Raw genomic sequence first — 144179 nt, forward strand, 5'->3', positions numbered from 1 at the left:
ATTATTTCTGATTGTCTTTTTAAACATTTCCAGAAATCAAGAAGCAATATTTTTTTCCTGCATTGTCATATGAAATGGTGGCATACCTCCTCAAAGGCATTTTAATAGTTGGAGCCATAATTTCAGATACTAATGTTAGAATGATCTTATTTCTAAGCACTGAATATATATTTCTAAGTAATCTTTAAGCACGAGCATTACCTGTGCTAAGGAGTAACATTACCTCTTCACTCCTGTGGAATCTTCCTTGCCTGTAACCTATAGAAAGGATGATGTGTATTAAAGGTTAATATCATGCAAAAACATTCCTAAGAAAATAGCTGGATTCTGATATACTGGTTTCGAAGATGTTCCTGTTAAGGTTCATTACATTTATGCACTGTGACTGTGCTTGCTTGTGCTTATCCAGTACCACTTGAGTATTGTGGTTGGTACAATGGCAATTCTACACATATCATTTTTAAAATAAGATAGTAATAAGACTCAGGTTCATGTTAAATCAAAGTTGGTCATACCACATTATTCTATAAATATTTCTGAGCAATAAGTAACGAAAAGACCAAACATACATTGCAAGCTGTCTCCCTACATCCATAAACATTTTGTAAACATGGATTTTCTTACAGAAGGCGAAAGGAGCGATTACCAAGGCATGGTTGAAGAAGTAGATACATGCATCAGGAAGGACAGATGGGGCCAGATCTTGCCTCAAGGCTGAGAGAGCAGCTCAGAGAAAGGGGAGCATAAGGACAGCTCCCTAGGAGAAGATCATCACAGTACTTTGTGGGACTTTGTGGGACTGACCAGGTTTCTTCTCCCTCCAGAACGGATGGCATGCACCCAAATCCTGAATAAGAGCCCTGGAAATGAAAGAAGGTGCAGAACTTGGAGAAGTCTAACATTGAATCTGATAAAACAAGGCTACCAAGGCTTTTCTTCATCACTTTAAACCTTGTGAAGTGTGTTGCAAAGGGATTTTTTTACTTACTTGCATTCCTTATTAGGCTCCTTCTATAGGAACCTACATGGTTAAAATTTCTTCAACACTTACTTTTCTCAATAAAGAGCCAGCCTAAGGAGCAGGAGCATATCCAAGACCCTCAGCTATGGCTAAATCAGAGTCTAAGTACAGGTTCAGGCACAGTCCACATTTTTCTGCAGTGTTTGGTTGTTACTGGTCTCCCTGTTACCAATTTGGTTGTAACTGCCACATTTGGAGGTTTGAGTGCCTGGATTCTAAAATACCCTGTGGATTCCTATGCAAATGTCAAAAGCATACAGTGGAAATTTCCTTTCTTGGGATATTGTATCATTCACTGTGAACAGTGAAAATCAAAGCAACTCTCACTTCTTGCATCAAATGAGTCTTTCCCTGTGTATCCTGATGCCTTAAGCCCCTAATGGCTTTTTATTTTTCTAATACTTGTAAGTTTTATAAGTAGTGGAAGCAGACTCTAAAAGCAGCATCCCTCACTCCCTCCCTTTTCCCTTTCTCTGTAGCACCCTTGTTTACACATTCCTTAACCCTCTTACCCCATTCTATGCTACCTATATCAATCCTACTCCTGAATCCAAAAGAAATGTTTAGTCTTTTGTCAAGGCAAGGCCTAGATTGTTGACAGAACAGCATATCAGGGCCTAAACCACAGAACACGGTCAAAAACTGGGTGACTATGTACCCTTTGTGCTCTGATGATGGTGAAGATGGGATGAATAGGGGGTCCCAAAAAGCCCCCGACCCATTTCTCAGGGGGTGGACCCGGGGCAGACCAGAGTAAAGGCCACAGAGTGGACACATCTGGGATTGGATGGACGCTATTACAAAATGTAACATCTCAGGCACAGCCTGCAAGCGTCTTGTAACATCTTAGCCTTGGCAAATAAATCCTTTCTTATCTCACCCCTAATTAACTGCTCTGGAGATTTTTTCAGCACCTAAATTCCACGGCAACAATCCAAATGAAAATCTCATCCTACTGGTGTTTGCATGTCTCAGAAAGCAACAAAAATCTCAGAGTAAATTATTGTCTGGAAGTGATAAAACAACAGAGCAATACATCTGGTGTAACATCTAGTCTCTGCTTTCCAGTGGACAAAGGAGATTAACTGTAAGAGAAAAGGGAATCATATTTTGAAAAGCTGCAGAGTGAAGTCTTTGCCTTTACTTCCAAGACAAGCCCCAACCTGTGTTATATTTTCATTGAGGTTTTCCACACAGAAAACACATGAAGGAGACTCTACCAAACTCTCTTCCTCCTGCACTGGACTCCTCACACCAGAGGTGTCCAGCAGCTGTCTGTGGACAGCATTTCTCTTTCAGAAAACCCATCCCCCTCTCAGCCCTGCTCTGCCCTGTGCCACCACACTTCTGCATCCTGACTATCACAGAAGCTACTCTCCCAGGCTGTGACAGGGAGAGGGGTTGGTGCACAACTGCCTGAAAGACGCTTTTCAGAACTAGTGGTCTGAGAGCTGGTGCCTCCATGCCCTGCCCTAAAGGGAGGAGAATAACTACCGGACCTTGCCCAGGAAGTCTGCGGGATTCCATCTACTTGGTGTTTGCCCTGCAGAAGAAAGTTTTCTCAATAAAAAAGAAGGTGCAATAGGGTGTATTATCATTCTTTTATAATGCTACTAAAGATCATTATGTTATGCTTTCAAGATCCCAACACAATGGCAGGAGGCTGTGCTCTGAATTAAATAAAGCATTCACCTCTTAATCAAAACAGGAATATATGCCCTGACTTTCACTAGAAAGTCTAACAATATGAACAAAAGAACACCAAAGCAGAGTTTGAATTATTCTTCTAACAAGGTAAAACAGTTGCATCTAGTTACATAAGAGACAATTAAATACAGCTCTCTTATATCAGATAGGTAACTGTCTGGTCAAAAAATGATAGCTTTGAAGTTGCTACCTATTTTCAGTAACATCCCACAAATCCATGTCCCAGTATTTTATTACTTAAGTAGAGGAAAGGCTTAGGCACTATAATGTAATTCTCTTGTTATTTTATTACTTTCCCATGTGAAATTGGGGGACATAATAGGAGTACCAACAAATATGTAGAGTAGGGTTATTCATCCCTACATGATTTTACTCCTTAAAACTGGATAAGTACTTTCCAAAAATTGTTTCCTAAGCATAAAATGCCTCGAGCAGCTTTAATTTCAGGAAAGAGCAATAAATCACTTTAATACAAGAAGCAATATTTGATTACTCTGCATTACCCAGTAGCCCCTTTACAATTATAATCCTTTACACTCTTATCAATGAATATATCACTCCTAACTCTAACCCCTCAATCACCTTCTCCCTAATCCACGCTCCTATTGTTTGGCAACAACGCTCCTTCTATTATTTAATATTAAATTATAGAGCACATATGTGATGTGATAAATTGCATTTATCATGCATCTTTTAATGCAGCTGCATTAATCATGTCTCTACTTCACTCTGCCTGCTAATCCATCTATGTCCAGGACTACTCAGTCCCATCCAAACCTTTAGGGAGAATTGAACAAGCACCATTAAAAATGGTACTCTTTTCCAAACAAGGAGTTTCATCACAGGAATCACACTGTCCCAAAGCTCAGCACAAATAACTTGAAGTCTGTAAAGGGTTTAAGAGTATGTTTTCTTATGAACCATGAGACTCCTTAAAGTTAAAACAGAGAGACTTACATTTTTCACTGCTACAAGACTCTCCATTTCTAGCCTAAGGTTATTATCCATGATCTCAGACCCTAAAACTGACACATTTGATGCTTGTAAAATAGATACTTCTAAAGGTCTTTAATATGTCTCAGCTGTTGCTTTCATTCCCTCCTAACCCTCCAAAGATAGACTTCTAATACACAATTAAAAAATACTGACCTTACAAGGCACAGGAATGTAGAAGAGGGAACTGAAAAGAATTTTAGAACTCTCCAGAACATTTTAAATTACAATATCTATGAATTATTTGTCCCACATGCTGTCTGTCCACTGGTACAGGGCAGAAGAAGCATTTTATTAGCATCCACTGGAGATAAACTGCCACATCTCTGTTGATCTCCCTGTGCTGACTTTATTCCACACCATTAGATGTTTTTTTTGCCTTAAATTCAATTCTTAAACATTTATTCAGAACTTAAACTCATTTTTAAAAAAATTTATAGTCTTTTCTAAAAAAAACTTACTGAGGTTGAAAGTGTTTCATGAATTTATACCAGAGTCACCAAGCTGCTATAGGATAAGTTGTGTGGGAAAGGAAGGAGAAAGAACTGGGCAAGAACCAGAAAAAATGTTGAAAACTTTGTTCCAAAATAATTTTTTGAAAAATCTTTTAGTTTGCTAAATTAAAAAAAAAATTGTGTTAGAAAAGACCATTCATATATATTTTTAAATCATAAAAGTGTTCAATTAAAATATGATACGTTTATGACACAAATATCATTGATAAATACCAAATCATTTTCCACATTTTTGGGATAACTCAGACTCTTAGAATGTGATTAGTCACAGCAGCTGGGAGTGCTTATGCCATTAGAACTAAGTATATGGGCAAATGTTTTGTTGGATTGGGATTTATACATTTTGTGGATCTGCAAAGATAAAGTAGTGCTTTAGGCATTCATATAGCCAAGCTGAAAGGCTGTTCGTGAAGTGCTATCTGTAACAGAATCAAGCCCTAGCAGAATACCATGCTCTTTTTGCCCCAGACCCATTGCTGCTGGGGCAGACACCATAATAGCCCCTCTGACCATTCCTTACTGATTTGTTTCCACTTGCTTTTCTCCTCCTCCTCTTCCATCATTTCTCTTTCATCTTTAAGTCTCTTCCTCCCCTCTTTTGCTCTCTCCCTCTAGCTTTTTTCCTGTGGTTCTCCAGTGAAGTTCACCACTGAATGGTGGAATTGAAGAGCAAACACTGGTCAGCTACTAAAGCACGTTTCTCTCATCCTCTTACTCTCTTTCTCTCACCATTATAAATTAAAGACAAGATGCTATTAACCCTTTAGAGTGTAGATTCAAGGGGAAGAGGGGATTAAGGAGGCTGTAGCCATGTCACTGGTACTCCCTCACATCTATACCCAGAGGAGCAATTGCACCTGCCTCAAACCCTCCTCTTTGTGCTCCTGCTACTTTCCCTTGATGTCATGGGACATCCTAGTGTTTGAAAGAACTTCCTCCTCCAAGGTATTGGGATTTTGTTCACTGCAGTCAAGTCAGTTTTCAAAACTTTTTGTCCAAAAAAATGAACAAGGAATCAAAGTGATATCTTACTTGCATAAAATGGGGGTAAGAGCTTAGAAAGATTACTGCTGTTTCTCTCCTGTGACTTCACTGGCCCCACTCCACCATGTACCAATTTTTCCTTTCACTAAGACAAAAAAATACTTAAAATTCTACACATATCCTTTCTAATTCCTGATCACTTCCATATCTCACCATATTTTCTCTTCCTCTTCTATCAAACAGTGACTCTGCCTTGTGGGTTGGAGAAATGCTCACTCCACGGCATGTCAGTCAGCCACAGAAAGCAAGTTTTCAGGTCAAAGAAACATTTGCCTTAGGGGATTCACATGTCTCAGGAAGACACTTGAACTACTTCATCTCCTGACTGCTGAAGTACCTTTTTATTGCAAACTTCTCACGCATGTTCATTTCCAACTTCTTATGTACGTCCCTTTCCACCCCTTATACGTCAATTGTGGGTGGTAATGCAGCTTATTTAAATCACGTTTTTATCATGTCTCAGAACTGAAAGTCTGACTACCCAGATACAGTTCCATCAGGATCAAAGTTACTACCCACTTCTGTTTCTAGAAATTCATCTGATCTATACTTACAGATACTCAACAACTGGTCCTGATGGTCTCATGCCTCTTAGGTCAGAATGCATGTTGCCATCAGGACCAGCTAACGTTTTGTTTCAGCAAAATTAAAACATTGAAAGCAGTGGAAAAGGAATTCAATGGCAGAGTTCAGGCCACGGAGCTATGGGAGACCATGGGAAAAGGATTCACTTGAACCCCAGCTCTGAAATACATTCAAAACCCATCTGCAACTAAATATAGAGCCATTCAAATAATACTGCTGGCTGTTAACTCTCCACCAGCTCAAAGTACTGATTTTTTTTCATTGAGGACTCCCAATGAAAGGAGATAGGAAACTTAAGAGAAAAGAAGAAAAAACTTAGAAAATATCGATAATTCAGACACCCTCTTTTCTAAAGCACAACAGAATTAGCTGTTGTCCTGATACATTATGGCCACTCACAGCCTTAATTATGAGAAATCATTTCAAAAAGAAGTAACAGATTTAACTTAAAAAAAAGCTTCAAAGCTTTACCAACAGCAGGAGACCTTCTCTTTAATTGGGAGCATGTATCTGAGCAAAACTAAAACTATTCAGTAAAAACAGATTTTGAAACTGCCTAAATATAAAAATTATTGAATTAGAATTATTAATATTCACATTTTCCATTGTTTTGATGCTAAAAAACCTCGTCAAAGCTTTATACTCTTTTCATTATTGCCATACATTTGGACTGAGTCAGTGCCTAGGCTGCCACAAAACCAGATCCTTCCCATTTCAACAGTAAAAACATCTCTGTCCAAAAAATCTTGCAGAGTAAGCCAGCAGACAACAACTAGATAAAGCCAGAGAAATGGGAGAGCATATGGAAACAGTCAGCATGACAAGTGGCAGTCTCAGTTTTGGCTCAACTCTCACCATTTGCAAATCCTTTTCATCCACCAGCCTATCTATGTAGCAATAACCGGAGGTATTATTAACAGGTTAGAATCCTCTACCTGCTTGAATTTATCATCCAGGAATGAGAAAGAAACAATGCCAGTAAGAACCTCATTTCATTGCCTTTATAAAAAAAAAAAAATTGTTGCAAATTCCCAGGAAATAAACCGAAAGCAGAAATTTTAAAAAAAGGACATAATTTTTTGGTGGAATAAAAGGTTGATTCTCACAAATACAAGGTGTGAACTTTATTGAAAGAACACTCCAGTTAAATATATTTTAAACAGTCTCTAATGCAAAGTGTAAACTAATACACAAATGAAAGCAGTTTCATTGTACTTAAATAAATGTCTCTTGCTTCATCCTTTGAGTCAACTGGATTTCAAGTTACCTTAGGGAGCTTGGATTTAGGAACCACCAGTGTTTTAGACATATAGGTTTACCTAGTTACATTAGAACAAATCAAATGCACATGGATGAAAATGCACATAGATAAATTCTCATGAGGATCTAAGAACAATACAGGATTTTTCAAGCAATACAACCTCAACCTCTGTTGATATGAAACATTCGTTTTCTACTTGAAATGTATCACAGGCAAATAAATCATTAGAAATATGAAGACTTATTCTATGTAACAATCACAATGAAACCCATTTAATGAGATTTCACAGCACGAGAAAAGTTGCCCCATTCCAGTTCAGTCAAAACATGCCAGCCAATCTTGAAAAGCTATTAAAGAAGATGAAGATGGTATCTTTTTATCCCACTACATCTCTGAAAGCTGACATGCTTTTCTCTTCAATTTTAGGGAGCAGTAAGAAAAATTAGAGGTACCTAACTCTGCATAAAATTGATTTGAAAATTATATCTTCATTAAAAAAATTAAAATCTTAGAAATTTCTGAGAAGTTGCAAAATAGAAAACAGGGAAATACTCTTATTATTATGTTATTGTTAGTAGCACTGTAAATCATACTTTTATTAATATATTAACAATGTGACTTTCGGTTTCCAAAGTGAGAGTATTTTAAATTTCCCTTCAGGTTATTATTGAGGAAAAAGAATTAAATGTAAATAAATCAGTAATGTAAAAGGATTTTGTCTTGCACTTAAGTAAGGACACTATGAAAATATCTGTCTTTTTCCTAATTAAGGGTTTGTCTCTCCTATAAGAGTAGTCCCAATTAAGTTTTACCTAACCTCAGCACAAGTAGCACCACTCACTACAGTTGGGACTGAAGCGAGTGGCATTATACATGTATTTAAAATTAAAAATATCATTAGCTTTTTCAATCAGGCTGTTTGTGTTATGACTATCTATGCCAGCAGCCTTATTTTGGGTAGTTACTAACTATCTGCTTTCTTAAAGTAGTGGTGGAGTACAATGCACATTCCCCAGCTCAGCTATGTGCCATTGCTTTCATTCTCTCCAGAATGAAAAAACGTGAGACCCTTTGACATGAGAAATGAAAGACACCACTTCAATAGCCAGTTTAATATTTGGATCTCTGAAGCAAGGAAAGTGTGGGGAGGTAGCAGTCAGCTCTCTACAGGCACGATTTCCCAAACCTTGCCTTTCACCTGTCATTTCTACTTGCACATGTGCCTTTATCAGGACAGTGGGTGAGTCAGTCAAATTCAAAAGGACCAAACCAAGGAAAAACTATTGCTTTGCTCCTGCTCACTGTGCAGCCACATAGGACTGGTGCCTCATGGTAGGGGAAGTGATGGCAACAGCCTCTCAAGGGACATATCCAAGGACCCTCACAGTCCTGTCACAGGCCTCTGTGGTACAGTTTACTTTCATCCTTTAGTTTTAAATGCTGTTTTGACCTTTGGAGGACAGTGGATGAATGTCTGTGACTGTTATAGGGATTTGGAAATCTAAATCATCCACACTTGAAAAACATCCTTTGTTTCAAGAACAGAGGTGCTTCTGAGATGCCCATATGAGAGCAGTTTATTGCACAACACAGATAAATGACATTTTCAAACTGGTTCCGGGTGAGGAACATATTCATTGTGTTCAGCTCTGCACTGTGAGGAGTGCCTCCTGCCTTAACCCTGCTCATCTTTACCATCACATAAAAATACAACGTATCAGCTGTGCAGCTGTAACCAGGCATCCTAAGTGACAGCCCAGCAGGAAGAACAGCCTTTATTTGTCACCTAAAGTTAATGGAGTAAATTCAGAGACCCCCTCCTTCCTGCCTTTCTCCTACAAAGAGGACTCAAGGCCCTGATTAATATGCAGCCCTATTAACTCTAGTGGCTCTAAGGAGGTGGTGACTGAACGGGAAAATTAATGACCTCCTGTCCAGGACTTGCCCCTTGTTTCAGAGTTAAAATAAAAATTGCAGTCTGAAAAGAAGCAGAATTTTTAAATATTTAATTGTAAACTGGTGAAGTAAACACATGCCAGATATGGCAGCTTTGATAAAATTCAGTTTTCACTCTTCTTGTTTAATTCAGCTTTATCTAGTGGTGTCTCAGCCAAGTTGTTGCTTCTTTCACCCTCATCACTCAAACCCCAAGCATAGAAAATATACTTTTTTTCCCCATGCTCTAGAGGACTGGGTTTTGTTTGGTAATGTCACATCAACCAGGAAATAAAAGAGATCCTAGCTGAATAAAATGTATAGCGAAATAATATCTATTTAAAAAGCACTCCAAAACAAAAACCTCTAAGATAAGGTTAAAGATAAACAAAAGAACGACCCCCAAATACCCATCTCACCTTCTAAACTACATGCTGCAGGTCATGAAATCACAACAACCACATCCAATTCACTTGTTAGGAAAGAAGGACCTGTAAGAGATAAGCTTGATGCTTGGCTTTTCCCAGAACCCTCCCATTGTCCTGCAGCAGTGAAAACAAAGAGCAATGGNGGGGGGGGGGGGGAAGGGGAATAAAAAGAGAGAACAATGCCTTTTCAATCTACCATTTTAACTATTTTAACTAATATTATGGCCAGGATGGCAAGTACATGCTACTGCGACTCCTTCACAGAATTCTTAAAACAGCATATACTTAGCATCTTTCATTTGATGTGTGATGTTTTTCTCTAGCTCTCAGGTAAAATGTAGAGGCCAAATAAGCCACCCATCTGCAGCAGTTGTGAATTCAGGATTTTCTTTAAAGATTCACACCAAACACAAACTTACCTAATTTTATTTTAGTCTGTCCCTATCTGAAGAGTGCTCTAAAACCAAAGACTTGAAGAAATTTGCATGGAATATTTAATTACCAAATGGCCATCCTTCTTTAAATTGCAGTATCAAACCCTCATCTGCACTCAACATTGTGATTGTGTGACTGTCTGAAACAGTGATTACCCATTCCCAAACAGTGGGTTGTCAGAAGTAGCTTCACAGAAATACAAGAAAGACTTACAGCCCCTTACTCATTTCTCTTTAGGCATCACAATGGAAAACAAAGTCAGAATTTCCTCCATTTAAAGTTAAATCTCTCTTCTTTTCACACACCCAACTTAGTTCTTGTTATCTTGTTTGTTCCCCTATTACACACTTCACCAATTCTTCTTCAGTAAACTGTGGTTTTCACTTTTGTTCTATATTCCACAGGTTATATTCACTTACCATCTTTTACTTTTCAAGTCTCACATCCTGCATTTGCCTGGAGTAGTGCATAGAGGCTATTCATTCACTCATTTTGGTAGACAAAACACACTGTGTTTCTACTTCCATAACAGTACACTTCAAATAGCTCTTTTGGGTTTAATAAATACCTGAAGCAGAACATCCCTAGTTTCATAAGGATTCCTCTGCACTATAATTGATTACCTTGGAATAATTAGCACCTATGAAAGGTAGAATAGACATTTCTTCTATAAACTTCTCTGGGAATAAATCACCATCACTTACAATATAGCCAAAAAAACAAGCTACCTGGCAATTAATTGACTGGCAACAGAAAACTAATATACACCTGCACTAAAAACAGTGGCATAAGCTCTTCCATCCTCACCTCAACTCCACCTTGTGCCAGGATTCAACTGTATGGGATATTGCCAAATAATTTCCACTTCCACATTACAGTTGTGTTTGGAAAATGCTTTACATTTGCTGTTAACCCTCTTTTCAATGTCATTTAGCAAATACTCAAAGCAGCATTATTGGGATGGATAATTATGAATTATCTTTTGTTTAGGCCAGTCTACTTTTGCTTTTCTTGAAATATCAATTTATTTTGCTTGATTGTAAAATAATGAAATGAACAGAGAAGTAAGCACATGTAATAATTCAGAGATACCCAATGGTGCTAAGCTCTAAAAATATCAAGTACAAAACAATAAAATGGTTGTTTTGAGTTATATAGGTATTTTGGGACTAAGTTCAGATAAGACTTCCATGGTCAGTCTCCATTTAACTGTTTGCTTAGGATCTTGGACAACAATAAAGCAATTTAAATAGGATGATGTGTGTAGCTGTACTGATATTGATTGCCTTGGTGCATTTTAAGGAACTGCAACATGAGTCGCTAAATTCTCATATTTTTCTTCCAACATTTTTATTAATGCAGGGAAATATAAAAGTTCAACTAACACGCGAAGACAGATATCCTGTTCTTCTTATATGCTCATGTAGTATCCCATTATAATAACAAACAATTAATTTTCTCTCTCTCTTGCTTCAGCTAACAAGGTGTGCTGGTGAGTTGAGTTCTCTACACCAGTTTTACAGTGGTCTAACTCCTTGAACTGTGGTGCAAGGAGAATCTGCTTTAGCAAGTTTTAATGTTGCATGTAAAAGGAAAGATTTGAGAGAGAGAGGAAGGGACATAGCTGCTTTCATTTCTAATCCATGTTTTATTATCTAGTCTAAACATGTTAATCAAACAAATCCAAACTGCCCTCTGTTTGCCAAGAGAAGGGCTTGTGAACACCATGGACTCTCTAGAGCAGAAACGCCTTTTCTGGGGCTGCAGGGGGCTGCAAAGATCTGAATGATCAGCTCTTTCTGGCTCAGGCTCCTGATTCTTAACTGGATAATTTACAGAGAACACAGAAATTATTCAAATATCCTGACAACCAAGGGAGAGTCAAAATTAGGTCTGCTTTTTAAGTTCATTTCTTCTTCTCAGGGTTAGAAATTCCCTTAGCCTTTCTTCTGTTAAGGAAAATTTTATTCAGGTTCAGAAAAAGAGCTCTCAGTGAAGACCTATTCACTGTTCTTTTACTGTGATGCAGTTAAGCAACCATCTGCCCATCCTCTATTACTCATTTAATTTATACAGCACAGTACATTTACTTATATCTTTTCTGTCTGAACAGTTTTCATTTTAATGTCATTATAACCTGATTTTTGCCAGTCATGAGTTCAGTCTCAGCTGGAAAGCATGCACTTTCCTCCTCTGTTGCCTGCTATTTTCCTCATTTCAGTCTTCTGTCAATGCTATTTTACTAACACACAAAACAGGATATATGATTAGAATTAAATAGCAACATTTTAACATTTGTTTCACTATTACATAAATGTTAGGTACATCCTAGAATTCAGCTGGCAACATACATCACCTGCAGAGCCACACATTTGCTAAATATTTAATGGAGAAAGTATTACATGCCTTTTAAAGGATATTTTTTTACCTGTGTGATTTACACTCTATATAATTATTGTTTTTTGGTTTGTATTTTTTTAAATACAGTCGTTTTTTCTTTCCTTTTAAAACAAATATCTCCATGTCACTCTACTTAGCAGCTGTATTCAGTCATAAAAGGGCCACTTGGTATCAGAAAACTCATACATATTTGCCTAATAATGCCTTTTAAGTAATCTGCCCCTTTGTTAATGGCTTTTTTTTTTTAACCAGCCATACACTAGGAATCAAAATTAGCATCTAAATGAGGATGTTTTAAACGCATGCCTAGGGGTTGCAGTTTTCACCTTATTTTTTTTTAATAGTTTGCCATGTTAAATTATGTAAAATAGAAATGGTTTTTTAGTTTTTAATGAGCTAATGTAGACCTATCAACCCTCTCTCCCTCCTCCCCCCACTTCTCTGCTTAAAGAGTCCACAAACTGCTTTGCAGGTATGAAAAATGGCCATGAAAGAGAAAACCCAGTGTCAGCAGGCACAACATATCCCTTCCTCCCCAGCAGCAACGGCACCACTGCATGAAGGAACATTTGTTTGAAGTCCTTACTGAAACGGCCCCATTCCCTATTAAGCGCTTACAATACATAAAAAGAAGCAACTATTTTTATATTTAATTTCAGGAGAAGAGATTTTATTACAGCTCCTTTTAAATTGGTTTTTCATTTAATTATAGGGAAAGATTAAAGAGAACTAACAATGTGTGCTGTGGCATGGCCAAATGATGATTGGAAAGGGGAAGGAGAGATGCTCACCATCTGCAAGAAGTGAGAGGAATTACAGGGTGATAATCTGAAGTTTCAAGATAGCCCAGCCCATGGGAAGAGGAGAGAGGGTTAGTCTCTAGTGTAGAGGGGATGCATATCCCTTACCTGGGGAGGCCTACAGGTATCACCACCCTCCTCTGAGGGCGGGTTGATTCCGCAGGGCAAAGGTGTTCAAGTGCAGCATCTGACAAGCATCTGACAAGACTGAAAAAGATCCGGACCTGTTAACTTCACAAGCCAGAAACATGAGAGCTGGAATCCAACACAAAACAAACCCCTAAAATTAACAGAAACTAGTGATATGTGGGGTTCCTACTTAAGCTTCTGTGTAATACTGCTGCAGTAGTTAAAACTACTCGTGTTCCTTTTGCCTCCTTCAGTTTACTGAAAAACCTTCAGTGGTGTCACATGCACAATCAAAACAAATTCCTCAAAACTGAGTCAACAACAAACCATCTCTGTTGCTGTTTTAATCCTCATGAAGATGATTTCACAGAGGAATCATATCCCCTGACAACACATCTCCTAATGTAGCCCAGGACACCATTAGCCATGTTTGCTGCACATTTTTCTGCATGGTTACATGACTGGCTCACGTTCAACTTGGTATCCATCAGGACCTCCATGGTCTTTTCTGCAAAACTCTTTTCCAAATCAGTGGGCTCTAGCATGTGCTGGTATCTGGAATTGTTCCTCCCCAGGTGCAGGACTTTGAAGTTTTCTTTTGAATTGCATGATGTTTATGTCCTTCCACTTCTCCAGCCTGTTGAGGTCCCTCTGGATGGCAACATGACCGTCTTGTATGTCAGCTACTTTTTCAACTTTTGTGCCACCAGTGAGCTTGCTAAAAGTGGACCCACTCAGTCCCATCACCCAGATCATTAATGAAGGTATTGAACAGGATTTGACCCAGTATTGACATCTAGGGTACACCATTGGTTACTGGCCTCCAATAAACTTCATCCTACTGATTAAGTCCTCTGGACCCAGATGTTCAGCAAGTTTTCAGTCCACATCATTACTCACCCATCCTATAATTCATCAGTTTATCTCTGATTATAGAATAATAGAGCGGTTCAGGTTGGAATGATCATCTAGTTCCCACCTCTCTGCTGTGGACAGGGATACCTTTCACTAGACCAGGTTGCTCAAAGTGCCCAACTTGGCCTTGAACACTTCCAGGTATGGGGCATCCAAAACTACTCTGGTCAACCTGTTCCAGTGTTTCAGCACCCTAATTTCTTCCTCATATCCAAGCTAAACCCACTCTCCTTCAGTTTAAGGTCATTTCTCATTATTCTCTAACTACATGGCCTTGTAAAAAGTCCCTCTCCAGCTCTCCTGTAGTCTTCTTCAAGGTCCTGAAAGGCTGCAACATCCCCCTGGAGCCTTTCCTTCTCCAGGTTTAACAATCCCAATTCTCTCAGCCTTTCCTCACAGGAGAGGTGCTCAGTCTAATCATGATGATCTTATGGGAGACAGTGTCAAAAGCCTTACTGAAGCTAGACAATATTCTTTCTCCTCGCCTCAACTACCAAACCAGTTTTTCCATTGTGAAAAGTTATCAGGTGCGTCAAGTGTGACATTCCCTTGGCCAGTTGATGCTGACTACTAATTCCTAATGCCTGCCCTGTCCTTTATGTGCCTGGAGATGGTTTCCAGAATTTGTTCTGTCATCTCCCCGGGGATTGGAATAGGTCTGTAATTCCCTGGGTCCTCCCTCTTGCCCTTCTTGAAGATAGGAGTGACATTTGCCTACCTCAAGTCCTCAGGCACTTTTCCATGAAGTTTGAAGATAAACAAGACTGGCCTAGCAATGACATTAGCCAGCTCCCTCAATATTCATGGGTATATCCCACTGGGGCCCATGGATTTATATTTGCTTGTTTTGCTGAAGTATTTGGTGACCTGATTCTCTTCCACCAAGGGCACAGTGACTGTTATGACATAAATAACATCAACACTTTATTACAGGAAAAAAATAGATGAGAGGGTGTATCTGCTTCCTCTGTTCCCTTGGACTTCCATGATTTTTTCTCATAAACACTGATTTCCAAACTACTATTCATAACCTCCTGTAAGACTTCTGGTTGTATGATTCACTGCAGCAAGCAGCTGATTTCCTTTTCTCTACTTCTTTCTGTAGTCCCTCTGGATGGTCACATGGACCTCAGTGTTATTTTCTTCAACTGTTTTTCTTCTTTATTCTGTGTTTGGCACTTCTGATCTGTTCCTGAATGTTTTCAGACCAAGGGAAAATGTTTCAGCTCTCTCACCAACAAAGAGCCTGCCATCACTGAAAAAGGACAAGAGTTGGAACCCATCAAAGAGCTCCAGTCAAGTTTTCAACCAAAATAAAAGCACACCTCAAGACTCACTGGCCTCCCAATAGAAAGTAGATATCTCAAGGCAGCATCTGGTGATGAAGATATGTAAATATTTCCATTTATAAATCAGACAGGAACTAGGAGAGCAGAAAATGCATAAGGGATCGAGACATCTTTAAGTCCTTGGCTCACTAGTGCAAAGGGACAACTAGCTTATAGTCACTTAATTTGGAGATATTTTCTCTTGCATAAACTAAGGTCAAAAGACCTAATTTATAAATAAAACATTCAACAAAATATAGATTAAGCAACCCTTCTGAGATGTGATTCAATCAATCATATTTCAGGAGACACCATATGAATACATCTTTTCTTCTCTGTCCCTGATTTCTCTTCACTTGTATAAATGTATTTGTTCTACAAAGGGTCTAATGATGTACGATATAAATATTTGTAATATTTCTTTATGTACTGTCAACACAAGTAGAAGAGTCTGTGTCCTTCCCTTAGAAAAGCAAGTGGAGGAGCAATCTGTGCTGTACAGACTAAGGCCTGTTCATGTCCAAGAGCACAGGAGTGGCCAAACAGAGTTCTGTGTTTTTTCTTTATACAGGGTTCAATGTTGCTGGGGTATTTGGGGAAGGAGGAGGGAGAAAAGCTTTAACTTTTTAATTTTACTTTTATGATTAATGCCAAGAATACCTAATCTTTAAGGTGGACCATTCTTCTCAACATAGAAGAAAACAAAAAAAATAGAATTAGGTCATTAGTAAAACCACCTGTTTAAATGAATATTTTGATATGTGGAGAGATTTTAATACACAGAATAGGCCTTCAGTTGTCACTTCCACAACCTCTTGAGAGAGGAGTACAGACAAGGATAACAGGATCTCATTGCCATTTTAAATTCATTTTTACTTAGATTCAATGAACTTCCAGATGTTATTCAGTGTATCTGAGTCATGGAGGAGTTGGATATTGGATGTAATATGCACCTGAAACAAAACTGATCAATAGACTATCAGGCAGGCAGTAAGCACTAGTAACACTAGCTCTGCTAGGCGTAGCTACACCATGGCAACTAAGAGCAAAGGGTGTAAGAGTTACTCTGCTAGTTCAGATAAAAGATTCATCAGTGTTCTGTAACAAGCACATGGGAAAAGCATGAAGAACATAACATGTAGTGATATGTTCCCATCCTCACGTTAGCAATCTGCAAATTAGGCATTTCAGAGGCAGGAAAACTTTGTGTTCATCTCTCAGTATCTGAACAATTTCCAAGTAGATAAAAATGATAAAAAATACGATTGGAGATAATTGTGGTGTTTCTCCCCATGCTATTGGACATAGGAACCACTGATGCTGTTCGCCACCACATGAAATGTGAGATGTCCTATCCAGGCTTTTCCTAGCAATAGAAACGTGCCGGCATAGCCTTTGGAGACTTGGCTATTTTGCAGGAGCTCCTGCCTACAGTCACTCTACCCTGACATGCAAATGATTGCAAGAGTGCGTCAATGCAGTGAGCTATCATATAAGAGCAGCAACAGAATATTTCACTTCACAATAGTTGTGGTTGCCAATATTACCGTGGAGAAAACGTCCTAACAATTTCTTCATCAGACACATATCTTGGAAATAAACTATGCATTTCAGAAAGGCATCCATCAAATCTGAACATTTCACATTATTAGGGAATGTGCTAGCCCCCATGGTAAATTTTTCTGTTAGTTGACTGTTTTCAATGTCTAGTAATTGATACTTTTTTTTGCAGTGTTCACTAATTCTACATGTTTCCATTTATTTTTATTGACCTTTCCTTTTTTATCTATTATGGGTAGAATAAATCAAGTAGGGTATCACAGGACTAACCAAGACAAACTGAAGTTTAACTCAGGAATAATCCCATTTAATTAGAGACATAATCACCTTAAATATATGCCCTTCATTATTGTAGTATCAAACAAGGCAGAATATTCCATCAGAATTTACAACTTCTGTTGATAATCCTTTAAACTGATAAAAATTTTAAATGATTGCTAATAGCTAAGTACAAATTTTTAAACTTTTCATTTAGATTCTTACCATATGTCTATTTTTAATTTCCTTTGGGTTTTCTCTTGGTTTTTTTCTCTTTTTATCTGTCACATTTTAGAAATTGTGCTTACTTACTCCTTATGCTAGGCTTTGACTTCATCTTATGTATTTCTAATAACTATTTTATGGTTAGTTTTTAATCATTCCATTTTCTTTTCTCAAATCTCTGTCCTCTACATTTCTCTAGATGTAAATCCGCTTTTCTTCTCTGTTCATTCCCTCAATTATATTTCTTTTTGTTATTTTCCTTCCCATTTTTTTTCATTTCATATCTGATATTTCATTGCATATGCATGTGACAAAGTAAATGTAGATTCATGGAAACTATTTCACTTATATCCATCCTCTTACAGAAGCCTCATGCTATCTACATTAAATGAAAAGTGTAAAGAAGCAAACCATAATAACCTCTGTATTTTCAAAGATATTCTCTTCACTAGTAATTCAGCTTTAGGGATGTGTAAAACATTTACTGGATGTGCTGTGTGGCACAGTAACAAAGCCTTTGTTATTTGCTCAGCAGAGTTAATTATACTTTTCAAGGGCTGTTTTCTGACTGCTGCTGTTCCTCTATATTTGGGGGGGGTTACACCTTTCTAAGGTTGCTCTCTTTTTGCTTAAATATAAGTATTTCATAGTGTTCATATCCTTAATATTGGAAACTGGAAACAAAACACCAGTACAGCAACACTTTGTAAAAAACATGGTCTACAGAAAAGTTTCCTTTGATCCAATTAAGGCTCTACAGAGTGAAAGAGACTGCATTTCTGCAAAGACACCTTTACGTGTCTCTTATATAGTTTAGATCTACTTATAGTCATGACTTGGTGTCAAGAAACTGTAAGTTTGTATCTGCTGTTATACTTAAATGTCTTCTTAACTGTGCTATTGACCCTAGAGCTGCCATATTTCTACCTAGCATTTACAAAAATTATGCATCTTCTATCTAGACCAAAATGCACACAATAGAAGGGAGTACATCTAGGAAAACCCAAACAGATGGTAGCGCTGGCTATAGCTGGCCATGTTGTATCACCTCAGTCCACTCCAACTGAGAAGTAAAATGTAAGTTTAAGCCAGTTCCATCAAGGTTTAGGTATGAGGGAAAGAGATGGACCTTCAGGATACCAGAAGACTTGTTTATTGTCAGGCCAGACTTTAGCAATCCATTAAGTATATTCTAAGCTTCAGGCATAAGAACATGAGAGGTCCCATCGATCGCATAGGTCTATGTGTCCAGCTTAAAGTTAAGCATATACTGAAATATTTTGTTCAACAAGGATAGAATTATTGTTCTGTTTAAGGCTGCAGTGTGTGCAAACTTCTTAGTGAAGCTTAAGTCTCTGGATTAGTACCTGTTTTATTTAAGTGTTTAAAAATCTTTATGTAGTCACATAGATGTCAATCATTCCATTCATATGCTTACTGCTAAGCATGTATGGTTTCCTCAACTGGCACTAACACATAACCCAATCCAAGCTGCATTATAAGTAAGCACTGTGATCTCAATTTACCTTCTCAGTGCCAAGCATTAGCAGAAGTACTTTAGAGTTCATGGCTGTACATAAATAAAAACAAATCAAAAGCAAAACATATCAAGGAGTCTTCCAACCAGGTCAGGATCTCTTTTGTCAGTGGTTCTGTGTCTGTCTATTCAAGGTAGTGATTTGTATAGCACAACTAACACTCTGAAAACATCTGACCCACAACACACCTGTGAGGTAAATATCACATCCAGCTTATGAGTATGCTGTCTGAGGCCAGAAATCAATATCTGATAGTCCATAAAGGTGAACATGAAGTCAGTAGCTGTTCATAGTTCTTCTGACTTAAACCATCAAACTGAATAGTCTTTTCGATTTCCAATATTCCACCATAGGAAAGCCATCACTTCAAACACACAATTTTTTTGCTGATTCAAAGGTTATAAGCATTAATAATCCATCTGAATTCTACATGCTCTTATTCAATTCCTGACCTAGTTAATAGTCTCAGGTACTGCATTGACACTACTTAGTACTGAGTATGATGGCATGGTGAGTAGTCCAGGAAGTACATGCCTGAAGATATTACTTGGAAATTAAGGGATAAAAAACAACTAAGGTAGGCACAATATCAGTAAGATATCTATACTCTGGACTTCATCTGTACATGTTTATATTATTTCAAAAACATATCTTAAATTCTGCAATTTTCCTGTTGCCCAATATAAAGCTTTCTCAGTCAATCACCTAATGTGTTAACAATTTTTTAACAGGAGGGACATGGCATCCTTATTGTACAGGTAAAACTTGAAGCATAATGAAAATATTTGACAAACCTCAGGTTACATTGCAATCCTGCTTCTTAACAAAGCACAGGCCATTAGTTTGTCAGTCTTCTGCTTTAGCCACCAGATTTCTGCCTTTCAAATACTTTCTTTCAACATTCATTAGAGGCAGAACATGCAACTTTCTTTATTCTTTTGCTTTCTTTTTGCACTAACACCTCATCTCCAGCCTTTCCTGCTTACTCCCACCATGTCTTATTGTTTGGGGAATAATTTATATTGATTAATACAAGTTTTCTGCATGCAATGAACAGTACAAGGAAATCAACCTTACATTGAAATTTTACAATGTAGTGTTAATAACCCTACTGGCTGGAAGTTAGCCAGCTAGCTAATCATTACTGCATAAGCATAGGCACCTCACAGCGTGTCATATCTCTGAGGTGCTAAACAATAGATTTGTTAATCTAGTATGAAACTAGTATGAAAGCACTACCGGTTCACTTTGCTTTACTACTACTTCAAAATCTTCCCTAAGCTTTTCTACAAATCTCTTACATTGCAGATACATTTAGTGGGTTTTGGTTTACAAAACAAGTCTGAAAAAATTTATGTAGGAATGAATACTGTTTTGCAGTACAATATATATTATTCCATTCATTCTTTTCACTTGTCTTCTTCTGTGATTCTTCCAAGTGGAAAAGCAGAGAGTTACAAAATTTATGTTGTGGGGTTTTTTTAATTCCTACTTGATTCCAAAATGTCTCTCTTACTTATTTAGTAATTGTTATTTAATAATTTTTTTTGTAAACTGAAGTTTCCAGTTTGCCATCAAGCACATTAGATGACAATTACTTGTACTTAACTATAAAAATACCTGTATAGCAATAAACTAGTTTCTCTTATCTCCATAATCAATGGCATGATAAAACCACCTATTATTCGTTGTTGTTTTCAGTCATGCTGAGCTAAGAACAGTCCACTTGTACCTAGAAGAAAAAATCAGAGTGATCTGAAAGACATATAATTTAAAACATATGATGATTTTACTCTTTTTGATAGTCAATTTGGATGAAAGAATATTTTATGGAATTTGCAAACCAGTCATCAATAACATTTTGCTACCTTTGTAAGAAAAGAGGAGTAATTAATACTTTCTTTTTGCAGAGTGCAATGTTCACTATACCTCTGCTTTTTATTACTAATGGCAGATGGGGAAAAAAACCAGAAAGGTCACTGAGATCTCATCTTCTAGTAAAGCTGCCTTTACTGCTCTGCTCAATCTATTTCAATTTATTCTAGAAGTGTTTCTCATTATGGTCAGTTGAAGTCAAAGTTTAGCATTGGGTAAGATAGGACACACATCTATGGCTACTTGCTAAATTCAGGATAGAGTACCTTTATAGCCTGGTGGGAGACCTCATACCTGAGGTGCTTGGACTTCAAAATAAGGGAAACAGACCAGGAGCTGAGAGACCTGACATCCATGGAAGCAGAAATAGCAATTTTTTGGGCAGTAAGGCCTTTTCAGTGGTGCCACCACCTTGGCCACTGCAGAGCCCTGCCAAGCCATCTGGGCTGACTCCTGCACAGTGTGGCAGTTTCTGCTCCACTGGGTGCAATCCTGACATGTTTCCCCTATACTTGGCCTCCCATGCAATGTGGAAGCCATGGCAGTGGGTTTCTTTCTTTGCTTTTCCTGACTTGGAATTCTGTTTCTACATAACAAATCTACATTTTTTTTTTATTTGAATTCCCTGGAAATTATTTGCTTCAGAAACTAAAAATTTTTATTTTTCTTTTATGGCAAATGTCCTATCTACTCTTATTTTCCAGGCTCTTTCCAGCTTTCCAGGTCCTCTGTTCTTATTTAATGGACTGTCTTCTTCAGCTATTGAACTCACAGATTTCCTAATTTTATGTCAATGTGCTGTTTCTTGCTTGTGTTCCTAAATTCAGCCACACATTTTGCCTTGTTATTTCTTTCTCTTTACAATTCCAAATTTAGGTTCTGCTATAAAGGGTGTGTATGTGCTGTTTCCCACTCATCTGTTGCACAAAGGCAGTAAAGTAAATGAGAATAAACATTAATGTCAGCCCATCTTGTGCATCAACAACTCTAGAACCTATCGTGTGAAACTATTTCAGAGACAATTCAGGTTTAGCTCACTTCTGAAAAATTACATATTTCGAAGCTGTAGCATCCAATGAGAGATTCATGAGGAACCCAGACTACCTGGCTCCTGTGCGTTTTGGACGGAGCCTGAACTAAGTCACATGGAAGGTAAACAATTTATGAAAGAGCATGTAGTGTTAATATTAGCATGAAGATCTCAACCAGAAATCTGATCACGCCACAAGGCTCTGACCAGTCCTTTGGATTGCCCTGTTTCCAAACATCGTCTTCAGAACTAGAGCTCCTCCAGCTTTCCTAGGAAATTTCTCTGTTGACTGCTAAAGCAATACTGCACTGTCTCTATCACACTCCCTTAACTTGGTAAACCATAAATCCATGGTAAGGTTTTAGAGGAACTGTTTTTGCACTCTTATTTTGTATTTAATATCTTTGTTATGGTTACCTTTGTTAACCAGGAATTATCTCCATGATCTGGGAGTAGTCTGTCCAGCAGAATGATTTAGGAAACAAATGACAATGTGTAAGAGTACAAGAATTTAGTCATTTTATCAAGGTCCTCAGTCTGACAGGTGCTTTCTGAAGTAGGTAAAGTGAAAAAACTTAGTCCAGAGTTTTGTAATAATACATAACTGCATAGCAAGCTGTAAGACCAATATCTCAGAGGCAGATGAGCTTTGTATTACCTCATGCAATACAACTTTGTATTGCCTCTCTTTCATCTTTTCATATGGAAGGTGAGATGTGTATTTTGCCAAGGATGAGGTATCCCTTGATTTGATCATAGATGAACTGCTACCAAAATAACAGATCCTTGATGCAGATAGAATCATTTAATACTGGAAACGTTAACTCTGTGTTAGGCTAAACAATGGGGGGTTTGGATCTGTAATTTCTCCTTTTTCTTATAGAGCTGTAGAAAGTGCAATGTTCTGACACACTGATTCAGCTATCTTTGCTTGTCTAACACAAATACTATTAACAGTGAAATGTAGAGTCAGATTATTTTCCATGTTCTGATCAGGTTTCATCTTGAACCTGGGAAACTTTCTGTGACGAAAAGCAGAATCAGAACTCTCATACTGCTCTGAGAAGTTTTGGGTTTGATCAATAGCCTTTTCCAATGGAATAACTGTTGGTGTTGTTTTTTTTTTAATAGCACCCGAGAACTTTGCTCTGTCTATGAAAAAATGTCTTGGAATCTTCTAGAGGCAAAGGGATAGACAAGAAGGCAGGGTCATGGGAGCAGTTACCTTGCAATCCTACACTTCTATCAGAGATGCACTCAGTCAATGAACTGCAGAGGCAAAATTGGGCTAGGCTTTTTAAGAGTCTCAGCAAAAGAAAGAAGCCAGGTTGACTTTCAGATGCTTGGGGGAGTCTGCAAGGCTTGCAAGTAGAAAAGTCATCTTTAAACTTGAGCAGGATGACAAGACTAAATCAATAAAAACTGAGCCCTTCTGAGCTGTTTTTAGAATCTCTTTTCAAAATAGAGCAGCCATTCTTCAGAGCAATTTAAAACAAAATGGCAGTGTTCCACAGACTGTCCCATCACCATGAATCTTACTGAGATCCCCTCAATGGGTTATTTTAAAAGGAATTATAAAATACAATGAGCCACAAAAAGGCCTACTTCAAACATATTCCGATCATGATGAGGTGCCAATTTGTTACTGTAATTTAATTCCTCCAAGTAATTGGTTCTGCAAAGACAGGAGGGACAGGGTGTCAATCCTGGGGGCAGGAAGAGGTCTTTCTGGCAAAATACCAACCATTCAGCTTTCTGGCAAGAATCCCCGTGTTTCTGTAGAAGATACGCAGGACATGTAAAATTAACAACTTGAAATTTAAAAGGAAAAAATGGAAGAATAGAAAATAATCACCAATGAAATAGTTTTACAGCTACAGTCTACAATTTCTTTATTTTGCCCTCAGCATCTTTCAGACAAGTATTTAGAAGCTCCTGCAGGGCCGGTGATCTTCATTGCATTTGTTAACCTGCCCGTGTCTGTACCTGCTTACTGAAAGCACACCAAAGCACACCTCCCACTTTCCAATCACTGTTGCAACAAGCTATTGGGATTGTGTATGGGCCTTAATTTTAAATAAATAATAATTAAAAAAATAAACCACAAAACAAACAAAAACCCCACATACAAATAACCCACTACTTTTATTAGCAGGCTCAGACAAATCTTAGAGGAGTTACACACATTGCTGAGAAGATGCTATCTCTGATATAGAATTTGGTTTGCTATAACATTACATTTAGAGAGTACCTGCTGCCTAGGAGAGCCTGGCAGAGTATAATTTCAACGAAGTCACCAAATTTAATCCAGGATTTGAAATAGAGAATGTAGCAAAGCTTTGCTATTCCTGGCCTTGACATTGAAGCCAATGTTTTCATGTTGAGTGCTTTTCAACCCATAAAGTGGTTCTGTGAATGATTTTATAGAACAGCTTTCTATACAACTCGAAAATATACAGGCTCTGCAGTTTCTAGATTCTGTTAATAAAGAGGCATAACTTCAAATGTTTTCTGTTAAGACTATTTCCAAAATGACAGCAGCGGTATCAAATGAGAAAGCTTTCAGGCCAACCTAGCATCTTCGGTAGTTGATTTGCTATTGTGATAGAGACTAGCATTTTTCAGGGGAAATGTGGAAAATGAAACTGAGAAATAAGATTGTACAATGAAATTTGCTTTCTCTTGCCTCAGAATAGTAAAATCTTCTCAATAACAGCAGTAATGTGGAAGAATACCTGAGGTGTGAACCATGGGGGAGTCTGGCAGAGTGGCCAGCTAGGATTTGTTGATGTTGTCACTGTTCTAAGTGCTGCTACTGTTAATAGCAGAGAATAGTATTCTTTTCTTAGATCTCATGATTATTTCACCCAATCTTTGTACCTGTATACTATTAATTTCTCTGTATTTGTTCCTACATCTATATTGTTTGTGTCTTTACTCTGAGTTTTTATAGAGTGGATAGTACAATGAAGTTGAGATTTCTTGTCTCAAATTAATACTGATAATATTTTAATTCAGTTGTAATCTGCTTTTCCACCCATCCAGCCAGGTGAAGTGTAAGTATAGAACTAAGGGGTTTATTTTCCATCTCTATACATATATGGCAAAAGGGATATTTTATTTTCTGCTATTAATGGTGCTGGCTATAGTAAAATGTGTCAAGGTATGTACCTGTATGGACATCAAATGGCAAATGTGCCAGTTTGTATGCCTAATGTTGGACTCCTAAAAAAAGAAATCCATACTTTCTACAGAGCCAAAACCACATTCAATTGTCAATGAAACGAGCTGCAAGACATGCACAAATATAAATAAATAAATAAATAAAAGACAAATAATTTATTCAGGTGCCTCATTACAGAGTAGGTGCCTACTTTTGAACTTTCATGTATGATTATCTGGCCATTAAAGCATGATAGGCCGAGTTTTTTAGGAGCCTTTGATGAAGCACTTGGAGAAATCTATGCAGACTATTTCCATCAGATCCAGTGACTCCTTTGAGAAACTGGAACAGATTTGAAAAAGAGAACTCTGTTCTTTAAAAGTCGATGCTGTTTCTTATCTGGTATTTCTCCCGTAAACAAAGATTTTGGTTTACCTTTCCTCCCTCCCCCCTTCCCAGTGAACAAAGAAGCACAGAATTCATTTTGCTTCTCTACATGTCTTTGTTTCCTTTGAGCTTTCCTTTACTATATCCATCATCTATTGGCCCTACAGACTATCTCACAAGTCCTGCCTCTGATGTGTTTGAAGAGAATTCATTTTCAGTTCTTATGCCTTTAACAACCTGCTCTTCAAAATCCTTTTTGGCTTGCCTTATTGTGTTTAACACCTACTTGCCAAAGCTTTTCTCCTTTTTCTTCTTTTTTTTTTTTTCTGTTTTCCTAACTTGAAGAGAACTTCGATTTGGAAGTCAAAATTCTTACACTTAATAATGTCCTTCATCTCATTGTTAATTTTCTACTGCCTAAAACATACCAGTTTGGGAGGAAAGGAATTGTTTTCCCAGAGATTCTTGTGATAGTTAGCATTCATTTGCTGAATCCATGGCAGTATCTTTAACCTGCTGCTTTTCTGTTCACAAGCATTTTGACATTATTTTACCATTTGAATCCCTCTTCAATTTCTTTTTAGTAAGTTTTACATTTCTACATAATCCCTCCTTTTGAAAATAATCTGTACCAAAGTTTATGTCTCTACTTTCAGAGCCTCGTTGGTCCCTTTCACGCTTGAGAGTAAATCCAGAACAGGAACTTGATAGTGTCTTGGGTTTCTTGACAAGGTTTTGGTAGCAAAGGGCCACAGGGATTGCTTCTCTGAGAAGCTGCTAGAAGCTTCCCCCTATTCAGTGGAATCAATGCCAGCCAGCTCCAAGATGGACTTGCTGTTGGCCAAAGCCAAGCCCACCAGCGATGGTGGTAGATGAGGGAGAAAAACTACAACTGCAGCAAGAGAGAGAAAAGAGAATATGTAAGAGAAACAACTCTGCAGACACTCAGGTCAGTAAAGTAGGAGGGAAAGGAGATGCTCCACGCACCAGGGCAGAGATTTCCCTGCAGGCTGTGATGAAGACCATGGAGAGGCAGGCTGTGCCTCTGCAGCTTATGAAAGTCCACAGTGAAGCAGACATCCACCTGCAGCCCTTGGAGGACTCTACAAAGGAGCAGATGGGTGCCTGAAGCAGACTACGACCCCATGCTGGAGCAGGCTGCTGGCAAGACCTGTGGCCCTGTGGGGAGAGGAACCCCCGATGGAGCAGGTTTGCTAGTAGGACTTGTGAGTCCATGGGGGATCCATGCTGGAGCAGTCTGTTCCTGAAGGACTGCACCCCGTGGAAAGAAACCCACCCTGGAGCAGTTTTTGAAGAGCTGCAGCCCACGGGAAGGACCGACCTTGGAGAAGTTTATAGAGGACTACCTGCAGTGGGAGGGAGCAGGGGAGGAGCAGGGGAGGAATGTGAGGAGTCCTCCCTCTGAGGAAGAAGGAGGGGCACATCCAACTTGTGAAGACCTGACCATGGCCCCTATTTCCTGCCTCCCAGGGCCAGTGGAGGTGAGGAGACAGAGAAAATGGTGAGTGAAGTTAAGCCTAGGAAGAAGGGAGGGGTGGGGTGAAGGTGTTTGAAGATTTAGATTTGGGGTTTTTTTGTAATCCTACTCTGCTTTTATTGGTAATAAATTAGTTTTTCTCGAGTCATGTCTGTTTTGCCTGTGACGGTAATTGGTGAGTGATCTCTCCCTGTTATTATCTTGACCCACAAGTTTCTATTATATTTTCTTTCCCTGTACAGCTGAGGAGGGGAGTGATAGAGTGGCTTTGGTGGGCACCTGACATCCAGCCAGGGTCAACACACCACAGATATAGTCTTAATGGTATACTTTTCCTCTGTAGGCATAGCATAGATATCCTGCATTAGATGAGAGTAGTTGCTTGACTCACCTGATCTGACTCTAAGCCATCCCTTATGCACAGGACCAATGCTCCACCAGTACAGTTGTTTTTTCTACATTTCTGTACCCTTGTAGTGTACAGTTTTTCCTCTTATATTACTTCTACCAAGATTTTTATATGCATATTATGTCAAATTCTCAAGGTATGTTACCCAAAGTAAAGCGAAGCACTGAGACCCAACATATACAAGTAGCATTTTTCCGCAAGGTCTCATATGAATGTCAAATTTCTTCATGATTTTATTTTACACAGCATGTTGTTTTGTCTGACACTCCTTTTGGCTCAGAGGATGACATTAGAGAAGGTCTCCTTTGTCTTTGGAACAAAAATACTGGGGGGAAAGTTAAGAAATTATTTGTTTTCAAGCCCTTGACTTGAGTAGCTACTGGGATAGCCATCAGTCTTCTAAAGAAATGGAAGAACATTTCTGTTAAAGTTTGGGGCTACTGAGAATGTCAAAGAAAAGAATAAAAGTTTTATGGCTTGGTGTTGCATATAAGGTATTTTTCATTATTGTTACTAATGGATTAAATATACAAGTAACTAACCAGAACTTTGGGTTCTAAATTAAAGTCAGACATACAAAAAAGAAAACAGTTTCTAAATGTATGTCACAGGCAATGTCAGAGCATATTCCCAGAGTGATGTTTCTATTGAAGTGTGCGCATTTTGGTCAGGGATCTCAGCCTATCTTGACTCTAACTGTAGCTGTAGGCTTCTACACACCAAAGAAATGGATTTATGGATAGATAATGCATGCAAAGGAATTTTTTTTTCTGGAAACAAAATAGCAAAACTCTATATATAGTCTAAGTAAACAAACAAAACCAGGATACTAAAGACTACAAAAAAGAAATAGGACACTGCATCTATATTTAAGTGGCTCTAGTCATACAATGCTAGTGAAATTCTGATGTCTGTTTACAATGGGACCCAGGTGAAGTCCAGATTTAATTAACTGCACCCAAGTAAATCCAAATAAAACACAGGTATCAAGGAGGAAGAGGTTCTTTGAGAAAAGTAAGAAGAAGAACCACAAAAGAGTGAGAAAGAACACGAGTTTTGGCAAAAAAAAAGTAGATGGATATGGGGACACATGGAGGACAGGGTCAGAAAAAAAGTGAGAGGAATGCTACTAAGGAAGACTCCAGAGGCCTGCAAAGGTATGTGATGTAAGTAGATCCCTTTTCCCATAACTTTTTGTTTCCATTTTAATTTTAGACTGAAAAAAAACACAAATCAAAACAAAAAAATTATTAAAAAAATAGAAATTAGAAAAGGCTAAAAGTCAGATCTAGTTTACCAAACAATGCTTCACTTGTAGCATTTAAGACATCCCTTTCCTTTTTGCAACAGCAGCACCACCTAATCTGTTTTCCTCACCATTTGAAGTTAATAATCGAAATATGTCACATCCATGGAGAAAAACTTTTGTCTCCTACCTGATTTTTTAAGAAGATCTTTTTATTAACAATGTGATTTAAGGTTTTCTATATTTTCTAATGGACCACTGCTATGCATTTATCCATCCCAAAGATACACCATCTACTTTGCTTTCTATCTCAGCCTTCTAATTGCTCATGATCTTCGCTGATATGATGTGATGTATTTTACGGTTTGCCAAGGACTGAAAGTAAAGAGGAAAAATACCAAGAGATCCTTGGAAGTTGAGGAAAGGAGGAAAATTTCAATGAGGCCACAACAGAAAGCAGAGAAACATTTGCAGGTTAGCAGAAGACAATGAATCTTTAGAACAACAGTTCTCTATGTCCAAAGTAAATATCAAATACTCCTGACTTTTGGTAAATGAATCAATGCTGATATTCTGCCCTGACAGACCTGAAAGACAGAGTAAGTAATTAACCTTCAGCTTGTCAGAACTGATAGTTAGTCATCATCATCAGAGTCACTAAAGGTATAAGCCCTGAAGGAAAATATCATTCTGCTCCTGTCACTCTCATCTGTGGACCAAGTCACACAGAGAAAGTTTTTCTAAACTCATTTCAGATGAAGAATGGTGCCTTTACAGTTGGTTTAATGAAATAATGAGCAAGTTGAAAGGTCTTGGTGTAATATTTGAGTTTCAGATTTAATTTTAGTTGGATCATTCTTCCTTCTTGCAATTGGCTGAGAGCTTTCCAAGTTTTCCTGACTGTCATTTGAAATGAAAAGCCCTGTCAGGTTGTAAAGAATCCAGAAAAGGACATTCGGGTCCTGATACTGAGTACTTGATCTATGACTTTTGAAGCAGCACATTGTTCTGTTTAAGACATTTTTCTCCAAGTTGGGAATTTAAAATAGTTTATTTCAGGAATACAAGCTTCCTGTTCACCAGATTCCACCTGATCCAGTGTCACTGTTTAGGTTCACAGGCTTCTGTCTGTTCGATCGATGGGACGACTATCCTTAGTTTCTTAAATCTCTATCACTGCTATGTATTTGCTCGAGTCCTTTTTAATCTTGCAGAAGAACCCCTCAGGAAGGATAGGATTCATACCAGTGGTTTACATGACTAATTGATTCTTGTAGACGAAACCAGTGCTAGAACAAGTAAGTAATGCAGACACCTCCCTCCTTAAGGTGGAAGCCAAAGAGGCTCTGTATCACTCTCTAGCTCTTTGAGCTGCTATCAATCAGTTCCATGAAACGTTGCCAGAAAGTGTTTGCTTATGTTGGGAAACATTATACATTTGGGTTTCATTAAAATATATAGGCCCAGATTTAATCTGTACTCTCTCGTCAGCTATGGCAATCTCACTCGAGTTTTGTGGCACTGAAAGAAGTAGGGGCTCAGTAATAAATTCAATACATTGCAGGTTTTTTAAGAGATTTTAGATAACAAGCAACAGTTTCTTTATTATTTCTCCTTCAGAGAATAACAGACCACATATAGTCTAATGCTGAATATGACTGGAGGGGGGGCAGAGGAGAACGGACACTTTTTTTATCTTGCCCCCTATAATAGATTTTTCCTTTTGCTCAGTTCTCTCTGTGAATAACAAGAGTGGCAGCCATTTTCTCCCAGCTCAACATCAAAACCCCTTTCATCTGCTGTCTAAATGCAAACAAAGCAAACCTTCCACCAGGCCTTTCTTTCCAGATAAATTAAAACTCTCATATCCTGGGGCCTAAATCAAGCCTAAAGGCCTTCCCTAGATAAATCCTTTCTCAACCTGAAATCTTCTTGCTACACGTGCTCCTTGTAAGATAATTTTGCAGTAGCTAATCAATAATGCAACAGTAAATTGCATTTAAATAAACATTAGCAGCCCTCTTAATGAATAAAACCTCATTTGCAATTTGTCAAAGTCACAAATGCTGGACTCTTTTGATATTCATTAGAATATTGGAAATTGGAGCTTTGACAGGTTTTATGTATATTGCAATTATGGTTTTTGTGAATAAAAGAAGTGCTTTATTTTCACAAGAATTCTTGAATAAAAACAGTGATACATGCTATGGATGTGATAGATCTCAATTGCTGCCCTATTAAAAATGCAGAAAAAGAAAAAAGCCCATGTTACAGTCACAAATTTTAAAAGGTTGAAATGTATTATACATATATTTTGCAAAACTCATTATGAAATTCCTTCTTTTATATGGAGAATTTTAATTAATTTGCTGTGATCCTACGCTTTGAAAAAATAGAATTCTTGGTAATTAATTTTTATGCGGCAATATGATATTACAGTTGTACGTGTCGCTAATTTTGTAGTGAAATTGCAAAATAAAAGTATGTTTACATATCATATATTGTAAATTCACTTAATAAGGTTTTTTGATTTTAACCCCATTTTTCAATGGAAGCACTTCACATAAATGTCCCCATGTGAAACATCTGCACCATGCACATTACTACATGAATTCACCGCTTTATGAGCAAAGTCTTACATCGAGGATGGAGGAAAAATTCTAATTCTGAGAACCATTAGATTGTGGAATAGTATCCCAAGGGAAGGAGGAGAAGCCATAACCACAAGCTATTTAAAAACAGATTGGAAAACCTGAGCAGTTCACAGTAAAGAAGAGAACGTCACTGGAAAAGAAACACAACACAAATTATGTGCAAGTTGTTTTCTATCTCTTCATTCTGCAATTGCACGTAAGGATGAGGCCAAGCCAAACACAGAGCACTGCACTGGCTTGCTATAGGAGTTTCTATGGAAAAGTCCAGCTTTCCTGTAAAACAAAATCTCCAGAATGTATTTATCCCTAAGAATATTTTGAAGGGCAGAGGAGGCCAAATTATAGCTGTGGCTCATTAAGTTGTTTGATTGACTCACAAGCGGCTGGTAAAGACACGGATTAAAACAAACATTGCATGGACATCAGCACAGCCCAAGCCTCGCCTCACATCCCACCACTATCATGCATCCATTTACAGCAGCCTCTTACTCTTTCGCCTGTGTTCCCAGGAAGAGGTTGCATAAGACCGGTTTGTAGTTTCCACCTTTAATCTCCAAGTAAAGGCTCCTTTCTTGCCACTAGCAATTAAGTGCTACACAGGCAAAACAGTCTTCTAGATAGCAAAATAAAGAGCTCCTTTCTCCCTCTCACCCTCCTGAGCCATGTTTAGAGCCATCCTTACACCTTGGCCTCCAGGAGCAAGAGGCTGGAGCGGCTCTGCTCACCTTTCCTCTCCAAACACACCAGGACAAGTGGGAAGTTGCTTTGCAAAGGCAGCACTTCAGAGTCAGGGATCAGTCCTGCTAGTGACAGAGAAGACTTAAGAGCACAAGAATGAAGGTGGACAAAGACCTAAATGTGTTCTGCACCTCCACTATGCCTCCAATAAGGTGTTTCTAAGCTGAGCTACTTTGGGACACACTGCCAGAAGCAGCTCCCATGTCCAATGCATGCTCAGTAGCACCAATTTTCTCTACAGACAGTACAGGCTTATGGCTTTAAAGCAGTCCATATGCCACTAATGGTACCCAGACATCATACTTTGTATATCTGTGCTCTTGAACTCATTACCTCAGTGAGGGAGGCTTGGGACATAGAACTAGGAGTGACCACAACACAACACAACACTACAGGAGTCAGGGCTCTACTCCTGTGGATGAAAACGACCTGGAAGGCTGAAGGCTGCTCCAGTCCCCGCTGTCCTCCAGCTGACAGTTGATAGAGCAGGTTTGCAAACATTTGCATGCTCTCGTGAGGACAAAAAGCGTCCTCCCACCTAAGCACATTCTCATGTTCCCCAGGTCTGTTGCCTGATGCACCATACAGAACAGATCCCCTGAACACAAAGCTCCGGCATCCTTCAGGTGCTTCTTCATTGCTGTTCTGATCTGATGAGAGAGAGTCCTATGGCATTGTCTTGGCATCACAAACTGCTTGTTAAGTATTTTGTTAGGAAATGACAGACGTTAAATGAATTTTTTTTCCAGATTATGTACTATCACGTTAGGTAGAGGGAATGTCAGTTATTTTTACATGGATCCTCAACCATATGTGAAGCAGTTTTAAGCTGGGAGGGGGGGGGGCTGGGGAAGGGAATGCAAGATACCATAGGAAGCCACTATTATTTATCTCCCTTTAAATAACCGCATGTAAAAAACAGCAGACAAAAGTTTAGTACATCTGGCATTCATGACAGCCTCCTCCATGCATTTTTGCCTCTGAAGGAGAGTAGGAGTAAGGAAGAGAACGGTTCACATTCAAGTTGTAGGAAATTATTCTATCTGCTCTCTATGGAGAGAGAGATTAAGTTTCTGAACTTACTGATCTAGAAGCCACTTTGGGTTCTCTCATCATGTGTAATAGGATTGTTTATTTAGGATACAGGATTCTGAGTAGCAGACTTTGGTGGGTCTGAGCTTCATTACTCTCTGTGATTTTAGTAAAATCATTGTTGATAGTTTTGACATTTTATGAATTATAGATTTTATGCATTTTAACATATTCACAGAAAACAGGAAAATAATATTCCTGTTTTCCTTTTCTGGCCACATCTTCAGTCTATTACTTGCCCCCTACTAAGAGAAGGTAAAAAAAATTTAAATTGTAATGGATCTCTTGATAAGAGCATTAGATAAATTGTACTACAGCTGACCCAAAACTCAATGGAGATATTCTTGATGCAGTTGTTAACTGTTTATTTATGTTTATATACACCCAAACTTGTAAACATTGGTTCTTGATTCAGAATGAAAAATACTATTTTCTTATTAGTGACACTAGGCTCAAATTATAATCATTACAAGTAGAACTATCTTTAAAAATACAGTTCACTACCTATGAGCAGATATAGATTTTGCATTTCCATTACAATACTTTAATCTATGACCTTTGTCCTTTTATTACAATACTATTGAAATTAGGTTGTTGGAACTAAGATGTGGATTAATTTATTCATTGCTTTTTCTTTTCCTTTTTTTTTAACCTAACGGCAGTAGAAAGGTCCAAAAATGATTTTAAATCCGATACTTTTTTATCTGTGATAATGCTTTCCCCATGAATACAGGGCTCTGTTGAGTCTAGCAAAGGCTATTATTTGTCTTCAGGTTAATATACAGACACAGGAAAAATCAGAAGCTGGATATCATAAACATGATTAGCCAGTGATCAATTATATGCCTTAACATAGGCTTAACATGTTCCTAAAAACAGATTTAAAACAAATATAGTGAACATTATATATATATATATATATATATATATATACAAGCAATGCTATGTTGTTTGTACTAATATTTCCATTCCTACAAGGCCTCCAGTGGTTTTTTGGTACAAGAAGAAACATAAATGAATGACATTTTCACTTTCTATTTCATATCAGTACGCTAAACTAAATTAGCTATTCCCAATTCTGGTTTCACACAAAAGTAAATCTAGAATAATTCCAGCACAACCAATGAGGCCACCTACATCACTGGTGTAAATCTGTGGAATCATGCCTCTGCTACTTATATTTGTAACGTGTGGACAGAGACAAAACAGAGCAGCTCCCTGTCTCCTCGCATATACATAACAGCCACAGTCCCTCCCCAAAGGTTGCATTTCCTAACATACAGTATTTCTCTACCTTTAGCGTTTTGCATATAAAATACTAGTGTTGTAACAGATAATGCCGGTGCCATGGAACAGATGTAGTCATCTTAATCAGCTGTTTTCTAGTTAAAAATCTGAATGGATAAATTTCCAACATTCCAAGATTGTGCTTCATGTATGTAACTCACACAACTAACAACATTCCTTCGTTAGAGGCACTTGAGAGAATTTTAGTTTGTCCATTTTAGCTTTATTTAACAACAGTCATACACCATTCACATTAGCTCAGATTACGCATTTAATTTCCTTAAGTGCTACTCTTAAAACATCACCATGCTTAATGTTGACGTCTAAATGGTACCATTTACGCTTTGCTGTGAACACCTCATTAAAGTAAATGGAGCAGGTAAGGAGGTAGAGCATCTGCCTTTGTTGAGGAAATGGGGAATTGCGTGCCTTTGTTTGACTGGGAACAGTTGAGCACGATTTTCAGCCCGTGTAAACTGATGTAGCTCCATAGATTTCATCAGAGCTTCTCTGATTTATATTAGTTACAGATAAGGCAGGGTTCCTGTGAGCCTCGGATAACATAGTATTCCCTACATCCATAAGGTCACTTAAGAGACGCCTCCAGAGCACTGACTGTTTATAAATTGGATACGGGTGTATTTTTAAAAGGGGCTACTCATATGTCCCCTTTACAATGGAAAAACAATCACCCTTTTTTTCCTTTCCTCACTTAAATATCAAATTTGTGATTATTTATTGCAGTGAGAAAACAGTATGTAATTTAAAAAAAAAGAGCAGAAGAGAGATATTTTCCTTGACTTGCCAAAATTTCTCCCTTTGAGCAAGTCTAAGTACAGAATATTTTGGAGCTCCAAAAACGTAAAAAGAGCAGGACAATTACTCAAGTTATTCCGCATTTCTAATCTATTATTTTCTTCCATGAACATAGGTAGATATAACACAACTACAGATTTTTACATGTATTTTTTAGCATTGTGGAAGAGATAAAAAACCAAACAAGACGAGAATTTGCTGAAGTAAATAGACCAAGATACTGCTAAACCAGCCTAAACTCAGCTTCCTTTGCTGTAGCATCTGCAGTAGAATCAGTGGGCTACAAAGGAGATTTCGTCCCTTTCTGTAGCAAACTGTGGCGGTGACAGATTAGACAGGCTATTTTATCTTAAACAAGATTTAGCCATAGAGCTGTTGTCAGTAGGTTGCATCGCTTCCTAAATTCTGCATTAGTGTCCCACTACCCTATAAATTGCCTTATGTCTCCTCAGCTCCCACACCACCATGTGACCTCATTGCCAACAGAGAATAATGTGGTACACCATTAATGTTTGAAAAATCCTTTGAAACCTTGGGATAAAAGCTGTCATATAAGTGCAAAGTATTATTATTATTATTTCCTTGATGTCAATGTGAGCTGTAATAGTCTTTTTTTCCAATTTGTTACTTAAAAGAGAAAGAAAAATTAGCCATTGCTCTGTTTTCAAAGCCAGCAGGGGCCATTGAGGAATTTACAGCATTCTATTTCAGATATTTCTTAACCCCTTTTGTCCCAAAATACAGAACCAGGGTTAAACACGGTCAATGCCATTTCTACTTGTCAGGAGTCTTGGAAACAAGGAACTAATGCACACTGCAGCAACTATTGCTTTTGCTGACAGCATATGTTCGTTGTGAGATGAACAGTTTAAGCCAACTGACTACACAGGAACATTAATAGCAAAGGATGGGCTATATAAACTTCAGAAAGCTTACATTAAGGCAATGTGAAATAGTACATTTTGTGAGGCTTTCAAGTTCATTTTTTCCAAGCAATTTGTGCACAAAAAGTCTTAGAAACTTTTCTGACGCAAATAAATATACAAATGCCTCCTCCTACTCTGACTTGTTCCTCTAATCTATTACCTAAATGGATTATCCTCATCTTTCTTTCCCTCCCAAAGTCAACAGCAGAGTAGGCTTAAATAAGTGAAAGTAGAACCTATTATCACTGTTTTGCAACTTTATTGATAGCGCCGGTGGCAAAGCTATCTCCTGCCACTTGCTAGCACAGACAAATGTGGAGAGTCCCATCTCCTTGCCTGGCAGCAGGGGAACCCAGTGGTCAGTGAAGCTGAGTTTCCACAGCAACACCCTGTTATGTTTCCCAGGCAACCAGGATCCTCAAAATTGGGTGGCAATTGGCGAGCAGAGTAGTTTGGGGACAGTAAAACCTATTTTCCCACTTTGTCAAAGTAGGAGCTGTGCTGGTAGCGGGCACAGGTGGGATATCAGGGAAGGGGGGGGCTGCAGCCTGGCTACAGGATTCAGCTGTTTCTCCTGACTCACAGCTACGTACAGCTTCTTCAACCTCCCCACTTTGTTCAGCAGATTCCCCAAAAAAGTAACATTGCACATTTTTATTTGCAGTTATTTTTTCTTTTGCTAATTTCATAGTTACCACTCCTACATTTCTGTCTATTTTTAATACTGCCTCATATGTATTTTATGCCAGCTTTTGGGAACCCTATGCTTTGTTAAATGCTGCCTTAATAGCAAAGGACCAAACCTTGTTATCTGCATTCAGTTTTTGATTCGAACAGCACACCACTTCAGGCAAGGGATGGCTTGCCCAAGTGACAAAACCCACAAAATTTAGATACTGATTAACTTTATCACAAAAATCTGTGATTTAAGAGGAAGAGCACAATAAGCTCATCCCTGGTATTTAGACAGATGTGGACCCAAAATTTTATTATGAATTCTTTAATACAGTGCCCTGTTTTTATTGGTGTTGACCCTGATTGTTTCATCAATACCTGTCTTGCTGTCATCTGAGGACATTAGGAAAAGGGAACAAAGGTGGGCAAACAACATTTTCCAGGCAGAAATTCACTTCTGTGCCTGTCTTGACCATCATCTTCAGATCTGGGAAAATAATTATCTGAATATTGTCATTTTCTAGGCTTTCTTGAACTGACTTGCGAGGCTTTGAAGAAGTTTTACTGCTTCAAAGAGCATATTGACAGCTGCTCTTGTCTTTGCAGATGACAAGAATTTAAACAAGCCAAGAATGACCTGTCTGAGGATGAAAGTTGATGTTTCCAGCAGTTTTCAAAAATGTTTTTTCAAGGTATGGAGGAACAACTCCGGATAAGTCATACAGCCAAATATGTGAGATGAACCAGCATCTTTAGATGTTAATCAGTGCCATCAGGCCAGATTCAAAATACTGTAGAAGGTTGTGTTATTCTTCATATCATCCAAAAAAAAAAAATCCCCAAATGAATATTAGGCAAATGGGTTAACCTTAGCTTCTTCAGATATGAAAAACCACCCAGGTTTTCCTAGTTTACTGTGCCCCAGTGTCCCACTGTACCTTCCCATGCAAGCATAATCAGTGGCCCCTCTTTCCTCAGAGGCTGTGAGACAAGGTGCAGTCACACAAGGTCCAGTTTTCTTCGTTGGTTAAAGCTAGAGGAAGAAAAGAATTGAGGTCATATCAATGAAGATTTGCTGCCTCTTTCTATTCTACAGACACAAAAACCAGAAAAATACAGATTTTGGTGTTAGATTCACATGTCCTAGGTGTTTTGTGCTGCCAGAAATTAGTGAGCTTCATGACATGACTGCTAACTACCATGTAGACCTGGGAGAACGTTATCCTAGGTCACAAATAGTTTTAATCTTTTCCTTCCATAAATGTCATTAAAAAGGTCAAAATTAGGCTTCTCCTGTGATTGGAAACTATGAGACCTATCTCTTCTACCCCCTTTTTAATCATATGGCATAACAGTTAAAGAAAAAGACAAACATTACCTATTTGATCCCTGTTTTAAAATGCTATCCTATGGTGCCTACTTAGAATTGAGCAATTGCTGTTAATCTGTATTCAGTCTCTTCTCCCAGCCCTGCTGCAGAAAGAATTTATTCTGTACAAAAGAAAAATATCTAATGCTTACCTTACTAGATTCAAAATTGTAGGTGGAAAAAAAAATCCTCTTCTATCAGAACATTGTCCTACTCTGCCCAAAATTTAATTATCTTAAGCAAACTTACATACAATGAAGAAAAAAATTCAGTTAAACTCTATGAAATGTGTATCTGGAAATTAACTATCAAGACAGGTCATGTATATATTAAATAACTTCTCAGCTCATGTGGTCTTTTAACTAATCACAGATTTATAAAAATATCACTGATTACTTAAAAAAAAAAAAGAAAGTAATTACTACAGCCACTATACAGACTCTTACTCTGTCCTACCCATCTATTGTACTTCAAGAGACCCTGCCACTTAACCTCTTGAGTAACTGCGAAAAGCTCTTACAGGCACAGCATACTCCTTCCTTCTTCCATGATTCATATGAATTGGCCCAAGTGTTGATGGAGGCTCTAGGATATCACACGTGGGAAATCTAAAAGGTTAAACATTTGAGATTGTAAGGTGCAAGGGTCTTCATGGCGGGTCTGGGGGTTTTGAGAGCAGGAAGTCATGGTCACTTCACAAACAAGGGACAGAGACAAGACAGAGGTGTTTAGCGCTGTCTTTGCCTCTGCCTTGAATACAGACAACAGATCAAGGGCGTCTCAGTGCCCTGAGCTGGAGGACTGTGACTATGAGAATGATCAACTCCTTGTTGACCCTGAAATTGTGTGGGATCTGCTGCTCCAGCTGGATCCCTACAAATTTATGGTGCTTCATGGGATTCCTCCCAGAATCCTCAAAGAGCTGGCTGATATCATCACAAAACCTCTTCAATGATTGTTGAGTGGTCTTGGGAATCCACAAAGGTCCCAGATGACAGGAAGCTTGTGAATGCTTCCCAGTTTTCAAGAAGGGCAAGAAGGAGGACCTCAGAAACTACAGGCCTGTCAATCTCACTTCAGAGCCTGGTAAAGTTACAGAGAAGCTTATCCTGGGAATTATTGAAAAACACCTAAAACACAACACTATCATCAGTCATAGCCAGCACAGCTTCATAAGAGGAAAGTCACGCTTATCAAATCTAATTTCCTTTTATGACAAGGTAACCCACCTAGATGATCAAGGGAAGCCAATTAATGTAATCTTTTTGGAGTTCAGTGAAGTTTTGATATTGTCTCTCACGGGACCCTTCTGGACAAAATTTCCAGCACGCAGCTGGATAAACACATCATGTAGTGGGTGAGCAATTGGCTCACAGGTCAAGCACAGGGGGTAATAGTGAATGGGGTAACATTAGTCTGGCGACCTGTCACTAGTGGCTCCATCTTAGGCCCTTGTGCTCTTCAATATATTTGTAAAGGACTTGGACACAGGACTGGAAGGGACACTAAAGAAGTTTGCAGATCACACAAAATTGGGAGGAGCTGTTGACTCCCTCAAAGACAGGGAGGCCCTGCAGAGAGACAAATCAGAGGACTGAGCAATCACCAACCATATAAAGTTCAACAAGGGAAAGTGCCAGATTCCGCACCTGGAATGGGCAACCCACAATATACTGAGGAATGAGGTGCTGGAAAGTAGTGCCATGGAAAGGGACCTGGGGGTCCTGATCGATGGCAAGTTGAATGTGAGTCAGCAGTGCCATGAAAGCCAGGAGGACCAGCCGTGTCCCGGGGGGGAGGTGCATCAGGCAAAGCATCACCAGCTGGTCAAGGGAGGTGATTGTCCTGCTCTGCTCTGACCTGGTGCAACCTCACCTTGAATACTGTTCGCAGTTTTGGGAGCCACAATATAAGAAAGATATTAAGCTGTTAGAGAGTATCCAAAGGAGAGCAATGAAGATGGTTTAGGGCCTTGAGGGGAAGCCACATGAGGAGTGTCTGAGGTCGCTTGGTCTGTTCAGTCTGGAGAAGAGAAGACTGAGGGGAGACCTCATTGTAGTTACAACTTCCTCATGAGGGGAAGAGGAGGGACAGGCACTGCTCTCTTCTCTGTGCTGACCAGTGATGGAACCTGAAGGAATGGTCTGAAGTTGTGTCAGAGGAGGTTTAGGTTAGATGTTGGAAAAGGTTCTTCATCCAGAGGGTGGTTGGGCACCGGAACAGGCTCCCCAGGGAAGTGGTCACAGCATCAAGCGAGACAGAGCTCAAGAAGCATTTGGATGATACTCTCGGGCACATGGTGTGACTCTTGGGGCGGGACCTGTGTAGGGCTGAGGGTTGGACTCGATCCTTGTAGGTCCCTTCCAATTCAGCATATTCTGTTATTCTGTGATTCTGTGAAGTGGCTCTGTATATTTGGGGTCAAAAGGAATAAACAACTAAAGCATCAGAAGGGTCAGAAGTGCCAGAGAAATGAAAAATTATCATCTATCTTAACATGCTATGATACTGCACTAGCTTCTGCAGCACTGTAAGTCTAGGAAAATCAAGGCTACCACCTTTTTCCACTTGTAAAAAGAACACAATGAAAAAACAGCCAACCAACCAACCAACCAAAAAAAACCTGACTGTGATGAGGACAGGGGTTTTTTCTGAAACCACTGGCTGACACTATGTCTTTTCAATGGTTCAGTGCATCTGGGCCAGAGGAAATATTTATCAGAATAATGTTGGTCTGTTCGCATACAAAACGCATGTTGTGTTTGTAGTAGCACTCTCCTGGACTTCTGCAAACCCTATCTGAAACTTCCCCGTTAACATGGGCAGAGACTACCACGGCTCACTGAAATAGGCTGAGCTCAAGCTGCTTTTACTCATTACACCATTCAGCATGTATTCCTGCTACAAGTAGCAACCTCAGAATAGACAGTACTGTAAAGTGGAGGAGTGCTGCTGTTCCTACACCATTTTAGCACCAAATGGTCAGCTAGTTCTAATAAATTCCCAAAGAGGAACTCATACACAAACGGAATGCACAAGAATGCCTTAAGCATTGAGCATGTAGCTGAGGAGACAAATGTATTACAGTACAGGAAGATATTATATCATGATCCTTTTTGAACTCCATGCACTAGCTTTAGATAGGTCCTTTGCACTGGTCAATGCTGATATTATATGGTCAAGTAGTCTAAGATGGCTGAAAATCTCCCATGAACTTGTACTGCCTCTCCCAGGAGACAGGGTTTACAGAGAGGAAAGTTTCACTTCTTTTGAAGAGAATAATTTATTACTTTGCAGACACTGTTTACAAAGTCTGGCCATTCTTTGGATAATGGCAGAACTGCGAGTTGAGCTGATATCCTAGGAACATTTAATCATAAATCTCTACCAAATCATACAGCCTACTTTAAAAGTTGGGGGTTTTTGGAGAATAAAACGCTTAAAAAGCAGTGCCCACCAGCCCAGCACAGGTAATGCTCTGGGATGCTCCTAGATAGTAATGCTCTTACTGCTTTATGTGTGATGTTAGTTGGCAAGGCAAACAAAGTGGACAAAAAGGAATCAAAGTCTATGAGAAGGGTTAAAGAGTTCTTTATCTTATTTACTGGTGCTGGTCCATCAAACACTTGAGAAACAAGTTCTGCACTGCTGCAATGACTCTTGAACCTTCCTGTATATCCTTTCCTCTCTTTCCTCAAAATGCTTTGTCCAGCTCTAAACCAAACAGGCAGTCCTCTTCACTCCTATCTTAGCAGGGTCAAAGTCATTAAACATGACTTGAAGGCAGAAGGAAAGTCAGCCAAAGGAGTTAAAAGCAGCATATACTACAGCAATGAGGATTTTCCTCTCTACTATCAGGACTGTCTGAAGCAGTTTCAAAAACATGTATGTGAATCAGACTTTTACCATTAGGATTGCCATTTTTATCGTGACATAGACAAACATCCGTGTTAATTTCAGAGGAACAGCACAGGTACTTTGCAACATAACCTTGTTCAAGTTTAAAGGAGAGAGATTCATGTAACAGCACTAAGAGAATGGAGAAAAAAATATATAATCTTGGATCTAATCTAGCTATGTTTAATATTTGCCTTTAATCTGCTTGACAAAAGTGATAATGCCTGATACTCTATTTGTTTTCTATTGCTGGGCTAGAGGTTGCACAGGTAGTATTTAATATATTGATTTCATATTGGTTTCCTTAAAGCTTATCTTTCTTGCCTTCCCTAGCTTTCAAGCTTTGTTGCAGGTCACATGCCAGGCAGCTGTTCCCAGAGCAACTCTCTGCTTCTGAGATAGCTTGGCTTCTTCCCTGTTGTCTTCTCCTAGTCTGTCAGCAGTCAGTCCAACTTCATCATACTCTTTTCTTTACTGTTCTCAGTATCAGCCCAAGTTGCTGCATTCAAAGGAAAAAGAGCTACGTTCTGCTACAGTGTTCAGTTCAAAGTTACAGTAGTGGCCCTGAGTCTCTTACATTTCCAGTTCTTTTGTTCTTTTCCAGCATTGTGCTTAAGGCCTGATTATGAGTGCTCGTAGATCTAGTGATTTTCATCTTAGCACACTGTCAGGTTAAATCACTGGCAATGTCCTCTCACTGGGAGTTTGCAGTTCAAGGACTGCCTTTGGATCAGGCGTTGCATGATTCAAATAAAAAATTCATATGCAAGTGTTTGGTACTGTAGTGACAAGGTGCTATTGCTGCCTGCATTTAGTGACCTTTTTTATGAGTGTGAAGGACTTGCTACCAGAGATAGAACTGCACTGTGAAATACTGCAAACATGGCATCCACTCAGAGCTGCAGTTCTGTGGACTTATGTAGCAGAGCAACCCTGTGGTACCAACTTTCTTTGTTCCTGGTCAATCCTGCACATCAACCAGTCCTTCACTGGAATCTCAGTTTGTGTCTGACCAATCTTCCCCACAGACCAGCCCCAAAACCAGGGAATAATTTGGACTGAAAAGGAGCTCTGAAGGACACCCAACTGAATCCTGTGGTTGAAGCAAGTTCAATCAGATCAGTTTGCTCATGGCCTTTTCTAGCTGAGCTGTTAATGTTTATAGTGATAGCAATTCCACCTTCCTGGACACCCTGCCAACATTTATAGCCACAATTGTGGTGAAAAAGATGCAAAATCCACCCTCATATACAAGAGGAATTCTCCATGTTCCAGCCTGTCTGCTGCCTCCTGTACTATTACTGTGCATCTTCTGGGAGAAGCTGGCTACATCTTCCTTACATTCTCCCATGAGGCAGTTCTAGACAGCAGTAATATCTGTCCAAAGTCTTTTCATCTTGAGACTGAACAAACACAGTTCTCTCAGTATCTTCTCATACATGATGTGCTCCAGCCCATTGACTGTCTTGGTGGCCTTCATTGGATCCAGTTCCATATGGCATCACTATTTACTTCTGAGTGTTGAGAAAAAAATCTACAAAAAGCTTATAAGATCATTTCCCTGCCTTCTCTTTCACAATTTCTGAAGGGGTTGGAAGAGTCTGTACCTGATCTGCCACAGCAATCCGCTGTAGATTTTTTGCTCCAGTTAATCGGCATTTTGTTTACTGAGAGGGTGGGAAGCAACATGTGAAAATAGAGACAAAACCATCTTTTACGACAAATGTGAAATACTGCCTAAGCATTGAAGACAAAACACAGTTCAGACTAAATGTTATGTCATATAGTACAGAAAGGTAGGAAAAGGTAGACTAATTATTTACTTTGGTACTTTTTACACCATTTCACATACTAACAGTGGTGCTGTAATTACTGCCTGGGAACTTTAAATTGATCCTATAATGGAATCTGATTGGTGGCAGCACCTTGAAAATCATTAAAGAAATCTGAAATTTGTTAAAGAATTAAAAACAATCTTATTACTGAGAACAGAATACATTTTAACTCTAACTAGTATGTAATTCTTCCGAAAAGCATATTAATTAGTGCCTAATGGGATTTTTATTTTTTTTTTTTGTGCCAGATACTTGAGTAATAAGACCTTGACTGAGCAGTTGAATAATCAAAAATCATTACTACCAGTGTATACCAGATCCATGCTGATCACCTACCTGCCAAAAAATAAAAAATCATTGACTTTGTTTAGCTATTTTTCTAGTACTGTTTGATGGGTGCTTATGGGTAAGCAACAGCCCTCTGCAGTTCCTGGGGATTAAACACAGGTATTTTAATGTGACCTTTTTTGGTGTTGAAAAAAATGTTTTCACTAGCATCACTCCAGTGGATTAAATGGAATAACTACAGCAAGAAATCTTCCCCTTTGTTTTGAAAGGGGAAATTCTTTGGGGATTTGCTTCTTCCCTCTTTTCCCTTTGATTAGTAAATCGGCAAAAGGCTGTGTTTCAAATGGATACATGGTAGGCACATGTTCTGGAAGTACTACTTTATAATGCATTTTCCTGAGGGCAAACAGCATTTGTGGAAAATGCAGAGAACCAAGTTAGGTAAGCAAGGATACAGAGCCCTGTGTAAACAGGAACAAAGACAACACAGAAAGATATGTACCATTTTCATAAGTTCTAACTGAAATTGTATAAACATAGGCATAATCATATTTTCCATTCCCCTTGGCATCACTTTGTGGTTTATTTGTTTTCTGATGTGCCCTACATCATTGCCTTTCACATTTTAGAGATGTGAGTTGTCAGTAGTTTCCTTAGCTGCAGTTGCACTCCTAAGAAATATGGGGAAATCCTTCATTACATAGAATGTCATTATGTAATAGATAACAAGGGTGGGGGATGTCTCTGCATCAACTGGTGGCATAATCCCCAAGGGAAAACAGACTTTAGTTGAACAATCAGAAAACTGGCTTGCTTTATGGTGTTTACACTGCTGCTTGCTAATGGATCACCATAAAGGAAGCAAAAGGACTCTTACACTATTGAGTATGCTATCATGGGAGTCTTCTGAGTGCGCCTTTTTTATTTGCTCCAGTCAGGTTAATGAGCTCACCAGCCCACTTGATGTCGAGGACTTTGTAACAAAGCAATCTCTCATTAAATGCTGCCTGGCATCACTCTCTTGAAGCAAAGGGACATTCAGATTATTGAATGCCTTTGTATTCCTCATTCCTACCAGGCTATGGCGTCCAGCAGTGGCATCAGTCCCGCACACTTACTGGCAGCCATCCAGTAACGCGCCTGCCCTCTTCAAACTGCATGGGCATTTGCCAATCTAAGCAGCACTAGCAGGCAAACAAGCATGGCACACGACTGCTTTGGCTGGTAGCCAGATGTGCAGCTGTACCATCTCACTTCCCCACTACTGTATGGAGAAACGCATTCTTTCACCATTCTTTCCTATTCAGTTGATTTACACAGGGAAGTTTTGTTGCAGTACAAAGGAATGTGCATTTATCTGCATTCTCTTTTTGCTTTAACACCTTTTTTTTAGTCTCAGTAGTGCAGGTCATGAATTCATCTGTGGCTTTATTTAAATACCTCCTGGCTGACAGTTTCTTCAATGAAATGACCCCAGAGTGTTATCAGCTAGCTAGCAGGTGTGTCTCTTTATTCAGAGTCTTGCAGGCAACAGTGCATCCTGGGTAAAGAGCAATCTATGCATGATCCAGCTCTTCCCTACATTACTCAGGAGATTTAATGGTTCGCTGTCATGAAAGCGCTTACAAAGATTATTTTTTTTTAAGTTGGCTTTCGGCTGGGCTTTGTGCCCTGAGATACTTTGACACAAACATATAACTGTTAAAGAAGGATTTTTTGTGAAAGACTTCAACTCATTCAGAAAACAACAACAACAAAAAAAACCAGCCTTGGACAGACTATTGGTTTTTTTATTTGTAAGATGCTAAACAGATATATAATAATAATGTGGCTAATCTGTCTATAGTTCCACTAGTAAATAGTCCTGTAATAAAGCATTGTGTTTGCTGATGTCCCTGTGTGTACACTCTGTTTCTATTCAGCCAGCCTCTAATGTTGAAGAAATCTTCAAGGTCTGGTCAATTGTGTGGCAAGAGAAAACCACAGGAAAAAAAAAAATCCTTAAAGAATAAAGTCGAGGACAAGACTACAGACAACAGAAGGAATCCCCTTCTCCTTCCAGATAGTGTCATACAGTGTTTTAGGACACAGTTTCTTGAACATTTTCTTTACATGGCTACTGCTTTACCTACGCTGACAGGGAGGGAGAGGGAAAAGACAGGGCCCAGAAGTGTTTTCAAGGCTCTTGCACACGAGTTCAGGTTGTCCGGTGAATTGTTCCCTGGGGCACTCCTCCGCTCTTCCACAGACAAATATCATATTCGGTGATACCAGCAAACACTTAGCCAATGTTCACCAACACTATAAGTTATTTTTTACTCCTACCAACAGTGAACTGAGAGGAGGTTCTATACAGATGATGTTCGTGTGCTCAGAAATAAAAGTGGTAGACTCACCCAACCTTTCTTGGGAAAGGATTCAGAAAACGTAAAGTTTCTTGTTTGTCTGTCCATAAAAAGACATAAAAGGACAATAAAGATGATGGAAATTAATTTTATCCTGACCTGAAGTCAAGTGGAGTTTTGATGGAGCACACTGACATTGGTTTTGCTCCTGCTTCCATTGAAATTAGAAAGCAAGCCTTATTGACTTAGTGAGCAGGACTGTGATTCACAAATTTGGCTAATCCACTCATATTTTCATTATGAGATTTTGAAAAGGTCACAGAATGCAGAGTCAAGACCGTTGTCCCCAGAAGGGGGTTGGCTTGAGACCGGGCACAGATAATAAAATCAGTTGTCCAGCTTTTCAGTATTCAATACATACCAGCTCTATTGACTAATAAGACAAAATGATACTGGGCTTAGAAATGTAGGAAGGTCTTTCTTTTCAGGCCTCTCTATTCTGCCTTTATCAAACAGGAGATTTTTTAACTAAGAAGACCGCTAACTTGATTCAACACCAAAAATCGCAGTTATGTGTGCTTTATTTCAAAGTGGAAGAAGTACATTTATAGAAAAGTGCTATTTAAAATGTCTTGCAGGATTTAATCATAAGGAGGAAAGGTGGATCTTATTGAAAAATAAATATATTGCTGAAAAAATCAGCAAGACTTCAACATCCATTTATATGCAAAAATAAATTGATTTTAAAACAGAGTTCAGATCTTTAAATACAATCCCAGTAAATAATTTTAACTGTTGCTGGTTTTGGGGTTGGGGTTTTTTTCCTAAGAGAGTACTTCTCTAGTAGTTCTTCTAGAAGCTAGATAAATTTTTAACAAGTATCTGGGCAAAATTAAAGTCCATCTTTCAACCACTAGTTTTCTCTGCAACAAATGATGTGCAACAAGTTCTAGCCTATTTTATTTGCATTCCACTCAATGAATGGGTTGAATACTACTTTGTCCACTCTACAGAGAAGAGATATTGGACTTCTCTCATTCTACCGTTTTCCTTCTTCCTCTGGACTCCCAAGTCAGAGCATCAGTATTGACCATTTGAAATGACTAAACGTTACAGAATCACAGAATCACATAATTGTTATGGTTAGAAAGGATCTCTGGAGATCATCTAGTCCAACCCCCTTGCCAAGGCAGGGTCACGTAGTGCAACGTATGACATCCAGGTGGAGTTTGAATGTCTCCAGAGAGCAAGACTCCATGACCTCCATGGGCAGCCTGTTCCAGTGCTCTGCTACTCGCAATGTAAAGTTTTTCCTCATGTTGAGGTGAAACTTCTTGTTATTTAGTTTATGGCCATTAACCCTAGCAGAAACATTTCAATAAACAGATGTGGCTTGGGTTTGGATCATGTGCACCCAAATACTCAAAAGATATTTAAGAATACAACCCTCACTGATCTCCATCCCTAGACCAGAGTCTGAATTTTACATTCAGGATCATTTATAGATCAGTTTCCATAGAGAACAAATGCATTTTAAAGTCCCATACATCAGTAATTGTACATATATTTTGCAATTCATTTGCACTTTCAGTGCTAAGGGACAGATGCATATTTTGAGGCTGGCATGAGTTACTGTAGTCCTCTGCTCTAATACCTCATGCTACACATGCCATAGTGTTTGACTTTGCAATACTCACCACGGCGCAATCAGCACAGCAGTAGGGAGAGAAAACCTGCTGGTCCCCTCTTCCCCACCTTCAAAGAACTGTCTGGTTTCTATTTCTAGTGCCATTAACTTTTCTGAAAAACAAGTACTTTCATCTTTTCTGTTGCCAAGCAGTTTCAACTCCCTGTTCAAATCAACAAGGATGGGGACGGTTGTGGTTTGATCCTGTGTGATGCTGAATGGAGGCTTGTGCTCAGGAATGCTGAAGAGCTGAACAAGGCTTGTGAGCTTCCCTGGCATCCACTTGTTTCCTACTGGGAATGCAACCCAGGGATGGCAAAGGCATGGTACACAACACCATGATGGCTACCTACAGATGGAGTCTACAGAAGACATGCTTTTCTTCACCTGCACCTGCTGTTATTCATGTTTACAAGTTTATTTTCCTTTCCTTTTCCAAAAGAACTGCCATAAGATCCAAAACTTCATAAAACTTGCAGAATGCCCATTTTTATTGAGACAGTTTCCATACTTCGTTTTGTATTTTGCAGCTTTTTAATGCTCCTGTTCCCAGAAATAAATACTATCAAGAAAGAGGTTATTTACAGACCAGGAAGATGATGTTTTTCTTTCATCAGCTATCTCAGAGGGTTAATTAAGAAATAGAGTAGCAAAACCGGAATCAAGGAAAAATAGGAAGTGCGCTTATTAACAGTGCTTTTGTTTGCATTTCTGATTGCTTCCTTCTAATTCTTTGTGTCGACTATTACAGCCAACAGGAGCCCTGGTATAACTCTGACTCCAGTTCATGGTTTGTTTAATTCAGGGGAGGCACCTGGGAACCTGACAAGTGGGGATTTCTGCAAGTAAGAGTGATACAGAGCTCAGCAAACATGCCGCATCAGCATAATGCCGGGTCTGCACATCTTGTATGGCAGCGCCGACCCTTTCTCTTCCCTCCATCCCTCACTCCTATCTGATTACATTTTAACAGCTAGAGGGGTGATGAATGATGAATTAAGTCTCCATTCCAGCACAATCCTGAATGCAGACATGTATACCATTCAAAATTTTTGGTTATTCTATGTCAAGCTCCAGAAATCAGGACGAAGAATTTGCAGTGCAATACTAGTAGGGGGAAAAAAAAATCAGCCTGTCTCGTCTGCTGACGATGATAAGATTGGCTGCCTAAATTCTCCAAAAGCAGCCTTCAATTTTTTATCTAGCTATTTATAGAAAACTGCAGAAACAGCTGAGCTGAGTGAAGTGATGTCACTTTTGCTGGGAGGACGGCTTGCTCGGTGGCGTGCCAGGGCGACAGTGCACTGGAGGCTGGGGCCGCAGCCCCACTGTGCGAGGAGCTGGAAACATGGGCATTTTTCAGCTCGGCTGATCAATACGGCATTGATGGCTCTCAGCTGACCTTCCACCCCTCCAGAATAGCAATGGGCAGGCGCTGTATCTTGCAGGCTGAGAGGGCTGCCGCGTGTTAGCTACCAATTTTACAATCGATCAAAAGTCATCTTTGTCAATAAAGGTGGAGATTTCAAGCAACGGCAGGCAATTTTGGAAAGGTCAGGGCTGGGTTTTTATTTGTCTGACCTCTGCTTTCAAGCACAAGCGCANAACAGTAGTAAGAAAATTTAAGATTTTTTTTTCTCTCTCTTCCATGTATTTTTAGTAAGCCTTTGGGCATTTTCCCTGTCCCTAAAAGAATACGGTTGCGTGGCAACGTCCCCGGTTGCCATGGAGACTCGGTGTGTAAGCAGCTGCCGCAATCAGCATTAACTCTGGGCTCGCAGGTTTGTCATTCCAATGCATAGGGAGGGGGAGACAAATAGGACAGCAGCGCAGTGCCGTAAAAGGGAAGTCACCTAGATAATGTCACTCACAAACATATGTTCCCCAATTATTCTTTCCACTGTTTTATTGCCGCAATTATAGCTAAACTAAGATTACAAAATTATATGGTTTTAATTTGCCTCCGTCGACTATGTTTCACTTCCATTAAAATGAAGACTAAACCCATTTAAGGAGCAAACTGTTGGCTTTGCAAGGGATGGCAGATTTTGGTTTATCAGTGGGTATTTCGAGGACTAGGTAAAAATAATACCTCTAAGAATCTTGATATCTAGGCAAAATGAGGCAGGGCCCTGGGTAATAGAGTGCCTTTTTCTTTTGTGTTGCCTTGAACCCCACAGCACAGCCACCACCAGTGATGCTAGCTGGGACCATCCTCCTCCTCTTCCCTCCCTGATGCCCCTCCCCTCCAAAAAATATTTGGAAGTTTTACATTCAACCACCTGAAAGTCTGGCTCTGGGCTCAGCCTACTGGCTGCTATAGCATCCTCGACACATCTTGTGAGATCTCTCTGTTTGAAGACCCCTGCAATAAACAGACACAATGGGGTTGACTTCAAAATGAAGTAACGCAGCATTAACCCTGAATTTCCTTGCATCGGCAGTCTTCAGACTATCGTTTCATGTTGCTCAAACATATTTTATTATCTTTGTCTTGGAAGAAGTTTCATTTTGCTTGGTGGCTGGCTGGCTGGCTGCTCCTGATCTTATTAAAAAAAAAAAATAAAATACATTAAGAAGTGTATGGCAGGTGATGAAATGCTATTCCACAGCTATTCTGCAAAAACCTACAGTATGGTAGTAAGGGACTTCTCTTTGGATTTTTTAAAGTATAGGTGGAAGCATTTAATCAGTGTTAAATACACACATTTGCACAGCTGTGCTGATTCAGTTGTGTAAGCTAGAATCTACTCACAATTTAAAATATTAGGCCACAGAGTGATGCTGGCTCCCTCAGAAACAATTCCACGTTATGTGAAAAAGCAGTTTAAACGAGGAGATAAACATAAACTCGACATTCAGATCCATATGATTTATTTACCAACCTTTTCAAACAACCAGTTTTTGACCCTATTAAATCCTTCCATTATATAAGGGCATTTATTACTGTGGATTTGCATAATTAAAATATACATGCCAAGTCACCAATTTTATAACCTATACTTACTCAGATTCTTGTTAAGACTTGCGTGAGAAACCCAGCTCTTTTGGATATCATTTTAATTAAAAGATAAACATAGCAGGGTATCTTTTTCTAAGGGAATCTACTAGCAATATCAAATTGCAGCTAAAAAGATATTTTCATTTTTCACTCTGGCAGAAATGGCAGAACACATATCTGTTGTGATTTGCAGGGTAAAACCCATGTTCCTTAGAAGACATCTTGCATGCCACCATTTAGACTGAAACTTCTTTCTGTGATCAAGTTACAGTATATAAACCTCTGAAAATAGGGATTTATAATGAAAATATGACTAGACCCTTCACTACAAAAATGTTAGTGGGTGATGTTATAATATACAAATCCAAATAGAATACAGTGACCTATTTTCAAAACCAGGCCAGGGAAAATGACATGGGGAAATTGAATTCCTTGCCCTTACTTTAATAGTGTCCTGTCATGCAATCTTCAAATCAGGACAGGTGATCATTGCAAAACAACCCCTAACCCAAGGGACAGCAGGTACATTCTCAGCACTAATACCTTGGGCCCATCACACTGCTTACAATAATTGGCTGATTGCAGAGGGCAGGTATAGACCATTCAAATCAAAAATATCCTTGAACAAGGGGGGATTTTGCCCTTTTTAATGTTAGAGGCCAAAATAAACCTTAAAACTAAATTCTGTCCTATTTTGTTGTATCATTAAAAATAGCTGGCAATTGGAACAACAAACTGTGCTGCTAAAAATATGATGGTAGTTATGCAGGGATATTTAAAATAGATTAGCATATGGATTAACTTAAATTCAAAACTGGCTTTAACCCTTCGATGACTACAGTCTGGTCTCCAAATAGGGCAATTCTGCAGCTTTAAAGACAAACTTAGCTCCTGAGTGTCCAAACAATATTTGTCTGGTAAAAGCAAGCGTGGCCACTACTGTTTCCATTTATAGCAGGGACTCAGTGGTATCTAAAGAAATTTAGGCAGATGGAGTGGTTTATGACTTCTCTTACCATATTGTCATTTTGGGTTTTTTTAATAATGTCTATTTCAGAAGCTCTTAATTTATTGCTAAAAGCGTATTCAGGAGCTATAGAATAAGGCCCTAGAAATTAGTTTAAGGGAAATATATAAGGCTGCAACTTTGTGTGGCTGTGCTAAATCTAACAGAAGCGAGCAAAATATTTGCAAGGCAGCGTAGAAAGACTCAAAATTGAAGGAATTGCATTATGTAACAGAAAATAAGTTTTCTTAAAGTAAATACATTTTTCGAGCAACAAACAACAACTATTTCCCTGCTGAAAATAGCTTATTTTTATCAAAATAATCCAGTTCACTAAAATAAATTACCTTTGCAGCAGGCACTCAGAATTCATATTTTATTGCATGTCATTTGCAAAATCCAGCATTTTGTTGAATTTGTTGAGAAATCAGTATTTAAGTAAGGTCAGAAATCATGTGAAATGGATTGTCCCAAATTTAAAATGTCAGGTTTGCAAAATTCTTCTTCCAATCTCATTTTTTGCCAATTATAAGATAGCTATTTGTTATTTAAATAACTGTAATGTTTAAAATAAAGCAGTTTTCAAAGTTTTCTGTTCCAGACCAAACACAATCATTTTCACTAAATCGTTCAAGACACTTTCCCCACAGTGGCCTTATTTTTAGTCACCACAGACTGAAACCAAAGTTTAGGTGTTTGCATTTGTTTGTTTGTTTTTAAATATGGATTCCCCTAAATTATTGGTGCTTTTTTTTTTAATGCTGGAGATTTATATAGTGTTTTATGGGAGAAGTCTGTTGTTTGCTAAAGTGCAGAATATTAGGTGTTTGACTGCTTTAACCAAAATATTTGTATTAAAATTGCTGCAGTGGTAATAAGGATTTTTGGGCTTGTTTTTAAGCAAGATAACAATCAATTACTCTCATCTTTTCAAATAAAATCTTTTGAAATAGAAATTTACTGAATTGCTAAAAATATTTGGTGAAAATTAGCCTGAGAACCACAAGCAACATTGCTTGGAAAATCTGCTGTGCGCAATGGCAAATAGCTCAGAGCGAAGTGCCTCTTCCTATTTCAGGAAGGAAATATTCCCTGAAATACCTGAAGTTCCCCCTCAGTCTGGGCACAGAGAAGTCCTGTGAAAGTTCTAAATGGGAAGCTGGATTCCCTTCCAAGGGGGAGAAATAGGACTGTGACAGAGCCAAAGGAAGAAAGATTGACACTCCCCAGTGTGCGCCTTCTTTCTACTGAGGTTTTCCCTGCAAAACCAGAAAGAGTCAGGCAAAATGCTCCTACAAAAAGCAAGCTTTTGGCAAGCAAAGGACTGCATACAACTCTCTGCTCCCAGCTCGTGCTGACATGTCATCCTGCAGACAGCCAAAGACGGAGAAAAGTTACTGCCAGGCCTACTGGGTAACTGCCTTTGCAAACAGAGGGATGAAAAACTTTGTTTCTACAGGAACATAGTTAACAACACTCATCTTTTTGTTCCTGCACAGAAACATGCCAGGCAAAATTCCTCCTCGAAAAAGTATTTTCCTAAGGTGAGATGCACATCAGAAGCACCAGTAAGAGTAGTGCTTCGAAACCTAATATGGATGGTAGAACCTAGGTACTACTGACCTTTACAAAGACACAAGAAGAAAAGGTAAGTATGGCATCCAGCATCACTAAACCTTTCTTTTAGGATGTTCTGTGAACTGAGGTTACCTCTCAAACTACTTAAAATAGGGGAGGGAATTGCCTGAAGTGTTAGCATGTAGATGCTGCATCAAGATCCTAACACTGAGGAGTGGCAGGAGGCAGAGCAGAGAGTAGAATTTCTGGCAAGGAAATTTAATGGTTATAATTTGTTCCTTACCTTCAATTTAAATGTATTTTATACTCTAGCATGTATCCTTTAAAAAAAGGTTTCTGATCTCTAATGAAGCTTTCGGTTCATTTGGAAAGGAGAAAGATCATAGATGTTATGGATTTCATTCAAAGTCAGTTAATAAAATCTCCTTTATCCAGTATCCTTTTGGCATAATCAGACAACCTTGTATTGCTATTATCAGATGAACCTGCTCCAGTACAAGGATTTTATTACCTGTACATAAGGTTTCAGGGAAAATATTTTGGGAGAGACAATGATTGTTGAAATAAATGTGAAACATAAAACATCTGAATGTTGCCTCATGTAAAAGTCACTGGTATAAGAGATTATAATTAAAAAAATATATCTTCCACTTACATAGCAAAAGAGCTGTAACATCCTGACATTCTGAGGCTAGTGCTCATCTTTTCTGCTTCTAAAAATGAAATGAAAACTGTAAGAGTTTGTTCTCCAGTTATAAACGTGTGAGGCTCTTTGCCTTGTGCACACACATATCTATATATGCATAGGCAGACACGCACGCGTGCATGCACGCGCGCACACACTGGAAAGACGCTTTTGTCTCGGGGGCCATTTCTGCTCTTCAGAGATCATAAGGCTCTTAGTTAATATGAGGAACATACAGAACAGTTATAATATTTAAAACTACCATTTTCCTTTTATATATGTATGATGGCAACTGATGGCCATTAGGGAAAAAACCCACAAAATATGTTTTTTATAATTCAACTAATAACTTGAGTAAAACATATCATATTTTTCGGTTAATTCTCTCTTTTTCTCCTCAGAAATAAAGAGTGTGCTGTTGGCACTGAAATTTCCACCAAATCCTATGCTGTATTTAACATGGCTCTTAGCAGGTTAAATCATAAATATACACACAAAATTACTAAAAATTAGCATTTAGTATATACTGTTTTTTCTTCCTAGGCAGTCTGCCTCTTTTTCATTTGTTTGGATTTTTTTTTTCTAGTTTTTTTTTGCGTTTATGATAATATTGTCTTTTATGCTTTTATTGTGTTTTTAGAATCTATTCTCCATTATCAAAGACGCTACTGAGGGAAGACACTTTACAGAGATTATTAGATTTCAGGAATAGTCCAACATTGTTCAGAGCTAATAAAACAACAGGACAACTGCAACAGTAACAATACTTGGGCTTCGTGTGAAAATGGTTTTTAAGTTTGTGCCCTAAGCAACACCAGTCATTCATTCATTTAGTAATAAAGATTACACTTCAACATTGCTGTGTACTAGAGACAAAAATTATTAAGAAAAGTTATAAAACTCTTGCAAGAGCAGAAACAAATCACAGTTCCAGTTCAAGCTTATTTTTCAGCACTATACAGTTTAAATGCTTACATGTGTTATCACAGCACCTTTGTAAATTGCTGCACAAACATCTCACACAGATATTAATCTGCTGGAGACAAATATTATATGTATTTCTATAAATGGGCAAGAGAGAGATATAGATGCTGATGCTGAGAAAAGTCAACATCAGACAATTTTTATAGGTACTGAACCTCCCTCAAAAACCTACTGGAAACAATTATTCTATACCCATTTTACTGGTAGGCTGAGATGGGGCAAGGTTTGCCTTGACCAAGGGCCAATTAGTGAGCAAGTTCTGGAAGTCGATCCACAACTGGGAGTATGAGACACTGAACCTCTGCACAAGGAAGAACAGACAGAGACATCACCGAGGATTTCAGGAGACAATCATTACCTCCATGTGTATTAATCAACAGCTCACTCCAGGTAAGGCTGGAAAACTGGTACCTTCCAGCAGTGAGCGCACAGCTACGTCAAGCTTCTCAGGCCCTTCTGACAATTTGTTCTTGGGCTGTGGTAATTATTACACCTTGGAATTTCATAAATGAAATTTTGGGGAGCCCCTAATGGCTGCAGGAGCCTTCCATGCTCATGTGCAGTATCCTTAGTAAGCAACCTAGGGAATTGAGACAGATGAATAGTGGGGTGACACTGACCCAAATGTATCCCTATTTTTGTATATTTTTACAGGAGAAGCTTAATCAGATTGAAAGCTGCTTTTGTAGGCTTTCACAGTAAATGGCTTTTAACAAAAAGGGGAGGGGGATATTCACAGAGCAATGGCAAGAACAGAAACTGGAGGTTTGAAAGACCCACCAGGAGAGGGAATTCAGCCCACTTATATTAAATCAGCTGGTTTTTTTTTCTCTCCTCCCCCTTCCCCTCCCCCAAGGATCTGGTACCCAAAAAGAAAATGATGTGAATCCATTTTCAGTGCTGATTTCTTTTAATCCTGCAGATCAAAACCATTCCAGAGTTTCTGAATGCTTTTTCATTCTAAAGGTAAAACATTTCACAGGAAGATGTGAGAAGTAAGTCTTTCCAATCAGGGATTTTAAACTCAGTTGCTTGCAAAATATAATGAACTTCAAAAAAAATCATAAAGGGCCTAAATCCTGTAGACAATGGGGGTTTTGCCATTAATACCTAGAGCAGCGGGATTGTGCACAGAGTAATCAATTGCCCAACAAGGCCCTGGGAACACAATCAAGAAAGGAGGCTACAGGAACATACAATATTTCACATCTAATAAATGGTCTTTTGAGATTACAGACATATAGAGTAGCAATAGAGAGAAAGACTATAATGCTAAAGTAGGGATTATATATATCTGTCTCTCTGTCTGTCTCTATCTGTCTATCTGTCTGTGGGTTAGAATTTTAACAATCATTTTTATATAAAATATCAATAAGATGAATGCTTCGGCACTGGTTTGCTTCAATTTAAATCCTCATTCTTTAAAAGCATAGTGAAGACTATTCTATCTTCAAGAGAGAGGAAGGTAGGGGAGAAAGAGGCAGGGTGTCTGATAGACTAATCAGACTGGCTCCTAACAATACCTGTCTTGGGAAAGCTAAGGGACTATAATAAAACACTTTAAATACGCCTTCGCTGTCAGATGCTGTATTCTTTCAGTATTTATTTTACTAACAGTGTTATTTACAGTAAATTTAGTAAAATAAAATTAGACCAGCTTCATTACTACATGTTAATCAAGTTTTAGCCTTAAAATAGTGCTGAAATAGCTGTTCCTTAATAAACAGAAAAACTTCCAAATGGTAAAATATCTACAGCACTCTTCCAAATTCAGTATGCAAGTGTAACCTTTTTATAATTACAACAGCCAAAGGATTGTATTCTCAGGCAAATCATACTGAAAGTGATGACTGAAAGAAGAAGAGCAGATTTCAGTTGGGTTCTCTCTTCCACCTCAACCAATTTTTTTGGTCAGATTCTTCCTTCTCTTTCCCCTTCTTTTCCCCCAGAAATCCCTAAATTTTCTGATTCTTAACTGAAAACCAAATATGGATTGTTCCCTCAACCTGGCCTCAGGGTGGATCTGCACAAAATGGTAGGTACAATATGTTCATGTAACAATTAGGGAGACTGTTTCTACTTCGTGTAACGCTCTCAGCACAATGTCTTAGGCTCTTAATCACAACCTGTATCCCCTTGCCATTTTTAACCCAGTGTCCAGCTCATCTTTCAGTTCAGTTCAAGAAATAAAATTAGTCTCACTGTTCTCAATCACAACAAATTATAATTATTAATGTTTAGCTTTGATTTTATTCTCATAAAGTATCTTATCAGTGAGCTGCAGCTGCTTTCCTGAATTCAGAGAAAATGCCAGTTATTAATTATAGTATCATATATCACCCATATATATGATCATATGTATATATATCAGTCTGTCTAGATTACAGTAATGTGCTGATTCTCTGAGCCTATGGGGAAGGAGAATGTGCATGGCAAGGGGGAAAAGTAAGCATCTGATGTGATTACAGTTCCGATTAGCATATAAACTATGTTAAGTTCCTTCTACTACCTTTATAAAATTAATATCTTATGTTTTGGTTGCCTTTTCTACTATCACCTTTTCCTGACAAATAACTTGAATGAGGACTGATTTTCAAATAACTTTTTTCAAACAGAAAAGTTGCAGTTATGCTTTCCAGTATCCCACACGTACACATTAGGTAGCTTTCTCCCCTGGAGTGCCAGAAAAAAAACATGCATTCCTTCTTGCTACAAATCTGTAAATCTGAAAAGAAGAGGGCACATGAATAGGAAAGCTCTTTATAGAATAAAAAGCATGGGGTGTTATTAAGTAGAACTGTAAGCCCTATTCTATTCATAGTAATTAAAGGATCAGATCAGGTTAATGTGAGGACCTAGGTCAATAAAGTACTGTAGGTTCACCCTTTTTAATCCTTCTCAATCCTATAGGCTGAGTTTCTGACTGCTGTCTTTGACTCACAAAACTGTAATAGGTGACAGAGATGTGCAGAGAATTGTTGAGAAAAGTTGATGTTTATATCAATCCCACCATACATTTTTTGAGCCTAAGTGTCAGGAGGTGCTTGGGGTGAGGTAGCTGGCAAACTGTAGTGCTATTACCTTTTTCATCGTACCAGCTGGTAAAATAATTATAAGAAAAAGATTGGATAATATTTTGGGTTTGAAGACTAAATTCATAGTGGTCTAGATAGTTTAAAAATGTTTTTCTATTAATTTTTCCATTGTTCTCTATGTGCAGATCCACACTTTAAAATCCCCTTCCCTTCTGTCACCCCCATCAGTGGGTGCCTGTGGCAGAACACGTCTGTGACTGAGCCCTGGGTCCATGAAGAGCTAGCACTTCAGAGCAGAGGTGTGCAACCTAGGGCAAGCAGTGTTCCTGCCCCTGCATTACCTAGCGCAGTGGAGGAACTCACAGGGTTCCATTGGGCGAGGGAAGAAAATTTTGATGAGGAGCATCCATCTGAGCTGCAATGAACTTGAATTAGAGAACTAAGGATATCCCTGCCCTCCCTAGGTGTAGCTCTTGAAGCAATCATCTTGCCTATGGCAGCCAGCCAGCATAAATATCCGTTTTGAGGTAATCTGGAGGATCCCCAGTCCCTGCAGGTGTCAATCACGCAGGCCAGTTGCCCCAAAAGCATTGGTTGGACATTGCAGCATACTAGAGATTAGGCTGATGGCTCTATCTGTAGGTTCGGTCTCACAAAATGAGCATGCCCCATACTCCTCTCCGAAAAACTCCAGCACCCCTCAGGCCCGCAGTTAAATCCCTGCTGGCTTCTCTCAGGGTAGGGCTTTGCCATCTCTTCCTGTTTTTCTGACCAATATTTTGATCCAGATTTCTCCTGTAGTGCTATCCATCAGGCATAGATTTTATGACACTTTTTCCCTCTCCTCTGACCCTACAAAACTCTCATTATCTAAGGTATGAAATCAGTGAGAAATTGTGCTTTATGAACCACTTAGCTTAAAAAAAGCAGTGGATCCTGATGTTACACTTAAGAGTTATGGCTGAAACTGAGTGAAAAGAAAGATTCCACTCACAAACACGGATGTTCTTTTGCCACAGGACTACTCGCCTTATATTTATCTCTTGTGTATGTTTGGATATTACTTTTTCTGAGACTTTTACTGAAATCTCTCCAAAGCTCACAGAACTGAACAAGAAAACCCATGTTCATTAGGGTTTTTAAATCTTCCCCCACAATATACCTGTTCTGATTTATAAGATGCATATGTGCACATCCACACATGGTATCCTACTCCCTATGTATTGTTTATTATATGTGTATATATATTTTATACATATATATATATAATGGCTCAAAGCGAATAGAAACATTTTTTCTGTTAATTTCCAAAAATTTCTGGGAACTGTTATTATCTCCATTAGCATTTATCAGAATATCTCCAGGAAAGTTAGAACTTTTGGAATTTAAATGACTTGTTGTATGGTCCCCAAAATAATAGGTAAATTGAAGCCACAGAATTTTAAGGATTACATTTTAATGCAAGATATTGTGTTCTTGTTCACATGTGATAAATCAGTGCAAGAGAAAGCTAAACCTCTGGAGGAGAAAAATATGCCATAGTGCATGTTTGCCCTCTGCATTTTCTCCTTTCCATATCTCTGTGAGCAGTTTATTAAATCTTTTTAAAGACAAAACAAAACCCAAAACCAAACAACACTATGGTAGGGAAAAGATCGATAGCTTTAAAGACTGAGGCAGAAAAGATAGAAGGGAGAGTCCATTATGAAAGCAGAGGCCATCCCAAGAAACTGAGAAAAATAAAAATAAATAAATAAATAAAAAGAAAAACACCAAAAATGTTAGTATTTGAACGATGTGAACTCTGGTAAACGCCAGCATGCAATATGGCAAAAACGAATCAATCAGTTCAGCTTAGTTCAGCCTCTGCAACTGGCCATCTGGCGCGAAATCAACCAAATGTAGCCCTGCATATTCATCTTCATTTTCACAAATACTCAGGAGAATGTCATTCTAGGGCAAAATAAAATTAAATCACCATAATTTTTAAGACATCTTTTCCTCTCGTGCTCTCAGGAGATTAGTGTGTTTATGTGAGACTACTCATTGCTGTAGGGTTAGCAGGTAATTTCTAAGGGGGTACTCTCTCTCATATTTAAAATCACATTTCACTTACTCAGGACACTTAGGCATAGATTTTGTGGTAAATGTTTTGAAGCAAAGATCACATGGGAAGTTACTGCAGCTACATGGACAGATTTTTCCCCCAGGGTCAACAGAGAGGCATTCTGCATTTAGCTTCCACAGCCATCCCAACAATACACCTGTGTGACCTACTGATGTTGTGGGACCACACTAGATAGACCTAAGGGCAAGTCTGGGCACTTAATCCTTAAAGCAGATAATGTAAAGCAATGGATGCCTGAAGAGTGAGGCCAGAACCAAATATCAGCTGTGATTAAGACTGTTACTGATTTGGTACACATTTTGCCTATACAAATCACAGTGATGAGCACAGGGTAGAATAGTAACCAATATGAAAAAAAACAGGAGAAAGAAAATGAGAATGGGGGATGGATGGAACCTCTATGTGACACCACCATGTTGAGTTAGAAACTACAAACTACAAACAAAGTTAGAAACTACACTACACAGCACAGTCCTTTATTCAAGGTAACAAAAAAAAAAATGCTGGTCAGGATAGATTATTTGGGACTTTATCTTTTAAGTGCTTGAATTAAACCCTAATCATAGTCCATCTAGAAGCCTTACTCTTAGGTTTATCTATTTGTTTGATTGAGTTAGGTGCTCCCAGAGCTGAGTTAGTTGTTTTGGGTTGGGTTGGGGATGGGAGGGAGGAGTTTGATTTGGGTTTAAGGTTGGTTGTTGAATATGTGCTTTCTTGCAGCATTCAAAGTATATTACATTTTAAGAAATTGAACAAATTTATTTAAAGTTTGGCTAACAAATGACTTCTTGAGCCTATCTTCTGATGTTGATATTTTCTTCACTAAGTACTACCTTATCAACAAAAAAGAAGAAAAAAGCCTTAAGGTGCTTCTCTTGATGCCATCTCTTTACTCTTGTCCTAGAGCTGTCCTACTTCATTTGATAAGGGATAAAGAAATGCCTGGCCTCATTTGAATAAAGCAAATGTTATGCAAGCAATGTTAAGCAAATGTTAAACAAGATGCATCAAAAGGCAATAAATACCTTACAACTTCAGGCTGCTCGGAAACACTAGCTCAACATGGAACCACGTTTCCACTCAGACAGGGAACATGAAATAGCTAAGGCCAGTTAATCTACTTCTATCTATCTGTCTTAAGGATTTAAACTAAAGCCTGTCGCTATAGTATCTGACAGAAATCCTTCCTCATCTATTTACTTATGCTATATACAAAACTGTTAATTCTAAAAAGGCCTCCTGTAAAACCTAAATACAGTATATACAATTAAATATAGTATTACTGATTTGATTTTTCTTCTGAATATTTAAAAAAATTCCTTTTATTTTGTTCTGTTGTTTTCAATTTGGTTTTGTTTCTTAACTAGAAAAGGCCAGAATTACAGTTATTTTTGTTTTTGAAACCTTGATTATATTAATTAGTAAAAATAGGTTTCAGGCACCATACAACAATAATTTTCTTTCATTTTCACATCTGTCTGAAGTTTTATAATCACAAAACAATAATATGTTGAACAGAGTGTAGTTCCACAAAAAACTCAAAACCAAACCCAAACACAAAAAAACCTCACATGCACACACACCTAAAACACAAATTCTTGGCAAACATTAGACTTGAGAATCTCTTCCAGTTCTCATTTCTATTCGGAAATATCACTGTGCTCATGAAAATTGCTACAGTTCTACTTATGATTGTTTATTTTAGTATGTCACCAAAAAGTAAGTATTTACAAGAAATAAAGTAAGCTGTTACAAAATGTTTTATACTTGTTCTTCAATTTTTGCACATTATCATTTTACTGTTTACATATTGGTATATTAGCAAAATGACAACTCTGTTTTTAGATTAAAACCGGACATTTATAAAGCGTGCCACGTAGGATTCAGAATGCCTAATTCTGAAACTGCCTTTGCCAACTATGTGACACAAAATTTATGTTTTATCTTCAGTTATGGAGAGGTTTGAAATAAATATTTTGTGCTGTTCAGAGAGAAAGCTGATGCATCACTTCATAACCTCTCAGATAGCCTTTACACAAACAGTGCAAACTTATCTAAGGCCATAGTAATGGCTTCAGCAGCTATAAACTACAAGACCAGTCTCATCTTAAGCATCTCAAATCTGACCTTCTGTGACAGAGACAGCTTTCTGTTCAGGATAACTTCCCTTACAAGCTTTTACTTGCTTCAGTACTTCCTGAGAATAAGAAAACTAGTTTATGATTGCTGTACTAAAGCTTTGTATTTTGTGTTAAATACATGCATTTTTTGCTAACATGTGGAAAGTTTTTGCTTCCTTACTTTTTTTTTCTAGAATGACAAGAGATCCTAAGATCTAGAAGAGTGTGGTCCTCCTCTCATTTCGGCATAGTCAAAGCATCTATTTGCATTTTCCCACTTGTTTCTATTGCCCACAAATCAGTACAATCGTGTAATGTACAGCATACAATATTCCACAAGCTAGAATGCTAATACTCTAAGAATACTAGAAATTCATACTTAGAGTCATATAAACTAGTCATATATTATAAGGAATTATTAAAAAAAAAGCTGTAGAATAATTTTTACTGTAATTGTGCCAGTGTTTTGATATTTAGTAGGCTTTTCTTCTTTACTAAACTTGTGTTTGAACTTTCTCAACTTGAGAGAAATAGTAAAATTGATATTGACTCAAAACAACAGGCTAGTTTTATTTCTTCATAAATAAAACAATTGTTGCTTTATAATTTGTCATCCATATAATATTGGTTAGTATTTCTAATTAATTGCCTCATAGTTTTCCAGAAACTCTTTGAACAGGCTCAACTAAAAGAGCTCATTAAGAGGAAGAGCTTGCAAACATAACAGAGAAAATTGTAATCCACATTTTATTGATATTTGGCCTTCAAGTACAATTCTTGCCTGTAACATTCAGTCTTTTAAAATCCGAACATCAAACATGATTAATTGAACACAAAGCTGGATCATGTAGTTTTTAGCTTGTGTTAGACCATCCTCAGCTTTACTGAGAGTGCAAAGACCCTTGCCATACACTGTTATGGAGCAAAGTGATGACAAGATGGAGTGGTACCCAGTGGGACTGGGACCAGTGCCTTAACGTATTTTTGAAATTGCAATACCAAGTAAACCTACTGATTTTTTTAACATTTATGTCAAAACCAACATCACTGACACCGACAGGACACATGTTACTACAAAGGTGATTTCCTAAAAGACTTTTCCTAAAAGAGCCTTTGAATAGGGGTCTGCTTCCAGTGGTTACAGTAAGTAAAATAACCAACACCTAACCAAGTATTAGGACTCTTATAAAGCATTCACACCAACGACATATTCAGTACAGCAAGTTTAATCTTAGGTCTTTGCTATATCAGCCTATTAATACTATCATAGACTAGCAAGATACATTAGATGAGAAATTTAAACATTTGTGATAAATTACATAATTTCTGTTTTTTCTGAAATTAAAATTGTTACCTATTTCCTATGAGCCATGTCATTTAGAAATTGGATGCTAGTCAAAATAAATATAAAATCCTTACTGATTACACCAAAAGATGACAAATATTTTGTGGTTCCACACAGTAAATATGGTGGTTCCACACAGTTCCTTTATTCACTGAGCAGACGGTGCAAGAAGAAAAAAGACATTTAAAGGAATCAAATAGTTTGAAGTCAAACAAATCAGACAAACAACTTTGAGCATAGCACTACAGAAACATTTGAGACGTTTCCCCTGAAATTTGAAAATTAGACAGAACAATATCACTTCATGCTGCCCACTACAAAAGTGTCAAGAATTCATTCCCATTTCACTTACACCAGTGTTGTTGTGAAGCAACTCTGCTCAGAAGAACAGAAACACTTCAGATTTACATTATTGTGTTAATGAAGTAAGACTTTGGCCCTAAGATTTAGGTCTTTCATTAGTAATTTATACCCTCATTAGGGATTTATAGAAATGGAAATCTAGGATCAAATGCTAATTGAGAATTGTCAGTTGTAAATAAGTGCTAACAAGATAAATTTGCTCCTGGTCACATTGAACAGAGACCTGCATTTTACAAAATGAAACTCTTCCTTTAATATAAAAGCCCCAAAACTCTTGGGTTAGTAGTGTGCAAGGAACTCTGCTGCTCTGACACACAGCCCCTCATAGGCAGAGCCATGGCTACTCTTTCCTCTGCCAGCTCTCACAACCGATGCTGCATCCTCTAACCTCCTCCTTCACCCCACCCTTCACCCTCTACCTCTGCAGGGTGTGGACGTGGCCAGGACTGTGTACGTGAGATCTGAGGACTCTCTTTAGTTCCAGTGAAGACCCTTTGTGCTCTTGCACTTGTGCAAACAGAGAGAGTCCTGGAAGAGCCCCGTGTGAGCAGTGTGTGATCAAATGGATGCTGCACATGGTCATGTGCGATGTTATGCATGGTCATGTGGGAGAGGAACTCACAACCTGGCCAACCAGCTGGTCAAATCAACATGAACCGACAGAGAGGTCTTCTCCCTAAGCTGTATCAGTCCCTCACAGACCAAACCCCACTGGAAAGAAACCCAAAGGGCACCAGAGAGGAACCAGAGCAAAATTTGCACAGGTTTTTCACATGTATGACCAAGAGACCAGACACAGGTCACCTCAAAACATGCAACCACTAGTCAGTCTAGATATAGATTGGACCACAATACTGAGGTAAGATTTCAGTCTCTCTATATTCAGTGGAGATGGGTAACTGGAATTCTGATCCCTCAATTTAGTTGAATTTGGGCAGTATGACTTAGGTCACATCTCCAGCTGAATACTATTTTAATTTTAATCCAAGACAATATATAAATTACAAGAAAGACATACCAATTTCTGGATGAGGCATCTGACTCATGTAAACCTACAACAGTCAAACTGAAACTTGATCTCAGCATCAGAAAGAAAAATTCAGTTTTAATCCACCTTCCCATGCTCTTTTGGAGAAAAATAAGTCCTTCCTCACTCTGGATATTTTTTGCACCGAAACAGAATCTCTCATGCAGCCAGAACAAAGTGAATTCCACACAAGAGTCTAGTCATCACCAGGAACCATAACCACCACTCAAATTTACAATGGTTGCATATTATTTTCTGTGAAAAGGAATTCAACTTAATCTAGTGAATTGCTGTAGGCAGTTATTAAGAAACAAAACAAAACAAAGCATTTTATGTATTTAAGGGAAAAAATTATAATAAATTGCCAGTTTTGCTTGTTTGTTTGTTTTTAAAAAAGACATCATTCAGTTGTTTCAAAACTCACTAACGAAACAGCAACAAGAGGCAGAACATTCCCTGAAAATAAACCCAGGAATATCCTCTCAAAACAGGGACTCTAACATAGCTGTTAGCTTTTCAGAAAAAAATAAATAAGATTTCTCGTTTGGATTGGTTTGGTTTGGTTCGGTTTAGTACCAAGAGCTCCTAGTGATGGGCTGTCCACTCAGCATTATGTACCTGAGCCAAAGACAATTTCTGACTTGTATTTTACTGGGAGATTGCTTGCCATATGATACACTGAAACACTGCACAGTATAAAGTTTCATAAGATAAACCTGTTGTTTTTTCCCAGGGTGATAGTCTCACCACCATCTTTTCTGCCTTTGCAATATCCTAATGCATCTTTTTTTGAATATCCATAGTTTCCCTCAGAATAGTTTTCTATTATACTAATGTGCTTCAGAATCATGGCTTCAAGTACAAAGGAAAAGGAGGAGAAAAGAAGCAGAAAACTGCACTATGCCCCTTCATTAAACATGCTCCTCCAAGTGAAATGTGTCTCTGGCTTGGCTCAGAGGCACATCGAGACTTTTATCAATCTCCCCTGACCAGACAGTAAAATATTAATCTTGGGATTCCTTATTTCAGCCAAAGCCTAAAAGAAAGGAGTGAGAAACAGAAAAAGAGAGGGAGACACAAACATTTCTTAGCTTAAATCTGATAACTATATGTATAACCCTTCTAGGTCAACTGGGTACACTGTTTCCCAGCTTCTCCTTGCTTCCTGAACTAGGGAGATCTTAAGTTAGTAGCCTCCAGACCTTACAGTGTCCCAAAGAGGAAAATATCTTGGAGACAGAGGTACTGAATTTAAATTTCACGTTCCCACCACACTTCTCATGTGACCTTAAGCTGGTGCTAAAGGAAAAAAAAACTCAGGAGCAGTTAGTTAGTGGTGAGATAAGGAAAGGGTTTAATTGTGCCAAGGCAATAGATGTTACAAGACATGCGTGCCAGCTGTGCTTGAAATGTTACATTTTTTAATACCATCCATCCAATCCCAAGTATGTCCACCCTGTAGCCTTTGTTCTGGTCCACCTCCTAGCCCATCCCCTGAGAATTGGGTCTGGGGGCTTTTGGGACCACATCTTCATCATATTCACTATCTTCGGAGCACTTGGGATGGGAATCTCAAAGGAAGGTACCTAAGGCACCTAAACTTTGCTAATTCCAAGTGGAATCAGATACATACTCTAATGAAGGCAGTTTCATGAGTTTCATAGTATTAACAGAATATTTCCCATTTTACTCTCTAAGAACAGGTGCCTGAAACATAGAGACAAAACTTTGGTTGAGATTTTTTTTTTTTTGCTTCACTGGGGATATGTTTAAAAAAAATTGATTAAGCACTTGTGTCTACAGAAATCAAAGCAATAAGAATGAGAAAAGTGTTCCTGTCCAGGCCTCTGCAAAACTAATGAACCCCTGCCTACTCCTTGTATCCACCTTAGTACCGAAGTGTGCACAACATCTTACTTTGTTTATTCGTTTTTAATGCTACTTTCCTAATCTTTAAAATATTTTTTTTATTTTTACATCTCTAAATGTCTATCCTATTTCATCCACTTTCCTAGTCTTTTTAATCTTCTTTTCTTTACACTGCAGGTCTCTCAGTCTTTCCCCTTATCCCACAGCAGGGCACACCCTCCCTTTTCTCATGGCTAGACTCTATGGTCCCCTTTCCAGCTCTTCTGCCTCTCAGCCCCACAGTTCGTATAGCTACAATTCCCTCCTTTCTCATGTTACCTCTGACAACTGAAAAATAATTTTCCTGGAAAGCAGAAGGACAATATTTTTAAATCAGTGATTTTAAAACTGATATGTCTCATTTCTTTGTGCAGTATCACATATGCTTGTGTTTAGATATTACCCAACTTTTAAAAATCATTACTATGAGGAAAAGAAAGTCACTGCTACTGTGGGCAGTCCTGGGTCCCACAATTTAGGAAAGATGTGAAGGTCTTTGAATGTGTCCAGAGAACGACAACAAAGCTGGTGAGAAGCTGGAAGGAATGTTCTATGATGAGCAGTTAAGGACTTTGGGCTTGTCTAGTTTGGAGAGGGGGGTGCTGACCTCTCCTCCCCAGTATCAAGGGACAGGACACATGGAAATGGTTTTCAAAGCTGCACCAGGGAAGGTGTAGAATTGACATTAGGAAGCATTTCTTTACTAAGAGAATGATCAAATACTGAATCAGACTCCCCAGAGAGGTGATTGTTACCCCAAGCCTGTTGGTGTTCAAGAAGCTTTTGAACAATGGCCTTAACAACAAGCTTTAACTTTTGGTCAGCCCTGAATTAGTCAGGTATTAGACTAGGTGATTGATGCAGGTCCCTTTCTACAGGTGAACCCCCCACAGGTATTTAGAGTGAGATTTCTGCACTGTGTCTTGTGAGGTTCCAACACATGATCATACTAATATCTTTTGTATGAAAGAGTACAATTTTTAAAGCAAGTTGACACCATGAAGCACCCAAGCATAAACTCAGGAATATAGGTGGGTCTTAGATTTCCCAACCTGCATAGTAGAGGGGACCTGCAGTGAGTGCTGCTTGATCCTGGTCATCTCCTCTCCTGTAGAAGCTGTTTGCAGGCACACTGAACTCGGGTCATATTTTCTGGCCGTGATGGGGAGAAGCAGGGGATGCTGCTCCCAAAGAGATTTTTGTTCCTGTATTTCTTGGCAGATTTTAGGCTAGTACAACTGCTCTGGGCCTGTGTTCAAAACTTATTCTCCTGCTGTAGCCATTTCCACAAATGCCCTTCATTCAGTATCTCATGTCTCTCCACCTTCAAACGTGGCTCACCTTACATGTATTTCCCAGAATCTGACAGAAGATGTCAAATTCCTTTATTCAACCTTACGCCTTGTGTTTGACCATCACTACAAAACCCCAGGCGGCCAAACCCTCCAACCACCACTATTTCCATAGCAATTTGGTCAGTCAGTAATAACTTCATGCAGCAACAACCAGCTACATGAGAGGCCATTGCAATAACCACCTGGCACCACTGTCCTGCACATGATGCTCAGTGGAGATGAACCAGCTGACCAAAATGAATGCAGTTCTTTTGCTCATAAACTGGGATTAATCTCAGTTGGTCAATAACACTTTATTTATCAATTCAATGTTTGTCACTTTAGACCTCAACTTTTAACCACAGTTGACACCAGGCAATCCTTGAGGTGGGAGAGTTGTCCCCTGCTTGGTATCATTTTGTAACCTACCACTGGACACAATGGAGCCTGGACCCTTTTGACGTATTAACTATCTTTAATCATAGCAAATTCCCATAGCTGGTTTGTCAATGTCCTCTTTATGATTTAGTTTGGCCATGAAGATAAAAATATTATGACTGCAGAATGCAGCAATTAGCACTCACATAGACCATGCAAAAAATAGTACTTGGTATATAGATCTTAATACTGTAACACAATTTATAATGAAAGCTTTCCTTAAAATAAATAAGGTGTTTAAAAATACTGTAGGGACTATTCACCATTAGCTTCCATTTGAAGTCAGTATGATTCCTTGTATGAAATAAAGTAAGTGCATTTACCCCAGGCATCATACAGGGATACATAACTGCAGGACATTGCAAAATCAGCTGTGTTAGCATCAAGGTGGAACCTTCATTTCCTCTTCTGATTCTATCTCTTTTACTTTCTACCTTTGAGAAACCATTTCCCATTTAAATTAATAAAATTATTAATACAATTTATGCTACCATGAAGTATAGTTGGAATAAGTACCTCAGAGAAAAGATAATTAGAGAAGAAATCTACCTCATGGGATTTGTGGTCTAGAATGGTCTCCTCTCATAAAAATATTAACATCTTATACACATTCCCAACCTGCTTCTGAGAGGTGCTGAGTGGACCAGTCAATGCAATAGCAAAGGGGTTTTAATTAAGGAAGAATCAGATTTAGAAATCTCCCACCTTAGGTAGGCCAGACCTATCCCTTTCATTGATATTGTCATCTTCAGGAAATGCAGAGTTTACATAAGTAAACATTCTCACTTTTTTTCCCTGTATTTGAACATTTATCCATATCACAGAACCACAGAATGACCTGGGTTGGAAGGGACTTTAAAGATTATCTAGTTCCAACCCCTCTGCTATGTGAAGGAACACCTTTCACTAGACCAGGTTGCTCAGAGCTCCACTCAGCCTGGCCTTGAATACTTGCAGGGATGGGACATCCACATCATCTCTGGGCAACCTGTTCCAGTGCCTCACCACCCTCACAGTAAATCATTTCTTCCTAATACCTAAACTAAATCCATTCTCTTCTAGTCTGAAACCATTCCCCCTTGTCCTGTTACTACATGCTCTCGTAAATAGTCTCTCTTCATTTTTCTTATAAGCTCCCTTCAGGTACTGGAAGGACGCAATTTGGTCACCTCAAAGCCTTCTCTTTTCCAGAGGCTGAACAATCTAATCATCTTAGTGGCCCTTCTCTGGGCTTGCTACAACAGGTCAATGTCCTTCCTGTGCTGGGGGCTCCAGACCTGGACGCAGTACTCTAGATGGGGTCTCACAAGAGCAGAGTAGAGGGACAGAGATGCACTTCTTTTAATGCAGCCCAGGATATGGTTGGCTTTCTGGGCTGCAAGTGCACATTGCCAGCTCATGTCCAGCTTCTCATTCACTCCAAGTCCTTCTCAGCAGGGCTGCTCTCGATCTGTTCAATCTCCAGCCTGTAAAGATTCTGGGGGTTACCCAAACCCAGGTGCAGCACCTTGCACTTGATCTTGTTGAACTGCATAAGATTCCTACAGACCCACTTCTCAGGCTTGTCCAGGTCCCTCTGGCATCCCATCCTTCAGATGTGTCAACTGCACCACTCAGTTTGGTGTCAAGTGTAGACTTGGTGAGGATGCACTCAATTCCTTTGTTCTATGTCATTAATATAATGGTCTATCTGCAGATCATTAATTATGATTACTCCTAACAGTATGACTGTATTTTTGATCACAGTCCATTTACACAGCATATAAGTTATCTTTGACTAACTAGGTAAATATTATCACTTGAAGTAAGGTTTTCAAGCTTGTATGTAATGTTATTTATTGAACTTGTTAAAGAATATATCATCCTAAAAGAGAAGTAAAGCTTTATTCTGGCAAATCTGCTGCTTAACCCAGATCTAACACCTCTACCGTGTGTAGCATTTACACAATGGTTGCAATCCCTTCCCTTTGTGCATCGTAGGAGCAAACATCAGGCTGGCTGTGCAAGTTTCGAGCTGGCTTCCCGCCAAGTCTCCGAAACTCAACAACAGAGCCTGTTTCCCAAAGAGGGAAGAAAAAAAACCAAAAACCAAACAGCCAAAGTTATAGCAAAAAATATATCTTTCACATATAAAACAGATATATACAGTGAGAATACTATATACCTATAACCCCAGAAACCCCAAATAGCTTCCTAAAAGGGAAGAGGGGAAGGGAAGAGGGAAAAAAAGAACAAAAAAAGGATGAAAAGGGACAGAAGCAAAACAGCTATGCACAACCTAAAAATCCAGTAAACCAGCAAAATAAAGAACTGGCAAAATCTCACCACTTCCCTTGAGAGAAGCAGGATGGCTGAACGCGGCCCAGCACTCTCCCCTCATGTGTGCCAGACAACAGCAGTCGCTGTAGGCCTCAGCTCCAGATAAGCAGGACCGAGACAGGGACCCACCATTCTCAAACCTCTCCGGAAGGGAAGAGAAGAGAGTGAGCTCTCTTATCTACACCTTATTTATGTGTTGTGTTACGGAAAGGAATAGCACGGAATACTTCCTTGGTCACCTTCCTAGTTCCTTCCTGGTTACAAGCTGGTCTCCAGGAAGGCCTAGGGTGAAAACTAACACACTGGCCAATGTTAATTCCAGCTAAATGCACTGTACTAGGGCAAATGGAGTGCAGACAATAATGTTGAGGTGAGAGCCAGCTCTCCAGGTTTCAACAGTCAGCACACAATTACTATGCAAGTCATTTTAGTAAGAGCACCTAAATCTTCAGCCCAGCGTGGGAGGAGGTTGCCCTGCCCAGCACTGCTGACAGAATGTTTGCACAGACTTTGCACAGGTTGCACCAGCAACATAGCAACAGGCTGTTATAGCTGCTCTTGAGCTTCCCTTTATCAAGCCCCTGTCAGCCCTCCTGACGGTGTCTATCAGGTCTCAGGATTGAGGGAAAGCTACAGTTTGTACCACAGTTGAGGTCAAAGATTAAACCCTTTGGATAACCACACTCCTCTGTGATAGCTCACACAGACGGTCCTGTTCCTGCCCAATGACCTGACTTTAGCTGGATGCTAAAGTTTGTGGAAATCATGGCTCGTAGTATGGTTTGTTTCTTCAAACTGTAGAGAGGGTAGACCATGCAACACATTTTTCTGCCAGGATTTCCCCTTATCAGACTACATATGTGGCTCAAGGGGAGAAAAAAAAAAAGGAGAATCTCAGAATGAAACTTCTGAACCAAATTCTTCTGTTGCCAGCCAGGTCTTCTAACCTCTCTCCCTCACTCTTCATTAGACTAAAGCAGAGAGAACACTCCTTTATCTGTGTCAAACCAGCATCTGACTATTAGATAATTAACCTTTGTATTCATAATATTCTAGAAAATTGTAGAAGAGAATGTGTGGGAGGACAGAGGATAATTTGAAAGAAAAAATTTATATAGGTAAAATAAATGTGACACAAAGTGATATACCATGCAGTAAGGCAAAAACAGAGAAAAAAAATTGAATTTGATACAAGATATAGTCAAGGATGGTTTTTAACCCAGAGAGAGACACTGAAGAATGGAGACCCTGCTTTTCAGTAGGAAGAATGTTAGGAACTTGTAGTAAGAATACAAGCAAAAATCCACATCTTTTTTAAACTTGTAGAGAATTTCATAGTGGTGGCTTTTAAATATAACAGTGGTGATTTGGACCTTTGACAATAAACTAGTTTTGAATCTGGCTAATCTGAAAGAAAAACTTAAAACTCATCCCAACCATTCTCGGAAATTGTTAAAAAATGCCATTCCACCTGCTCACTTTGATCCTCTTGTCCAAAGTCAGGTTTATCAATCCAAAGGATAGCAAAAGAAGAACAGAGACATGAACTCTGAAGCTAGTATTTTTAGAGGTGAGTAAGTCTCTGGGACTGACAAAATATAGCTAAGCATCCTTGCAAAGACAAGGGAACAGTTATCATTATACTTGCAAACTATTTTAAATCACAGCAGAGCATTAATTTTCTAACTTTACACCTTCTGCTGTTGTTGGCTTGGCTGCTTCTCTGAATTGCTCTCCAGGAATTAAGACTGCTGTCCTGAACATTGTTCCCAGGCCTGCTTACAGAAACCTTATCTGCTGCTATGTATATATGTAAAGTAGTTTACTAGGAGTTCAAAATGCTTTTGGGTAGGTATTATTTGGCACAAAGAGCTGACTGGCTGCCTTTAAAAAGGAAGAGAGGGGAGGAAAGGTCCATAAAATCTGGAGGATGTTGGTTAGACTGGGTATAACTAAGAAGCAGTTCATTTCAAATTTCAGTTAGGTAGACTTCATCAAATTAGATGTTTTTTAACAGCACTGTTTATCTTCCTTCATACATAACATGTTATCTGGTGGTTCCCAAATAAGTGTCTCAAGGCACCCAGTAGAGCCATTAATGGACATGCAATAGATCACTCTCAATGGAAACACAAAAAAATAATTCTTAGTTCATATTATAAATACTGACCCTTGATAAACATAAAATCAATACAATGTTTGTTGTACAAAGCACTAATTACTAAAAGATGATTTATTTTTTCCTATTTCATCATTCCACAGAACTGTGTTCCAGAAAAAAAAAGCCAAACACACAAACAAACAAAAAACCCCCAAAACAGAAAAATAACACACCACACTAAATCTTGATTCAAATAATCTGAGTCACTAAAATTAGCTTTTGTGTCCCACAAAAAGTTCCTGGTTTGACAGAAAAAGCAGCTACTTTTCAGAAATATTAAATTATTTAAAAAAAAGAATCTCAATAAAAATTACAGATTAAGAGAGTAGAACTAGAATGATGTTTTACACTGGAAACCTCAGATCATTAACTCCTACTAAATTCCACTGCCAAAAGGGCAAGTGAGTAATAAAAAATTAAAATGTTGTCATTTAACCTTTCATCTAGTATGGATACTTACATGCTTTGTTTTAAATGGGGGAAAATATACAACAGAACAGAATTCAGCATCTTCCATTTCCATTTCATCATATGTACTTGATGATACCATACTTTGCCAGCAGACATAGAATACTCAGTTGTCAAGAAAATAAAATAGATGTGACCATTTTAATGTACTGAAACATAATATAAATTAATTAAGTGAATTATGTGTATGCTACATCTTCAAACTGTAATCTCACCTAAAAATTGCCATCATACACATAAAAGCAAGAAATCAAGAAAGAATGGCATAATGAAAAGGTTTTATTGGGTTTGGGTTAAACTGTAGCACTGTCACGAGAAACAGACAACTTATGCAGACTGCTGCAAATGAGCTCTAATTAAGACAGCACACTGTAGAAATGCAAGCAAGACATAAAATATATAAACCTAATAGGAAAAAAAGCCATCACAGGATATTTCATTTTATATCCTTCCACTTATAAAGATAGTTGTGCAAATAACAAGCAGAATTGAAATAGAGAAGCAATGAGCTTAAAATATTAGCAAAACTTTTAAGAAGGCCTCTGTTAATTGACAAATCTGTTATAACTGCAAAGCTTTTATAGAAGGAGAAAGCTCTGTCTGTCTAACTTTCCTGGAAGCAAAAAAAATTCCAGTGCATGCAGACTCCTTTTTCCACTTCTGAAAAACTCTGGCTTAGAACCTAGCAACAATCTAGATTTTCATATTTTCTATTCTGAACCTCCATGCACAGTAGTTTGTGCTAAAGCTAGAAAGCCTACAAGCACCACAGCATATTCCTGCCCTTTGTCCAACAGACTTTTCTCTCTTGGTCATTTGCATGGACGCACTTATATCACAACTTTGTAACAGAAATCTCATCTGTGCAAATTCTCATATGCCTTTAGGGTATTTCAGTGAACCATGATAAATAGATAAAAGCAGAAATGGACGATGCTTCTCAGAGATTTTGGAAGTCTGCATCTTCAAAAGTGTTTGGTCACTGTAAATGCTTGAAAAAAACTGGCTAGTAGGGGATTTAATCAGTGACTTCAAGTTTTTCAATGTGTATCAGACCACTAACAAACTCCAGTCTTTCTTGTAGGTCATCTGACACCCATATCATACTCTGCTTCATAACACTATATAATTTTTTTCTGTGGAGCAGGTGAGGAACACCTCCAACCTCAAAAGCATTGTTGGGGAACTACAGAGGAGGCAGCAGAGCATCACTAATATTACCAAATATACCTATTTTCATATATGTAAGGACAACCACAACCATGATCACCTATAATTAGAAACAGTTTCCAAACCTTTTTATATTGGAATAAGAGATACTGGCAGTAAATTCACAAAGTGCTGCATTTACCTTTTCAGGTGGGCAGTATCAACTGGCAGCTATCAAAACCTACCATCTTGATTTTCTCAACACATTAAAAAAAAACAAACCAAGAAACTATTTCAGAGGGACTATTTTCAGTTCTGCAGGAAGATCAAACAAGATTAAACAGATCAATATGCAATAAAAATACCACTGACTAAAATTAAGAAAGCCAAACAGCCCCTGTTCCATGAAACCATAACTTTCCAAAGCATTGATATTTGTAAAATTTGAATAAAATGCAAAGAAACAAGCTTCTCTCTGTGTTTTCCTCCCCAGGATAAACCCTAACCATGTATTTTGGGCAGCATTGCAGAAGAGGAGACTGTAGTGGGAAGCCAAGGGAGAAAATGACCATTGGTGGAAGTGTGTATGCTTTGACTTGGTCGAAAAACAAGCAGCAGCAGTTGAAAAGCTGTTTCTGAAAACACATGAAGAATAGATTGAATCAATCTCACTTTTTTTTTTTTCCTCTTGCATGGACATCCTCCCTCCTTACCAGGAGCCTCCTCATTAAACTCACTTCTTACGTGTCTTTGTACCCAAAGTCAGCTGCAATCTGTCCAGAACTTGCATCTGTCCAATAAAACCTATGAGCGGTGCCGCATATTTTTGCACGCCATCTACTGGTACATTTTACTGAAACTGTGACATCTATCATTAAAAAAAAAAAAAAGCCAAACATTTTTGCCATGAAAGACATACTTAAGCAATTTCAACCTTGCATGGAGTTCAAGCTTTGGCAGCCAAGCTGAAGAAGTTCTTGTCTGCAGCAAGTTGAATTTTTGCTGCGTAGATTATCAACTTTTATGTGCTTAAGCAACTAGTCATCAGGTGCACAAGTAGCAGCTTCCCTCCCAAACCCCTGCACCTGCCTCTGCAAGGAGTTACTGCCTCCATCCCTGCACACCTCTGTGATGCTCATCCATCGATATACAGCCTCATCCCCAACACATCGGCAACAAACATTATTCTCACCGGTATCCTCTCACCACATTTCCACAGTCCTTTACTGAGGATCTGTGAACAAACTCATCCCCCTACACAAACCACCCACACACACACACACACAGAACGACACAGGCTTTTTAAAACCTTTTGAATAGTTATTTGATCTCTCTGAGCTATAAGACTTCACAATAATTTCAGGCCCTTTCCGTAGCTTCTTAATGCTGCCAGCTCTCCCACTTCCACAAGCCAGTGTTTCATAAAGCCCCAGCTGCTGCAATCAAGATATCTGCAAGGGAAGCTCAAATCTTGTTTTTAAAGTACATTTCCAGCCTTTGCAGATGAAAAGTCTGAAAGTATGAGGGCCTCAGGCTCAAAAGCAGGCAAACAAGCCCTAAATGTATTATTTAAAAAATAATCAAAGCTTTGGAAAGAATGACTCATTAGTTTTGAATTCTTTAGATACATCATACTTATTTTTGGTGAGCACTTCACCAGTCAGATTCCACCTTAAAAAAGAAAAAAAAAAAAAAGCTATAAAAACAGCTTTCAAACCAACCAACAGCTTCAGTCCTTTACTCCCTGCCACTGCACCCAGCAGGCCTTCAGCTCATCAGCAGCTGAGATTGTAGGCCCCAAACTCCTGGTTTACAAGGATCTGAGACCTTCCAGTAGGTATGCTATCATCAGCCTGCTCTTAAATGGAACTGTATGTCACAGGCCTTCGAAATAAATGCCTTTATTAAAACATGGGAGAAAATCTCCACAAAAGTACAATGTTGCTGTATAGCACTGGAAGGAAAATTTGCGATGTGAGTAAGAGCGAAGGTGCATTGAGGTGTGCACATCAGGTTTTGTTGTATCCCACACAGCTCCGAATATTCTGTGTTCTCAGTTAATTAAAAGTGCATTTACACCCCAGAAAGCATGATATACCTCTGATGCAGTTTTAACTGATTATTCTGTATCTGTCTTTGCCAAAAACACCATCAACCATAGTAACACTACAATTTTTGGGGTGGATAAATAAATGAGTATCTTAGGAGGTAAATCATATATTCTTTTTCCCTATATTTAAATATAGCACACTTTCTAATGAATGAAAATAACCTTGGTATTCAATATCAAGGAGAAGACTTACTAAAATAAACACACAGATGTTTACACACATCTAATTTGCAGATTGAAGACCCAACATGTGTATGCAAGATTTTTCCTTCATCAGTCTGTAGTGAAACGTGAAAACAAATGTAAAAGATGTAGCCATTCAAAGGTCTGTCAGACAGATTTGTATATCTGTACCAGACTAAAATTTGCCTTTTTCTTGTCAGATTTTCAGGACTTCATTTTATAAAACCTTGATCTATATATCTCAAAATGTAACAGAGCCTACCCAGAACTAAGTTGGCTGGAAAGCCTTTAGCTAGTAGAGTGGATACAACTCTCATATGAGTAAAGCAGTCTTCACTGGATCAAAGGTAATTTATGACAAAAGCATCTGAATTCTCTTAGGTACCTGGAACAGTTACTGTAAAGTAAGTAATTTCTAACCCAGGATGTACTGTAGAGATGAGGCAATATTTTAGAAATCTTTCTACCCTAAAATATAAATGTAAGGAAATATGAAACTATTTTAAAACCACAAATGTTGTATAAACACATAGATCATCTGTTTTCCGAGTACTTTACAGTAGCTCTCTCAAGCTTCCTTTATCTCTTAAACCCTTCTCCAGCTCTATATTGGCCCTCAGCCTGGTGCATATGTTCCATGGACAAAGTACTTGTGTCCTCTCCTTCTGATCTTCATCACCTTAAGCCTCACTTCTACCTGCAATTCATACTCTGTGCTTTCCATCCTTGCCAGACTCACATGCCTTACTTATCCCCAGTGGCTTGTGTTTGCCTCTCTTGGCTGTAGCTACAAACTCATATATGCAGAAATGTCAGTGTTTTTAAAGCACTGTGTAAAGATGGTGCTTTATACTAAAGACAGATTTGAGTATCCTTCCTCATTCCAAGCGCCATCTCATTCTTCCAATAGTCCCATTCAATTCTGTGGGCCAAATTTTGTCATTCCCTTTGTCATGTAGAGTAGGATCTCAGCCTTTGAATAGTCCCACTGATTTAAATGAGACTTATTCACACAATCAGCCATTAGTAAGAATGGAAAGAGGAGCTGACATTATATAGTAACATTTCTAATACATGTCTTCTGATGGCACAGAACAACCTGATAATGATGAAACTTTTACAAAAATGTAACTGTCTTTGCTTTTTTTTTTTTTGACAACCTAGAAAAATCCTCGCTTCTGTGAATGATATTCCTTTTGCAGAATATTATCCAAAGTATATCACAGTGATGCAATGAAAGCTCAGAATATAGCAGACCTATGAATCTGTTTTTACATTACAGTATAGCAGAAATGATACATTATCTAGTAGAAGGAATGAGTTGTCTACAACTGTTTAACACCAACAATCCATCCATTCACTAAACAAAGCTATGATGAAGAAGAACACAAATAAATAAATATAGACCTAGCTCACCAAAATCACATACAGGTGTAAATAAAATGTAACTAGTTAAAAATGCATTTATATATATATTTTACACAACATTTTAAAGTAACCATACATTAACATCATTAGTTTTCAGTACACAGAAGCATGAAGCCACTGAGCATCCTGAAGACTAAGAAATGCAGGAGAAGGCCTCCAAACATACAGGAATTTAATGTTTGAAATGGTCATATATGCTGAATTAATGCAATCTCTCTGTTGCAGACCCAACCAAAGTTCTAAAATAAAAGACCTCCTTTAAACAAGCTCCGGTGAAAGAAACAGATCTGTTAAAAATAGCACTACAGGTGCCACAATATTATTGTGTATATACTGCTGCTGTATTTTTAATAGTCACTCATTCCTTTGGAGAGCAACTTGTAAAAGAATTATTCATTCTGTCTGTGCATACATTTCGAGAAAAATTCACCGTACTTTTCCAAATTATTTTCAAAGTGTACACACACAGGATAGGATACAAAACTTTTCCCAGGCTACATTTGAAAGCTTGTCAGCACTCAGAGCTAAGGCCTTTAATCCCAGGCTTTAAATAATTTAGGTAACACTTGATTACTCCATTGCTGGAACGTCAAGCTCTGCAAAATCTGAGTAACACAATATTTGAGGGGAAAAGAGAGAATACTCTACTATAAACACTCAAGTAAAATACATTTACTGCAAACAAAATGTGACCTGCAGCCTGATGTTTGCAATGCCAATTATGGTAAAGCACCACTGAGGCTGCCCTCCAAATAACACTTTATTCCAGTTTCCACTAACAAAACCCTTTAGTGAGCAGTTCTTTGGTACACTAGTCGCAGCTTGCATGACACAAAGTATGATATTCAGGGGGCTTAAGGAACAGCTTTTCCTTATATTCATAATATTTAATTATATACCTTAGCTAAAATGTGCACATCGACTTCAGAACAAAAAAAGTCCACCCCCCTCAACGTGACACAACACACACACATGATTTAGTCAGGGAAAAAAAAAGTTTTTTACCTTTTTTGTGGACTACTTTTTTTCTTGAAAGAACAATTTCATTTTCTCAGGTAATCCACAGGGGATTCAATATTTACTGTCTCTATACATTTGCTAAATAAAAAAAAAAATAGTACAAATATCTTTGTTCTCTTAGGTACATCTTTTCTTGTTCTGTTAACAAAGTCTGAACTACAATTTTTCAGTTGTGTTCTCCACTCAAAAAATAATTCGAGTCAACAAAGAAACTTCTCTGTACAAAGTTTTTTATATAATTTTCATGGGGGTAAGAGACATGAACATCATAACGTGGGCTGTATGACAATCTATGCATATTTCTTTACAGAGAAACACCAGCTTATTTAAGAATATTTAAACAACTTAAAATTTTATCAGAAGGCAACAAAGAAGAAATAAAAACCAAACAAACACCTCCCCCTCCGAATTAAATTATCACTTATTAGGTCCTTTAAGATCCTTTTTCGCTGCTGCCTTTGAATCCTTTTTTGCACGGAGGAATACAAAGGTTTTCTCTTATATCCATTAGTTCCTTTTCCCTCCAAAGCACATCGTTTAGCCCTGTGCAATATGTAGTGCCAGAAAATCAAGATCAACAACAACAAGCCCACAATTGCACTCAGCAGAGTCAATAAATGGCACATTTGACTCTCTCTCATACCATTTTGAACCAAGTCCTCACACAACTTCTGCCCTGACACCTCATCCATCAGCTCTTAAAGCCCAAGAGCAGCACCCCACAAGCAAACCTCTTCTCTCCTACGCCATCTCCAGAGTTGAGGCCCAGATGAGAAACAGCCTTATCTTCCAAGACAGCAAGGATACACCTCTAAAATCAGACCCTGGCAATTTGACCTAAAGCTATCCTTACTTGCAAAACAAAGTCTCCATCATCTTCAGAGCAAGAAGGAAAGAGAGTGAGAGGGAAAACAGGGGTGGGGGTAGGGGGGAAAGTCCAGTCCTCTCTGACCTGATTGGAAACTTTGTTGTGGCAAAAAGAAAAAAAAAATCTCTTTGGCCAGTTGAGAAAGTGCCTATGGTTGCTCTTGTATTGGGAGGGTCTGTTCAGGGTTTCTCAATCTTCTTTTCTCTGTCTCTCCCCCCTCTCTTTCTCCCCTTCTCTTGTTTCAAAAGGGGCCTCTGGTCAGCGCTGATTAATAAGTGTTTTTTGTTGTGAAGTGTTGAATAATAGAAGATGGCCAGTGACCCAGGAAAGACTAAACCTTGTGCTACTTTATTGTGGCAAGCTGAGAAAGGGGCTTTAGGACAGAGACCCCAAGCACTGACCCGCACACATCCTGTGGATTCCCTATTCATTCTCACAGCCTTCCAGTCGCCCAGAGCTCCCATTGTTTGCCAAGTAACAATGGAGATTTTGCACAGAAAGTAAAGCTCTCTTCAGATTCTTCCCTGATGTTTTGCATTCGGGGAAACAACCATCCTTAACAGGTTTTTTTTTCCCTACATTGAATTTCATGAAAACTCTTAGGATTTGGGCTTTTATTCTCATTACTCAAGGCTTTCTCTACAAACCTAAGAAAACAAACATTTTCTCTTAATAAATATTTTTTTTCTTTTTAATTACACAACATATTTTTCCTGGCGTATACTGCTTCCCTAGTGATTTAAGGGGAAAAGTGAGGTTTCTTTTCTTCTATTCCTTAGCATATCACCATGTTTTAATGCACACTACAATCACTGTAATGCATAAAAATAACTGTATTCAAGCATACTCTTTTTTGAGTGAGAGACAACTGGACAGTGCTCCTTCTTTCAAAAAAAATAAAATTAAAAGCAGAGAATTGAAACCTCTTGCTTTATTTCTGCCCTGATTAGGAAAGCCTAGCTTTTATGTCCTCAAAGGCTGGCCTTTTCCCTGCACTCCAAACAAAGAGTTTATCCACAGCCACCAAGGAGGGCAAATGCCATTCCATAGACTTGCTCTGATTTACCTGTAGGGTCCAAGCCACATTTCTCATTCCAGTCTAGGCATTTATTTGTACTCTAACCATGTGGATAAAAACTCTTGCAGCTGTCAAGCCTTTGGGTAGAAGAACAGTTAGATGGATCAAAGGCCTCAGGATCTCAGAATTTTGTCTAATTGCTTTCTCTGGCCTGTTATAAACAGATTTTCATTCCTCTATGGAATCCACTTACACATGTCACCAAGTGGCTAGTAGGTTTGGGTGTTTGGTTGTGCCTTGCATTTGCAGGTTTTGTGTCTTCTTGTGAATTTACTAGGCATTAAAAAAAAACAAACACAAACAAACAAACAAACAAAACCACCAAACAAACAAACCAAAAAATCAAGAGCACACACAACCAACCAAGACCAGGAGGAGGTTGCAATCAATAGGTCAAATTCCTGTTAAATTACTAAGAATGGGATTTCTTCTCCCTCAGTTATTTGAATTTATAACTGACTGAACATTTTTATCAGGACCATTGGTTTTCCTCAGCGTTTACACCTGCGTAGGGAGGTCTAGAAATCCACCCTTTGGAGGTGAGGAATAAAAGACCAGTCTGTCAGAGAAACCTTTAACAAGTGAAGGGGGAACAACAGTCTTTATTAAGGATATTGGGTAGCAGAATTACCTTGGCGGGGGCGGGAGGCGTTGTAAAACATCCATGTGCAAAAAGCTCTCAGGCTGAAACCCTTTCATCGGTGGCGAGGGGAGGGGGAGGCAGGGCGGGGGCTCGCAAACCCATTTGTCAGTGCCACAGAGGAGGGGTCGTAAAGCCAGCGGTGCGGAGGGGTGGGCTGCCGGTGGTCCGCCAGCCCCGCACACCCAGCGGCTGATGCCCAAAGTGGGACGCGGCTACAAGTGCGCTGAGCGGGCCGGGCTCAGCCCCGGGGCCTTCCGAGCCCCCGGCCGGGGCGGTGCGGAGCAGGGGACCCCGGCCTTTCACTTTCATACCCACCACATCAGCGCTAGGAAGAAGGGAGTGGGGGGAGGAGAAGGGGGGGGAAGGCAAGCGCCTTGCCGTATTGTTCCACTGCCGAATTGATATGCTAATTCCCCTTGTGAGGGAATCACAAAGAACACCTTGCACTTCTGAAAGACTTTTGTGTCCTGGACGGAGAAGTTTATTATCAACTAATTAGCAACAACTTCTAGCAAAGAGTAGGGTTACATTTTCATAAGCTTTGAACAAACATCCTGAGCTGCGTTGTGTCAGGATGATGGGTTTGCTAAGGAAAATAGAGTCCTAAATCAGAGAATGAGCTTTAATAATTAGCGCCTGCTATATATGGAACCTCTGTCGACGTAGGTCTTCTTTCGAGGCTTTTGATTCACGTTGCTTCCAGACTTGCAAAGGACCATGACAAGCACTCTACAAAACAAAATCTTACTCAGGGATGACTAGCCATTTTTTCCTTCATATTAAGGCTCTTTTCTTACAATTGAAGAGTATTTTAGACTACCCGTACGATGCACCAAGGATAATCAGTATATGAAGAAGCTCAGTACAGTTAAACGTATTCATATTAAATACTATTTTGAGAGGCTTGTTGTAGGCAGTCTAGCACTTCAAATATAAAAATCGTCTGGGAAAAGGGAAGGTCATATGTGAAATTACAAAAAGGAAACACTCATAAATTTCACAGTTTTTCTGTTAGTTGTGGGATTGGGGGGGGGGTGTGTTGGAGTTTTTGTTTCTTTGTTTATTTGTTTGTTTGTTTGTTTTATTTTTAGTTTGGTTTTTATTTCTGTGACACTCTTATTATGGTCTTTCCAAAGAAGGAGGACCCGGTCTCAGTACTAGGTTAGCTCAGTCCTCTTCCTCTGGACTTCCTGTATCTTTGGAAGCAAAAGTATATGCTGTTTCCTTGGTTGAAAGCAAAACTAGGAAAAACCAAGAGGACTTTATTTTTATCACTGTAGTAAGTGCTAATTATTTTCTTATTGACTTCATGCAATCAGAATACAGCAGAAAAAAACCCTCTGAAGGTAAGGACATTCTAGGGTTTACTGATAATTCTTATTGACTGGAAACAACAAACTTACAGCTTCACGTTATAGTGTGGGGTTTTGGCTTTTGAGGTGTGTGATTTGACAGAGGGAGGAGGTGGGCGGGAGTGTCCTAATCAGTACCAGGCTGATTTTGCGGTTTATACATTGGGCTCCAGTGTAGCGTTCCAAAACCTGTCCTGGTCCTGAGGAGAGCACTGAGGAAGCTGCAAGTCTTGGGCCTGTACACGGATGCAGAAGAAAGCAGATCAACTGTGGCTGCTTTTGCAATTCACCTTATCCTCTGCTACAGAGTTCATTTAATGGGTAAACACGCTCTCCATCACTTGGTCTCTTTCTGTCCCCTTCTCCAAGTGAATTCATTTGTTTAAAATCCTAAAAGGTGGTATAAGGTCTTATTGAAACCCAGCAACGTAAGGGGTGGGAGGGGATTAGATTCCTTCATTTCCTTTTGGTAATCCCAAATGCAGCTATCTCTGGTTCCTTAATCTCCTCTAGAGTCGGATTACCACCTATTTCAGCAAGTGCGGCTGGAATTAGGAGATGACAAGCATGCAAAGAAAGTGCCAAGAACTCCTGAGGTGACCAAGATGTCGGGGTTGCCCTGGCCACCCCGCAGTGCCCAGGGGTCCCCCAGGACCCCAGGCCATGGAGCAAGAAGATGGTGGGTGGCCCTGGGCCGGGCAGTGCCCACCAGCCCCCGGCACGGACCGGTCTTTCTTCTCACTGTGGTTCCGCAGCTGGAGGGCCACCGCTGGGTCACTTTGGCACTTCATTTGCCTCACGACAGACTTCTGCCAGCCTCACGGCTCTCTGACATGGCCAGGCTAGCCACACTCTGCCATACATGAATATGTTATATATATATATATATATATATATACACACACATGGATGGATGTTCCCACATTTGCCAGAACAAAGAACTGACATAAAATAGTCCATGAAATGTGGAGTAAATTCAACCTTGCTCATGCATTTCTCTATCCGCCTGGAAAAAATCAGCCCACATTAAAACACGTGTATGTGTGTGCGGTTGCTTTTTGAAACAATCCCTCATATTTGATTGAAATGGAATATGCTACCATGTATATTTAAGATTAAAGCTTTATTTTTAAAGGCCTGTAATCCTTTCAAGGAGATTTTGTTGATATAAGACTTCATCAGAAAGTAATTGTGGATTGTATAGCTCTGACCTTTGGAGAAAGCAGGGTGCAGGTCTGCACAGATGAGAAATACTGTGCATCAATTTCTTGGGAAGCCCCTGCAGACCAGCTAAGTATGCATACAAGTTCAAGAATTTATTTAAAAGGTTACAATTAGTGGTTCAGTCGTCAAAGTTGGGGATGTGGTATTTTTATACTGAGTGAAATACATGATTTAAATATACTTAAAAAAAAAAAAAAAATAAGGCCAGGCCTTCTACACAAATTGGAGGCAGCTAAATGCTCTTTTGTGCCTGCAGCTCTAAGGAGGCTGTGATGCATGTGAAGGAAAGTGACTGACTTAACTCATTGGGATTCAGGGAACGACCTGCCCTCTTTTGGAAAAAAAAAAAAAAAGAAAGGCAAGAAGAAGACGAAAAGTAAGTGTGTATGTGTGTGTGTGTGTGTGCGTGTTCGTGTTCGTGTATGTGTGTGTGTGAGAGAGAGAGAGGAGAGAGGAGGGGGAGACTCACACGGAGTCCTGCTTTTCTGAGCTCAGAGCTGACGGTTCCTAAGCAGAAAGTATTAGGAGAAACACAGCATCTTGTCTCTTTGCTGCATTTACACAATGAAATCACTTCTATTTTTATTCTTGCTAACCGGCCGGTTTTGCTTGAATCCACTCCGAGCGATGGACAATGGGAACGAACAAGTACTTAAAAACAACTAGAGAAAAAAAAAATGAGGAAAAAACCCAAACAAACCCAACAACGCTGGGATGAGGATTACTCACTTTAGCGCTGGCTGTAAGTACGAGGTCTCTTGCTGTATTTCAGAGCGATAGTGACAGGCTGATGTTTAGGTTGGTGTTGCTCCGGTTTGTTTTGATTCTTTGTTGTTCTACCTTTTTTTTTTTTAATCTATCACCCCCTCTTTATCGGTCTATCAGTCTTCTGCCGACTTACTGAGATAAGATAATAAAAGTGGGAGAGGGGCGGACGGCTGAGCGGAGAGCGGTGCGGTGGCAGGGCAGCAGTCGGGGGTGCGGGGCTCCGCGGGCGCGGAGGATTGTCCGATGTTGGCAGTGGTGGGGACAGAGGACTGTTTTCGGCAGCAGTTTGTGGGCTTAACTGGAATGAAAATGAGCTTTTTTTTTTTTCTTTTTTGGCACGGGAATTTGCGCGCCTGTGTGTGTACATAAACATCCGCAGGCAGCGCGATCTGCTCGGGTCTGTGTAGTGCACGGTGCGTCCGCCCAGCTTGAAGGAATGCGGTGGTCAAAACAGCTTTCCAGATGTTTGGTTTTTTGGAATTCCAACCCCCCACCTCCCCCCACACACACGCTCCTCAAGTGTACGTGTGATAAGAGTACTTTTCCCTGGAAGGATTTGCTTTAAATAAACTAAGACCAGAACTGTCTCCCTCTCGCCTAGCCTAGTTGCTTTTCTCCCCCTCCCTTTCCTCCTTTCTTTCTTTATTTCTGTGAGAGCGCTCCTGGGAAAGCGGATCGGTTGGAGGGGAAGGCTTTTGAAATCGTGGGGGAAAATGTAAGAGAATTGAGAGGGTCCGGACTTTCTTTGTGTGGTGCTGAAGCCGCGGAGCTGCTTTGTGCTTTGGAAGGAGAAAATGGCGAGTCCTATTGTGCTTAGGCCATTTTCTTCCGGTACAAGGGTTTTCCCCCAAATCTTAAACACTTCAGGGCTCTTTTGAAAGAAATCTCCCAGCCTACGAAGTGTGAATGGCTTCAGCTCTGCCTTTTCCGCAGCCGGTAGCACCTCACATTCGAGAGATCCCACACATTTCTCCTTGCAGGGTTAGTGCACAATTTCTAAAGCTGCTGCATTCAGACCCTTTTGCAGCGGAGGGGCTATTTCAGCTGCTCTTTGCCCGCGTTATTCAACTCAGGAGAGCAGGTTATGAGAGAAGTGGGGACTGAAGAAATAACATTACGAGACCTGTCCTTCCTTTTAAATGCTAAGGAGCAGCGTTGGCCAATTGTGTGTGTGTTGTGATCTGAGAAAAGATTCGTGAACGACGGTCTGACTTTTCCACTAAGTTATTTAAACTTCATGTACACATACATGTATGTGCATGAGACAGAGAGCGTATCTGTGTGAGCGTGCATGTAGCCAAGTAGTAAGATCTTTCTTTTAGATTCGGAAAGAGGCCATATATATGTAAACTGAGATTTTAGAGCATATTTAACCAGTGTGTGCAAGGTATTCCCGTTGCAAGGTGCAATGAAAAATATAGTTTGCAATGTTGTTGGTTCTTTTCAGCCCATAGGTAGGTACCAGTTACCAAAAACCACTTTTGAATTTCCATTTTAATCCATTTAAGGAAACAAATGAGAGTCCGAGGTTTAAACATCCTTGTCCGATATCAACCACTTCCCATTAAAATGTGAGCTTGCCCAGGCGTCAGTGATTAAAAGCTCTTTGAAACAGGAGAGCTATCAAATAAAACCCAAGAAAGGTAAATCCTCACCACCACCACCACCACCACCTTCTTCTAAGGTTCTGAATTTAAAAAAAAAAAATAGCATTATTAGTGATCACAACAAAGTGAAGGCGTTGGTGGAAGTGCCCCGGAGGGGCCGCAGACTCCCCGGCCCTGCGGTGGTGCGGGCCGCGATGGCGCGGAGGGGCGCGCAGGGCCGCCCGCACAGTCGCGGGAGCAGCGCCCGCTGCCGCCGGCGGGTCAGGACCATGGACAGGGACCGGGAGCAGTCGGTGTCACCCCGGGAAAAGGGGGTGAACGGGGCTGCCTGCTCCCACGGAACGCCGAGGGCCGGGCTGCTCTGTTTTTCTTGCTATCCCTTTCGTGTTGCTGCTCAAGTTTCTAAGCAAAAGATTTGAGAAATTACATTTATAATTCTCCTGCAGGAGAGCAAGGTCTGTTAAAATGCCATGACAGGGATTTCTCTTCTTACTGCTCGCAAAAGAAGTAAAAGGATCTCTTCATTCTACATACGATTGCTTTTTTCCCTTCAACTCCGAGCCAAAAATAAATCTACTGCTCGGATCGGCTGAATGACAGTGGTGTAAATTAAATTGATTTTATCAGTGACCAAGTTCCACAATTGGAAAAATTAAATGCCACTTTGACAGACAAGGATAATATGGAACAGATCTATAAAACAGCTCCTTTGAACAACAACAACAACATCAACCCAACAGGAGCCTAGATACTGGCAATCCCATCTTCATCCTGCTCCGTTATGTCACATCATCTAGTTTGCCTTTCTGCAGAATCGAAATGATTGAAACCATTGTTCGATGCAAAGGGACTAGCAATGATGAGTCATGGACTTTATGCCACAGCAAAGGCAACAGACATGATTCTCAGGCAAATTTCTTTTTTTATTTTGATCTCTCTTCTAATTGGATTCCCTTTTCAGATGCACTTTGCGACACTTTCAACCCGCCCCACGGCTCCAGCAAACTCAGAGCTGAGCTCCGGGAAGGACAAGCTGCTCTACCTCCACCTAAGAATTGCACAAATGCAACTTCCAAGTCCTTTAGCCAGGAAAAACCCTACTTCTGCACCTGCCACCGGCTTCCCAAGGCAAGAGGAGGCCTTGAGCCACCTCCGCGCTTCCTGCGTGCCCTAGTTCGACCCGGCTCGGCTCGGCTCGGCTCGCTGCCCGCTCGATGGGGCCTGCCTGCCGCAGAGACACCACGTAGCTCCGGGGCCGGGGGAGCGAACTGACTCCGCACGGATAGCGATCCGCTCTCGCCCGCTGCCCGCCGCTGCCTCGCCGGGACGGGCACAGTGGAAACAAAGCCCGTGGGGCACGGCGCGGCCTGGCCCGACTCCGTCGTGCTCCCGGCCCCTTGTCGGGCTCCGGGGTGCTGCGGGCGGGAGACTGGGGCGGCGCGGGACCGGGGGATGCAGCGGTGCCGCAGTGAGGGGGGTCGCCTGCCGTGCGGGAAGGGTGACCTCTGGGTGAGCCGGCGATCAGGCTCCTCTTCTTCGCTATGACTGTACAGATTCATGTGACATTGAGGCTGGGGAGGTGGGAGGAAGGCGGGGGAATTGGGGGAGAGGACCCGGAGGGAAGGGGGAGGGATGAACTTTCTGCCGGGCTCGGTTTTTCACACCTTTCTCTCCCGATGATGCGTGAGGACGTTTTGGGAGAGAGTGACTCGGCAGGGTCCCCTCCGAGCAGGTCCCCCTCGACCTTGAAGGGACCCGTCTGGGCCGCCCGGGTCTGGGATTGTGCCGGGTTTCAAGGACACGGGAGATGATCAGGACTTTGGGAGCCAACATCTGCCTGGCTGGTGACGTCAGCAACCCCGTGTAATCCTCTTGTACTGAAGGCAGATGCCTTATTTGTTTGGCTGGAGAGGCATTAATCCCTAATTCTGGAGCAGCAAGCGAGGGGGAGAGACCGGACCGCTTCCTATCCCCCGAAAGCAACTAGCGGCACTCTCCTTCTCTCCTGCTCTCCGCGGCTCCGACTGGGCGGAGGAGCCGTCAGCCCCCGGCAGGTTTGACCATTTTCTTTTTGATTATGATTTTTTTTTAGTATTCGGAGTGGTTTCATTTTTCTTATTTTTATTTGAGTGGTTGGATTTCCCCCTATGGATTTAGTTCTTTGCTCTCGTACGCTCTTCAAGCCGAGAAAGAAGGGGGAAATGCTGCTCCCCACCCCCCTCCATACCCTTAAATATTTTTTTTTTTTTCATTTTAAGCTTTCCCCTGTGCTTGGTCTCCGGGGATTTTGCAGTGGCGGGCAAGGAGGTTGCTCTCTGCGGTTCCCCGCGGCTGGCCCCTTCCCACCTCACTGCAGAGACTCAGATGCCCGCTCGCCCCGGCGCTGCGGTGATGGGCGTTCCACCTTGTCTCTCCTCGGCCACGGACCGAGCAGCCCCACAGGCTCGGGTCTGGCCGGCCCCAGATCCGCGTCAATCCGTGTGGCCCCCCTTCTCTTCCCTTCCCTTCCCTTTCCTTCCTCCCCTTCCCCTTCCCTCCCCGCCCTTCCCCTGCTCTGACTCCCCCCTCTCTTCCTTTTGTCATTGGCAACCGCGCGGCGTGCGGGCTCCCGGCGCCCTTCCCTCCCCGCCTGCCTTTCCTCTCCTCCCCGCCTGCCTTTCTAACGCTCTTGCTTTGTCTGTTTTCCAGGCGGCCGCACGCGGGAGCTGCGGTGCCGAGGGGGGTCGGAGCCGTCTGCCCAGTTTGCCCCCAGATGCCCCGGCAAGCTACGGGAAAATCTCTGGGAAGCCCAGCCCGCCGCAGGAGACCGGACGCCGCCGTATGCAGCCGCAGCACATCCCTCTTCGTCTCCTCTCTCTCTCCCGGGCCCTGGGGCCAAGGAAGCAATCGAGGTCAGCCGCCCAGTTCCCGGGGTCCGGCCGTGGTCCAGCCCGCAGGGTGATGCAAGGCGCCCGGCCGCTCTCCTTCTCCCTGGCGCGCCATCGTCACCGAAAAGGAATGGTCCCCGTCCTGAGCGGTGAAAGATGGCAAAAAGCGTAATAATAATAAAAAAAGCTTAGGCTGATTTTATTTTTTTAAAATTATTGTAATGACTTCACCCCTCATTTCCTCACTCGCCAGTTCAGTGTAGGCAGGCCAGATGGGCTGCCCAGGCCCTCCCGGGAAAGGGGCAGGTGCGAGTGAGTTAAATTTTTTTCCGCTTTACAAAGAAAGATGACACGTCCTGCCCTTTCATTTTTCATCGCCGAAAGACCTCCCTCTCCCCCCTCCTTCCCCCGGCCGAGAGGAGCGGGGATGCTCTGGGGGTGAGGGCTCCTCCCGCCCGCGCTCCAGGGAAGCCGCAGGACCAGGCGGACCGAGGCAGCCGGAAAGAACGGTCATCCCCCTGAGCCAGGGATGCCAAATCACAGACGTCGAGTCGGGGAGAGCCAGCTCCTGTATTTAAAATCATGCGAAGACGCTGGTGAAATTAAAGCAATCGCCTGGAAGTGTCTAATAGGCACACGTTTAATTTCTCTCCCTTTTTTTTTTTTAATCCATTAAATACATATTTAACAGCTTCCTGAGCATTGCAAACAGACCGGCTAGTCAGAAAATTCAGCATGAGTTATATGCAGCCCAAGCCAGGATGGGACTAGGGCAGAGGCAAATCACCGGGGGTTTTTTCGGGGATCAGTTGCTGTTCTGCTTCCAGAGAGAGAGAGAGAGAGAGAGAGAGCGCTCTAAGGCTCTGACTCTCCGTGTTCACAGCGGACCTTGATTTAATGTCATACAATTAAGGCACGCGGTGAATGCCAAGAGCGGATCCTCAAAGCAGCATGAAAGATCTCGCTAGAACACACCATAAAAACGTTAATACTAAAAGTAATAGAAAACTGAAAAGTTAAAAAAAAAAAAAAAAAAAGGAGAGACAAAGCAATAAAGAGCTCGACAACCTGTACTCACCTATGGAAACCGAGACTAACTAGGACTGGCGTACTGATCGGCGCAGCCCGGTGGAGAGATGTCACTGCCATGGGACGGGCGCCCGCGAGGGCAGCTGTCATCAGCAGGTAACGGGGCCGTGGGGGACTACTGGAGCGTTGGGGTAGCCGTGGTGGTTTTTCAAGGTGGTGGTGACTCGACCTCTTACTTTCTTGGGCTGAATCATGTAAAGTCGATTAATGGGAAATAAATACATTTTCTAATATTATCATCGCGAGGATTGTTCTTTGCGCATCGCCCAGCCGGTAGCTAGGGGTGCCCGCTCGGTAGTGGCTCCTCCTCTTGCGGGACTTCTCTGGAAGCCGAGGAACGCGGGCCCTGGGGCAGTGGCGCGGTGCGCGAGAGGCAGCAGAACATCGTCTGTGCCGCGGGCCGGCAGAGCCATGTGCGGCGCTGGTGAATGGGTGCGGGAGATGCTGGATGTGCGGCGGGGACACTGCAGCAGAGACGTGTGCGGAGAGGCAGCCGGGACGCGCGAAGAGGAGTGTGCGGCGGTTGCGAGGGGGAGCGGAAGAGAGTAGAGTACGGGGACGGTGTGGGGAGACCGGCTCAGAGCGGTGCCGACGGGCAGCGGAGCGGCGTGCGGGCTTTTTGCGCGGGTCTGGGCGGCAGGGCGAGGAGCAAGGCGGCGATTTGCGAGCGCGGAGCAGGGGGCGGCGGCGGCGGGGTAGTGTGTGCGGGGCAGCTTACGCGCGGGGGAGGGCGGCGGGGCGGCGGTGGCAGCGCGGTGTGCGCGGGAGCCGGGGCGTGTGCGGCCAGGGGCACCGGAGAGGCGGCTCCGGTGGAGACGACGGCGGTGGCGGGGCCAAGCCGGCAGGTGTGGGGAGGGGGCGGGGGCGGGGACGGGAGAGGCCGGGGTCTCCGCGCCGTCGGCGGCGGAAGTCTTTGTTCCGCGGGGCCTCGGAACAAAGGAGCGGAGGGACCGAGAGGGGGCCAGGTGGGGGCCGGGACCGCGGCCGGCGCTGTCCCTGGTGCTGGTAGCGTCATCGAACTCCCGACGCGGGCGGCCAGGCCACCTGCTCCCGGTCGTGCAGACACGTCCCGGTGGCACCGGGTGGCCCTCGTGATGGGAGCGTCCCCGGCGGAAGAAAACCTAGCATCCCTGAGGGTAGGGCAGGAGAGCGGCTTGGCCTGCGCGGTGCACAGCCGCTGCCCCGGCGGAGTCCCCGAGCGGGTCCCCCGGCGCATCCCTCCCGTCGAGTCCTTCCAACCGCCACTCTGAAACAGCCAGGTTGGAAGCAAGTCCTGCGGGGGCTCTGTCACGCTCCCGTCCCGGTTCCTTCGCGGCCATCTGCCGCGGCCTAATTCTACTCTGCCGTCTATCAAACGGCAGCCACAGCCAGCCAGGGCAGGGGATGCTCTCAAACACTAAATAAGGCAAAACAACTAAGAAACAGCAATAACTACAAGAACTACAAATGATAACAACACCATCTGCCTGAAGGTCGTAGAGCTTTGTCCTCTTTTCTATTGCGCTCAGGAGACAGCACTGACTGCAGTGGGTTTTTTACCAAAAACTGGATTGCAAATTGGACTGATCACCCTTCTCTGCAAAGGGATAGAAGAGGAGAAATCTTGCTTTTTCCTCAGCCTCTTCATTTCCTTGTAATCATCCTTATGATGTCCAGTAGACAGATGAAGTACATGGGCTACTCCATCCTTTCTCTTCAGCTCAGAGAGCTGAGGATGAGTTTTTCTCAATGCACTGCCTGCTCCTGCCGTGCCACATAGCTTCTCTCATTTCTTGTTTTTGAGATGCCTCTTCATATATACACATCTACCCACACATACATATGCACATTTGCACATTTTCTATGTACCCTCAGATTGCTCTAATTTCTGTGTATCATTTCTTCTTGTTTATGTGTTCTTTCTAAGACCCAGCACTTCGCAGGATCTCAAGAGAGCCATGCAGTAAACAGAGGAAAGTCCATCTTCGCCTGCTCATGTGTGGGCCAGGATGATGCACAGCCAAGATTAACCCTCATACAGGTAGAGAACAGGGAAGCCTTTTAAATGTGTTGTGTCCTGAGCAACCCGAAGGACTCAGCTAAACTCTTTGCAGGACTACAAACGTGAACTGACTACCCCTGCACTAAGGCATTATCTCCACCACATCTCATTCCTTCTTGTTTTCTTGGAAATCAGTGCTAAAGCTTTGTTATAAACATTCTATACTTCCACAGCAAAAGAAACATAAATATGTAAGTGAACCTGCTACTGCCAATCTCTCAATGTAATTTTAAAAATATTTCTTACTGCTTGGAAAGAAGTGGAACTTTGGAATAGATGGAGGTTCTTTTGGAAAGCTTTCAGAAACAGGGAACCTTTCTCCCATCTAAACTACAGTAGCAATAATAATGGTGGTGACGATGATGATGGAGCACATAAAAAATGGATGTAAGGAAGGTCTGAAGACCCAGCTGATGAACTATGCCATCTAGAGCCATGTGTTTCCCCTTCTGATGTCACATCGCTGCCGTAGGTTGAGGTTATGGCACCGACATCTGAAAGTAACCTGCATTTAATATTCACCACTTGCCTTCTTACTCCAAGAACAGAACAAAAACCCTGCTCTCAGCAATTTTTCTTGGGGGTAGTCTTATTTCCAAGGCTCCTCACGGAGAGGAGCAGGGAGCACTGCCTGCCAGCCTCTCCTTGAGTTAGAAGAACACATCCACCCCCTCCCACTACTCCCTCCCCCCCTTTTTTTTTTTTTTTTAAATTGTTTTTCCTTTTTCCCTCCTTAAGCGACGCCTGCCGGGAGCCAGAGGGGCAGAGCTTGGCCCCGGGACGGCCGCAGGACGCCCCCGGGCGCTGCCCCGGCGGGGCCGGGCGGGATGCGGGACGATCCGGCCCCTCCGCCGTCACTGCCGCGACCCCTGGCGGCCGCGCTCGGCCATCGCCCCGCGCAGCGCAAGCCCCGCTCGAGTCTCGCTCAAACCCGGCGCGGCAGAGCGCGAGAAACTTCCAAGTACGAACCGTTTAGAAGCAATGTTCCGAATCAAAAATAGCTTGCAAATGTCATTCTAAAATGTTTTGCAACGTAGAGCGTGAGAAGTGATCCTTTCATGCCTTCCCAGTGGGAATCGAGGCTATCTGTCTCGTGTAGGTTCAGATCTGTAGAGTATCATCTGTGACACGAAAATATGGAGGGAAATGAGCCACTACCTGGTTACTGCAGCTGTTGAGGCAGTCTGGGGCATCAGTTTCACTCAGGGGCAAATTGTCCTACTATAGCAAGAGGCAGACTCAAGGTATTGTCCAATTTACAGACACAGGCCAGTCATTTTCAAAAAGTTAAAATTTAGTTTTTGAATTGGGATGATTAAACGCCAACATTTCATTTTATCTCACTTATCCTGTACTCAAGGTGGTGGCTAAGAAAGGTGTAGAGCACAGGTAAGTCAGGCAATAAGCAAAGCAAGCTTTCCAGCAGAACAAGCACTGTCCCACTGTCTCCACCCTGAAGGGCTGTTCAAGCAGCAGGATCTTCCCACTGAGAGAAGCAGAGGAGAAGCAATGTGTCTGGTGCTTCAAGGCCTGGTGCACGGCAATGACTGCCACAGGGCAGGAAAGTGGATGAGTCAGCCAGCAAGGTATGTAATGAGATTAATTTTCATACTCTGCACAAAATTCCTCACATTTCTTTTGTATTACTTAGCTCCTCTGGTACTGATAAATTACCACAATACTGAGGAGTGAGAGGAGTGAGATAATAGAGATAGTAATTTGCAGTCTAATGTAAATTAATTTTTACTTAATCAGGAACTGCTTTAATAGCATGGTGGATATTAAGAATACCACACTACTCTATACTAAATGTTTGTGTGTCAGATATAGTCTTATAAAAACCTGACTAAAGAAGTCCCACAATCAGAAAACAGGGAAGAAATACCAAATTTTAAATGTGCTGTTGGTATAAAATATTTTAAATTGTAAATCAAGGACAAATTAATTAACAGGAGGAACCTGTTAAACTAACTTGGTGTACTGTTTATACTAAGGTTGCTTTATAATTTGCCATATTAAAGTAATTCTGTTTATTAGGCGGTGAAGTACAGTTTGCATGTTAAATAGTATTAACTAAAATACACACTCAATACTTGTATAATAGTACTTAAAATGTAATCTAAGGTTGTTAACTCCATCGCTAATAAGTTTTGTATAAATTTTTTGTGCAAGAAAATGCAAGATGAAATACTCTGTTTACAGCAACTAACTAGTGTATATTTGAACTGATCTTAATGAATGCAGCTGGTGAAGAAGTCAATAAGCAAGGCAATAGTATTATTTTCTTAGAAATTTTAACAGAGAATAACATAATTATTTGAAGTATTATTACAGTACTTGGAACATGGAACATACATAGGTCTTTCCAACTTCAGAGGGTTATGACCCAGCAGTGTGATGTCATTTGGCACAACCTGTATAAAACAACTGTTCAGTCTTTTCTGAACCCAAAACGTATTCCATACACTATTCCTATCTCACAAACTAGATCTAGTAGAGGTGTTGAAAGTATTTTTGGACCATTTAAACCATATATTATTTGATTTACTGTTATACGTCTAGTGTATGAGACAATCAACTGAGAGAACGTTTTTTAATAAATGTACAGGTCTCTGTAAAAATCTCTTACATTCACGCTGTTGTTTTTCAAACCTAATTAAGAACTTTTTGCTATTTGTCATTTCTTCAGGTAATCCATGCTCAGCCTACTAATATTTGTGGATAAAATGAAAAGAGCAGCTGTGACAGGAAAACTAAAGGTACAGTCTTTAAATTTTTACCATCAACACTTCCAAGTAATCTGCCAGACTGGGTGAAGTCCATTAAAAATCAAGGGCACAACTTCTTTCAAATTAGAAAAAATCAAATATGTCTGACTCCTATTAAATTGAACAGAGGAATAAAAATTATTATGTGGTTGTCACTAATTAAAGCAATAATTAGTGAGATGTTGACCTATTTTAAAGATTTATAGTTCCTCATCTCTCATCTGTAGAGGATTCTAAGGGCCAATCAGAATAAATCATTTCCTTGAAAAGAGCGCCAAAATCCCAAAAGAAAACAGAAAAATCCGTGGGTTTTTCTTCTTTGCATTTCTTTTGCTCAATTTCGAACAATTAAAATGTCAGATTCCCCACATTAGTCAAACCGGTGACATCAGCTATAGGTTTCAGGTCATGAGTATTTAAGAAATACATAGAAACCTCTCAGGTAAAAAGAAAGAAGTGTTAATTTTATCTTGGTAAGTGTAAAATCAAAACAATATATGTGCCTGTTCAGATAGATCTTCTGCACTTATATGCTCACAAACTTAATTTTAGTAAGCTTGACTTTTTAGCAAGATGTTGCACTCTTAGATCAAGAGCCAGGTTTAAACATGCATGGTCAAGATTTGAAGCACATAGGATGCAATACACATTTCAAAAGGAATTCCATCCTTCCCTAAATGAAGTCTTGATTTAAGATGGCGCTGCAGCACATACTGCAGTCCCCAGCTGTGCTTCAGATCCATAGCTACGCACTGGAATATGAGCCCCGCTAACTGCCAGGACAGGACAAACACTTTGGGACTGCTGAATCCCTTTGAACTGAAGGTTCATACTACTAACACAGCAATGGGTCTGACCAAGGTCAGTGTTCACACTACACTATTAGTGCAGTCAATTAAATGCATCCAAGGGCTTCCTAATAATACAGACGCAATAAAAATAGAGCATTAATCCTGCATAAAGAGAAATAATACATAATAATAGCAGAGTTGGCCCAGAAACACTTTTCTGTATCTATGAAAAATGTAGGATTTCTGGAATACTGTGGGAGAAAGAACACAATCACTTTACGGAATGGGAATAATAGAAACAAAACAAATGTCGCTTGAGAACACGGAACATTATGGCCTGGAATGAATGAAACTATTTCGTGTTGTAAGTTAGGACTGCAAGTATCTGGAAACAGAGGGTGGAAGAGCACTTGGGGCATTATTTTGTTGCATAATATCTGTATGCTACATGTGTGATATACACCTGGAAAAAAAAAAAAGCTAGTGGGATGTTATTAGAGGAAATTATTTTATGCTATAACCCTAGATGTAGGCAAGCTTTCATTGGGATTATGTCGCCCCATTAATCGTGGTCAAGCAAAAGGCTACTAAGATAGCAAAGAGGATGAAGAATCTCCAGTTATGATCTGATCACAAGAACTTGATTTGTCAGCTCAGCAAAGTGAAGTCAGAGGGGAAGTATGACAGCTCTTGGCAAATATCAGAGGACAAACAACGCTAAGATAGGCAAAGAAGTAATTGTACTACTAGAATGCTAGCACTAATGTTACCTTGAAAAAAAATCCAAACCCCTAACCTAAGCATAAAGGGAACTAAATTAATAAATAGCCTTCTCATAAGCTGGTAGAGGACAAGAAAAAATCATTCGAAGAGTGAGTAACAGAATTCATTTACTAGGAAGAGTATTCTGACTGTTTTCTGCTGAAATCTGAAAAAAAAAAAAATAGAATAGGTCTCAGGTTGGATCAAGAAAAATATTTCTTGTGCATTTAGGAGCTCAAAAATCTAGGACATTTTTAAAATAAGAGCATGTCTTGAAAGGGAATTAGAGAAAGAACGAGAACAAAAGAGAAAGTGAAAGAGGAAGAGACAGAAAAAATAGGAGAAACAAAGAGAAATAGGAAGAAACTGAGAAAAGGAAGGAAGAGAAGAATTTTCAAATAAAAGAAAATGTTCACAACAAGGTGTTTTAATCCATTAATTCAAGGTGAATTTTTGAATTGGGTAAATTAACAAAATGTACAATTTCACTGCTTGGTTTCAATGAGTCAGCAATTTTTTCTTACACATATTATTAAAAAATTCTAAGTGCACTGCTATATGAACAACCTCTGTTCTTCCTTGAAGTGTTCCTTCTGTCACTATGCAAAACTTGCATAATAAGATACACTTTAATATGTCAATAATATTGTAAGCTTACAGGAACAGAAAATCCAGGTATGTTACAGCTGTCCTAAAATTACTGGAAATAAATTCTCTAAATCAAAGGATTCAAAAGCTTTTTTTTTTTTTTTTCATTTTTCTGACTTTAAGCAAAGAGATAAGGAAAATGCAAAGATGACTTGTTTACAGGTTTTGTAGATTGACAGAAGAACATTTAGCAAGGTTTATGTTATACTAACTGCAAGCAATCAAAGAAACACAGGTCCTGGATGTTTATGATTCGGAACACAGATATATTGTTTTTGTCTGTGTGGTGATTTCCATACAGGCATATAGAGATTAAAAATATGGATAAATCAATGCACCCCAGATACCAACTGTATTAACATTAATCCATTTTCAAACAATTAGCAGTCCATAAAGGCATGATACATCATGTTATAAATTTCAGCAATATATAAACTTCTTTTTTTTTTTATTTTCTCTCAACTTTGGAGACAAAGAACACATCAGAGAAAAGACACCTAAGGATGCAAAATCTTAAGGAATCCTAAATACAGGAAAACAAGAAGTTAGAAATGAAAACACCTGACTGTTTTTACCATCTTAAACTACAGAAAAACACTGCCACCTTTACAGATACAACACATGAGCCTGCAAGATGAAGGTTATTCTGTGGCTCACGTGTGGATGTGAAGGAACAAAGACTACCCAAGCTCACCTGCATGGAAACTGTTAAACTGCCTGGAAAATTTGGGGAATACTGAGCTGAGCGTTTATCAGGAAGACTGCCACCGATTCTGAGTAGAAATGAAGAATGAGTTTCTATTCAAACTTAAGTGAAGAGAAATAATTCTGCAACCTCAGAAGTTTATAGAGCAATATGGAGAAGCACAGAAAGGAGACAAATAGTTCAAAGTACAATAGAACGGCGAAAAGTACTTTTTTTCTATTTATAATGCGTTTTCTTCTGTTGCCTGTGCTCATCCTTTTGTGTTCAGCTTAAGACAGTTGTTCAAACAAACTTCTTTAACATTTTGTGGGCAAACACAAAAATCAATAGATTTTTATGTCTTGACATGCACATGGTTTTGTTCAATTTATTCAAGCGCTCACCCTCTCAGAAAGTAAGAACAATTTTGTCCAGCAAGCAAGAACTACAAACAGGTCCCAAGTGATTAAGGGATGGCTTTGAAGAACCTTTTTCTGGTGAAAACTTGTCAGCAGAAGCTGTGTTTGTTGGATTCTTGACTGCAGGATATTTCTTCCTTGAGCCACATGAAGTAGGATGAAGGGCAGAGGAGACAGTGATTTGGGATAAACCTGGAGGACTGGGATTGCAGTTCCAGCCCAAAACCTAACTTGAAGGAGGGGATATGAGTCTGATAAGGAACAGGAGGACAAATCTTTCCTTCTTCGTATATGTGCCCAGATCTGGAATTTAGAAAGACCAATAAAGGCAAGCAGTAGCTAAGTACAGGCAGGAAAAGGCAATAACAACTCATTTGAAGCAATTACAAATGTCAGAGCTAAACCAGAAAAGCCCTGACAGTGAAAGATAAAGATGGCTGATCTTTCGAAATGCTCCTGAAAAATCCCTGCAAAATAGGCACTAGAAAGTTGGCTTTGAATCTGCTAGACTTACACAGAAACACTAAATTATTGTGTCACATATAGACTCCTTACCTAATGCAATACAAATCAATATAACACACACAAGTATTCCATGTTTCCTCATCCAAAACTCTGCATTTCCCTGTCATGTTTCGGGGTTTGCATCCTGTAGCACATGATTCCTACATTTTCCTTAATTTTAGAAACCTAGCAACCTAGCTATACTAGCAACCTCTCCTCTGTCTGAGAAGGACAAGGCGGGGTTTTAACCATCAATGCTGCTGAGAGGTAGCAGTAAAGCTGGGTGAAATGAACATTCTACCCCTAGGGGGTATGGATTGGAGCTGGAATGCCCAGGTTACACACAGAGTTGCCATGCACTTCTGTCCTTTCTGAGAGCTCATGCGTTTAGAAAGTGATTATATTGGCAGGGAGGAATTAGCAGACATCACACTAACAGATCGTGCTTTCTGAATGTTCTAGAGGAAAAAACTAAGGAGAGGTGGAGAGGTTTTGGAGACCAAATTTAGCAGAAGTAAATTCCCTACTTTTTCGGTTTGCTTAACAGTGAGAAAAAACATAGCAAAATAGGTATGTTAACAGGGTCAAAAATTGCCTGAGCTCTCCCAGACAAGCAGATTCAGAAAAACAAAATCCTGGAAAATACACAGTAAGAACTTAAGAATTTATCAAGATGAATACAGAAAGCTAATATGACACTCTGTACTTAAAAATCTTCTATATTCTCGTTTCTGATTGCAAATTATTTAAAAGGTGTTTGGAAAGCATCATTGCTTATGGAAAAAAATCTGCATCTCTAAAGAAATCACAGATTTGTAGACAGGATCCTAATTTATTATTTCAGTATACCTCCTTAGGGGTGCCCAACTACTGGTAAAAGTAATTTTAAGAGTTTATTTACCCAATTTTCTTTCATTTGTTTCCTTCAAATATGATTCAATAGGCCTGACTACCCTTCCTCCAGACAGCTCCGAGGAGGGCTAGTGAAGACAGCAGGACACGGCAGGGTCTACAGAACCATGCCAGCAGCCTCAGATACTCTCAGCAATTCGGCCAGACAACTAGTATCTAAATTCAACAATATTCACAATCTTCCATCTGATGGCAGGTTTTCACCATGGAGAACTCCAGGGAGAGTCATTTGCTGGTGTGAACTCCAGGGATAGTCACTTGCTGGTAAGCCCACCTTTCAGTGCTAGTACTCAGTCTAGGCTTCAGTGGCTACCTATCTAAAGCTCTCGAGATGCGCCTACCCTGGCAGGAGCAGATAAGCACATATATATACACATCATACAGCCCTTTGGCAGGTTGTGTCCCCATTGTCAGGGTTTGAGAAGCACCAGTACAGCTTATTTAAGTTCCAGCTGAAGTTTCTCAATTCCCAGCGTAAGAAAGTTGTGACCACCACAGTACCAGTTATTAGAGAAGCTGTCTCGTTCAAAATGATTAAGTATTTTTGCAGGTCAAGCACTGTGGCAACACAGATGAGCAACATTAGAAACATTACATATTCATGTGATTCTCTCTGCTGCTCTCTATTACTTATATGATAGAACTGTTTTTATAGCAAAGTAGGGGCAGTAGGGACTACTTAATTGGGATTGTCTAACGTATGGACAATTGTTCAAACCACAAATTATCTAAATTTTGTATGGACAGAGATGGATCTTAAGAGCTCTGTAGGGGTCAGAGCTGTTAACAAACTGCTAAGGAGGGCTTTGGGGACTAGATGGGCATAGTGAGAAAATCTGGAAATTTACGGTGAAGAACTCTCCCAGTTCACTTTAGCATTGTTACAAACTGCTCAGCCTGTGATTTTTCCCTTTTTTGTTATTAGTGGGGCTGAAAGTGATTCAGAAGGGGGAGACTTGGAAAACTTGGTCAATCATGCTGTTGGGAAGTACTATTGTATAGTCAAATTTTCCTGTCAGGGCCTGCCTCTTGAAGCTACAATATTATGTCTTCAGGCTACATGCTTATTTATTCCCATGTGTTACATTTGGACATCATGTGCATATAGTGTGTCTATACATATATATATACACACACATGTGTGTGCATATATATATATATATATATACATTTATAACATATCTACTAAAACAAAGGGATCTAGGGAAGTGAGAAACTTTAAATTACCACATTTACAGAAGAAGAAAAGAAAAAAGCTTCCAAAAAACTTAATTCTATGTTTTCTTTTATCGTTCCTTTCACCAAAGTAAAAGTAATTCCACTGTATTCTACTTGCCAAACCCTGAAGACATCCTTGGTGTTTACTTTTAGTTCTAATCCAGATCCTTTGTTACTGAATCAGTTCAGAGAATAATTTAAACATACACTTAATTACATTCTTAATGTTAAGTGACTTCCTGAATCAGTCTAATAATTTAAAGTAATATTAATAAACATTCTTTAATGAACAATTCCATTTAATATCTGTTCACAATGCCTTGCCGCTCACATATTCTTTCATGTTTCCTGTTTTTACTACTAATAGTAGTATCAGTAATAAGATGTAGAAAGTTGTTTCATGTTTTTGATAGTCAAGGCTTAATGGCTCTGAAGAGGCTCATTTTCAGAAGAAGATAACTTCAGAAAATCAAGTTCTCAACCCTACATCCGTAATTTTTTGGACAAACTTGACTTGCTTTTCTAGGCAAACCCTTATATCCATAGCAACACACACAGGCTTCCAGTTTGATACTGTGGTTTTGAAACTATTGTCTTGTGAATAGTTGTTGGAAATGATCACAACTGGTATGTGCATATGATCATGCACACACCTCTGTGTGTGTGTGTATGAGGTACGAACTGGTGTTTGCACATGCAAAGTGTCCTCTTTTCCTCTCTTTCCTCAAATCTGAGACAAGTTTCCATGAGTAAATAGAGTTTCCTAAGACACTCTCCACCAAATATCTTTCTTTTCTGCAAAAAGCATGTATGCTAAATTCACAAATGGGATAAATTCTGTGACCAAGTGTTCCAGTAGTGATACAGCAGGACTGTGGAGACAGCGCAGGAAGGAGAAGGACGGTACACCTGCCTTGCTGTCTGATCCCGACCCAGTGATCCCAGGTGTGCTCCAGCACAGGGCCGGGTATTACTCTTTCTGACAGTATGAGGATAAGAGCATTTCCACTTTCTCCATCAATTACCCCAGCCATGCACCCCCTCCCTCCCACTACTCTCTCAGCTCTGGAGCTGCAATGGGAATTTCTGGTTTCAAGGCCTACTCATAACCTTCAGGGATCGACTGAAATCCAGAAATTTTTCTCCTACATTTCAGCAAATACTACCACAAGTTGTACTTGCACAAGGACAAAAACACAAGGAAGAAATAGGCAACAGGAAACTGTGTAAGGGGATGGGAAAAAAGCAACACTGTTACTGAAAAAAGGCACATAGGACTTTAATACAAAGCTTGATAACTGGTCACACATTACAATGGCCCAGGAACTATCCACAAGCTCCTAAGTAGCATAATTGAACAAATGCCCTGAAGAATAGGCTTAGTTCAGAAGTGTTCAGAAGAAAAAAAGATTGAAATGCATTTGATATGTAAATCTAACCAGCAAGTAGAGCTGCTTACAGAGCCATACAAAAGGGATTTATCCTCTTTTTAGATTCCTGGTTTTATAATGGCAGTGGTGATCTTAGGGACATCCCTAGTCAACTTCAGAACTCCATATTTGGTATAAATATGCTAGCTTAATAAAGTAAGGCCAACTAAAAGAAATTGGGGGAAAAAAAGTGCTAAGATTTCCAAATTCATCCTTTTTTCATATCGGAGAAAAAAAATTACACTTCTCATACATTACTGGGGAGGGTATGTGAAGTGGGAGCAAGCCACCATACAGACATACACACACCTAAGAAAGCATCTTACTCCTGCAATCTTGTTGCTACAGTTTTCTCAAACCCAAAACAGCCTCTCTCCTCTCAGAAGTGAGAAAAGAAACATCCCAATGCAAGCCATGGTTATTGTGATGTTGTATCTACTTATGTAGCCTCTCCTGTGTCAAGGACAACATTTGGCAAGTCCTTGTCTCTGAAGAAGCTGCATTTAGTTTGTGTCACTGCCACAAAAGTAGACTGCAAGCACAGAACTTCTAGTAACACACCAATAAAAATCCCAAGCTAAAAATGTTACAGATGACGTTGATCCAATATTCCTCCTACACACACAAAGCCTAAGATTTCCAGAAGGACTGCTCTTCATTAAATTTTCATTAAATGGGCTGTTACAATAAGTAAGTAAATTACTTCTTAGAACCACAGCACACGGTTCCAGTCAGAATAACGCAGAAGGCATGACTTATATCAAGCAGATTTTAAATTCTGTTACCAAAACTATCAATCATGTCTTGTCTAACAAGAATCCTGCAACATTATAATTTAAGCCTTATTTATACACTTTATAATTTAATACACATTAAAATTTACTGTTACAAGGAATGCAGATTTGTTTTAAGTTGTCTTCTTTATGCAGAAGAAAGTTTGCACTGATGTACTCGTATGCATCTCTATTGACTTCAGTCAAATCTGCAGGAAGATGTAAACAAGATAAGTTGTCTGGAGCAACATGAGCTAATCAAAGACTCACGTGTAGACTACGTGTCTATTTCCCACTTCTTTTGGTCTCAAAAAGACAGAAAAGCCAGTATTCCTCTCATACTTTCATGGAAGAAGGCTCTGAGCAGGAGTTAAAATTCTCAGTCAAAACCAAAGAAAATACTTGCCTCAGAGATGTTATTCAGCTTTACTGGCAAACTCAACTGGGAAACCTTCTCAGATGAAGGTGTCAGAGGCAAAGCATTAGCTATCCTTTTAGCCTAAAACATCTAGCTAATCTCATATAAACCCACTAAAATCTGTCTATCAGATATGGTGAGAACATACAGGTTTATAGGCACTACAGATTTACAGTGCTTATCCACAGGGCCTGCTTGCATTCTCTGGAGAACAGTTTTTTGAGGACAAAAAGAAAGACAGTCTGTCTCCTGCTATGGTGCTGAGATCAGTTTCATGTATAAGCCAATAAAATTTGAGCAGCATTTACATTCCCTTAACTTTCCCTATATTGACCCCTTGCCTTTGAGCATGAGAATGCATGCCTAGGTTTTGTTTGTGATTGGCTTATAGAGCATGTATAGACTGTGACAAGTTATAAAGCATCAGCTCTCTAGCTGGCTACTGATGAGAAAAACTGTTTTCTAGCCAATCCCCTGAGAGCCCTGCAATTTATCATAGCATGTGTCAACAGCATAACCCTGTTAAATGTTTCCAATGAAAAAGCGGAAAATTACTCATAAAATAGCTTGAGCACACACTGTAACTCTTCTTTTTTATCTTAGCTATGGAAGGTTCTTCAAAGCCAAGGTCCCTCCCTACTAGGCATTGCATGTGTGGGTTACTCTTAAGGGCCTCTTGACTACTGTCTTCAGATGAAAAAATATATAAAATTTAAAATTTGTGGGGAGCTGAAAGAAATTATGGTAAGTAGCAATCACAACCCAGCTCATTCATAGTCCTTGTAAGGTTACTTGGAGATGTCACGGAAGACATGTGCCCTCTTGCTTGTGCATCTGAATAACAGATCTAGATCAGTGGGATTTCAGTGCAGGAGAGTGATGGAAGCAGATAATGTGGTCTTGCACCGCTCACTAACTTCTCATCCCTTTTTGATTAAACCAATTCATTTCCAGTCCTCCTCCTCTCACTTCACCTGGCTTCTACCTGTTGAGTTCTGATTTAAAGATGTACTCGGGTATCTGATGCATGGATGGGAAATTTCTGGGTGCAATATTCTCAGGGTAAGATAATTCCTATTTTTAAGACTACAGGAGACGCATAAACACCCTTTAAACCAAACAAACACAAACATAAAAAGAAAATAAACCCCAAGATTTAATCCACCATGCTCAGTTTCTATAGGAGCTGAAATCACAGAGTCTCAGCTGAAAGAAACCAATGGCAGGCAGGCAGGAACCAAGCTTGTAGCTCCTTTCCTGACACTACAAAGTGATTACCCCATTTATTTTAATTTGACAAGCCTCACAATTGTTAACCTTAATGTGGCTTATCCTTTATAACCTTGTATGGCTTATCCTTTCTCAGAGATAAAAATAGGGGTAATGGAGATGAACTTGGCAGCAGATTGGAGAACCAGGAAGGTTTTCACATGCCGATACTCTAGGATGAACCGTCACAATGCAGCACTGTGGACATGAGCTTAAACATTTTTTTTTCTAGGGAACCTAGAGCTGAGGGAGACATTTTGTTTTAAGGGTAAAACAAAACCAACTATGTATTGTAGTTTTTGTAAAATTAAAAACAAATTCAAAATACTCAGTGTCACGGCTCGCTGGGTGATTGTGGAACTATTGTTTTCCTGAGAGGTAAAGGGAACATCCTCCACTCAGTTCTTTAGTTTACCATCATTTACATGAAAGGACAGAGATATTAATCTTACCTAGACTTGGTGCCCCAAAAGAAGAAATTCATCCACCCACCTACCTCTTGGGGGAGAACCTCTTCCCAGAGGTGCCTGTCTCTGTCTATCTGCTCTACAGGAGCTCCAGCTCAGGCTGAGTGGTTTCTAGGCAGCTCAAGCCTGACAAGGTCGATCCCAGTTTCCCTAACCCCCACCCCTAAGGTCACATCTAGGTCTAAAGACTTCAAGATTAAGGGCCATTACACTGGGCACAAATATAGGAAGATGCACTTTAGATTCCAGGGCCAGATGCCTAGTATATCTTCTAGTGCAATTTCTAAGCTGACAGTGCTGTCTTTGCTGCTTTAACAGCTTTTATGGAGATGTGGTCTCTGCAGCTACTGATAGGACAAGAACAATTTTCTTGGTATTGCATTCACAGCACTTCTTTTAGAGGAATTATGTCTTTTCCTGGTTTAAACAAATAAAATAGCATTTGGGCTACATATTTCAGATGATTAAAACACATTCACTTGTGATACTGCTTATTCCCTGCAAGAGAGAGTGAATTTTTCGGCTTATGCACATAGCTAAAAACCCATAAATTTTGTCATTCATATCCATAAGCAACATGGCAAGCTCGCGAAAGCTATTACTTTTCAGTTACACAAGTGTGTTAAATTACTCAGTCAACTGACATCTGGCATGAACTATAAATTGCTCTCAAAATTCTTTTAGAAAGATTATTATATTATTATTAATTTGCTGTGTATGTCAAAGCATATCACACACACAGCAATCCTGAAATTAATTAGCATTTTCAAGGATCACATTGAAAAGGCCCAGAAAGCCAGCAGAAATAATCTCCAAGATACTAGCAGGTTAAGCAGTGCTGGCAAAACTTGTCTTCAGCATATTTCCTTCAATCCATTTTTAAGAATAAAACACCAGAAATCTTTTTTAAACAAGCCCTTTCTCACATATCCTTGACTATTACAAATTAGGCTAAAATTTCAATTGCAATTTGTATTTACTAAAAACAAAGCATTTTGAAAAATGGCAGTATTTTTTTTACTCATTTTCCAGCAATTTAAAGCCACCCTGATAAGATATCCAGTTAAATAAAGGAACTCAGAGAACATCTTAACTGTCTAAGCGTAATTTTGAACAGAGGGTTTACGGTGGTCCTTCAAAATAACTGGATAGGAAAACAGAGTAATATTTCAATAAAACTATAATCCAATAAAATTTCATTTAATGTAATTTTAAATAAAAAACTTATTCAAAGAACAAAGACAAGGTTAAATTCAACAACATTTTATGAACATGATTACTTTTCAGCACGAGTAATCCTGATGAAATCTTATTGAAACTTTTTTTAGCTGCTTATTACAATTTTTCCATAAGTACTCCATGACATTTCACCCAAAGCCCCTCAACTGAAAGATCAAGAGTTACAGAAAAGAGCAGGCACTTGAAGAAGCTGGAATATACTGGAATCACAGTTGTCTGGGAAGCCTTATTGCATCCTCCTTGAAGCATTGGCAGCACAGTCACAGAAATATCACATGAAATCCATTTTCCCATCCGTGACTGCAGCAGACAGCTCAGGAGGAGTGAAAGTAATACAGGAAACCCAAATTTGGAAGTTCCTGCTTCCGGGATTTTGGACTTAGCAAATTACCTCAAATGCATTTAGCGATGATCCTGGAATATGTTCTAGAAAGGAGGTGTTGAAAGCCCACTCACCAAGTTGGATGCTTCAGAACATTTACCACCCATCTCTATGCACCACTGAGTATAATTTTACATGAATATAGAAAACATAACCTTTAAATAACTTAAGGATTATTAACTCTCTTCTACCCAGCAACTAAAACTTTCATTTCCAGAAATGTCATATTCAAGGGTTGATTATAACAAAAAATATTAGTGTTAGTTGAACAATGCCAGTTTGCAGAATGAAAGCACCACCATTTTTGAGATCTCGGTACTTTGAGGGGTTTTTTCAAAGAAGTGTGTATAGAAACTAATTTCTCAATGGCTCTCCAGAGCCTCTGCTCTGGATTTAAAAAAAGGAAATGGTGACAAGCTTAAGACTGCAATAAAAAAAGCCTTCAAAACTGGCATAACTCAGCATAACTCATACAGAAACACTTGCTTGGGTCTGCGGGAAGCCTGAGACCATGCCATAAAAGTGAAACAACAAACTAAAAAGATCTTTATTTCCTGAATCTCTTCTCTGAACAGCTAGTAGTGCAAATTACAAGTGGCACAGTCAGTAAGATGCCCACACTGCCTCTGTGTGTATGGAAAGCAGAAGCCTTTCATCACTGCGGGGTTTGTCCATATCACCTATTTGATGCAAATGCAAGTATCTAAACTGGAGGCATTTTCTTTCCCCTGTGGGCCACTGCATCTGTCAGTTGTAACTACAGTGAGTTTAGCCTATGTTAAAATTAACACCTGTCATAGCCTGGAAGGAGTGGATCCATACGCTGAAATAGTTGGAGTCAAGAGCATCCACACCAAAAGTTTTGTGGGGGGTTTTCTCGGTCTAGTCTCTAATCTTCACCTGGGGTCTGATTGCCTTAACAGTTGTAGCAGATGAGGTGTGTTTGGAGAGTGACTGTGTCTTCTGAGCTTCTTGCATAAGGATTTCTTCACCTCATCCTAAAGAAAACAATTTTGTGCGCTCTGAGACCACCGTGTGGCGCTTAGGTCGAAATATCACTTCTGATCCAAACTTAAACACTGGATCAGAGGCTCCTGTCCTGCAGACTGTCAGAAGGAGAAACAGGGAAACATTTGGACAACCTGAACATGCTCTTTGGCTGTCAATCTTGTATCCTCTTAAGGATACATAAATAAACTGGCTAATGCCGTGCCTGTCCTCACCTTTGAGGCGGATGTTTCAGGGAATGAAATCACATTTCATTCTTTGGGAAGTTTTTGACAGGCTGCCCTGCTGTCCAACACACACACGTTCTTAGACACAGCACACGCTTCTTCATATTATCCCGGTGTAAAGTGCCTTTCGGCCAAGCCCGGCTGGGCGGTGAGGGGGGGATGCAGCCGCCCGCCAGCGCTGGCCGGTCTGTGGTGCCATCTAGTGACCACTGCATGGACCGGCATCCACCGGCCCGGCCCGGGATTGAAGCATGGGATACCTCGGATGGCAGCGCTAGTGCCGGCAAGGGTAGCAGAGGGGTTTATGTTTATGTAGCTCTGGCTAAGCCAGTCGTTTTCTCACAGAGGCAAACTGCCCCAAACAAGTTTTTGTCACTGGATTTCGTGGACATTTTTGCAGTACACCAAGTGATACAGACACCCAAGTACAGTCTACCAAAATATCCAAAACCTATGAGTGAGCCACCTGATACTAACCTAAAAGTAATGTGGCATGAATCAGGTGGGGAGGGTTGTTTACCGAGAGTCTGCCTTTATATGTCTAGAGGATTTACATTTTTAAGCCGCAATTCAAACAGTTAAGTGAAACATTTAATTTTTATGTATTCAAGTATTGCCAGGAGCTGGGGTTTTTAAAAAGAGGGGGAAATTCCCTTCACAATCACAAAATCAGAAGAGTTTGTAATACTTCATCTGATTTAAAATTCAGAATTAGGGCAATCAAGTTAGTGTGCCCTTTTATAAGATTTTAAAATTATCCATCTGTGGTCCCACACATTCAAGAAAGCCCTTCAACTGGTTCTCCTATAACCATCAAAATAGCTACACTTCACAGTAGTGTTCAATGAAGTTTATAGCATTTTGCTATTTGTCTGACTGTCAGCAGGCATATTCATCCAGCAGCAGACAAATACATTAACAGAAGAAGGCAAAATTAGAGACATGGAGAATTGAGAATTCAGCAGCTGTTTCCCCTTGAATTATCTACTTAGGAGTCTCTTCTCTGCATGCCTGACATGGGAACAAAAGAGGCTGCCGTGCCTCCTCCCAGCCATGGCTGGCAACCTATGACAGACTATCTGGCAAGCTGCAGATCCATTACTGGCTTACTGGGAAGGCTCAGAAGACATCTATGATGCCACTTTCAGGCAGGGCCCTACACCTGCTAAAAGGCTGGATAATTCCCATTCAGACTCTTTGGTGAAAAACCCTCTTGGGATTTCTGTATGTTTTATTTAGTATTTTCACGTCAAGTTGCTTCAAGTGACTGTACAAGGACATGAAGCATGTCTCTGTCTCTTGAGAGATGCATCTCCCGAGATCACCATGCATGGCCCTTCAGCCTTCAGGCTCATCTCTCAGCTGGTTATGATGGGTAAGCTCTTTTGGCACTTTATTCATCTGATCTGGACAACCCTGGAGTACACGAGTTAACTTCCTGCAGCTCTACATCCTGATTGATGCTTTGTTGCATCAGCTGGATTCTCCCCTCAAGATATGAAAGCCTTGTCACATGTTGACAGACCTTGTTTTTTCATGGAATAACATGAATATTGTTCTGAAAAAGATGCTTTGTCTCGGCCAACATAATTAACATGAGCAATGGCCTTTGTGGGCAAAACTGAAAGTTTTTCCAGAGTCACAGTGTCATCCAAAGCAATTTTCTATTCTTACCTTTGAAGCTGGAATACGCTTTTAGGTGAATTGTTATTTTGCTATTTGCAAGAACCTAAAGAAAAGTGAGCCAAACTCTAATCATTAAGGCTGCTCAAGGATGACTGGAGAAGATAAAGACAACAGCAAAAAGCATGAAAAAATTCATCATTAGAAAGCAGAGAAGATTACAGAGTTCATGGAAATGATCAATTATTCAAAACCAGAAGCCAAACTAGGACTGCTTTTTCACTTTTGAACATCTGACAGACCTGCATGCAGAGAACAAAGGCATGTTTTGCATGGTATCACTCACTTGGCCCAGTGATGCTGCTTGACCTCTGCAGCAGAAATGACATGGTTTGGCTGGGAATATGAGTAGGAAACATCTTCCCTGGCTGCCCACCGGACAACAGTGCTGATCATGCAGACAGCCAAGAGCCTGACAACAAAATAACCTGCCAAGAATCACTATGTGACAAAGTTGGGCTGCTGTCATATTCACAGCTGAAGACCAGATAAAATAGCATGTGATGTGCCAGAAACTAAGGATTCTGCTTCTGCAGAAATATTTCCACCTAGAAGAGCAAAATAAATTAAGGAGAAATCCTACACTAACAATGACCCAAGACCCACACTCAGGTGTGGGGCTTCAGGTGCTACCACATAATCACACAAAACAACTGCATGTTAATACTAGTCCCTTGAGATTTTTGGTATTACTATCTTAAAGGCTTTCAACTTTGCCACCAGGAATTCAGAAGGATAAGTCAAGTATCTAGATCTGTTTCCAGAAATATTTCTGATTGTGATTTGCACACAGCTTGTAGGTATTCCTATATGAGGACCTGAGAAGGTCTCAAACACTCAATAGAGAAAGAATCTGAGTAAAAAAAAATTACTATGGATATATATACAGTCACATCACAGATGACTCAAGCTATTTGTTCCCACAATTACCTCAGCACAAAATTATGCTGAGAATAACTGATGGCAAAGTTTAAACATCCTGAAAAACACAGTCCCAGCAAATAAGCCCACTTAAAACTCATTCTACCCAATTCAAGACTAGGTGATATATTATCAAAAAAAGCAAATAATCCCATCTGCCTGATTTCTAATAGCAAACAGGGAGGGCTGAAGTTCCTCTCCAGCCTACACTCCATACTATTCTCCTCCAAGGATTCACCCCAGAGACATCTTGCCTTCTTTCCACCTTTCTTTTGTCTATGTGTTCATGTTCAGATAAAATGTCAGTCTATTTTAAACCACAGTTTATGCAAGATGAACCTTTCAGTTCACCACACAGCACTCGAAAGGGCAGACTCTAGGAGGATTCCAGTTTTCATCCTAGATGTCCCTCCCTTGTGCCTCCCCCCCTTATTTAATCAAGTCTGTAAAAAGAAAGTTCACAATGTGATAACTATGTTCATTTTGGTCACACCCCACCCAACCATATGCTGTTGTTTTTTAGCACACATGGAATTTTTGCACGCTAGCAATATGTTGGAGCTTTTTGGGCTTTAAGTGCTGAAATTAAATTACTTCTGGTGTGAAAACTGAAACCACCTCCAGCAACATGCAAGAATTTCTGAAGTTGTTGCAGATTCCACAATATTTTGGGTGTGGAACAGAGGAGGTATACCTCTTCTTTCCTGCTTTCTTAAATCAGCTTACAACAAAAAGATACTTTAGACAGCTCACTTAGGGACACATCTGTACAGCACAATGCAGAGTGGCACCAGCATGGTGCACCTTTGGGAATAATTAGTCCTCTTGAAGGCAAGGAAAGACAAAGACAAAGAAGCAACGCAGCAATATTTAGCTCAAGATTGTTTGATCAAAACATTCAAGCAGAAAACATGGAAAACAACAAGTTGTTTATTCAAATCTCCTAAATTCCTTGTTTTGCATGAATAAGGTAATGCATGATGAAAGCATCAAAATAAAAGTCGGGGGGTTCAGTGAATCAAGTAAAGTTGAAACACGTCCTGATATAATCCAAAGATGGAAGAAGCAGAACTAGTACCCCAGTTCACTCCTTCTTCAGAAGCCAAGTTTTCAGTATCAAAAGACATTAATAAGTCATTGCTTATTGCAAATTGGCTGCCATGTTTAGCTTAAAGATATTACTTTCTCTTCAAACTTAGTATCTATAAAATTACATTTAATATTTTTAAAATGTATTTTGTATATGTTGGCAACAGACAAAAAACCCTGAATTATGGAGCAGCTTCTACTGGGCAAGTACATATAAATATACTTGTTTGTTCCATTTAAAACTTTTAAAGAGCTAGTTGTACTATATTCAGATAACTCAGTATTTATAACTCCATTTACACATATTCAAGAATCTTATAAACTTTACTGTACTTATCCACATACCATCAATGAGTTCCATTTAATAAGTACTCTAGGACAGAAAAAAAAAAGAGCTTCAGGTTTCCTAAGATGAGTCTGGACCAGTCTTTCCTTTGGGTGAGACACATTTTAGTAGGAGGCTGACAGAGAGCTCAGAATTTGACATGCAGAGAAAAAAGGTTTTGTCTCACAAGGCTGCAGTTCCTTGATTTTGAGTCCATCCATCTTGAGTTGCACAGGAGCATCCTTCTGTTTCTGCCACCTTAACTCTTCCCTTTTGTCCTCCTCTGCCTTTGATTCCCAACACCACTAAAACCACCACCTTGATATTACCACCAAAGGAGGCTTAAAATCTTTCCCTAGCCTCTCCTAGCTGAAAACCAGCTAACCTACTTATTAAATAATCCTGCTGGACAAAAGAAAACCTTTCATTCCCCCTCTCTGAGTCCTCTCTGAATAACAAGTTGATATATGAAATATGGATTTCTACCTCTTCCTAACATCTTTTGCTTCTGTCCCTTCACCCACAAGAAGCTAGGGCACTGCTTAATCTCTCATTTTTTTTGATTGTGATGGCCCCTCTGTTCCTTTCAGTTAGTCCATTTCTCCTACACCATTTTATCTTCATACACCTAAAGGTTTCTGAGTTTTATTATATGTAGGACTATTCTTGAGCCAGCGAAAACCTGGGGACCTGCTACATTGTTTTTCCAACATCCAGAAACAGTCTTTCCAACATCAGATATCACAGAACTGAACCACAGGTATTATAATAAAGGTTTCCACTCTGCTCACAAATACAACAGACCTCTTTTCAAAAGCTAGCCAGATTGCAAGGAGTCAGAATCAGTGTTTTATGAATTACCATCACTATATTGATTTTTATTAAAAAAAAAAAATTGGTCTTCTTGCTTTGTTGTTTTTTTCTGCCTTAATGATACACCATACTGTAAAATAGACTATTTTTAGAGTCACAAATGGGAATTGCCTTGAAATCATCCAAACAACAACAACAGAAAGTTAAAAAAACCTGAAAGCCTGTTTTCCTGGTTCTGACTCAGATCAGCGTGGCCAAGACATTGTGTTATTTGATACCACATTACAACACTGCCAGGGGTGGGGAAAAGGGACTCTCTCCCACTTCTGGAAAGGAGTGGCATCCTTTTCCAGTGGAACAAAAGTGTGACTGGATAGGGAATGCATCCACCATTGCTGGTGAGCATTTTGCACATAAATTACCCTCTCTTTGTACACTTTTGTTATTAATATTGTTGCTGTTACTGCTCATTTTTTAATTTCATTGGTGTTTCCAGTAAATTGTTCTTATCTCAACATCTGAGATCTTTGCCTTTTGTACTTCCAGCAGGAGAGGGAGGGGAAACAAGTGCCAACATGGTTTTGGTGGGAGCACTAAACTGGGGAATATCATTCCTAAACCATGACACCTGTAGAACCATGATGCCTGTCTAAAGAGGATTTAGTAAGCAGCAATGCACAAACCTAAATCTTTGGCACTGCTGGCACTGTACCATTTAAGAAATCACCAACAAAGGAAAAGGTTTCATGGGAATTTCCACTAAGAATTACAAGTTGAATGTTATTTTTACTACATTTGGATCACTTTTGTCTTTCTTTTTATAATGATCAAGCACTGAAGCATTTCTTGACTGAACACTGTCGAAAAAAATGTATTTTAATTTGGTAATACTTGCACTTCAATGAAGGTGGAATTAAGAATTATTTCTCGTCACATTTCCAGATGTCATATTGAGTCAAAGATACAGAACCAGTTGCAGTTCATAGACAAACCATGAACTGAAAAATGGGAAAAAAAGGTAGAAAAAGAGCAAAAGAAAAAGGGGGAGAAAAAAAAGATGTATCATTTGGGACCTATTCACTGAAACTGCTTAGGGTAGATAAGGGGAAGCATCATTTTCACGAGCTCTGAAAAATGCAATATGCTTCAGGTAGAACTTCCATCACCCTCTGTGGAGTGTGATTTCTTTTTCAAGAAGGCAAATAAACACTTTCCTCCCCCAAAACAAACCTTAAATCAAAGCTTCTTCTCAGAAGCTCACTTATGACTTGTATAAGTTTTAACCATACACAGGTATGTATTTTTTAGCCCAAAGACTCTCACCAGCCTTTTCTAGTATCACCCCAGCATCACAAACCAGCAGCCATCACCATGTGGCTTCTTAGGAAGGTCAGGAACATTGAGGCTTTCTATTTCACTTCCAGGTAAACCCAAGCATGGGTCTGAAGTGTTTTGCAGACTCTGAAACATTATTTTCTTGGATTCTAAATATAAATGTTTATTATGATTTGTAGTTTCAAACAAGCAGCATTCTGCATTGGCATGTTACGAAGCCAGAGGAAGGGCTACTGACGATATGTGGTATCTTTTCTCCATTTAAATGTTCAGAACTACGGTTGGACAATTAGGCATAAGACTATATTTCCTAAATTTGCATAAAATGAGAATCACACAGATGGACAACACATGCTTCCCATAAGTCCAGTGTGAAAATTACTCTATCACTTGTCGTTGTACCCAATCTTTCCACATTTCTGGCAATTCACATCTTAAACAAACAAGAATTGTGACAAGCAAAACAGATGGTCTCTCCTCCTCCTTCCTAAAAAGTTCCAAAGGCACATTTCCCAAAATTCTTGCTTTATAATGATGCTGTTCTACTTGTCACAGCAGCTTTGAAAGAAGTTTCGGTAATACACAAATAGCAGGCCTAAGCTTCTTTTACACCAAGGTCCTGGAAAACTTGCCTGGGAGTGCAAAGGATCCACAAAGGGAATAAGCTAAAGGCCCTGGACCTTTTGGTGAATTTAAAGAAACAACACTCAAGCTGTTTAAAACAGGCTTGCTATTTAAAGGCTAAAAGACAGATTCTGTTTCTTTCTCCATCTATAAACTAGAGCATTAATTCGTGTTTGTCATCAGGTCATTGTCATCATTTGGCATTCAGCATGTGGGAGCTTTATCAAACCTACATATTTCCTAAAGAAAAAAAGTCTTGCAAGAAAGGACACTCCTAGTCAGTGGCACATGAGCTTTTTCATTGTGAATGGACACAATGAATATACAGCCAAGAAGGCCTGTGCCTCCCAGTGTGCCCCTCACAGCATAGCAACATTTTAATTTCTCTTTTGTCTCCGCCCCATGTGGTCTTCTGTTCAAGTGTGCCAACTAAGGCTACAGGTACCCAGTTCCTACTCAGAAAGACCAGTGCAGTGTTTAGAGGGATAAGACAGGTTAGTTCACCTTGCAAGGGTTGCAAGAGACATGGACCACTATGTGGATTTACTTACGGATGAGCTGATGATGGGCAATGTCAAGTGTGAAGAAATCTTTGAGGAACCCATATGACCAAGAGCATAACCTGATTCTTTCTCTAAGCAACACCACCTGTAAAATCAACTCCTGACCTCACAAGGAACAAGTATTAATAAGCAACACAGCCATCATGCCAGTAACCTCCTTAGACTTTGCAATGCCATTTCATAAGCTATTCTCAGTCTCTACTACTATGTGTATACATTTTGTAGGCATACGAATTAATTGGACTTACAAAGTAAGGTGTATCCATATCTTGTCATTCTCCACAACTGAGTAAGCAGTTCTTGGTTAAGGTGTTGCTGAAGAAATAGCAAGTGTGTATCCCATCAGAAAATGAGACACCAGCCTGGCTCTTCTCTTGCTGCTTGTTTTCCCACCATTAGTCTATCATCGAAAAGGTGCAGCATCATCACCACTGTCTCTAAAGAAAACAACTGTTGTCAGCTGCATTTTGAGAGGCCGAAAATGTCAGAGCATATCAGGTGGCATCTTAAGGAGTCCTACTTAAGGAGGAGTTAAGGAGTTCCTCAGCCAACTTAGAGGAGGAAACTCTATTCACTAAACACCATAAGGTGATGAAGAGGCCTGTGGCAGCCCTCACCATGCACAGAGAGGCAGCTCCAGGAGCCACTAGGTAGCAGGTTGGCAGACGGTTTTTCCAGGCTCATTTTCAGGCTCATGTGCCTCAGGCCTGTCTTATGTATCCCGCTTTGACTCTAAGCCTTGTTTACAGGCAGGGTATTTAGTCCCCTGTTCAGGAGACAAAGGGAGGGCTACATATTCGGTATTATGTTGCAAGCTTGCACTACTCCCGTGTCAGACTTTAAAGTGTGTTTTTCTCAGTTACAGTTTAATGCATACATTCAGATGCTTCTAGTAATGAGCAACAAACTCACACTTAATGGAAGAGAGTGCTATCAATAATTTTCTGTATTTGTACGTTATCAAAATCATTGACATAAGCTTCATAATTAACTGACTAGATGGCACCCAAGGCTGATTTGCTGGTTGAAAAGAAAGAGAGAATACACAAACTCTCACTAAAGATCAGGATCTGCCACTCTCTCACACTGTATATCATTTCACTGCCTAAACTGTCTTTTCAGTTTTAGCTGACCAAGTCAAGACATTATCAAATTAGGTGAAGCAGTAATTTATGCCCAAAATACTCACACTGATACTACTGGACAATTTCTGAAATAAATTACTTTCATTGTTCCCATCCCCTGAACAATGGTGAACATATCAGGAGTAGAGATCATTTCATATTAAAATGCATAGCAAAGGCAAGAAGTCTTTTTTGAGGTGTTTATAAACTTATATGCAGAGACTGAAGTCTTCTATTTGACCATAAATTCAGTACACACAACCACAAGTTTCCCCATTCCATCTACCCTGGCAATATGTTTGGATCCCAGCTTGAATTAATCACTTCTGAAGCAAAAAGCTCATTCAGTTTCTATAGCCCCAGCTCGTTGAAGCCTCTGCTTTACACATAAGAACTGCATGTACATTGCACAGTCAGAACTAACTCTGCTTCAGCTGCACTTAAAACAACTTGGGGCATCTTTGTAGCATTTACACCTAGACAATAGGTACCTTCCAAGAAAGGCAATTAATCTAAATATGAACAGTGATTTTTTTCTGATGAGAAACCTCTTTTGAGTTTCAAAGCCAAAACACAGAACTCATTTTGCATGTTACAAATGGACCTGGACTACAAAGTGAGAACAATAAAAGACCTGTTAGTAGACAGTACACGTAACTTATAGGCTGAGTATTTCCTTCCAGAAACACGTGTCCCTCTGTTATCATCACCACAAAACTGAAAGGCAGCTACGCACAAACTTTGCCTCTCAACAAATACTTTGTAGTGGAAGATTGAAGGAAAAAGCAAGGAGATTCCTGGGAATGTCTGTGCCATTTGCCATGTTACTTTCTAGTGACCAAAACTGCAGATTCAAGAGCATTCTCCCTAACTTCAAAAGCTCTGTGTCCCTCCTGATAAGCATGCAGGAATCTGCCTCACTTTAGTCACCTCAGAACATTGCACAGAGAAGGAACAACATAGGCCAAGTCCTTTAAAATTAATCACCACAATCTGGCAAATTTTTGGCATGCAGCCACCTCCAGCAGCCAATCAAAAACACCAGGTGGCTCCATCTTGCCAGTGAGATAATTTGGCAGAGATTTTGAAATTAAGCAATTCAAAGTGAAAATCATCTGCCCTTTCCCAACAGAACTGTCTCAAACATTTGATTAGATTTCAATCCAAAATAGATATTTTCTGTACAAATTAGCTGACTACAAGATAAGCCCTTTTTGTCCTAGCTTGTCTGGCTGGTTATGCCTCATAATAAACAGTGGTATTTCTGCATGTTATTTTTGCTCAGGTGTGGGCTCTATTGTGGAAACTGGCAGGATAAATTTTGTACCCTTAGTAAGTAAGAATTTCATATTAATAAAAACTCTTGCGAGCCGCAATGTGCATCTGCCTGCAGCTTCTTGCCACATAGTATCTCACTTTCAGTAGCAAGATTTACTAGGAGAAATAAAATAATCCTGGCCACTAAATGTGAGCAGAGTAGTTGAGAGGCTGTTAACATAATTCTTTTTGTTTATAAAATAGGCTAGTTTTATAAATTTTCTGTTCTCAGAAAGAATTCCAATCTCGAAACTGCTCCAAGATCTTATTTTTACAGGTTTTAGCTTCAAATAATTTTATTCCCAAATTGAAGATAAGTTTTTGTTGACTGATTTTATTTACACAAAAGAATTTAAAAGTTTAAAAAAAACCAACATCCAAACACATTTTAATTGACCTGATGCAAACTACCTTTGTTCGTTTTTCTGGAGGAGCTTTTTGCAGTCCACAGTATCTAAGTATTAGAGATTTACGTGGGTTTTATCATGCTACAAAACAAACTGTCTAACTGGCTCAACATGTCCTCTTGCATAACAGTTTGTAAAGTTTTTTCCTAACGATTCCTCCACCAAACTCATCCATGCTTCAGATGTAGCAATTTTCATCCATTTTGACTTGCGCTTTTCAAGGAGAGGTGTTAAATTCTGTCAAGCCTTGAGGCAATAAAGCTGCCTTTTTTTAAGCTCTCCTTTGAGAGCTCTTAGAAATAGTCCATAGAGACTAACAGTCTCCTGTCTAAATTGACTAGAGCTTATTTTGGTCACTGCTTCATCTATGTGCATTCCTGTCTCCCAAGAGCTGCCTCTGCTTGCACAGACCCAGACAACCCTGCAGAGAGCAGTAGAACCTCTAGCCAGATGTGATGTTTAAGGGATGGGGGAGCAAGGGAAGGAGACTGTCTCTACCACCCGTTTAAGTGTGCCACTCTCTGGACAGTGGTCTGAATTGCCTTTTCCAGACCACCAAGATCTTGAGACAAATAAAGCTTAGTCGAGTCCAACAGGTTGCAGACCCGAACCAAAAGCCACTTGCATCTGTGTAATACTGAGTCCTGCTTAGTCCAACCAGGAGCAAAATGCAAGTTTTTTCTGTTATCTCTGTAGCCTATTGCTGAAAACAGACCTGATCCTTTGACATCAAGTATTACAGTTTGTTTTCAGATATTAAAAGTCTATGTAATCTGCTTCTACCCTTGGACTACTGCTCTCTTTCTCATTGTACCTGTTGCAACCAGAGACATGTGAACTGCAGCACAATCAAAGTCAGAAGATGTGCAAGCAGGCAAGACTTTCACCATTAAGACTCTGTTCCTGGCTAATTAAATATTCAGTTAATTATTTTGTCCATTTTAAGATTTACATTTTGCTTAAGGTCTCCTCTTTGTCTTGAAGAGAACCAAGCTAAATAGTGATGTGCAACAGAGGATCAGTCTCCTCACAAGGACAGCACAGGATATTTTGAACTCTACCTTGCACTACCTTGCAGCAATCTTTTACAAAGAGTGCCAGGGCAAAATGTAAACTGTCATACAAAGCAGGAGGCCACAAAAGCACCTGAATTTGATAAGTGCATTGAGCCTCCAGGTGGGCAGCAGACTACATGGAAAACTCTTCTCACCAAGGAGAAAAACCTGTAGTCCTGCAACATTTCTTTCTCTCCTCTCCTACTACCTTGAAGCCTTAAGCTCACTGGATTGATTAAAGTTTTACTATTTACTACAGTGTTTCCAGGCCAGGTCAGACTATTCATTCTTGAGTGAAAACTCTTGGTTTTGTTATTAGATACTCATAATGGAATCTTACTCGTGCTTCTTGGAAGAAATGCTCCTCCTTCGGTAATTTTATAAGTGATCTGATTACAAAGGACTGAAATGTGATGAAAGTGCTGCACAAACCAGGTTAGAATTGAAAGCCTGCATTTCTAATAGCAATTTATGTAGTGTTTGATAGGTGGGGAAAAGAAAAAAGGAAGAGAGAGTGCTACTGAGGAAAGCATTGTCAGAAACATTTGCTCCCACTGGACAGTAAATTGACCAACACCACGTTCTCAGGAAAGCAGGAGCTGCCTTCTCACAAATTGGGCTGTGAGATTAAAAATTGTGTTAAAAGAAAAATAAATTAGAAAATCCAAGCACTCAGTACTTTACAAGAGAAAAAAGAAGCTAACTGTCCAAATTTCATCCAACTGTTTTGTTTATAAGCACTGTGAGGTAAAATACTCTATTGTGTGACACAGAGTACAGACTGTGATATGGCCACAGCATCATATCCCAGGTTCGTTTGGTGTGCAGAATAGCTGATGTGCAAATTTTATTCAATCTTTCTGTGTATTTCCTTTCCAGGGATGGCTCAGGTATTATTTGCAGTGCCACAGACCGATGTTTTATGAATTTTCTGTGATGATGTCATTTCATAGTAACTGATCCATAGCCAATATGAATTTATCTCTCTGGTATGCCTGAGAGATGAGAGCAAGGAATTTGTAGAGGGGAAGGAAACTGAGGCACTGAGACATTTGGGTCCTTTTTAGTTGATTGTTCTTCAGGTGGTTTTCCACTTTGCAATATCATGTGGCAGAGAAATCTAGAAAAAAATTCATATGTATAACACTGACAACACAGTGTCTTAGCTCTGTAGCAGAAATAGAGATTCCACCTAGTTTTCCAAGTGACGTTCCTGACATGATCTTGCAGATTTCTAAACACCTATTAGTGTCTGACATAAGGTTTGCAAAGGCAATGCTGATTTAGGTATTTCCCTACAGTAATCTTCATTGCACAGAACTCCATGTTTTATTTCTTCATGAGTTGAGGTAAAGCCTAGGGTTTTGCATTCACTATAGACACATAACATTCATGTTCCTTCCCTGTGCACCCCTCATATCTTTCCTATGTCACCTGAGATTCTCCCTCTGGTCCCAGCCACAGTCACTGTCATCTTTTTGCAGCAGGGCAGCTCAGACTTTCGGTCCCTACCAATTCTTCCAGTTTTTTCTGCCTTTCTCTTTCTTCTGCAATCCCATGAGAGAGACCTCTCTTTTTATCATGCAGACACATTGAGAGGAAGTACCAAGAGAGTAAGACAGTTATGTAAGTTCAGCAGGTATGACCAGCAGAAAGCCGGAGATTTACAATGAAAAGCATTAGAGAACCTGCAATAGATAGTATTGCTAGATGCTCTGTCTTTAATGGGTGCAGTGGTGGCTGCCACAACTGTATCATTTTAACACAAAGATGACAATTACCTGACTCTTACTAAGCTCTTGCCTCAGCTGTATCTCATGGCAATGGATTCCCCAGGGTAACAACAATAGTACCATAAGGTCTGGCCTATGAGTCAACGTTTCATCTATATATTTGCAATAGCTAAAAGTTTGGAGGAAAAGGAAACTCGACATGCTAGCAAAGAAGTTACTGGTTGTATTAATTGTATCTCCACCAAGACAGTTTGCAAAGCCCCAACCAAGGCCGTCTAGTGCAGATACACATACCCTTAGCACATGACAGTGACCTACATCAAGCAGTGTGGGATTTCATCATCTGATGGTCCCAGATAATAAACCCCAGAAAAATCTTGAGAAGTTGTTTGTTGTGATGTCTGTCCTCTGCTCTTAAGAACAAACAGCACATAACAGCTACAACAAGAACAAGATTTTAACTACCAGCAAACTCTCTTAGCAGTAAAATAGAACTCTCTTCTATGCTGTACCACCAGTAAAGCACATAGCAAGGCACTTGTCTTGTTATAGTGTCTGCTGTAAAGCTTCCTTTTCATCAAGCTCATATTTCTTTTCTTTCAGTCTTAGTGATGGAATTTAGTCTGCTGAGCAATCAGGATATCTTTTTCTGGTTAAAGCAGGGCTAGAAAGATCTGCCATAACTTTTTACTTTTAACTGTGCTATAAAGGGAAAGGGATAAAACACTAAGGTAAAACAATGTCAAAAGATTATTCAGTGTCTGACACTCAGTGGTCAAAATCTAGTACTGCAGCTGCAGAAATCAGAACTGCCTCAAAACTATCGCAGCTCAAAAGTGACCCCAATCAATGCACCAATGGGAATGTTAAAGGACACATAATCTCCTATTTTTATATTTTATTAGTATATGATTTTAAGCCATGGGATCAAAACAGTAAGAATTAAAACCAGGGTTTAAATTACGTATAATTGAACTTGAATAGACGGCACAAAATCCAAACACTCTAATTTAGTTATTTGAGAATCAATGGAATTATCTCTATTTGATCATTTACTACTGAGAACAGATAGATTTTTTTTTCACATTTTTGTGTCTTTAAAAATTCTAGTCACATTACTGGTATATTTTAATAAAACTCAGTGGAGGTTTAAACCTATCACTTTGGGAAATTTTAGGGAAAAATAATAAAATGCAAATTTAATCCCTCAAAAAAATTATCTACAAACAATCACTGAATTAATCTTAATTCAAAATAATCCATTAATCAAAATAAATAGATACAACTAAGAATTACTGATAAAGCTCACCAAGATATTTAACTTACTGCTAGAGAAATCATAATGCCACAGTATAATACCAGAAGTTAGGCAGTGACAATGAAAAATAATATTCCAAAATAGAATATCAATAAAAATGTTCCCAAAAGGCCTCTCATTGCATGTTATCAGAGACATATAGGCTTTGTTTTGCATCTGCAGGCTTAAATCCAAGCCAGACTGGTACTGAAGCCCAGCCAGAGGTGGCAGGGTGGAGAAAATCATCTCCTGAGAATAATAGCTGCACCGCCTCACTAGATAGAAAAAGTGGTGTGACCGAACCACTCTGGTCTAGGGAATAACCTTGGCCTATGTGGTGGGAACCAGAAATGCAGGAATAATTCTGCAGATTAAAGGATTCTTATGAACTACACGAAAACAGTGGCACAAAACAAGAGATAGACCATCCCTTCCAGCAACACATTTCATGTGGGAGATAGAAGCTATCTAAGAAAAAAAAGTATCAAAAATTAAATGGAGGAGAATGTTACTGAATGTAACTGAATGGAGGAGATTTAGGTAAATTCTTATAAAATCCCTTTGCTTAGTGAAGAATAGGGTTTGGCCAGAGGTTTTCCCAAAAGATACATTCCAAAAAAGACATATGAGATGTCAAACAGGAACTCAAAATCAGACTCAACTTTTGTCTTTCACTCTTTGAGTTTGAATATTCTTGACCAGAATATTCTAGATTACCTTCAGAGTACTGATGGCTTGGTTTTGAATCCCAGCCACGTATGCCAGCAATAATTCTATGTATTTTTTAAAAAGTTACAATTCTTTGCACATTAGGAACTTTTCTCTCAGAAATAAAGCTGGCCATGCATGACATTTTCATCAAAACCAAATATACTGTCTTGAAACCTAAATTGTCTTGCAAACCTTAAACTATCTTGCAAAAGTTTTACATTTTGCAGATATGCCTTGATCTAATAAAGAGAGGCTGTGCAACCTGGATGTTAGAGAGGATGGTCCTTTCTTCAAACAAGGAGAAACCTCACCAGGCCCTGATCCTCCTGGGAGATTTTATTCATACCATTATCTGTTGGAAGGCAACACAGCAATCCAGGAGGTTTCTAGAAGGTATTGATGACAAGTTCTTAAAACAGAGACAACAAGAGGACATGCTCTGTTGCACCTCATATTTACAAACAAGTGAGAGCTTGTTGGAGATGCAAAGATTGGGAACACTCTTGGCTGTAGTGATCACAGGATGGTGGAGTTCAGGATCCTGAGAGGAGGAAGCAAAACAAATAGCAGAATCCCCAGCCCTGGACATCAGAAGAGCAGGCTTTGACCTCTTCAGGGAACTGCTTGGAAGAATCCCATAGGATAAAGCTCTGGAGAGAAGAGAAATGCAGGAGTACTTGTTGATTTTAGGAGACCAGCACCTACAAGACCAGAAATTGTCTATTCTCATGTTAAGGAGGTCAATCAAAGGTGGCAGAAGGTCTACATGGATAAGCAAAGAGTTCCTGATTAAACTCAGACTTAAAAAAGAAAGCACACAAGGTGGAAGTAGGGTCAGGTTACCCAGGAGGAGTACAGAGACACTGAGCATGTGATGGGGTTAGGGAAGCGAAAAATCGACTGGAGCTAAATCTGGTGAGGGATGTGAATGGCAACAGGAAATGTTTCTACAAGTACAGAAACAACAAAAGGAAGACTAGGGAAAATGTGGGCCTGCTGCTGAATGTGGTAGAGTAACAAAGGACAGGGAAAAGGCCAAGGTGTTGAATCCCTCTTTGCCCCAGCCTTTACCAGTGAGATTGGCCTTCAGGAACCCAAGGCCTGTAGTGAAGCTCTGGAGCAAGGCAGACATACTCTTAGTGAAGAAAGGTTGGGTTACAGAATATTTTAACAAACTGGAACTTACATAATGTCTGCAAGGGACCTGGCAGAATGCACCCAAAAGTGCTGAGGCAGCTGGTTGATGTCATTGCAAAGTGACTCTCAACTATCCTTGAAAGGTCAAGGCATTCAGAGAGGTTTCTGAGGACAGGGTGTTGCTCCTATCTCCTAAAAGAGCAAGAAGGAGGATCTGGGGAACTACAAGCTAGTCAGCTTCATCTCAGTCCTGTGAAGGTGATAACACAACTAATTCTAGAAGTCGTTTCCAAACACGAGGTCAAGAAAGTGGTTTGGAGTAGTCAGCATGAATTTACGAAGGGGGAATCATGCTTAACCAACCTGATAGACTTCTACAATGAGATGACCAGCCCAATGGATGAGGGGAGAGCTTGGACAGTGTTTATCTTGTCTTTAGTAAGGCTTTTGGTACAACATCTCCCACAGTATCCGTGTTGATAAACTGGTGAAGTATGAGCTAGGTAAGCGGACAGTGAGGTGGATTGAAAACTGGCTGAACGGCTGGNGGGAACCAGGCGAGACACAAAAACTCAGCACACAGACCTAGGAGATGTTGGAGGCTCGAGGCACGGCCCGTGACACTAACCATGGATATAACTCATAACTTCTTGGAGTATGGAGGCTTCCCTCCTTCACCCCCAGCAGATCAAGGCCGCCACTTCAACTGACAGACATAGAAGCATCGCTGGACCCCGTGGGCGGTGACTATATACATCTGTCCACTCTCAGCTTTTCTTTCTCTTACTCTCCCTTGCTCTTATCCTGCCTTTCTCTCCCCTATGCATGTTCTCCCCCCCCCAAAGGTTATCTCTGTGTCATACTGTTGTATGACAGCACCCAAACTGCTAGCATGCCTGTTGATACAGAGTTGTTAAAATAAACCTTGCCAGTATGTTTTCAGACACCGATTATTTAGTATAGACTCACACAAAGACACCACAAGCCAAATAGAGAAAAAAACAGCAGGGACACCCCCTATCCCCTCTTCAGGAAGCCGGTCGGAACAACATCTCCCACAGTATCCGTGTTGATAAACTGGTGAAGTATGAGCTAGGTAAGCGGACAGTGAGGTGGATTGAAAACTGGCTGAACGGCTGGATCAACAGTAAGAACAAATTATGTAAAAACATAACTTAAAATGTCATTAGCTATGATTGGTTAAACTTTTTCTGTGTAAACTTTTTTCATAAATCACAGATACTTGTGAAAAATCAGGAGCCAATGTCTAGGTATTTTCGAAAACTAAAAATGCAATCTAGTAATATGCAAACAAACTAACAAACAAATAACCATTTATCAGCCAAGACAGGACAGAAAAGTCTTTTAAAACTTTTTTTTTTCCTGCAACTTTAATCACCCTGAGGGCAAAAACCTGATATTAGGCACCCACTGGTAACACTAATATCTTCTTGCCCGTGATATAGCAGCATGTAGTCTGTTGGATCTCAAACCTAGGCAATGATACAGACTTCTAACTCTAAATCCCGGGAAGTACAATTCTGCAGAGAAACTTTAATATTTTGAGGAAAGAAATTAAATCTGTAACTATTTGAATAGATGTCTTTACTCTTATCTGCACACTTGGATTATTGGCTAGGGAAAAGTGATATGATGAAAGAGAATGCTACTTTGCAGTATGTTCTATTCCCACACACATATTTGTTAAAATCAGACATACGTATGTGCCTGAACACATACATATACATTATATTCCATGTATCCAAGAGTACAAAACCAACCTTCTTTCGCATTAGAAGTGAAAATCAAAAATCAGGCTACAAATCAGGTTACAGCCTTTCCAGCAACTGTTTTAAAATAATATAACTGAAGTTACATCTAGACTTCTAGTCACCAGCTTCTGTGTCAAGAAAATCAAGGCTGCTAAAGTCTGCTGTGGTATCATGGGAATATGTTTGGAGGATGCTGTTTCACCAGTAGCTTTTCATCTTGAACTGACATTTCTCACTATTCATATCCATCAATGTCAGAAACTGTATCAGGTTTTACAGCAAACTTTCTACATTTGCCTTAAAGGTTGTCAGTCAGCCTATGCTCTGTGCAGTGAGATGGGCTCAGTGGGCAGCAGGACTCCCAGCTGCGCTGAAATGCAGTCTGCACAAACACTCGTGTGAGACACATAACCATCCTGACAGCAGCTCTGCTCACAGGAGGGCACACTTTTACCCACACAGCTGATGTTTCCCCTCCCCATAACCGCAAGTGGAAGTGGGAGTTAGTGTTACTATGGTAGAGTGTTTTTGCTTGTGTTTGTTGAAAGGTGTTTAATTGTGAGTACAGGGTTGAGTGAATGTGTCATCTGACAGACTCTGTACACACTGAATGGAAGAGAGGGAAGCTGAGCATTCAAAGTGGGTCCCCTGATGATTACAGAGGGAGGAGGGGTAGTTGACTGGCTGCATCACCCCATTTCATCTCACCTCATTTCATCTCAACACCTTGTTTTGAATTTTGTCCTTTGGAAGACAGATTCTGAAGAGAGGAGATATAATGGTAAAACTAAGATGTCAGTTTTCAGATCAGGTCCTACAAATACAAGAGTATCTTTGTACTACACTCTGAAAGGGATACTTTTTTAAAACAACTCATGACAGAAAGGATTGCAGGACATTGCAGGACTATGTTCTAATGTTTTTGTAAGTATCCACCTATTTCGTGTCTACTTGGACAGATTCTTCACCTTTTTATTTGTATCTTTTCTAAGTGTATAATTGGACATCATAATGTGATAATGAAAACACTATACAGGTCCCAAATGGGCAAGGTGTTTTGAGCTTGCACATTTAAGTGGGAACAAGTAGGATGATGACCATTTTAAGATTTCTAAGTGAAACTTTAGTACTGATGGCACTAAACCTCAAAACCCTGAGAAACTACATAAAAAGTTCAAGTTTCTCTCTAGTTATGAAAAGCAACAATTAACTGCAACATGAATTCTTTACTACAAAACTCAGTTCCATCCCTCGTAAGACTCACATTTGACCATTTGTGTACCTGAGGATTTCCTAAATGAGGTCCCAGATCAGAGATGTTCTTCTAACACTGCTCCAGACAGAAGCTTAGCTTTCATCTCCATGCATGAAATTTCCAGGGAGTTGGGTCCTGCAGCCTTCCACTCATCAGAAACACCCAAGGCAGCAGGACAACCATCAGACCTCTCTCCCTGATACAGAGAAGGTTTCTACCATGGCTAATCAGAGGAAAAGAAATAAACAGCTTTCATCCTATAATCGGAAATAGACTAACTATGAAGGAATTAGCAAAAGACAGTAATTAATGCAATGAACAAGCAGGATTAATCCACTTAGAAGCTATCCATCTAGCCACAATGTAACAGCAAATGAATTTTCTACATTTTTTCATAGCAAAAAAATTATCTGAGGGGAACAAATAGCAAAGAGGAAGATCCTACTATCAGTCTGGAAAACTTGGGGGCCTTTTTTCTCTCTCAACTCCTTTAGGAACAAAAAGGAGTACTCAAGATAAAGGAATATGCCCAACCAGACTCAATCCTTGGCCGCTGAGGAGGAGAGCCACTACAACTACAACTGAAACACAAATATCCACACAGCTTCTTTCACAAGTCACATTCAACTGAGGAGTGTTCAGTATATATTACAGTCGTTAAAAAACAGAGCACACTATACAAGAACTAGTTTGTTGGACAAGTTCCCTAGTTTCTCTGCTGTTTGCACTGTTGGTGTTGAACTCCATTTTTCAAAGAATCCAATAGAAGCCATAGAGTGTACAGGCTTGAAAGCTTCAGAGGATGCTCTGCATGCATAAGAAAGTGTACACAGTATGGATGGAAAAGGAAATTTGGTGGTTTTTTCTTCCATCTAATTTTTGTGATTCTGTCATGAAGGGAGTGAGATTTTCATACAAGAAGAATTAGGGGGTCAAAGTGATCTTTTCCATATTTATTCGTACTATTTGTAGCATACTTATCTCTTTCCACTCCCTCTTAATGCTACAGATTTATAGTGCCAACAAAAGTAATGAATGACCTGAATTCACCTTTAAATCCCAGGAAACCTGAACAGCCTGTATCCACTGAAATAACACTGTTATCAAAACAGCTTTGGATAATAAACTCCTAACTGGACTGACAGAAGTCTAGTCTTTGTTGAATTCCTCCTCTAATCACCTCAATACAGAACAAGCTGTTTACTTTAATATTTATTTTCTTGAAACGCTACAAGACTTCATTGTTGGAATTACTGCATAAATATGGAACTGAGAAATAGTCACTGGTGAACATTATTCATGGATATAGAGGTCTTAAGTGATTCAGACTCTGATTCACTCACATCCTCAATAATTATTGCCACAAAAGCGAACACATTTTAAAGAACAGGATGTGAAATTAGTGTTCTGAAGAATTTGTAAAACAAAAACTCTATAGATTTTTTTTTTTGAGGTCACTTGAATTGTTGCCGACTACTAATAGCTCAATCAGGTGTCTTTCTTTTTCAAACCATGGTACATGGATTTCTTTTTCATCATAAAAACAAAAGAGAATGGTTATGTAACTTGAAACTTTTAGAATTACTTTAGGTCAGTTGGACCCATTAATAATGCACTTCTGCTAACATTTTGACAAACACTACCAGATAGTATTTATCCAGTTTTTACTTCGGTATTCATTTGAACTCTTGAATGCCTATAAAATCTAAAGAAGTTTTCTCAGTCTGCGTGAGGTCTGCCCAGGTGTAATGGAGTGATGCTATAATTAAAGTTTGCCTCATAACTATAAGAGATTGATTTAAACGATGAAGTAAATATGTAGTATTTTTTTATATTTATCTGGATGACCAGGGAAACAGCAACAAGTAATTTTGCTTAGTTCTTGAGGAGCAAGTTGGACTAGATAACATTCAGATGTCCTTTCCAACCTTCATGATACTTGGATTCTATTTACAGAGAAATCATGAGGTATGCAATAATGCAAATCTCGCATCCAGATCAACATTTAACATAGAAATGTTATGTTTTCTTCCTCAAGATTAATAATGTTCTACCTGATCTGCACAAGTTGCATACTTGTAGAAGGCAGGGTTAAAGAAGAAGGTACATGTAGTGTGTCTCCCTCCATCTAGTCCACGATAATAATTTCCTAATGAATCTGGCATAATTCTATAATAATTCAATAATGCAAGTTCTGTTAGTGCCATAGGACTCCAAATGTGCAGTTAAAGAGAAAGTTTATTCCATGCAGAAAATGTATCCATTCAATTTCATACATTTGGCAGTATACATATTGATTATGAAAAGCTTGGGATGATACAAGATTAATTTATTCACTAAAGATTATTCCCTGGGAATCATTCTATCACCATTCCAGAGCAATAATGCCACGGTTATTTCCATTGAGTGCATAGAGATTTCTGATGACTGAAAATGGATGGTGCCAGAGTATTTTCAGTGGTGCCCAGCAACAGGACAAGGAGCAATGGCCATAAATTAAAACACAAGAAGTTCCATCTCAATATGAGGAACTTCTTTACATTGAGGGTGGTAGAGCTCTGGAACAGGCTGCCCAAGGAGGTGGTGGATTCTCCCTCTCTGGAGACATTCAAGACCAACGCAGACATGTTCCTGTGCAACCTGCTCTAGGTGACCCTGCCTTGGCAGGAGTGTTGGACTAGATGATCACCAGAAGAGCCTTTCAACCCTAAAAATTCTGTGATTCTGGGAAAAGGTGCTAGGTTTAGGTGGGTTTGGTTGGTTGGTTTTTTTTTTTCTTTGAGAACACGGTCAACAGAGGACAGAAAATAAATGGTAAACAATAAGGCAAGAGAGAAAGAATATGTAAGTCTGGAGTCCAAAAAAAATAGAGAAAGTGACATTGCAATGGTTCAGGAGAGAAAAGTGGTAAGGGAAATCAAGCAGTAATAATGAGCCTCAGATAAAATAGGGTTGTGAAACACTTCAAATAATAGATATAAAAAGACTGTACTAAATCTTTGCAAGGCATCCAGTCATTCCAGCATGCCTAATCATGAGACAAAAAATTCATAAACTGTTTTATACAGATACATGATTTCTAGAACCAAAGATATTTCAGGGGAAAAAAAAAGCTTCAGTTTCAGCCCTATGGTTTGTGTTGGGTCTGGGGGCTTTTTAGGGTTTTCTAGGGCTGGCGCTTCACTGGGACAATGGATCCTTCCTGAGTGCCTGTACATGTTTTACCACTGTGTTCAGATGCAAGCAGATGTCATCTGTCATCCTGCTACGTATCAAGGCAGACAACACACAGGAAGATGTGATAAGCTAAAAATTACAGAATGAACAGTATAGCTCAGCTTTAGTTCTTCATAAAAACATAAGCCATCCCTTTCTCCTATTTTAGTTCCCTCTTACCGATCTCTTTGTTTTGTATGAAACATACAAATTTGCTGAATTTGAAAGCTATTCTAAATAGCTATTCTGCTTCTAAATTTCTTGGTCTCATCACACTTTGAAAATAAAATAAATACAGTCTGCAGCCACCCTTCCAGTGATTGGAGAAGGACAAACATTCAGAAAACATGGGAGACTTCTCTGAAAATCATGTCAACTTGTTCATGGATATTTTTAAATTCAATTTAGATTCATTGCTTTGAAAAACCTTAATTTTTTTGTTTACACATAACTGTTGCCTTTATGTGTGCTTCTATTTTAAACAAAACTGTAATGGATCAATAGCCATAAGGTTTAACAGATTCCTAAAAAGAAGTTACACTTCTGTGTTTTTATCCAAAATTCCCAGCCTGAGTACATCCAGAAAAGATAGACATCGGCCAAGTTTCATGAACCAGAATTGCAGACCTGAACAGCATCTAAAGTTAGATCATCACACTATATTCACTAAACAGATCTTGTCATTTTATCTGTCCTTCTCTTCTGAGGTAGTCAAACAGTCATTCCAAATCTAAACTGTTAGTAGGGAAAATATGGAATTTGCATCCAATACCACAATTCAGTTCTTCTTGATGTAACTTCAGAAATTTGCACCTAGAAAATGTGGACTTAGAAAAATGGGAAGATTTTAACCGTGAAGGATTTTCAGCCTAAAATTTTGATACTTAAGTGAGTTAGTTGCCCATTCCTCTAGAGGTCATGGAAACACCCTGGACTTCTACTATTTGGTCAGTTAATGTACATTGGAGTACTTAATTCAATTTGTTTGAAAACAAAAAGGTGAAATGTGTCACAAAGTGATATAGAAGGATATCAGCAGATAAGAAGAAAAATTGAACTGAACAACGCAATAGTTCAAGTTTTCCTATGAAAAGTAAATTTAAACTGCACCTATCTATAATCATATGACTGTTACTGTTACTGAAGATTCACACATCCCATTGTGTCAGTAAAATAACAGTAAATAGAAGCTTCCCCTTGTTTTCATATCTCTTCCATACCTCACAAGCTGAAGGTTGCTTTTCCCTTCCCACTACTGCCCAGGACCACTCTCCACAGAAGCAGGTTGTTCTGTCTCTCTAAGTGGGTACAAAACTTGGGCTGTCAAGACTTCTTCCACCCAGTTCTTCAGCTAGCAGTCTTTCAGCTACTATTCAACCTCCAGCAGGTAAACTCAGATTTGCCTGGAATCCCAGTGGGATGTTGTGGGTTTAAAAAAAAAAAAAAAAAAAAGAAAGATAACATTTGAGGTAAAGCTTTCAGAAGGGATCTGTACAGTAGGACAGCTGATGCTGCCATCATTACTCCCTGTGTGACAGTTTGTGCCTCACTCAGCCTTAGATCATTTTCTCCCACAAAGCTGTACCTAACAATTACTTTTGGTGTCTGTTGCAGAACTGTCAGCCTCTCATTAGATGTCAGGAGGCTGAATTTCACTCCATCTGTGTCTCATCCCTATGGCCCTGACTGACAGGCGTCCTGCAGTGTGTGCATCTGAATGCCCCAGTGTGCTGGCAGCCTGCTTCTCCCCCAGATCAGCCTTGCACCCTGGGATCTTTAAGTTGTGCTCCCTCCCAGGACTGCCCAGTAATGGGAAAATGCAGGTTGCAGTGAGGGCCAGAAGCATGGAAAAGGATGGAGCAGCACAGGACAGGATCTTCTTCCACTCCTAGATTTCTGGATACTGGTTTCCCATTCCTCCCCATGGGACTTCTTCGCAGGATTAAACTCACTTGTTTCCTCAACTCTGCTAATCATCAGCATTCCTTATTGGCAGTGCTTGCCCCAAAACCATCCCTGCCCCTGGAGCACACAGAGCAGAGGCATGTAGGTTCTTTTTCAGTTCAACAGACCGATGAACTGAAATGACGTTACTGCAGTGAGGGAAGCCCTGGCTGTCTGAGGCAGAGGGAGCCCCAACCTTCAGAGCAGAAACAGCTGTTTCATTCATTACATGCTTCTTTCCAATTTAGGCCCTTCCTGCTCTGAATCCCTGCACCTTTTCACAGATTTCAGCATCGGCTCAGTTTTGCTCTGTAACCTCAGGAGCATGTGCTGCTGCACAGCAGTGTCTGGGTACCTCGGACCCACAGCTCCATCTGCAGAAAGGAGTTAATGGGAGATCTGTTCCCCCAAGCCTACGGGTGACAGACACCCCCCAGGCACACACAGTGCCATATTCACACCCTGGCTGCTCTCGAAGAGAAGGGGGAAGGAAGCCTCCCCCCACATGCTGCTGCTGCTGCTTTCCTGCCTGAGCAGCTCTTGCACCCAAGGGAGCACATCCCACATATCTGAGAGATATCACACATCCACCCAGAGGTGCACAGATCTCGCCTTTTTCCTCTCTCCCACTGGCAGCCAAACCCTGCCAGGATGAAGCACCCAGCAATACCATCCTCTCTGTGTTATCTTGAAGTTATGTATCATACTGGCACGACATAATATATTTTGTAGAAATCAAGACAGCTTTTAAAAAGACCCAGTATTAAATGTGCAATTATACCACAATGAAGAGAATGCTCTCAGTAACTATTTGCAATATAGTCCTATTCTTTGAAAAGCACTACTTTGAAATTAAGCAATCTCCTTTTGCAATTTGCAGAAAATATCTGTGCATTCTAAGCACTTACTTGCACAAAAAATCTTCAGTGTGATGTCTAGCTACACACATTAAAAAAATACCATGAATTAGTCTTCTTATGCCAAATGACAGTCCAAAATGACCCTGCTGAGCTATGCTACCCGCATGACTAAAGTGACTCCTGACTGACTCAAGAAATATGTGTTGCTCTCTGTTTTTAACAATCAGGTTTCATTTGGCTGCTAACTAGCCACAGAGTGAGGTATTAATAAAAAAAGACAAAGCCACACAAAATGACATAAAAATGCCGCCAGCTTGTCCTCTTTTGTTTATATCTACTATAATTCAAAGTGAAAAAGCAAAAAGATTATTTTTACTTTTCTTTTTATGTATCAGTGTGCATATACACACATGCTCAGACTCCAGTTTCTTCAAAGATTGTAAAATATGAGATTATTTCTGCAAGCTGTTCATTAAGTACTTAAAAAAAAAAGTAAGAGAAAATTTGTCTTCCACAGCACAGCAGAATTAAAAGACATGGGCCAATCCTTCTTTAACTCCCTAAATCTCTCTGCTTTATTCTACACTAACACTGGAATTATTGTTTCCCAAAAGTAGTTCAGCTATTATAAGAAAAGTCATAATTCTCTATTTTCAGATGTAATTTTGATGTAATTATTTCAGTTGTTGTTTGAAATAACAGGAGAAGGCCCATTTTCAACATTTAGTTACATTTGTTCAAGATTTTTCTAATGAAAGGATGACAGCAGTGATAAAAATCATACGGGTGTTAAATACTTTCATTGTTTTAATTTTTTATTTCTTTCAACTGAGAAAAGTAAGGCTAAAGGTGGGAAAAACATTTTTCTCTGGTGTATACGAGTGGGTGGGCAAATTGCTTCTTACCTTTCCTTAAATCACATTTTCCCCTCTCCTTTAAATGTAATGGGAAAAACATTACAACAACTGATGGAAGAGGAGACAACAAAGCACATATTTTTTCCAAAGTTAAACAAGATTCACATGTGACTTTATATCACCAAATCTACAGTGCAGAGGGTATGAAGACAGTTCACACATGGGACATGAATGGGACAAATCAGGGCTGGGCAGCTGTGATCAGATCATGTAAAACAGAATAACTTTGCCACCCTGGGTCACGATGCCTCCTGAGGGCAGGACCACCATGCAAGATCAGAGTTAGAAAAAAGGGCTAGATTTGCCAGCTGCAATACTCTGACTTTGGTTTAAAAGGATGAAAAGCAGAAAAGAATCAGTAATTCCCTGGGATAGTAGGGATATCTCAGCAATTCCTTGTGTGGGATAACAGGAGAAAGACCTGAAGCTGTTGCCCAATCTATACTTTATCTATACTGAAATCATACTTGATCTATAACTGATTGGCTGTTTGATTATTTTCACCTCAAAAGAAAATGGGTGCAATGGAAAATGCTCTGAGCCCTCCAGAAACACCCCTAGAGTTCCAGGGGAAAAAAAAGCAAAACAAAGACCCTAACACACTACCAGTTTTTGGCAGACCTTTGGTGAATACAATACTCTTGCTGTGAACTGGTGCTTGTCTGGGCAGCTGAGCTACTGCTGACAGTGAGGTGGAAGGCATTCTCAGTCCATGCCCTTTTCCCAGCTCTTGCTCATCTTAATACATGACTTTTTTAGTGTTCTGCACAGGCATTAGGCTATTATCGTATCCTTGGAGATGGGGAAACCAAGGAATTGGTCAGCAGAAGCATGGGTCAGCAATGGGCCTTCCCCATGCTCACTGTGTAGCTGTGATAAGACGGGAACAGATAAGAAGTTGCACATTATCTAAACCTTCACTCTGCCTCAAATGGAAGCAAATCTTATGTGTAATTTTGAAGGAAGGGATTGGGATTTGCTGAACCCACTGGTCATAGTTCTGAAAAGAAGTAAAACTGGTGAACAGAAAATGTACTGTCCCAGCTGAGGTAGATCCCCAATTACACTGAAAGAGAAAGAATATTTTAGGATATTTAATACGCATAAATATCTATACATATATAAAATACATATAACATAATATGTACACAATACACTTAATTATGTACAAGGCTTATACCAATTATGATCCATTACATATCATGTATATAAGAGGCTAAATATGCTTCTCAGTGATCTAGGTAAAACAAAAAATAAACCTTTAAATAACTGTTAGGTATTTATTCTCCCACTAATCTGTGAACATGGACAGAGGCAAACAATGGTGATAGGGGTGTCCAAGCACAGCTAGTGATGCTTTTAAGACAGTCAAATGCAAGACTGTGTGTCCCAGAGCACAAAACACATATGCTGAGGTCCAAGGCACAGATGATTGAAGATAACATGTTGTTGGGGGGTTCAGTTCAACATTAGAGAAAATAATCACACTGGATATATGGGTGGGAGTAACAAAGCAGCACAAGGATACTCTGTGCAGGCCTGGAGAAAGGGCTCCTGAGTCCCAAGTGCAGAAGGTAAGAAAGATACCTCTGACCAACCCAATGTGCACAGTGGGAAGAAACACCACCATGCAGGTAGAATGCTCTGCTTAGTCTGATGGGCTGTGCTGTTACTGAGATTCTCCTGACTGGGTGAACCTGAAGGACCAAAGACCACAATGGCCAACCTATAGCATCCTGTGGCTTCCAACAGGAGCTCCCCTGGAGCCAAGTCAGGGTGACTGTGCAGAGGTGCCTGTCCACATAGCCTTTGTTCATCAGAACAATAGCAAAGGTGGTAAGAATGGAAAAAAAAAAAAAAAGAAAAGAAAGTAGAGTGTTTCCAGAAAGGTAATAGAAATTATGAATAGTTCCTACCACCTTACAGGAGTCGAATCTGGTTTTCTCATGTGCAGACGGGTTGTTGAGACCAAAACACTTGCCTGTTTTTTCTAGCTATGCTAATCTGAGCTCTTACAGCTCACTTTTCCACCCTTACCAGCTTGAAACAATAAAAAAAACTGTGAAGATCTGATGCAATAGTGACAGAGGTGCTGTGTGAGATGGATCTGGAGCAACACTGGACAAAATAGAAAAGCAAGACAGAACAAACTGAACAGAGCAAAAGATGTATTTTTCTGAAAAAAAAAGCCCACACTTCTCACCAACATGCATGCCTTTACTTTTAAGCTCCCCAATTTAAAAAAAAAAAAGACAAAAAACAAACAAACAAACAAAAGAAAACCACAAAAAACCAAAACAAAACCAACAAAAAAAAAACCAAAAGAAACAAACAAACAAAGAAACAAAACTGAAAAACCACCTTACAGTTTATTGAATGGTTCTAGGCTAAAATTACAGCACCAAGAGCTGCAGTCCTCACTTTTGACATGTTAGGAAGAGAAGCACTGCCTTCAGATATTTGCAGTATCTCCTCTCTGCACATGTAGAAGACTTTGTGCAAAGTGGAGGTGAAAGGGTCCAGAGCAAGAAGCTTTTGAGCTGAAAGATGTGGCTTCCAGTAAAAGTCTTCTGAGGGCTTGTAATAGCAGCACTTCCCTGACACTCTGCAACTGTCCTACCACTCACGGTGACCCTGTACACTAAGACCTGTGGGGCTATTAACCCACAGTCCCAGGAAGCCAGGGCACCAGACACCCAAAGCCACAGCCAGAGCAGGGCCACCAGGCACCGCCACAAACTACTGAGGGATAGGGCAAGACTGAAGAGAACAAAGCAGGAGCTAGGAACCTGTCTCGGTGACAATTCACAAGATCTGACAGGTCTATAAATTAATCAACGCAACTCACCATCTGGGTGGGGTCTCCACTTTGCTAGGTATTGCATTGTTTATTAGAGGGGATAAGAAAAGGAAGGAAGCATTGCAGTAGGAGTGACAGCTCATTCGAGCTTCGTGAGTGACTTGCATTCGGAAACTACTATTAGTTTTTTGCCTCAATTAAGAACAAGTCAAGTCCCCGGAGTGATTCAGTTGCTTGCAGACACTAAATCAAGACTAGGTTAGGTTTTGTTTTTGTTTTGTTTTGTTTTGTTAAGAAGGTCAACCAGCTTCATCTTGGATCAGCAAAGAAAGTGCTTGGTGAAATTCTGGGCTGGCCAGAGAAATTGATTCCAAATATTCCCTCATGCCACTGCTTTTTTCCTTCCTGGCCTTGGCCTCTGGTTTTATGCTTCAGTTCTCTCTCAGTACAGAAAGAGCAGAACTTCTGTCCAGCAGCTTCCAGAGACAAGAACTTATCCTTTCCACCAACTGAAGAGATGGGTCTGAACATCAGCACCGATCACAGAAAGGCCTTGTCATGGTTTGAGATAGCCTCCAAAATCCAATCCCCTAGTCTAAGCCCCCTCCCACATCTCAACCTAATGTGAGATGGGTTTTTCCAGACAAAACACACTGGACTCAAAGTGGGGGGAAAGGGAATATATTACAATGACTGTACAGATAAATACCATATCACATTATACACACGATCACAATATCTCTACCATGACATATGTATTTACAATGGATCAGATCTCTTCTCCCCTCCAAATAAAAGTCCAGGAGGGAAAGAAGGACAGATCCCTTCCAGTCTCTAAGCAGCATCTTCTAAGGCAGCAGGTTTCTTCTTCTCATGCATGCAGCAGCTGTGGCTGGCTTTCTGCCAGCACTCACGAGGGAGGTATCCAAGCCTCTCTCTCGGCCCCATCGCCTCACAACCGAGGGGTCTTCCGTGGGCTTCGTCACCCCAGACAAGGTCGTTTCACCACGGTCATATCACGAAGACACAGGGGGGTCTTCGTGACGGTCTGGTATCTCCAGGAAACTCAAGCTCCTGCAGGGCCTCTGTGCCCTGTTCTCAGGCTGCCACCGTGGCAGCAGTGCGAGGGGGGAGCCAAAGTCACCCCCTCTGCATTCCATCTGGCCGTCCCAGTCCAGTTCCGGGACATCTTTGAGCTTCTTAGCTCCTCAAACTCTCTCCGGTGCTGCATGTCCAAAACTACTCTCCAAAATAGGAGTCCATGTCCCTCTTCTCTAAGAGGGGTCTCAAGGGAGTTTTGGGGTCTGGTATTCAGTCTTACCCCAAACTCTGTAGCTCTGCTGCTGGCTCTCTCTCTCTTTCCAGGAGTCCTTTCTGCGATGCTGCATGTCTCTGTTGCTTCTCCGGTTCAGGTCTTATCTGTCCTGGCTCTGTGCCACCGTTTCTCTGGTCAGTGCCGGCTGCTGCTCTGCGCCCATGGAGAAAACATCTCCCGGCATACTACAGACGCTTAGTCCAGTCTAGCACTGTTCCAGGTCTTTGCAGTCCCCTCCCAGCCAGGGGCTGGAAGGGCCCAGAGGCCCCGAGGGGCTCAGAGCCCCTTCCTCGTGGCTCACAACATGGCCACCACTCCAACAACAACCCCAACTACAACTCATCTCTTCCGGTGAGCTTGTGATATGTTTACATTTTTGCAGGAGCGCCCATTGGGCAAAACTTCAAAACATCCAGGGGTTTCCACCCCTTGGGGTCTACCACTTTTCAGCCTCTGGGGAAAAACCAAGGACCAAACCACCACAGAAGTGAAGACAGCTCTGAAGTGAAACGGAGTTGGGAAAACTGAGGCTCTGTAATCTCTCAGTCCCCTTCCAACTGGAGCCACAGAAGAGGACAGAGCCCTTCCCTTTGCTCCCAGAGGACTGGGACAGGAAAATGCCTCTCAGAAACTCTAATCTGTGCTTTTTAGGTGGTTTTCTTCAAGCTCATGGTTTAAATCTTTGCTATAAACAGGAGAGGAAAAGGATTTCGAACAGTGACTCACGTATTGAGCTTATATTTCTTCTCTGCCATCAACCTACCAAGGCCCCCTATCCTCCTCCGACCTTCTCACCAAGCTGTGGCCTTTAGGCTTTAGAGAATATGGCCTTTTGGAAGAGGCTGCCCAGAGAAGTGATGAAATCACCACCCCTGATATTGTTCAAAAAACGTGTAGATATGGTGCTTAGGCACATGGTTTAGTGGTGGATCTGGCAGCGTCAGACTGATGTCTAAGATGCCTTTTTGAACTTTAATGATTATATGGTTCTATTAATAAATGCAGAGTTTTTCAACAGAGAATGGAAAGAATGAGACTACAACTTTGTGTAAGTATCAGGAATACTTTATAATTCCTGTGCAGCTTTAAAATGGCAGGAAAAAGAGAATGCACAAAGATAATATAGAAATTCAGCTAGCTACCTGCAAAGACCTCATAAAGCTGCCTAGTTAACATGCAATGGAAGAGGTAATACACAGCATATGCCAGAATTTCCTAATCTTGGTCTAGCTCCACAATATTAGTCCTATTTATAGACTGCAAAATTAGAATAGACCAGAGTGATTTTTTAGTCTGATATTCTGTGTAAGAGAGATTTGAACATTCCCCTACATTAATTCTTGATACAAGTCCAAGAGTCAATTTGCCTAGTCCATTAGTTTTCAACCTTTTGCAATTTGCATACCTTTAAACTTTCCAATAGATTTGAAGATGCTGTATGTCCACTGACAATCAGTTTGCACTTCTTAGTTTACCTCTCTAAGATCCTTTCAGAGTCACCTCTGCACCACCAGGTGTTTATAAACACATTAAAAAGCACATACACCTTTTAAAAATCATCCAATCTTAATTTTAAATAAATTAAATGGAATTTTTTAAATTGAGGAAAAAGGAGTGCCTCACAATTTTGAGTAAGAAATTACCCTCATGAATAAAAGGTCACCATTTCTTACCTGAATTTTCTCTGGTTTCACCTTCCAGAGAGTATATACTGTGTCTGTTTGCCAGCTAGGCTGAAAAGCCCTCCATTACCATGCTCCTCTCCTGGTGCGGACTCTCAGAGAGTGATCACATTACCCTTTTGCCTTCCCTTCGATAAGTTAAATGGATTAAGCTTCCCCCAGCCACACTACAGGGCATATTTCTCCACCCATTAATCATTCCCCATTACAGTATAAACAAACCCAAAATGTATTAAATACATTCTTTGTATTTCTCTGTTCATACTTATGTCACTGTCTGGTTTAAAAGACAATTTTATCTGACTAAGTTATAGATCATTAAGCTGAAAAAAAGTTTGCCCGTTACTGCTGTTTTACCATCTTGCCCCATCTTGTCTCATTAGCAGGAACTGATTGAGCATGAAGGTGTTCTCTGGCTGTCAGTAGATAAAGTAGGTGCTCTTGGCTTTCATCTGTTCTGAATTCTCCTTGTCTCATTATCTTCACAAGGTCAGATTCTTTGACACCAGGACTGCTTGCTTAGCACTCCATTCTGGTAATTACTTGCCTGGCAACCCTAACCATAAGTAGATTGCATGTATATGGCAGCAATGAAAGTATCAGCTTACAGGCCAACAGCCATATATCCATATAACACAAATACCATTAGAAATGTGTTCATTCTACTGATGTAATTGCTCTGCTTCTGTATTATCATACTGCTGCAAGCACAATGTACACATTAAAATGCACAGTTTCTATTACAGCGCTGAGACTGAAAGTTCAATTCGGCTCTCTTTTAGGACCAATACCATAGCTTTTTTCCCCCACAAAACTCACAAATGTTTTATATGGAAAAGGCTAAGCTGAATTTCTTCTCTGAATCTTCTTTTACCCTCTGTTAAAAAGGCATACCCAACTCCTAAAATTATGAAGTTGGTAGAAGACTTTGGGATATTCTGTATAGTAACATGCGTTGTTGGTGCAGACTATCCTTGAATCAGTGCAGTCTTCTGCAGAATAAATGCCTTCCCTTTGATCAATTTATTGTGAGAAAGTAAAATATATATTCTGTGATGGATGCGTCATACATCTCTCCTTTTTATTCCATTTTACGTTTGCAAATTTACTTCCTCTACAACAAATCTTATCTATACAGTTCATCAACAATAGTAAAATTGTATTTGAGTCACTTCTGCAAAGTTGTAACAATAATATATAAGTTGTTTATGTTCCAAGAAAATCCATGAATAGGATAAAAATGTGAATGCTGCACGTTTCTGGCTGAATGTCTAAATAAAAATACCTTCATATCACTGCAGTTCAAACTCATTTATACCAGATTTAAACATGCTTCTTTTTTTAATGCAGTTTGTTGTCTGATCACCTCATTCTTCTTAATGTGTCAGCAATATTTAGATTTATGACAAAGCTTTCAAATCACCTGTTCAATGTAATTTCAAAGGTGGTAGAGTATCTAAATAAAAATCTGTCCATAAAGCATTGGAGGTAGATATCACATTGTACTTGCATCATGCAATTTACTGATGGTTGTCACATCATCCGCATTTCACAGATGGAAAAACTGATGCCCTGAGAAATTAGATGAGTTGACATTAATTGTACAGAAAGTTAAAAATAAAAATTAGACCTGCTGCCTCCTGGGTTCATAATCTAATCAGTCTAACTTGTTATATTTTGACCCTTCTAACAGCCACAGCCCCACACTCAGATGTAAACCCACAGACCAATTTTCTTCTGTCAGGAAGCCCTTGGTTTTCTTCCAACCCTCTCCTCAGTTCACAGCCCTGCCTCCAGGCTCAGGGCATTTCCTACCACCCCCTTCCCTGCTCACCACCTGCGGTCACAGAAAATCCATCCTCAGCTCATAAGCTGTCTTCAGTAATGGGGACTTTTCCCCATACAGAAGTCATGATCTCTTTTCATTTAATTCAAAAACGCCTTTTAAGTCCACTGATCAAAGTGACTCACAGAAATCCAGGTTTCATCCCTTGTGACCCTTTAGCTGTACCAAAACTCCCAAAATGAGGCTCTGCGTTATTTACCAGTATGGAGGTACCTATAGTAGCTGAGTTTCTTAATTCTCAATATACAGGCTTTACTTCTTGTCATACCTCTCTAACTTTCTGTTTGGAAATCTCTGCAAATTTTCTTTAGCACAAGGAGGGTCAGAATCAGCCTTAGCACCTGAAGACTCAGGTGCATTTTTGCAGAACAACCTTCTTACCAGCTGTAAGGAAGCATTCACTGGAACATGGTCTGCCTATGGGCAGCATGTGTCCTGACATCCCCAGTATCTGGTCCACCTTTTAATGCCTTCTGCTGGATGCACTGGTGCCGCAAAGCGCAGTGCGCATATCTGTGACACAGAACATTGTCTCCTGTCTTGGACTGAAAATATGTAAGTGCTCATTATATATTCCCAGGGATACTAACATATTTGAAGATTATTTTTTGCCTTGTGCCTTTTCATGCAGCTTTTAATATCAAATAGGGAGGTTTGAATTTGATCAGACAGAGTAGAATATGTTATCATCATCACTTAATACTAAAAATACTTATACAGGAATATTTGGTGAACAAATGAATTATGACAATGAAAAACTGTCTGTCTTTCATTTCACCACGGACTGATTGTTTCACTCAGTGCAGAAGCCTCAATCCACTGCTTGGTTGAAACTGGCCAAAGAGGCAGAGCTTTAGCACCGAGTCCCAGACATTTGCTCAGCCTTTCCCAATATGC

At 39.9% G+C, this 144179-nt stretch overlaps 1 protein-coding gene and 2 long non-coding RNA genes across 5 annotated transcripts; 2 read left to right on the forward strand and 1 right to left on the reverse strand.

Moving 5' to 3' along the window:
- Window positions 1–50761: 50761 nt before the first annotated feature.
- Window positions 50762–72294, reverse strand: LOC108504506. Of its 2 annotated transcripts, none has more exons than XR_001877141.1 (4): window positions 72006–72294; window positions 54535–54592; window positions 53403–53560; window positions 50762–50839 (listed from the first exon to the last, which is right to left on the reverse strand). It is a non-coding gene; the product is annotated as an uncharacterized LOC108504506 (long non-coding RNA). The 2 variants fall into 2 exon arrangements; XR_001877140.1 differs by lacking the exon at window positions 72006–72294 and adding an exon at window positions 71572–71662.
- A 13394-nt stretch (window positions 72295–85688) lies between these two features.
- Window positions 85689–91816, forward strand: LOC108504523 (translation initiation factor IF-2-like). Of its 2 annotated transcripts, none has more exons than XM_017829651.1 (2): window positions 85689–85991; window positions 90313–91816. In XM_017829651.1, the coding sequence occupies exons 1-2, from the start codon at window positions 85964–85966 to the stop codon at window positions 90642–90644; spliced, it is 360 nt and encodes a 119-aa protein (XP_017685140.1). In that variant the 5' UTR covers window positions 85689–85963; the 3' UTR covers window positions 90645–91816. The 2 variants fall into 2 exon arrangements, 1 of the variants encoding a protein (XP_017685140.1); XR_001877150.1 differs by lacking the exon at window positions 85689–85991 and adding an exon at window positions 89118–89678.
- Window positions 91817–94574: 2758 nt separating this feature from the next.
- On the forward strand, window positions 94575–100037 carry LOC108504525. The gene is made up of 3 exons (XR_001877151.1): window positions 94575–95207; window positions 96311–96380; window positions 99061–100037. It is a non-coding gene; the product is annotated as an uncharacterized LOC108504525 (long non-coding RNA).
- Window positions 100038–144179: the final 44142 nt, after the last annotated feature.

Source organism: Lepidothrix coronata, unplaced genomic scaffold, assembly GCF_001604755.1.
Source record: "Lepidothrix coronata isolate B3197 unplaced genomic scaffold, Lepidothrix_coronata-1.0 Scaffold166, whole genome shotgun sequence".
NCBI classification, from domain to species: domain Eukaryota; kingdom Metazoa; phylum Chordata; class Aves; order Passeriformes; family Pipridae; genus Lepidothrix; species Lepidothrix coronata.

Bases quoted from the DNA above. Each gene is read 5' to 3' on its own strand.
- LOC108504523 (XM_017829651.1), top strand. From the start codon at position 85,964: ATGAGGATTACTCACTTTAGCGCTGGCT. The intron at 85,992-90,312 runs GTAAGTACGAGG...TCTGTTTTCCAG, and splicing joins TACTCACTTTAGCGCTGGCT to GCGGCCGCACGCGGGAGCTG.